The 144,179-nt window shown below is 37.5% G+C and overlaps 7 protein-coding genes and 1 pseudogene across 8 annotated transcripts; 1 reads left to right on the top strand and 7 right to left on the bottom strand.

Annotated features, from left to right (window-relative positions):
* Nucleotides 1–14,773: 14,773 nt before the first annotated feature.
* On the bottom strand, nucleotides 14,774–15,778 carry LOC311589540 (olfactory receptor 4K15-like; the record flags this gene model as incomplete). Its single annotated transcript, XM_084768072.1, has 1 exon — nucleotides 14,774–15,778. Exon 1 carries the CDS (start codon nucleotides 15,746–15,748, stop codon nucleotides 14,774–14,776), a length of 975 nt encoding a protein of 324 aa, XP_084624198.1. The 5' UTR covers nucleotides 15,749–15,778.
* Nucleotides 15,779–33,698: 17,920 nt separating this feature from the next.
* On the top strand, nucleotides 33,699–34,703 carry LOC311589541 (olfactory receptor 4K15; the record flags this gene model as incomplete). Its single annotated transcript, XM_084768073.1, has 1 exon — nucleotides 33,699–34,703. The coding sequence occupies exon 1, from the start codon at nucleotides 33,729–33,731 to the stop codon at nucleotides 34,701–34,703; it is 975 nt and encodes a 324-aa protein (XP_084624199.1). The 5' UTR covers nucleotides 33,699–33,728.
* A 12,343-nt stretch (nucleotides 34,704–47,046) lies between these two features.
* OR4K1 (olfactory receptor family 4 subfamily K member 1) lies at nucleotides 47,047–47,982 on the bottom strand (the record flags this gene model as incomplete). The annotated part of the gene is made up of 1 exon (XM_084768058.1): nucleotides 47,047–47,982. One exon carries the CDS (start codon nucleotides 47,980–47,982, stop codon nucleotides 47,047–47,049), a length of 936 nt encoding a protein of 311 aa, XP_084624184.1.
* An 11,562-nt stretch (nucleotides 47,983–59,544) lies between these two features.
* Nucleotides 59,545–60,516, bottom strand: LOC311589522 (olfactory receptor 4K5-like; the record flags this gene model as incomplete). The annotated part of the gene is made up of 1 exon (XM_084768043.1): nucleotides 59,545–60,516. One exon carries the CDS (start codon nucleotides 60,514–60,516, stop codon nucleotides 59,545–59,547), a length of 972 nt encoding a protein of 323 aa, XP_084624169.1.
* A 27,469-nt stretch (nucleotides 60,517–87,985) lies between these two features.
* Nucleotides 87,986–88,485, bottom strand: LOC311589539 (E3 ubiquitin-protein ligase RNF4-like; annotated as a pseudogene). The gene has a single exon. The product of its transcript is annotated as an E3 ubiquitin-protein ligase RNF4-like (transcript).
* Nucleotides 88,486–89,989: 1,504 nt separating this feature from the next.
* Nucleotides 89,990–90,946, bottom strand: LOC311589524 (olfactory receptor 4K2-like; the record flags this gene model as incomplete). Its single annotated transcript, XM_084768045.1, has 1 exon — nucleotides 89,990–90,946. The coding sequence occupies one exon, from the start codon at nucleotides 90,944–90,946 to the stop codon at nucleotides 89,990–89,992; it is 957 nt and encodes a 318-aa protein (XP_084624171.1).
* A 30,062-nt stretch (nucleotides 90,947–121,008) lies between these two features.
* On the bottom strand, nucleotides 121,009–121,977 carry LOC311589571 (olfactory receptor 4K2-like; the record flags this gene model as incomplete). The annotated part of the gene is made up of 1 exon (XM_084768085.1): nucleotides 121,009–121,977. The coding sequence occupies one exon, from the start codon at nucleotides 121,975–121,977 to the stop codon at nucleotides 121,009–121,011; it is 969 nt and encodes a 322-aa protein (XP_084624211.1).
* A 17,867-nt stretch (nucleotides 121,978–139,844) lies between these two features.
* Nucleotides 139,845–140,862, bottom strand: LOC311589533 (olfactory receptor 4N2-like; the record flags this gene model as incomplete). The annotated part of the gene is made up of 1 exon (XM_084768062.1): nucleotides 139,845–140,862. Exon 1 carries the CDS (start codon nucleotides 140,769–140,771, stop codon nucleotides 139,845–139,847), a length of 927 nt encoding a protein of 308 aa, XP_084624188.1. The 5' UTR covers nucleotides 140,772–140,862.
* Nucleotides 140,863–144,179: the final 3,317 nt, after the last annotated feature.

Raw genomic sequence — 144,179 nt, 5'->3', positions numbered from 1 at the left:
AAGATTCACTAACAGTGAGATGGGTTGACTCCTGGTGACACACGGTGTAGCTCAAGAGGGATGAATAGCACCAAAGAGCCTGCTTATGTAGATGGCTTCAAATGTGGCAAACAAGCCACTAAGCAAAGTACCCTCATTTCTACCACAGACAGAATTATGCCTAGAGAAGGGGCAAGTTTGGATGCAGGCAGAGTCTGCAAAATGGCCAAACTCTTCATAGACAGGGTAAGCAGGTCCTCAATAGCTCCTACCTCACAGGTATATCTGTTGGATGTGTTGGGCCAGGGGGCTGAAGAAGATGCTCCAGCATTATAGAGAGTTTTGGGTGACTTTTCAGGTAGCAAACTGTCTCTGTCATCATCTTTTCATTTGGAAAGCCACTTACGTGCACTCCTGGCATATTCAACTAGTCAAATTTCATTTATATAATTCCTGATTGTGTCATAATTCTTCTTGGTATAAGTAGTCGATTGTATATATGTGTAATAATATAAATGTGTATATAAAAATAAAAAAATTACCAAAACAAAAAAACAACAAATAACCCAGAAAACAAAACAACATAAAAAAGAATGAGTTCTACTGGTTGAGAAACAATGTTCAGGAGTCTGGAATAAACATAATAATCCTGGGGATTTAGGTAAATGTCGGGATCTACAGATAAGAAAAGATTTCCAAGTTATTAACTATATCCAATCCCAGCTTTCTAGATAGAAATGAGCTATAAATTCCTGACTTGAAGAGAAAAGCTTTCGAATTTAACCTTTCATGTTTTTCTAGTCTATCTCTGAGCATAAGGACATTATGACCTCTACATAGAGGTAAGGAAGATGATGTCCAGAGCATAGGAAATTACTTAAGGAGTCACTTGTGTTTTCCTGTCTAATGAATAAAGTCAATGGGAAAACATAGTAGCCCAATTCAAGTAGAATGAGAAAGAGGTAGAATCTTCAGTATCAAATGCCAGAAAATAATCAAAGCCTTTGCTGGTGCTGTTTATGGTAGGGGTAATACATAATGGATACTAGAGGAAGGTAGTTATAAATACCAGCTAAGGCCAATAGGTCAGTTGGGTTAATTTGACAAGAGTATTTATTTCATATTTTGATAATAAGCTTGTATGTATATTAGATAGATATTTGTACTTTTTCAGTTTCTTTATCATATAATATCAATTAAGATAGCATCAGTGGTTATTGTATTTAAGTTTTGAGACACTAAATAATGCCCCTAAAATACATTGTTACCAATTGTAATAAGTATACTATATTTAAGGTTGTATGTGACATAGTTTTGTCATGTTAGGCATAGTTATGATCTCGATACTATTTTCATTTGTAAATTAAGCAGGATATAAGGGGGTATGATAGCATACCAAGTTTATGAGGTAGACTTGTGATGGATAATGTTGGTAGTCAACTTGACCACATCTGGAATCAACTAAAATGAAATATCTGGGGACACCATTTCTTCATTGGATTATTTGAGGTGAGAAGATGCAGGCTAAAACTGGATCATCTGAGGTTAGATAATGTAGAGTAAACCTAGGCCACAGTTTCTGATGTCAGACCACATGAAAAGGCATTGAAGAAAAAAGTATTTGTTCTTTGGATGCTTGCCCTCACTATAACTCGCTATTTTATCTGTTATGTGGCTAAAGCATTCCCTTTTTGATGTGAGAAGATTCTAAAAAACACTCTCTCTCTCTCTCTCTCTCTCTCTCTCTCTCTCTCTCTCTCTCATACACACACACATACATACATACAAACACACACACATACACATACACACACATACACACACACAAATACGTACACAGAACAAAGAAAAAGAGATCTAAATTTGATAAGAAAGCAGATAGTGGTAAAACATAGGAGGGTTTTGGAGCAAAGAAATAGAAAGGAAGAAATGATGTAATTACATTTTTATTTAAAATAATTAAAAGACTATCTTTAAAATACTATATTTTATCTATTTTAATTTCTTAATTAAACACTTATTTTTACATACACATTTATATTATTACACATATATACAATAAACTACCTATAGCAAGGAGAACCATGACTCAATAAGGAATCATGTACTTGTACATTCTTAGTGTCTTGCCTATTTGTATTTAACAGCCTTGAAGAAAACATCTTTTCTATTTTGGTGCATCTAAAATTCTGAATGTGAATCAATATCTGTCATATCTCATCATTATCATCTTAAAACATCTATCTAGACCTAAAAACATCTTAACCCCTAAACGACTAAGCTTAATTGTAAAACCAAACTATCTGATCTTCAACCTCATCACAGACATGAGAAGGAATAGAACTTATTACCTGAGTGTACCAGGAGTATAGACTAGCAGCTTCCCAAATAAGATGACAGAGACAGTTTGCTACCTAAATGATCACACAAAACTCTGTATAACATTGGAGCATCATTTTCTGCCTTCTGAACCAATATATATGATAGGTATATTTGTGAGGTAGGAAGTATTGAGGAGTTGCTTACCCTGTCTAGGCAGAGTTTGGCCATCAACTCTGCCTGCATTCAGTCTTGCCCTCTGTCAGGCAGCATTCTGCTGGTAGTATAAATGAGGACATTTTTCCTAGTGACTTGTTTGCCACATTTGAAGCCATTTACATAAGAAGGCTCTTTGATGCTCCTCATCCGCTTTGAGGTAGGATTAGTGTTGTCAGGATTTAGCCTGTCTCATTGTCAGTGAATCTTTAAAATAATAAAAACATGTTAAATTTTTTTTGTTTGTTTGTTTTGCTATTTGTATGAGCAAAAAACAGTACATCTGTAAATCATCATTCACACCATAAGAATGGCATCTAATAATAATTCATAGGGGTTCTGTAGCCCACAAGAAGCATTACCTATGCCTAGACATTCATGTCTCAGCTAGTCTCAGAGCTATTCCTATATAGTAGGATTAGCAATACAAGTTACCTGCTTGATCTGCAGCTTAAACTCTTCATATCCCTATTGTATCCTCCTTCTTCCTTCTCTTCTGATCCCCACTTCCTCCCTCCCCCTAGTCCTCAGAAAGGGGACCCCTCCTCCCCTAATAGCTGTTTTAAAACATGTAAAAAAGAAAGGGGTCAATAAAACTATACTCTATGAATCTGAATATAGAGTCCTCAAAAGAATAAATAGACCTACCATGACCCAAAGTTCCAGTCAATACTACATTCACTCTCTCTATATATATATAAAGCCAAATATTTCATGTAAATATCTATAGAGTATAGCACAGTGAGAATCCCTGATTCTCCCCATCCATGCCTTCTCCTGAGTTCGCCATATCTAGCCTCATCTCCATCCAGTTCCCCATCCTTGTCTGATGCTATCTGTCTGATGCCCAATCATTGTTTAGGTTTCTTCCAAAATAAACAGCTCAATGAAATTAAGGAGAAAGAAAGTAAAAAAAAAAAAAAAAAAGAATAAATGCCTAAAAGATGTACAAGAAAACACAGATTAATATTGAAGAAAATAATGAAGACAATTCAGGCATAAAAATATAATTCAGTAAGGGAATAGATACACCGAAGAGAACTAAAGCTGAATAAAGATGGAATTGGAACCCAAATGTAAACCTTACAAGTAGAATGAGCAAAGACTTAAAGGTAGTCTCCCACTTTCCATCCCCTGCCTCTAACACAAACTATGATGCCTGCAATTTGATCACTGCTGATTGGCAGAGAGGCTCAGTGGGAACACAAGAGAAGAGGATGCAGGCTACCCAGATGAGATCTGATAGGCTGTGGTCAGACCATGAGGGAGGAGTACCCACATATAGGAGGTCTAGGAGAGGGGAATATGACAGAAGAGGGAGAGAGGATGGGAACAGGAACATAAGAGTGAGGGGATTAAAATCATGATGTAATGTGAATTAATCATAATAAAATAATAAAAAAGACTTAAAGGTAAAATAAATATCTATGCAAAATAGACATGATCTGGAACAAGGTTTAAAAGAGGACATTTATGACGCTATGAAAAACATCAAACCTTTGAATGATAAGCACAGATGAGAAATAGAATCATCCCAAGTCAGTGTCACAGACCAAATATGCAATGCTGTAGAAGAAAATTTCCCCCAAAGGAAAGAAATACCCATACTGATACAAGAAACAAGGTAAAGAACATCAACTAAACAAGGCCATGAACGAAAATCCCCAAGGTATAGAATACTGAAAACACTAAGTATATATAACAAAAATGCATTTAAATCTGCAAGTGAAAAAATAAAGCAAAAGTCACAAATATAGGAAAATCAATCAGAATTGCAAATAATTTCCTGGTATAAGCATTGAAATCTGGAAGAACTTGGAAAGTTCTAAGTAGTAAAGTATTACAATGGCCAGCATTAGACTAATATACCCAGCAAAACTATTCATCACCATTGAAGCAGCAAGAAAATCTTCTATAACATAAAAAACTTAAAAATTTATATCCATCAAATGAAATGAAAATATTGGATGCAATATTTTTGTCTGAACAAAAAAATAAGCATAGCATAAAGACAGTTGAAAGAAATGGGAGTCACATTTATTCAAACAGAAAGTATTACAAACACAGCCATGAAAAATTAGCAACATGATGACTGTATTTAACACACATACACATTTCAAAAACAACTTTAATTATCAATGGGCTCAATTCTGCAAAGACACAGACTGACTTAATGTATCTTGAAACACAATCCATCTATCTCTTTTATACAAGAAACACATCTTAGTCCTTAAGATAGTGTTAGAATAGAAAGACTAACAAAAGTATTCCAAGAAAATGAGACCAGTAATCAAGCTGTTGTTGTTTTAATATCTGACAAAATAGACTTCATTCTATGACTCTTCAGCAAAGATAAAGAGGAATACTTCATTGTGTTAAAGGAAGCTTTTAGCTTAGACACATTATTATCTTAAACACTGATGCACACAATTTTGTAAAAAGTATACTGCTGGATTTATTTTACATTATTTTGATTGCCTCCCCATCCCAACCTCCTTCTGTCCCCTAGTCCTCAGAAAGAGGGAGCCCTACTACCTTACCATCCGTCCTCAGCCTATAAAGTCTCATCTGGACTCCTTGTACTTTCTTCCCCTGTGGTGTGGCAAGACTGCCCTTCCAAGGGAAAGTGATCAGTGTGTAGGGACCAGATCCCATATCAGAAGTAATCACATCTCCCCATATTGGACCCACAAGGAAACTGGGCTGCCTATCTACTAAATCTGAACAGAGGGTCCAGGTCCTCCCTATGTATGGTCCTTGGATGGTACATTACACTCTGTAGCACCCCCTCCTCCACCTGGATTTTTTGATGGAGCTCCTGATCCATCTAGGTTTTTCTATTCTCCAACTGTTCCATAAGACTCCATGCAGTCCACCCCAAAATTTGACAGGGAGTCTCACCAACTGCTTAGATGCCCTGCTGGGTAGAATCTTTCAGAGGACCTCTATGGTAGGCACCTGTCCTGTTGTTACTTCTCATCAACTGCTTCTGATGTTATTCTTTTTGTCCTGCTGAATGAGAATTAAGCATTCTCCCTAAGGTCCTCCTTGTTATTTACTATCTTTAGGACTGTGGATTGTAGTGTGGGTTTCCTGTATTATGTGGCTAATATCAACTTATGAGTGAGTGTATACCATGTATGCATTTTTTCATCTGGTTTATCTCAATCACAATGACTGTTTCAGGTTCCACCCATTTGACATGAAATTTCAATCTTTTCTTGTTTTCAATAGCTGCGTGGTATTCCATTGTGAATGTACCGCAGTTACTTTAGCCATTCTTCAGTTGAGGGAGTTCTAGGTTGTTTCCAGATTCTGGCTATTATGAATAAAGCTGCTATGAATAGTTAAGCCAATGTTCTTGTTGTGTGGTGGGTCATCATTCTGTTATATGCTCTTGAGTACTATAGCTGTGTCTTGAGCTAGCATGATTCCCAGTTTACTGAGAAAGCTCCAGATTGATATCCAAAGTGGTTGTACAAGTTTGCACTTCCACAAACAATGAAAGAGTGTTCTCTATCCTTCACATGCTCATCTTTAATTTATTTTTTATTTCATCCCTGACCTAAATGCCATTGAGTAGGGAGTTGTTCAGTTTCCATGAGTTTGTAGGCTTTCTGTTGTTTCTGTTGTTGTTGAGTTCCAGCTTTAATCCATGAAGGTCTAATAAGATGCACAAGGTTATTTCCATCATCTTGTATGTGTTGAGGTTTGCTTTGTGACCAAGTATATGGTCAGTTTTGGAGAAGATCCCATGAGGTGCTGATAACAAGGTGTATTCTTTTTTTTGTTTCAGTGTAAAGTTCTGTGTGTATATGTTAGCCCCATTTGATCCATGATATCTATTAGTTTCATTGTTTCTCCATTTATTTTCTGTCTCAATGCTCTATCTATTGGGGAACATGGAGTGCTAAAGTAACCCACCTTTAATGTGTGGGTTTTAATATGTGACTTAAGCTTTAGTAATGTTTCTTTTATGAATTCGGGTGCTCCCGCATTTGGGGTATTGATTTTCATAATTGAGATGTCACCTTGATGTATTTTTCTTTTGATGAGTCTGAAGTGTCCTTCTCCATCTCTTTTAATTAGTTTTGGTTTAAAACCTATTTTATTAGTTACTAGAAAGGTTACTGCAGCTTGGTTCTTGGATCTGTTTGCTTGAAATGCTTTTTTAGACCTTTACTGAGGATATCTCTATATTTATTGGTGAGATGTGTTTCTTGTATGCAGCAGAATGATGCAACTTGTTTCACATCCATTCTGTTAGGCTGTGTCTTTTATTGGGGAGCTGAGGCCATTGATGTTGACAGATATTAATATTAATGACTACCAGTTGTTTAGCTCTTGATTTTTTTATGGTGCTGGTTGAAGTGTGTGTGTGTGTGTGTGTGTGTGTGTGTGTGTGTGTGTGTGTGTGTGTTTATTTTTATTTTGTGGGTTGGGGTTATTTGTTTCCTTTGTTTTGCTGGGTGTAGTTAGCCTCCTTGGGTTGGAATTTTCCTACTAGCTTCTTATGTAGGGCTGGATTTGTGGTTAGGTAGTCTTTTTAAAAAATATTTATTTATTTATTTATTATGTATACAGCACTCTGTCTGCAGGCCAGGAGAGGGCATCAGATCCCATTATGGATGCTTGTGAGCCACCGTGTAGTTCCTTGGAATTGAACTCAGGACCTTTGGACGAACAGCCAGCAGAAACTACTTTTAACCTCTGAGACATCTCTCCAGCCCCAAGTTAGGTTCTGTTTAAACTTGGTTTTGTCATTGAATATCTTGTTTTCTCCATATATGGTGATTAAATTTTTTGCTGGATATGTTGCCTGGGTTTGCATCTGTGGTCTTTTAGTGTCTGCATAGGGCCCATGCAGGCCATTCTGACTTTTATAACCTGTGATGAGAAGTCAGGTGTAATCCTGATAGGTTTGCCTCTATATGTCACTTCACATTTTTCCCTTACACAATTTAATATTCATTCTTTGTTCTGTGCTTATAGTGTTTTGATTGTTATGTGGCAGGAGGGTTTTCTTTTCTGGGACAATCTATCTGGAGTTCTGTAGGCCTCTTGTATATCTATGGGCATTTCTTTATTTACATTGAGGAAGTTTTCTACTATGATTTTATTTAAAATGTTTTCTGGGCAACGGAGCTTGGTGTCTCCTCATCCTTCTATTCATATTATTATTAGATTGGGCCTTCTTGAGGATCCAAGATGGTGGGGAGCAGTGTGGACCGTGTTTAGAAACTCCAGTAAACAATTCAGGGAATTGCACAGATTTCTGAATCAGGAACACCGAGGTCCCCACACCACTGCAAAGGAGTGCTCCATGGTTCGAAGGGACCAGGGTACAGAGGACTTGCATGCCCCTGCACACGGGAGGAGCATGGATTTTCTCGGATTGGAGCAGCAGCGGCAGCAGCAGCGGCAGCAGCAGTAGCAGCAGCGGCTGAGGTTTGCAGCTCGGAGCCCTCCAGCAGAGGCAAATGGTGTGGGGGCCGGTGGGAGTTGCTGTGGGAGAGGGGACTCTAGGCAGGATTTGGGTGCTCTGAGACCCAAACGGGACTCAGCAGACAGTTCAGCGCCTGAGTCCCAAGCTCAGCTCAGTGCGCAGTTCCTCCATAGAGACACTAGCTCAGCTCAGTGCACAGTTCTGCCCGAGGCACTAGCTCAGTTCAGCACTCAGTTCCACCTGAGACACTAGTTTAGATCAGTGCACAGTTCTGCTGCTGTGACACAGGCTCAGGTCAGCATGCAGACTCAGCCCAGAGTCCCTAGCTGGATTTGCCGGGCAGCTAGGGCCCAGAGACGCTAGCTAAGATTGGCACACAATCGCAGCTCTGAGACTCTGGCTGGAGTCTCCACGCAGTTTAGGTCCAGAGTCCTGGGCTGAATTCAGTGCACAGTGTGGGTCGAGAGTCCCTGGCTGAGCTCAGTGCGCAATTCCAGCCCTGAGACTCTGGCGGAGCTCGGCATGCTGTTTGGGGCAAGAGTCCCTAACTGTGCTTGGCGGACATGTTGGCCCCGAGAATCTAGCTGAGCTTTTGGTGCAGTCCTGGCTCTGAGACTCTGGTTGGACATGGTGCACAGTTTGAGTCCAGAATTCCTGGCTGAGCTTGGCGGACAGTTCAGGCCCTGAGACTATAACTAACCACAGCACATACTTTGGGCCCAAAGCCCCTAGCTGAGCTTGGTGCACAGTCCCAGCCCAAAAACTCTGGCTGGACTCTGTGTGCATTTTGGGGGAGCTCGGTGTGCAGATTGGGCCCAGAGTCCATTGCTGAGCTCGACAGATGGTTTGGGCTCTGAGAATCTAGCTGAGCTTGGCGTGTCTCCTAGGAGTGTCAGGATCTATACCCATGTCTCACCAACATGACTACTTTAACATGGGCTGGAGAAGGACAACAACAAAAGATATGCCAAAGTAAATGTGAGAAAGACCAAGAGGCTTCAACCCCATGCAAAGATTTTACATGACCAAGGAATGCTGAGAGAACGACAAATAGTCTCACAAAGAAGAGAACATAACTGGTTGTCCAATAATAAATGTTCATCCCTGAAAACAAAGAAAAGTTGATACTTTCAACACTAACCTGGTTATATTTATATGCATGTAAAAGAAATTAATTTATAAGGAGGCCATGGATTTGAAAGAGTACAGAGAGGGGTATATAGGAATAGTTAAAGGAAGGAAAAGGGAGTGGGAAAATGCCTTTGTATTATAATCTAAAATTTAAAACATAATTTTTAAAAAGAAAAGAAATTTGCATCACTTGAGAGGGCTGCTTGTCTCTCCTAGAACAATAGGGAAGGTTCTTTTTTAAAATAATTTTTAAAAGATTTATTTAGTTATTATATATACAGTCTTTGTCTGCAGCCAAAAATAGGGCACCAGATCACATTATAGATGGTTGTGAGCCACCACGTGGTTGCTGGGTATTGAACTCAGGACCTCTGCAAAAGGATACAGTGCTCTGAGCCATCTTTCCAGCCCAGGAAGGTTTCTTTTTTTTTTTTTTTAACTTTTCAGTTTTTCTCTTTTTTTCTTTTTTTCCCTTTTTTTTATTAATTTATTCTTGTTACATCTCAATGGTTATCTCATCCCTTGTATCCTCCCATTCTTCCCTCCCTCCCATTTTCCCCTATTCCCCTCCCCTATGACTGTTCCTGAGGGGGATTACCTCCCCTTGTATATGTTCATAGGGTATCAAGTCTCTTCTTGGTAACCTGCTGTCCTTCCTCTGAGTGCCACCAGATCTCCCCCTCCAGGGGACATGGTCAAAGATGAGGCACCAGAGTATGTGAGAAAGTCATATCCCACTCTCCACTCTACTGTGGAGAGTGTTCTGACCATTGGCTAGATCTGGGTAGGGGTTTAAAGTTTTACGGCCTGTATTGTCCTTGGCTGGTGCCTTAGTTTGAGCGGGACCCCTGTGCCCAAATCTGCCTATCATAATGTTTTACTTGTAGGATTCTAGGACCCTCTGGATCCTTCTACTTTGCCTTTCTCTCATGCTTCTCTCATCTAGAGTCCCACTAGATTGTCTTCCCCTCTGTCTCAGTTTCCTGGTAAGTGAAGGCTTTCGTGGGACATGCCCCTTGGGCTAGTATGCAGATATAAGTGAGTATATACCATTTGAGTCTCTCTGCTTCTGGGTTAACTCACTCATTATGATCATTTCTAGCTCAATCCATTTATCCACAAATTTCGGGAATTCCTTGTTTTTAATAGCTGAATAGTATTCCATAGTGTATATGTACCACAGTTTCTTTATCCATTCTTCTACTGATGGACACTTCGGCTGTTTCCATGTTCTGGCTATTATGAATAAGGCTGCTATGAACATGGTTGAGCAAATTTTCTTGTTGTGTGCTGGAGCATCTTCTGGGTATATTCCAAGGAGTGGAATAGCTGGGTCTTGAGGAAGCCCTATTCCCATTTTTCTGAGATAGCACCAGATAGATTTCCAAAGTGGTTGTACTAGTTTGCATTCCCACTAGCAATGAAGGAGTGTTCCTATCTCCCCACATCCTCGCCAGCATGTGGTGTCGCTTGAATTTTTGATCTTAGCCATTCTGATGGGTGTAAGATGGAGTCTCAGAGTTGTTTTGATTTGCATTTCCCTGATGATTAAGGAGGTTGAGCGTTTCTTTAAGTGTTTCTCAGCCATTTGATATTCCTGTGTTGAGAATTCTCTGTTTATTTCCAAGCCCCATTTCTCAATTGGGTTATTTGGTTTGGTGGTGTTTAATTTCTTGAGTTCTTTATATATTTTGGATATTAGACCTTTGTCAGATGTAGGGTTAGTGAAGATCTTTTCCCAGTCTGTAGGCTGTCGCTTTGTTCTCTTGACAGTGTCTCCTGCCTTACAGAAGCTTCTCAGCCTCATGAGGTCCTATTTATTAATTGTTGACATTAAGGCTTGGGCCGTTGGTGTTCTGTTCATGAAGTTGTCTCCTATGCCAATATGTTCCAGGCTCTTCCCCACTTTTTCTTCTAAGTGACTTAGTATCTCTGGCTTTATGTTGAGGTCTTTAATCCACTTGGATTTGAGTTTTGTACAAGGTGACAAATATGGGTCCAGTTGCATTTTTTTACACATAGACATCCAGTTAGACCAGCACCATTTGTTGAAGATGCTATCCCTTTTCCATCGAATGGATTTGGCTTCTTTGTCGAAAATCAAGTGACTATATGTGTGTGGATTCATATCTGGGTCTTTGATTCGATCAGGAAGGTTTCTTAAAGACAATAGGCATCTAAGTTTCCAACTTGTGGTATGGAAATGCATAGGATTCAGCTAGCCGTTGGGCTTGGTTGTATCTTCCAAACAGCACTGGCTTTGAAGCTAAGAAAGGTGCCAGAGACAGGGGGTTAGAGATCTTTTTCTCCATGGTTTCAGAACATTGCTGGAAGCTGTGATAGTGAAGCTTGGTTTGATTGGAAGATGGGAACACATTGAAGATACAAAAGCTGTGGCAAAAAAGAGGTGCATAGTGGTATGGGCTCAGACCAGGAAGCAAAAGAATGTTTCAGCAAGCAAACCTGGCATCTAAAACCACTGAAACATATTCCTCAGGCACAAGACAGAGGAATAAAGCATTTAATGTTTGCCCTAATGAGCTTTGGTATTGCTTTGGCCCAGAATTTTCTTACTATATCTGCATTCCATTGTTTTGTAAGGGGAATTTACTTTATTTCTGTGGCAGTGTATACCAGGAATATGTAGTGTGTGTTCATTTTACTTTAAGTCATATTTAAAATCTTTTCTAAGATCTGAGAAGATTTTGGACCTTGGACATTTGAATAATTTGAAACTCTTAAAGACAAAGAAATGGTTATGGTGTCAGAATTATTTGTTGCTCTTATAGATGACCTGGGTTTTGTTCCCTGGACCCGTTTAATAGCTCACAACCATCTGCAACTCCAAGTCAGGTATACATGTAAGAAAAAATCCATACACATAAAATCTAATTTTTAAAAAACTTATAAAAATTAAAACATATTATGGGGACTTTTGAAGTTGGACTGAATAGTTTTGACATTATGATATTATGGTAAGGCTATGGGGTGCTGGAAGTAAACTACAATATTTTGAAAGAGAAAAGTCCTTCACAGACTCAGAAATATGAGTAAGTTCCGGTTTAACAAGTTCTCAACTGGTGGCACTGTTACACAATATTTAGGAGTGGTGGGTGTAGTAAAAGAAGGTACATGGGATTTGAGACTTCATACCCTGATCTCACTTACAGTTTATTTTTCTTTCTGCTTCCTTCATATAGATAGAAATGTGACATTTTAGCTTCCTACTTTGGTTACCGTGACTGTTCCTTGTCACCATATTTCTCCACCATGGTGCATCCTAATCACTGTGGATCTGTCAGCTCCAACACTACATTTTCTCTGAACTGTGTAAGTTATTTGGTAAAGTTTTTTTATTGGTCTTACAAATGCTTTCTTTTGTTTCTCAGCCTTTGCCTTAAGATCAAGTATTACTAACTTATTAATTCATTTATTCACTTTCTCTTCATATCCTTTGTTCTGAATATTCAAATATTACAAGAGTAATCAACCACATCCCTAAGAACTCTAAGAATGACTATTTCATTCCCTGCCTACCTTTGAAATATTTGCATTCCTGAAAAGTCCTACTGTATTTGCTAAAGTATGTATTGTGCTTAGGGCCAATAAACAACAATCCAGAAAACCCTGGAATTATAGTGAAAGGAAAAAGAATATTTACAAGTGGAACCTAAAGAATGATGGTCAGAGAAGACAAGTTTAATTTTTCTCTCAGTTTTTGGAACTTTGTGTTTTAGTTATGAATAACATAGTGTTATATACTAAATTTTAGTTCACTGAATCTATCACATCTTGAGTTTATTATTTGTAAAAGAGCATAATTGCAATGCTAGCTTCTTCTGGGTTTTATTAAGGCATGTGGTTATTTAATAGCACTGTAAATATTATAAAAATTATCCTCACATTCTTTTTCTTGCTGTCATATTATCTTTTTAAAAGGTGTACCATGACAAAAGCAGTATGTGGAATGCCATTTCTATAAGTAAAATTCACTAATTCAAATAGTAATCCAAATAACAAATGTGTGAGCAGTATAAGAAAGTTCATGATGAGAGTTAAAAATAGACATTACCATCTGAGGAAGAATCAGTCTAATAGAAATGATTAACCACAGCAAAGTCCAATCTCATTTGACTACAGATCAAGCAAATGCTATCAAGAGTAAGAGGAGCAGATGGACTTTACTTAAAGTAAATCTAATGCACCCAAACACCGTCACATTCTGAGCCACAGCTTCTGCTATATTTCATCCATTTATTTTATGTGCAAGTGGGGGACAAAAAATTAACTGACTGTTAACAATCATGTTCCTTGTCTCCTCTGTGGAGGACATGTGTGAAAACAAAGATTCAGGGCAGTGCTGATGTCCATCTGTCCTCATTATTGGTCACACATTTTATCTGATTTCCCAAGGTTATTCTATGACTCATAATATTGTGAACTAGCCATACCATTTTCTGTAACCCATGAATTCTTAATCATTTTCACCTAATTCTAATTCCATATCCAAAGATGAATATTGAGCAAAATGTTCATAGGTACATATACTAATAAAAAGTTCCTCCAATCCTGCACTTCTGGTCTCTCTGAGAAAAGGTTCAATATAGAAACATCCCATTTGTTTTACTATGCCAAGAGCTACAGAACTTCTTTCTGATGATTAAAATTAAATTCTTTTAGTTTATCCATGATAAACCTTCTGTGAGTTCAAAAATCTAAATGAAGACAAAAGTGTTTGTGGGACAGAATTATATTATGTAGGATCAGAAGTACTTGTGCATACAACTTGATAGTACCTTACCACTATGTCAGCCAAACTAGATGTTGGATTAAACATACGATGATTTCTTGCATTTATTAATGGATATTGTGAATTTCTAAACAATGGAAGTTCTAATAACATGGTCATTAGATAACCTACAGAAAGAACTATTGGTTGTTATAAATATTCAGTAACATCTAAGACTATATTTTAAATAAAAAGAATATATTTTTGCAAGCAGTACTACGGATTTGCTTACAAGATGCAAGGATCTGCCCCATGAATTGATATATTTCATAATCTCTTTAGCTTTTCCCAAGGAATATGTTCATATTCTTTCCTATTGTTATTAACACCCACTTAATCAGATCCTTTCTATATAACACCTGAAAGTTGTAAAGCATGGTACTAAATAGAACACTGTGCAGTGATCCATTGAAGGCAAAATGCCATAAGTAAACACTAACCTGAGTCAGCACTTGGTTTTCACAAAAGAGCTTTATTGTGGCAGGAGCAACATGAACATAGATCTAGGAAAAGCAACAATCATCACTTTTGTTTTAAACTCTCACTTTATAAAATGTATTCCTTTCTTTGTAAACAATAAACTTACTTCTATAATTTGAATATAATCTTTATTTTCAAAACACACAAAGCAAAATATATTTACAATTCAACAACTGTCGTAACAGGAATGAACTTTTATTTTAAAACCATCATTTTTTTTAAACAGGAAGAAAAAACAACATAGAGCAAAATAATTGAAATTATATTAAATTCCATGAAATGTGTACTGCTTATTAATGTTATAGTAAGCCTTTAAGTATCTCCACATTTTAAATGACTACCTTTAGAATTATAATCAAGACCATGTTGTAAACATCTGGAGAGAAGACAAAAATTCTGCCAGTCCTCTAATTTTACTTAGTTTTGAGAAAAGGGACATGTCTAACCAGTTCAGAAACTTGTCCATGTTTCAGATACCGACTCCTCAGTTTTGACATGGCTGCCTTGACTTCTTTGTTTCTCAGAGTGTAGATAAGTGGGTTTAAAATGGGTGTAACAATGGTGTAGAACACAGCAAGGACTTTGTCAACTGAGTAGCCGCTAAAGGGCCACACATAGATGAAGATGCATGGTCCAAAAAATAGTGTGACTACAGTGATGTGAGCAGTTAGGGTGGAACGAGCCTTGGCCATGCTAGCAGAGGAGCGATTCCTAACTGTAATGAGAATCACAGTGTAGGAGACAACCAAGAGGAGAAATGAACTCATGGTGAGAAAGCCACTGTCTGCTACTATTAGTAAACTGACCACATAAGTATCTATGCAGGCTAATTTGGTCACCAGTGGGAGATCACAGAAAAAACTATCCACCAGGTTAGGACCACAAAATGGCAAGTTAATAGTGAACGCTAACTGGCTGGTTGTGTGGATGAAGCCAACAAACCAGGGGATGCTGACCAGAATGATACATACACGGCGACTCATGATTGTCATGTAGTGGAGAGGCTTGCATATTGCAACATAGCGATCATAGGCCATGGATACTAAAAGTACCATCTCACCACCAGCAAAGAGATGAACAAAGAAAATCTGAGCCATGCAGGCTTCAAAGGATATAGTTTTTCGTTCAACCAGAAAGTCAGCAAGCATTTTGGGGGTAGCAAAAGAGGCCACACATATATCTATAAAAGATAGGTTTGCAAGCAGGAAGTACATGGGGGTATGCAGTCTGGAGTCTGAAGTCACTGTCAGGATGATGAGGAAATTGCCCAGCAGTATTGCTAGGTAGAGCAGGGAAAATATGAGAAACAGGAATGGCTGGAGCTCCTTTGAACTAGACAGGCTGAGCAGCACAAACTCTGTCACTCGAGAGTAATTTGTCTCATTCATTGACTTTGGAAGAGATTTGTCTTCAGCTATCTGAATAAAAAAACAACAAAAATCAATCAAATAAAGTTTTTCTTGCTCTCACAATACGGGTCAGATTTTGAAGACTATACTAATTTTGTTCCATACATGCAATTTCTGAAGTGATTAAAATTACAGAACCACTATGATTGGCCTTAAATTATGTCAGTTTGAAAATCATGCTGATCTGAAGTGGGTTTTAAAAGATGTCTTTTTATTATTTCTAACCTCTGGCAACTATGACTATCAATGTCTTTTTAGGTCTTAGATGTGTAATTCCTTATATCTACTGGGGTAGTTCCTCATATGGCAATACCTGAGAAGGTATTTTAAATATCTTGCAGAAACAAATGCAGAAAATAACTTTTGTATTTCATGTCTCCTACTTGTAAGAACCCAGCATGGAATGGAACCAATTAATGTTTCTGTCACTTATACCATAAAAGCAAATTCACCAAAATATCCAGAAATGTTTAAGAAGTAGAAATTAAAAAAAAAGAAGTAGAAGTTTGAAGTAGACCCTACTACAGGAAAAAATGATAATGAGACAAGTTTGATTTTTGAGAAGGTATCACATTTTTAAGATTTTTTTTTACCTTAGTCTTATTTTTCAGAAGTCCCAACCCTTACATTCCAGTCACAGAGGTTCTTTACAGGCAGGAAAGAAAGTAATATAAGTAGAAATAATGTGCTGGGATTTTATATGTATGTATAAGGAAGAGTCAGTAGTAAGGAATCAGGAGCAGCTGGGGCAGCCTGACAGAGGCACTGTGAGCAGAGAATTTAAACTGAGTATCCATCCAACCCTGTGGTAGATCTCAGCAGGAACTGGCCTCCAGTGACACCTCAGAGTCTCCTGTAAAGTTGAGTTCTTCCACTGTCAGAGGCTGCTGGGACACTTGAAAGACAATGGAAAACTTTGTGAAAATCTAGAACCAAGTTCCCTAGTGTCTGAAATAAAAGCAGCATGTACATGAACTCAAACTGTATTTCCCATATTAGCCGTTTCTAATTTCCCAGCTTTTAATAACAAAAGTGCTGACTCTTTCAGGGCTTAGTGCTATGCACTGTTAAATAACACTTAGATTTATATCTGCTCCCATAAAGATTATAATTCCATATTATCTATCCTTTGATATTTCAGATACATTGGCAAATCAATTGTCTTCTTTGTTTTGCACTTTAAATATTAGATGGAAAGTGTTAACATTTTATCTGCAATAAATTAATAATATATTGATAAAAGGAAATAATGATATATCAGAATCATGACTGTCTTACTGTGCATCTATGGGACACTTCCTAGCTCTTTTTAACCTGTTAGAGCTCATAATTCTTACATATTAAATAGTTATCATGTTACCATAAGAAAAAACACAAAAATGCATCTCAACTAATTATTTAGTTAATAACTCTACGATTTTTAAGGAACAATTACTCTTATGCTATAGTGTTTTATCTTATCTTGATCTACTGTAATTTAATTTAATCTAATAACTATTATTTGGCAATTTCACACTGTCTGCCCTAACTCATACTAAAATGTGTTTCCAATTAGATATGCTTATGTAAAATTGATTTTCAGTTCTTACAATATTAAAAACAAACTCATGTGTGCAGACTTGGATGAGCAGAGTGATCTTCAGGTCCCCAATTTTTGAAATTTTATTGTGTAAATCTTTATCCAATACTTATTATAGGATATTAGAATGGTTAAGTGAAGTGAGGAAGAATATATATATATAGTTTATGAGAGTCATAAAACTCTGTTTCATAGATGAACCTTTTGCCAACTTTTACACTGTTCTCTCCTTTTATTTTCCAACTCATGACAGATCAGGTATAACACAATTGTTATTGGACACATATTGATAAATTGTCTTTGGATATATACAGAAACAAAAATACTTTGCTTCTGTAACATTAAATTGAATACATGAATACATAGTTATTCTATAATATACTACAGTCATTAACAGTTAGAAAGAACTTAGTTGTTATATATAACTATAGAGGTAACACAAATTTTGCTGTAAAAAAAGAATAGGTTGAAGGTAGCTACAAGTAGCTGCTTTCAAGTGATTGAGATGTAGCTGGGTGTGGGCGATCTCCTTAGAGCTTTGGGAAAGTTGGATAGTCAGGAATCTGAATTAGGGACAAAGACAATTAAAACGAAGTTTCAAAATAAATGTTTCTGTTATAGGATTTGCAAGGAATTTAGACTAACTATATTTTTGCTTCTATTCAAAACAATAAATTATGATACCACAAATTACTTTCAAATTCCTCCAGACATTTAAACATGTCACTAATAGTCATATTTCAAGGATTATTTCATGGTCTTCATTGCATCTGTAAGTGTATACATTTACTCACATGTGATAAGAATATATCTCCTGACTTTTCTCATCTTAGAGGTCCAGATGCAGTGCTCTTCTCCCCTTAGTTTTATAAGCACCAATGAAAACAGAACAATTTTGCAGGAGCCAACAAATAAGTGACAAAGGCAGGAAACCCATGACTTTCAAATTTCAATTCTCACCCTTAACACTTTGGAGTATTACTGTCATCAACACAGAGATATATATAGAAAGACATCGGAATGATTAGAAATTAATTGTGAATTGACGTCATTGGGCTGTAAGGACCAAGAGACCCAAATGAGAGTTGGGACCACAGAAATTGCCTTCATTAGTGATAATTACATGAGACAGTTTGTTTACTCACAAGAAATTCTCAAATATTCTACAAACAGAGAAAGAATCAGAACTAACAAAATGATTTACTTTATTAGAGAATGCACAACACAGTGGAAAAAAGTCAAGGAATAAATTTTTTGGTTAGTTTATTATGCTTCCAGATTGCTATATACAAGCAACAGTGAGAGTATCAACACTTCATAAGAATTCATGTGCCCTACACTACAGAACCAACAAATAGTTTGTGTTAATTCTTAGAAGCTTATATAATGTATTCTTGGTTTCTTTTTTAAATTTTTATTTATTTTTATTTTTTATTAATTTATTCTTGTTACATCTCAATGGTTATCCCATCCCTTGTATCCTCCCATTCTTCCCTCCCTCCCATTTTCCCCTTATTCCCCTCCCCTATGACTGTTCCTGAGGGGGATTGCCTCCCCCTGTATACGCTCATAGAGTATCAAGTCTCTTCTTGGTAACCTGCTGTCCTTCCTCTGAGTGCCACCAGGTCTCCCCCTCCAGGGGACATGGTCAAAGGTGAGGCACCAGGTATACTTGGTTTCTAAGACAAAGATTCTAGACTAAGGTCAGTATGAATTTGTTATGTACAAAATTGACCCTTTAGAAAAAATATTCTGTCTCATACACTCAAATATGTTTATAACATTAGATATTTATACATTCAGTTTGTAAAAAAGAAATAGGTATAAAATAAAACTTTTTCCAGAATAAAATGTAAATATAATGTTTTTAAGTATTCATTTCCACTTATATGTATACATGGCGTGTTTCCTATCAATATTCTTATATAAAATTCAAAGATAGTTGTGTATTATCACTATTATTACTATTATTATTATTATTGTTATTTATTATTATTATTTTCTCAAAATACAATTGAAACAATCTGACATAACCAGGTCTCACAACTTAAGGAATATGTGTGTATATTTAACATAAACAGTTGACATTCATGGCCTAACTTTCAAATATGGAGGCCATTAAAATCTAAGCAATGTTTACATTTCCTCCTAGCAGTGTGACGACTATTCTCAATTGTCAACTTGACTATATCTGGAATAAACTACATAAAAGAAATTTAGGGCACACATGTGATCCAGATCTTATATAAGAAGACAACATGTCTTTTAGGCTGCAAGACACAGGATCTTGATCCAAATCTTGCAATGAAGCCTTGGTTTGAACCAAGATATTCGTTTAAACAAAATGCCAAGTCACTCCTTTGGTCTTTCTGCTGTAGGGCTATATAAGGAAATTCATTCATTCTTCGCCTGTTTGCACTCTACTAGCACCTCCATTGGAGCCTACTTCTACAGGATTCCAGCTTATACAGAAGGCCAGCTGAAACACCCAGCTTTGTGGGAGTAAGCAACTACTATATTCTAGGACATTCCAATCACAGCTGGCCATTGTTGAATAAGTTGGACTGCAGCTGTAAATAAGTCATTCTGACAAATTCTTTTTACATATATATTATATATGTGTCATATACACATATATACATATATATCATCTATATATGTGATTGATAGATATAGATAGATAGATAGATAGATAGATAGATAGATAGATAGATATTTCTTCCATAAGTTCTGTGACTTGAGGGAACCTTAACTAACACAATCAGTTTCTCTGCCTCAGCTGTCACATTTGTGTTTTTGGACAATTTAGAGTTAGCTTTTGGGCAAGGTGATAAATTTGGATCCCATTTCATTTTTCTTCAAGTGGACATCCAGTTTTCAGTAGCATTTGTTAAAAATGACGCCTTTTCTCTGTCTTCACCAAATATTAGATGATTGTAAATAAACTCATGTCTGTGTCTTAAATTTTGTTTCATTAAAGTAATTTGGTTTTGTCATTGTCCAATTGTCTTTATTATTGTTTCTCTGCAATATATCTTTTTTAGTAATCAAACATTTTTATTATATGTATACACTTATATTTCTGTAATATATCTTGATGTCTAGTATGATAATCAATCCCGTATTGCTCTTGTTTTTATAATTTGTCACTTACATCCCAATTGTAGGCACTTCCCTTGATGCCTCCTGGTACCACCCTGCTACCCTCATCCCCTCTTCTCCTAGTCCTCAGAAAGGGGGAGCTCTTTTTCCCTATCACTGCTATGAACATACTTGAACAAATGTCCCTGTTGTATGTTGGAACATCTTTCAGGTATATGCCCAAGAGCAGTATAGCTGGGTCTTGAGGTATAACTATTCCCAATTTTCTAAGAAACACCAGATTGACTTCCAAAGTGGTTGTACATGTTTGTACTCCCATCATCAATGGAGGACTGTTCCCTTTTCTCCACATCCTCACCAGCATGTGCTATCACTTGACTTTTTAATCTTAGCCATTCTGATGAGCATAAGGTAGAATCTCAGATTTGTTTTGATTTGCATTTCCTTAATGACTAGGAATGTTGAGCATTTCTTTAAGTGTTTTTCAGGTACTCAATATTCTTTTGTTGAGAACTCTCTATTCAGTTCTGTACCCAATTTTTAATTGGATTATTTGGTTTGGTGGTATTTGTTTCTGAGTCTTTGTATATTTTGGAAATTAGCCCTCTTTCAGATGTGTGTAAGTGAAGAACTTTTCCCAATCTGAACTTTCATTTTGTTCTCTTGATAGTGTCCTGTGCCTTAGAGAAACCTTTCAGTTTCATGTGGTCTCATTTACTAATTGCTGATCTTAGAATATGAGCTGTTGCCATTTCCTTCAGGAAGGTGTCTTCCATGCCAATGAGCTCAAAGTTCTTCCTCAATTTTTCTTCTAACAGATTTAGTGTGTCAGATTTTATGTTGAAATCTTTAATCCATTTGTACTTTACTTTTGTGCATGGTGATGAATACAGGTCCTTTTTCATTTTTCTACATGTAGCCATCCAGTTAGACTAGCACCATTTCTTGAAGATATTATCGTTTTTCCATTGTATGGTTTTGGCTTCTTTGTCAAAATTAATGTATTCATAGGTATGTGTACATGTTTATTTCTGGATCTTTGACTTGGTTCCAGTGGTCAACTAGCCTATTTTTTTTGCCAATGCCCTGTTGTTTTTATTACTGTGGCTCTATAGTACAGCTTGAAAACAGGGGTGGAGATATCATCAAACAATATTTTACTGTATAGGATTGTCTTAGCTATTAAGGATTTTTTTGTTGTTCCATGTGAAGTTGAGAATTGTTTTTCAAGGTCTGTAAAAAATTGTGTTAATACTTTTGTGGAAATTCCATTGAGTATGTAGATTGATTTTGGTAAGATGGCCATTTATACTAATTAATGCTACCGATCCAAGATCATGGGAGATCTTTCCATCTTCTGATATCTTCTTCAATTCCTTTCTTAAAAGATTTGAAGTTTTGGGGGACCCAAGATGGTGGCACTGATTGCACACTGTGTCTGATTAGTAGGAAAACTATGACTACACTATGACTGAAAGAACAAACTTAGAGCTACAAACACCAGTGCTGCTGATTCCCAGGTGAGAGAGATCCACATTGCATTGAGCACAGGTGGGTCAGACCCTGGCCACCCAGCTAATCCACAGAAAAATCCCAGGGGACAGCTCACATTAGCCACCATCTTGGGAAGGACTGTGGGTTATCTGTGCAGCTTCGGGCTCTCGATGCCTGTCCACTGCTTGCCATATCTGGGACAGAAGAACTGTGGGCTATCTGTGCAGCTTATGTCTCTTACCACCTGGCTACTGCTTGCCATATTCAGGACAGGGAATGGCAGACAGGCAGAGCTGAATCCTAGCACCAGACACAATCCACATTAACTGCCTTCTGAGAAAGAGTTCAGGGCACCCAAACACCTTTGAACTCTGACTTCTCTCAGCCCATCAGGTGCTTGCTGGCCTAGGCTAGCTGGGTCACAGAGTAGATAAGCATAGCCCTGCCATCTCAAGAGGGCCTGTGGTGGGCAGAGCTGAATCCAGGTGCCAGTCACAATCCACATCAGTCACCATCCTACAAGAAACTTCAGGCCTTGGTCTGTCTCTGCCCATGCGCCTGAATCATTCTGCTCTGAATAGGCTAAAACACAAAGCAAACAGGCTGATCTAACACCTTCTCAGGACACAAGGCTTATTAGCTGCTATCTGGCTATCAGCTTCTGGCTCTGATCTCACACCACCCACCTATGGCCTAGTGGCTTGATCCACCTAAGTCGCAGAGCAGAGACCTTTAGCGGCCACATCCCACACTAGCTGCTGTTTCCTGAGCAGCTTTAAGCTCCAATTTCTCTCCGTTGGCCAGTAGTTTACTGATCTAGCACATCTGGAACACAGCAAGGATTGTAGGGCATCTGATCAACTTTGGCCTTAGAAATCTATCAGTCCACCCTTCTTCTCCTGCCTGACCCAACTGAGATACAGTCAGAGAACCCAGATGAGCTTATCTGGGAGCAAGCTCTAACTCCCACTGTCCAACATGCTGAGAAGGCATCTGGGGGTCCCTAGGAAAAAGCCATACAACTGAAGCTCTCTTTACTAGCTCCCAACCTGCCTGGCCAGTGTGGGAAACAGACAGCAGTCTCATTGGGGGAATCTCTAGGCCTACTAACACCAGAGACAACCAGGTCTTTAAAGACAGTGCAAGAAGACCGGCAACAAACCCCAGAGCCATATTAAAACACCAGAAAACAGTGATCCTAACACAACAAGCCCTGGAGAAATGAACACCCACAAAGCACAAGGAGAAGACTTTAAATCTGAGGTGATGAAAATGATAGAAGCTTTGAAAGATGATAGGCAGATTTGAGCCAAGGGGTCCCGCTCAAACTGTGGCACCAGCCAAGGACAATACAGGCCGTAAACTCAAAACCCCTACCCAGATCTAGCCAATGGACAGGACATTCTCCACAATTGAGTAGAGAGTGGGGTATGACTTTCACACGTACTCTGGTGCCTCATATTTGACTATGTCCCCTGGAGGGGGAAACCTGGTGGCACTCAGAGGAAGGATAGCAGGCTACCAAGAAGAGACTTGATACCCTATGAGCATATAAAGGGGGAGGAAGTCCCCCTCAGGCACAGTCATAGGGGAGGGGAGTAAGAGGAAAATGGGATGGAGGGAGGAATGGGAGGATACAAGGGATGGGATAACCATTGAGATGTAACAAGAATAAATTAATAATAAAAAATTTTAAAAAAGAATTACAGGAAAACACACCCAAACAGATGAAGGAATTGAACGAATCCTATAATGAACAACAGGAAAATTCAATCAAATGGGAGAAAGAAATGAATAAAGCTATTCAAGACCTAAAGAGGGAATTAGAAGAAACAAAAAAAAAACCACACACACAAGCTGAGGAAATCTTAGATTTGGAAAACTTAGGGAAAAGGAATGATGGACAAAAACCACACCAACTGAATACAAGAGATGGAAGAGATACTATAGAAGCTATCTATACATCAATCAAAGAAAATGTTAAAACTAAAATGTTCATGTCACAAAACCCCAAGACATCTGGGACACTATAAAAAGACCAAATCTAAGAATAATAGGAATAGAAGCAGGAAAAGATTGTAAGCTCCAAGGCCCAGAAAAAACATGTTTCACTAAATCATAGGAAAAAACTTTCCCAACCCCAAGAAAGAAATTCCCATAAACATACAAGAAGCCTATAGAACTCAAAATGGATTTGACCAGAAAAGAAAATCTTCCTGCCACATAATGGTCAAAACATTAAATGTACAAAACAAAGAAAGAATATTAAAAGGTGGAAGAGAAAAAGGTCAAGTCGTATATAGAGGGAAACCCATCAGGCATACACTTGATTTCTCAACAGAGATTATGAAAGCTAGAAGGGTCTGGACATAAGTCATGCAAATATTAAGAGACCACACATGCCAGCCCAGACTACGATACCCAACAAAAGTTTCAACAACCATAGGTGGAGAAAACAAGATATTCCATGACAAAATCAAGTTTAATCAATACCTAACCACAACTCCAGCCCTACAAAAGGTACTAGAAGGAGAACTACAACTTAAGAAGGCCAACTACACCCAGGAAAACACAGGAAATAAGTAACTCCACAACCACAAACCCAAAACCCAGAAATATACACACTCTACCACCACCGACATCAAGACAAAAGAAACTAACAACCACTTGTCATTAATATGTTTTAACATCAATGGCCTTAACTCACCAGTAAAAAGACACAGGCTGACAGAATGGATGCAAAAATGGAATTCACCATTCTGCTGCATACAAGAAACACATCTCAGCAATAAAGACAAACATTACCATGGCAAATTGTATGCCAAGCAAACAGACCCAAGAAACAAGCTGGATTAGCCAGTCTAGTATCTGATAAAATAGACTTTCTACCAAAACTAACCAAAAGAGATGGAGAAGGTCCCTACATACACATCAAAAGAAAACTACACCAACATGATGTCTCAATTCTGGACAGCAATGCCCCAAATGTGGGAGCACCCACATTACTAAAACATGTTACTAAAGCTTACATCATGTATTGAACCCTACACATTAACAGTGGGAGCCTTCAACACCCATCTCTTCCCAATAGATAAATCATCAAGACAAAAACTAAGTAGAGAAACAAGGAAACAAATAGACTTCATGAAACAAATGGCCCTAACTCATATCTACAAAACATTTCACCAAAACTTAAAAGAATACACCTCTTTTTAACACCACACAGAACCTTCTCCAAAATTGACCTCATACGTGGTCACAAGAAAACCTCAAAAGATACCAGAAAATTAAAATAATCTCTTGCGTATTATCAGACCACCATGGAACAAACTGGAATTTCTAAAAAAAAAAAAAGCCTACAAACTCATGGAAACTGAACAATTCCATACTCAGTGACATCTGGGTAAGGTACCAAATAAAAAGAGGAATTTAAAATTTCCTAGAATTCAAACCCAGAAATAAACCCACATACCTATGGACAATTTATTTGTAGCAAAGAAGCCAAATCCATACAATGGAAAAAGATAGCATCTTAAACAAATGGTGCTGGTCTAACTGGATGGCTGCATGTAGAAAAATGAAAATAGAGCCATATCTATCATCCTGCACAAAATTCAAGTCCAAATGGATTAAAGACCTCAATATAAAACCAGATACACTAAACCTGTTAGGAGAAAAAGTGGGGAAGAGCCTCATTGGCACAGGAGACAACTTCCTGAACAAAATAACAACAGATGAGGCCCTAAGATCAATCATTAATAAATGGAACATTATGAAACTGAAAACCCTCTGTAAGGTGAAGGACACTGTCAACAGAACAAAACTACAGCCTACAGACTGGAAAAAGACCTTCACCAAGCCTATATCTGACAAAGGGCTAATATCCAAAATATATAAAGAAATCAAAAAATTAAACAACAACAAACCAAATAATACAATTTAAAAACTGGGGTAGAGAACTAAACAGAGAATTCTCAACAGATGAATATTGAATAGCTGAGCAACACTTAAAGAAATGCACAACATCCCTAGTTATCAGGGAAATACTACTCAAAATGACTTTGATATTCCACCTTACACTTATCCAAATGGCTAATATCAAGAAACTCAGGTGACAGCACATGCAGGGGGCATGTGGAGAAAGGGAAACACTCCTCCATTGCTCGTGTGAGGGCAAACTTGTACAACCACTTTGGAAGTGAATCTGATACTTTCTCAGGAAATGAGAATAACTCTACCTCAGGACCCAGCCATACCAACTCCTGAAAATATATCAGAAAGATGCACCACTATATAACAAGGATATTTTCTCAACTATGTTCACAGCACTTTTACTTGTAATAGCCAGACTCTGGAAACAACCTAGATGTCCCTCAACAGAAGAGTGGATAAAGAAGTTGTGGTATATTTACCCAATGTAATACTGTTCAACTATTAAAAACAAGAAAATCCTGAAATTTGCAGGCAAGTGGATGGAACTAGAAATGGTCATGCTGAGGGAGGTAACCCATGAGAAATAACATGCAATGTGTATACTCACTTATAAGCTGATATTAGCCACATAATACAGGTAACTTATATTGCTAATCCTATTATATGAGAATAGCTCTGAAACTAGCTGAGACATGAATGTCTAGGCATTGACCATGTTTTTTGTTGGCGACGACTGTGCTGAGCAAGCGCCTAGGGTGGAACTGAGTGCTCCGCCCAGCTTGCGTCACAGCAGGAAAACTGCAGCTGCGCTGAGCTGGAGCCTAGGGTGGAAGTGAGCACTTGGCTCAGCCTGTGTCACAGCAGGGGAGCTGTGCCTCGGGCAGAATTGCTTGCTGAGCTGAGCCAGCTTCTCCATGGCACAGCTCACTGAGCAAACCCAGGACTCTGGGGCTGAACTGTCTGCTGAGTCCAGTTTGGGTCTCAAGGCACCACGCGACCCAAATCCTGTCCAGACTCCCCTCTCCCTCGGCAACTTCCACCGTCCACCACACCAATTGCCTCCACTGGAAGGCTCTGAGCTGCAAACCTCAGCCACCACCGCTGGTGCCGCTGGTGCCGCTGGTGCCGCTGGAGCCGCTGGTGCCACTGGTGACACTGCTGTCTCTGTCGCTGCTGCTCTGATCTGAGAAAGTCCTTGCTCCTCCTGTGTGCAGGGGCAAGCAGGTCCTCTGTACCCTGGTCCCTCCGAACTGTGGAGCACTTCTGCTATCGTGGTGTGGGGACCTTGGTGTTCCTGGCTCAGAAATCTGTGCAATTCCTTGAATTGTTCACTGGAGCTTTCAAACACGGTCCACACTGCTCGCCGCCATCTTGGATCTCCCCTAGACCAATTTCTCTTATGAAAATTGATGCAGAAATACTCAATAAAATGCGTGGAAACTGAATATAAAAATATCATTCACCATGACCAACTAGGCTTCATTCCAGGCACATAGGGATGATTCAATATATGGAAATCCATTGATGTAGTCCTCCATATAAACAAACTGAAGGAAAAAAAAACCAAAATGATCATCGCCTTAGATGCTGAAAAAGCATTTAACTAAATCTAACACCCATTCATGTTTAAAATTTTGGAAAGATTAGGGACACAAGGCACATACCTAAACACAATAAAGGCAATATACAGGAAGCCAATAACCAACATTAAATTAAATGGAGAGAAACTCAAGGAAATTCCTCTAAAATCAGGGACCAGATAAGGCTGCCAATTTTCTCCATATCTCTTCACTATAGTTGCAGAAGTTCTAGCCAGAGCCAAAACACAACAAAAGGAGATCAAGGGAATCCAAATGGGAAAGGAGGAAGTCAAATTATCCCTATTCACAGATGATATGATAGTGCATATAAGTGACCACCAAAATTTCACAAGAGTACTACTGCTGGTAAATACCTTCAGTAAGGTTGCTAGGTATAAAATTAAATAAAAAAAATCAGTAGTTTTCCTGTATATAAAAGACAAAAGTGATGAGAAAGAAATTAGGGAAACTACACCCTTCATGAGAGCCACAAGCAATATAAGGTATCTAGGAATAGCTCTAACCAAGCAAGTGAAAGACTTGTTTGAAAAATCTTCAAATATCTGAAGAAGGAGGTTGAAGATGACATCAGAAGATGGAAAGATCTGCCTTGTTCACGGATCAGGTAAATTAACAGTAAAAACGGCCATCTTAACAAAAGCAATTTACAGATTCAATGCAATTCCTATTTTTTAAACACATTGGAAGATCAATTCTCAATTTCATATGGAAAAACAAACAACCCAGAATAGTTAAAGCAATCCTGTACAATAAAAGATCCTCCAGAGGAATCTCCATACCTGATCTCAAGTTGTACTACAGAGCAACAGTAATTAAAACAGCATGGTACTGGCATAGCAACAGGCTGCTTGACCAATGGAATCAAATCAAAGACACAGAAATAAATTCAAATACACACATGGACACTTGATTTTTGACAAAGAAGACATATCTTTTCAATGGAACAAGGATAGTATGTTCAACAAATGGTGCTGGTTTAACTGGATGTCTACATGTAGAAAAATGCAATTAGACCCATATTTGTCACCACACACAAAATGCAAGTCCAAGTGGATTAAAGACCTCAGCATCAAACCAGAAACACTAAATCTGTTAGAAAAAAAATTGAGGAAGATCCAGGAAAATATTGGCACAGGAGACCACTTCCTGAACAGAACACCAATAGTCCAGGCTCTAAGGTCAACAATTAATAAATGGGACCTCATGAGGTTGAGAAACTTCTGTAAGGCAGAAGACACTATCAATAGAACAAAGTGACAGCCTACAGAATGGGAGAATATCTTCACTAACCCACATCTGACAAAGGACTAATATCCAAAATATATAAAGAGCTCAATAAGTTAAATACCACCAAATGAAATAACCCAACTAAGAAATGGGCTCAGAACTAAGCTGAGAATTCTCAACAGGTATTTTAAGTGGCTGAGAATGGTCATCAGAAAAATGCAAATCAAAACAATTCTGAGACTCCTTCTTATAACCATCAGATTTGCTAAGATCAAAAACACAAGTGACAGCATATGCTGGAGAGAATGCAGAGAAAGTGGAACACTCCTTCATTGCTGGTGGGAGTTTGAAAATCAATCTGGCACTTTCTCAGAAAACTGGGAATAGGGCTACTACGAGACCCAGCTATCTCGTTCCTTGGAATATATCCAAAAGATGCTTCACCACAGCAAGGACACATGCTCAACCATGTTCATAGAAGCCTTTTTGGCAATAGCCAGAACCTGGAAACAACCTAGATGTACTTCAATTGAAGAATGGATAAAGAAACTGTGTTACATTTACACTATGGAATACTACTCAGCTATTAAAGACAAGGAAATCTTGAAATTTTCAGGCAAATGGATGGAACAGGAAATGATCATACTGAGTGAGTTAACCAAGACCCAGAAAGAAGCACATGGCATATATTCACTTATAATTGGACACTAGCCCAAAAGAGATGTCCCATGAAAGTCTTCACTTAACCAGAAATTGGGATGGATACTGGGACTTTCTACTGGGACTCTAGGTGAGAGTAGTAAGCAAGAATGGGGAAATAGAAGGATCCAGAAGGTCCTAGAAACATACCAGAAGACCATTAAGGCTAGTGGATCTGGATCCAGGTGGGTGAGCTCAAACTACTGTACCAAGCAAGGACAATGCATGCAGTAAACCTAGCACCCTATCCAGATCTAGCCAATGGACTGTACATTCTCCACCTTTGTGTGGAGATCAGAGACTAACTCTGACATGTACTCTGGTGCCCCCTATTTGACCACTTCCCCTTGGTGGGGTGATCTGGTGACACTCAGAGGAAGAGTAAGCAGGCAACGAGGAAGAGAACTGATAGGCTGTGATCTTATAGTGGAGGACAAGGACCCCTTCTCTCACAGACCTAGGGGAGGAGAATAGGAGGAGAGAGGGAGGGAAGGGGAATGAGAAGATATAATTGAGGGGATAACAAATAAGATATACTCTGAATAAATTACTTAAATGTAAAAAAACTGCATTGTACTGGTATATATCCAGACTGGTGGATCACATTTTATTTTAGAAAATAGACTTTATGCATATTTATTTTTTATAACTGAATGTATGTGTCTAATATTACAAATGTATTTAAGTGTATGCAGCAGAATATTGTTCTAAATGATCAATTTTTTACATTAAAAAATCATAATAACTTTAGTCTAGAATCGTTGCTTTAGAAACCAAGCATATCATCACATAGGCTTCTAAGAATTAACACAGAAAGGTATTTTCTCTAGCTATGTAGTACAAAAAGGTGCTAGAATTCTTATCAAGTGTTTACATTCTCATTGATGCTTGTATTTAGCAGTCCAGAAGCATAACGAACTAACCAGAAGACTACTCGATTTTTTCCTACTTTGTTGTATGTCCTGTATGCTTTGGTTCTTGCTCTGTTTGTGGAAATCTCAACTTCCTGTGAGTAAACAAACTCTCTCACGTAATTATCTTTAATGGAGGCAATTTCCATGATCCCAACTCTCATTTGGGTCTCTTGGTCCTTACAGCCCAATGACGTCAATTCACAATTACTTACTAATCATTGTAATAGCTTTTTATATATCTCTGTGTTGATGACAGTGATACTCCAAAGTGTTAAGGGTGAAAATTGAAGTTTGAAAGTAATAGGTTTCCTGCCTTAGTCACCTATTTGTTGGCTCCTGCAGAATTGTGCTGCTCTTGTTTGGTGCTTATAAAACTAAAGGGAGAAGAGTGCTGAGTCTGGACCTCTAAGTGAGAGAACACAGGAGACACATTCTTATGACATGTGAGTAAATGTATACATTTACAGATGCAACGCAGACCTTGCATTATGAATCTTAGTGATATGTTATAGGTTTAATTTTCTGGAGGATTTTGAAACTAATTTGTGGTAACATAATTTATTAATTTTGGACAGAAGCAAAAAATATAATTAGTTTAAGTTCCTTGCAAATAAAATAACAAAATATTTATTTTGAAACTTTGGTGTACATGTCTTTGCCATATTTCAGATTACTGATGATCCAGGCACTCACACAGCTCTAAGGAGAGATCACACACACAGGGACATCTCACTTACTTGAAAGCAGCGGCTGTTGGCTACCATCAATCTATTCCTTTTTTTTCAAATGAACTTTGTTACCTCTGTAGTGATGTATAACTACTAAGTTCTTTGCGATTGATAATGACTGCAGTATATTATAGGATAACTACGTAATTCATTTAATGTTAGGCAAGCAAAGTATTTCTGTTTCTGTATATATCCAATGACAATGTATCAATATGTGTCTAGTAACAGCATTTGTGCTATGCCTGATCACTTATGAGTTGGAAAGTAAAATGACACAAGTGTTTAAAAGTTGGTGAGAGATGCATGAATAAAACATAAAATTAATGACTCTTGTAAACTAAATATTCTACCCCACTCCGTTTAACAGTTCTAATATTCTAGTAATAATATTGGAGAAAGAGTCTGAAAATTGGGGACCTGAGGAACCCTCTGAACATTGAAATCTGCACATGTGGGTTTTTTTAAAATATTGTAAGAACTGAAAATCAGTTTTACATAAGCATATCTAATTGGAAACACATTTTAGCATAAGTTAGGGCAGACAGTGTGAAATTGCCAAATAATAGTTATTAGATTAAACTAAATTAGAATTAATCAAAAATAAGATAGTACACTATAACATAAAAGTAATTATTTCTTTAAAATCATGGAGTTCTTACCTAAATAATTAGTTGAAAGGCATTTTTGTGTTTTTTTCTTATGCTAACTTGATAACTATTTAATATATAAGAAAGATGAACTCTGACAGGTTAAAAAGAGCCAGGAAGTGTCCTGTAGATGCCCAATAATATAGTTATGATTCTGATATATCATTATTTGCTTTCATCAATATATTATAAATTTATTGCCTATAAAATGTTAGTACTTTCCATCTAATATTTAAAGGGCAAAACAAAGAGTTGTCAATGTATCTAATTGATCAAATGATAAATAATATGGAATTATAATCTTCATGGGAGCAGATATAAATCTAAGTGTTCTTTAACAGTGCATAGGGCTAAGCCTTGAAACAGTCAGCACTTTTGTGATTAAAAGCTGGGAAATTAGAAATGGTTAATATGGGAAATACAGTTAGAGTTCATGTACCTCTGCTTTTATTTCAGACACTAGGGAACTTGGTTCTAGATTTTCACAAAGTTTTCCATTGTGCATCCCAGCAGCCTCTGACAGTGGAAGAACTCAACTTTACAGGAGACTCTGAGCGGTTACTGGAGGCCAGTTCCTGCTGGAATCTACCACAGGGTTGAATGGACACCCAGTTTAAACTCTCTGCTCACAGTGCCTCTGTCAGGCTGCTCCAGCTGCTGCTGATTCTTTCCCACTGACTCTTCCTTATGCGTACACAAAAATCTCAGCAAGTTGTTTCTACTTATATTTTTTTTCTGACTGTAAAGATCCTCTGTGATTAGAGTGTAAGAGTTGGAACTTCTGGAAAATAAGACTAAGGTAAAAAAAAAAACTTATCTCATTATCACTTTTTCCTGTAGTAGGCTCTATTTCAAACTTCTACTTCTTAAACATTCCTGAATATTTTGGTGCATTTGTTTTTATGGTATAAGTGACAGAAATAGAAATAAGTTCCATTCCATGCTGGGTTCTGACAAGTAGGAGACATGAAATACAAAAATTATTCTCTGCGTTTGTTTCTGCAAGATAGTTAAAATACCTCCTCCTGTACTGTCATATGTGGAACTCCCTCAGTGAACATAAGGAAATACACATTTGTAGTCTAAAAAGACATTGATAGTCATAGTTGCCAGAGGCTAGAAATAATAAAAAGACATCATTGAAACCTGCTTGAGACAACAAGGGCATGATTTTCAAACTGGCATAATCTAATGCGCCATTGCAGATCACTTTCTAGTTTTATTATTTCTATACGTGTCTGCAAGTCATAGATCATTTATATAAGTAAAAACACAATAATAAAGAAGTTGCAATAGATAATCACTCTATCCAAATATAACTACAGTGGAAGCTCTTCAAATTAATGTGTATGTGTCCCAAAAACCATCTGTCATTATTAGCACTAGTGGCTGTGTTTGACCAAGGACAATGTCTCCTTAATGAAATGGCAGGAACAAGTGTATCAGATTTATCATAAGGAAAATCTTCATGAGGAATTGAGTGACAGGAGGATAGATTCTATGTAGTTGTGTGTCTTCCAGTGTTCCCAGGATTCTGTATTTTACCCTACAGAATTTATAATCACAGAGGAGGAGGTAATTTATGATTACACAGGATGAAGATAGATTGCTTAATTTACATAGATCCTTAGCCACCTCTCTTTGTGGCTATAAACTTCATAAACATATATTTATACAGTGGAAAACAAGCAGTGTGCATTTCTGTACACTTCAGTACAGAGTGGACACAGTCATCAGACTCATAGAGCAGCACAGGTCACCGGACACAGGCCCTTTCCAGTAGCTACTTTTCAATGATGAATATCTGATACTTTTAAAACCATGTCTTAGCATTGTCTCATTTCAAATGTTATATAACTAAACCCATACAACATTTCTGCATTACTTATGCAATTTTTTAATAATTCAAGAAACATAAAAACTATAATATTCACAGTCTAAAGTATGACTGAGAAACCAAGCCAAACTTATTTAATTGATTGCTTGTTATTCCGTTGCTATTCAGATAACTGAAGACAAATCACTTCCAAAGTCAATGAATGAGACAAATTACTCTCGAGTGACAGAGTTTGTGCTGCTCAGCCTATCTAGTTCAAAGGAGCTCCAGCCATTCCTGTTTCTCATATTTTCCCTGCTCTACCTAGCAATACTGCTGGGCAACTTCCTCATCATCCTGACAGTGACTTCAGACTCCAGATTGCATACCCCTATGTACTTCCTGCTTGCAAACCTATCTTTTATAGATATATGTGTGGCCTCTTTTGCTACCCCCAAAATGCTTGCTGACTTCCTGGTTGAACGAAAAACTATATCTTTTGATGCCTGCATGGCTCAGATTTTCTTTGTTCACCTGTTTACTGGTGGTGAGATGGTACTTTTAGTATCCATGGCCTATGATCGCTATGTTGCAATATGCAAGCCTCTCCACTACATGACAATCATGAGTCGCCGTGTATGTATCATTCTGGTCAGCATCTCCTGGTTTGTTGGCTTCATCCATACAACCAGCCAGTTAGCATTCACTATTAACTTGCCATTTTGTGGTCCTAACCTGGTGGATAGTTTTTTCTGTGATCTCCCACTGGTGACCAAATTAGCCTGCATAGATACTTATGTTGTCAGCTTACTAATAGTAGCAGACAGTGGCTTTCTCTCCATGAGTTCATTTCTCCTCTTGGTTGTCTCCTACACTGTGATTCTCATTACAGTTAGGAATCGCTCCTCTGCTAGCATGGCCAAGGCCCGTTCCACCCTAACTGCTCACATCACTGTAGTCACACTATTTTTTGGACCATGCATCTTCATCTATGTGTGGCCCTTTAGCAGCTATTCAGTTGACAAAGTCCTTGCTGTGTTCTACACCATTTTTACACCTATTTTAAACCCAGTTATCTACACTCTGAGAAACAAAGAAGTCAAGGCAGCCATGTCAAAACTGAGGAGTCGGTATCTGAAACCTGGACAAGTTTCTGCACTAATTAGAAATGTTCTTTTTCTGGAAACAAAGTAAAATTACAGGACTTGTTGTCTTCTCTCTGGAAACTGTGAAAATAGAATTGACTATTTCTAAAAATAATCTTTTAACATGTGAAGCTATTTAAAGGCTTACTACACCATTAGTAAGCAGAATACATTTCATAAATTTTATTATTCTTTCAATTATTTTCATTGTTCGCTTTTTTTCTGTTTTTAAAAATTAAGGTATGTTTAAAATAAATGTTTGTCTTCCATGTGTCTGTAATTATGTCATTTATTGACTAGTATATATATTTTCCTTGTGTTTTTGGAAAATATTATTCAAACTATCAAGAAAATTTATTGTTTATAAAGAAAAAATTTCACTTATAAAACAAGGGTTTAAAACACAGAAGAGTGATAATTCTTACCTTTTCTAGTTCAATGTTTATTTTGCTCTCTCTATAATACAGCTTTTTGTGAATACAAAGTACTGACTCATATTTCATGTTTACTTACAATAAACATACAGTAAACATACTTCAATGGATCACTGCAGAGAGTGAACTATTCAGTATTATGCTCTACAACACCTGGGTTTTATTACAAATGAATCTATTTAAGTGGCTATTAACCAAATAGGTACAAACGTAGGCAGATTCCTTTAAAAAAAAAGCCAAAGAGATTTTGGGAAACATCAATTCCTGGAGGAGATTCTTGCATCTTGTAAGCAAAGCTCTAATACAGCTTGAAAAATAGATCCTTAAATGTTAGTGAATCTTTATAACAACCAATAGTTCTTTCTGTAGGGTATGTAACTGTCATGCTATGAGAACTTCCATTATTTAGAAAGTCACAATATCCATCCATAGATGAAAGAAATCATCATATGTTTAATCCAGCATCTAGTCTGGCTGACATAGTCCTAAGGCACCATCAAGTTGTATGTTCAAGTATTTCTGAACCCACATAATATAATTCTGTCACATAAACACCTTTGTCTCCATTAGATTGGGGATCCCATGGAAGGATTGCCATTGCCAGTTGGGAGAAAAGGAAATAATTTAATTTTGGTCCTCAGAAAGAAGTTTTCTGCACCTTTGTAATATAATAAAAAATGGGCTGTTGCTATTTTGGAGCATCACTCAGAAAAACAACAAATACATGGTTAGAAGAACTTTTTATTGATATATGTCCCCATAAAATGCATAATATTTATCTTTAGATATGGAATTAGAATTAGGCAAAATAATTAAGAATTCATGGATAACAAAAAATGGTATGGCTGATTTACAATATTGGGAGTCATGGAATGATCTTGGGAAATCTGATAAAATGAGTGACCCATAATGAGGACAGATGAACATCAGATGAATATCACCACTGTTCTGAATCATTGTTGTCACACATGTTGTCCTCCACAGAGGAGACAAGGAAAACATTATTATTAATAGTCCATTGATTTTGTTTGTCTTCATATGAACACATAAAAGACATGAATGAAATACAACAGAAACCATGCTTACACTGTGAATGTGTTGACTACACTAGGTTCACCTTAAGTAAAGTCCATCTGCTCCTGTTACTCCTGATAGCATTTACATGATCTGTGGTCAGAAGATATTGGAATCTGAAAACTGTGCCCTTTGTTGTGGTTAACCATTTCTATCAGATTGATTCTTCCACAAATGGTAATGTCTGTTCATTACTCTCATCATGAATTTTCCCATTCTGCTCACACATCTATTATTTGAATTACTATTTGACTTAGTGAATTTTACTTATAGAAATGGCATTCCACAAAGACTGCCTTTGTCATGGTACACATTACAGTGATAATACAACAACAGGAAAAGGACTATTAGTTTAATTTTTCTAGCATTGACAGTGCTATTAATTAACCATGTGCCTTAATAAAACCCAGAAGAACCTAGCATTGCAATTATGCTCTTTTAAAGATGATAAACTCAAGATGTAATGGAGTCGATAAACTAAAATTCAACATATGATACTATGTTATTCATAACTAAAACACACAGTTCCATAACTTGTGAATATTCCTTTTTCTTTCACTGTAATTCCAGGATTTACTGGGGTTTATTGGCCCTAAGCACAACACATACTTTAGCAATATAGTACAATTTTTCAGGAATGCAAATATTTCAAAAGTGGGCAGGGAATGAAATTGTCATTCTTAGAGTTCCTAGGAATGTGGTTAATTACTGCTAGGTAATATTTGAATAGTCAGGACAAAGGATATGAAGAGAAAATGAATAAATGAATTAATATCTAAGTAGTACTTGATCTAAACCCAAAAGGCTGAGAAACAAAAGAAAACATTCAAAAGACCAATATCAAACTTTACCAAATATGTTAAGTTGTTCAGAGAAAGTGTGAACATTGGGGCTGGCAGATCCAGAGCATTTAGAGTCCATCATGGTGGAGAAATATGGTGTTAAGGAACAGGTATGGTAGCCAAAGTAAGAATCCTTCAAATCCCATGCACTTTCTTCACCACACCTACTACTCCTAAAGACTATGAAAGTGTGCCACCAATTGACATTTTTTTGAAGTTGAACCAACTGGTTCATATACCCAAGTGTATACAGAACATTTCTCTTTCAAAATACCATAGTTCTCTTCAGGCATCCGATAACCTCACCTTAATATCATAATGTCAAATGCATTCAGTTCAACTTCAAAAGGCTCTGCAATTTGACTTCATTATTTTAGGTTTTTAAAATTCTACTTTATATGTATGGATGTTTTTCCTGCATGTAGACCATGTGCAGTTCTGGTTACTATGGAAGTTTTAGAGCATGCAAAATCAGATAAAATGAGTGACCCATAAGGAGGCCAGATATAAATGTCAGCACTGGTTTGAATCTATGGATTCACACATGTTGTGTCCACAAAAATGACAGGGAAAACATGATTATTATCATTCAGCTGATTTTGTTTCTTCATTAAGTGAATACATCAAATACATGGATGAAATACAGCAGAAACCATGTCTTAGACAGTGACTGTGTTTGAGTGCATTAGGCTCACTCTAAGTAAGCCATCAGCTCCTGTTACTCCTGATAGCAGATACTTGATCTGTGTTCAGATGAGTTTGGAATATGAGAACCATGCCCTTTGTTGTGGTTAGTCATTTCTATCAGAGTGATGCATCCACAGATGGTAATGTCGGTTCTTTAGTCTCATCATGAGCTTTTCTGTTCTGCTCACACATTTAATATTTGGACTACTCTTTGACATATTAAGTTTGACTTACAGTAATTGCATTCCACAAAGGCTGCCTTTGTCATGGCATGTGCTTTACACTGAAAGTATGGCAATAGAAATATGACTATGAGATTATTTTTTTTCTAGTATCAACAGTGCTATTAAATTTTGCTAAACTTTGGCAGACTCACTGAGTAATTTTTAGTGCATCTGTGCTCAATAAAATAGTAATTATAGTGCCTTATCCTGATGATGCCTCATTAAGAGATATTTCAGTTACCCAAGCATACATTCAACCTGGACCACATGAAAGAGTTGACATTATGTAGGCAACCTAGCATGGGTATTGAAAAGAGGGAGTACATTTAAATTATGGCCATAATTCTTCAAACTATTATGTAGGCTGATCACAAGACATGCCAGATTTTTAAATGTATAGGAATGCAAATGCCTGTAGTGTGCTGCGTAGCAGTATGCTAGTGACATGATTTAAGTGTAGTGGATACGTCTGTGCAACTAAACAGCACAACCATATCTCTACTTGATTATGTAAATAGAACTGTATAGATGAAGAATTCTTCTCTGATACAGCATCACCAACCAATTCAGAAAAGTGTTAATGAGAAATACTCCCAACACTTCCTTATATCTCCTCTCATATCTACTCTGTCTTTGTACCTTTAACATTCCCTCTCAACTTTGTGTCCTCTAATTTTTTTCATAATTCTCTAACTCTAACTTGTGGTCCTCATATATTGATGTCTTTGGAGCCATCTTCTGCATCATGATGAATGCACATAGGAGCAATACTTCTATGGAGAACTGAGTCTCTCTCCCATCGTAGTTCAAACTTCTCAGATACGAGATGATTTTGTGCTCTGTTCCTGCTTCCATGCTGGAATGCTGATTGGCTTGATCTCCTCTGAGTCTTGTAATGACAACCACAGCTGCTATGAGTTCACGACTCCAGCAGCACTGTCACATCTAGAACACACAGAGTTGCATTTTAAACTTTTATGTTATGTTTTTGGAATCCATATCAGTACCATATTTAAATAATTGCCTCCATCTAATTTCCCCCATGTACCTTTCATTTCTTCTCAAATTTAGTCTCTCATTCTTTAATTAAAATTGTTACATATATGTGCGTATAAGTTTAGAGATACAGCTTGTTAAGATTTGGTGTTGCTCATATGTGTTTTCAATTGACTTTTTCCAATGGTGAGTGTATCAGGAACCTCATCACTAGTGAAGACATATTCCTCTTCTTTCAGCAACCATTGGTTACCTCTAGTTCTCCTAGGGGTAAGGCCTTGTGAGAATTGTCCCATCCACGTTAGCACGTCAATTGGTGCTGCCATTTTCAGGTAATGTTTAGGCAACCATACTGGGGAGATTTTTTTGAATGTAGCTACCCTGCCCTATAAAGGAGACACATATCAGCAGACGTCCCATCCTCATCCTTTGGCCTTACAATATTTCCACTCTTCCTTCCACAGTGGTCTGAAGTTAATTTGTAGGGGTTGTGTTGTAGATGTAGCAGCAGCCACTAAGATCTACAATAAATAGGACCTTGTGAAACAGAAAGCATCTGTAACTCAAAGAACACTGTCAGTATGACAATGGGAAATTTTTCACCAAATACATATCTGACAGAGAGATAACTTCACATATATATATATATATATATATATATACATTCTAGGCATCAACAAAGTAAATAATTCAATTAAATGAGACACAGTTCTAAACAGAGAATTTTCAAGAGGAATCTCAATGGTTGAAAAACACTTGAAGAAATGTTCCACATCCTTAGCCATCATTAAAATGCAAATCAAACCCACTTGGAGATTCCATTTTACACCCCTCAGTATGACTAAAATCAAAAAGTAATAGCACATGCTGGCAAGGATGTGGTGCAAGGGAAAAACTCCTCAATTGCTTGTGGAAGTGCAAACTTGTACAGCCACATTTGAAGACAAAATAGTGGTTTCTCAGAAAATTATAAATTGTTCTATCTCAAGAACCTGCTGTACTACTCCTGGTCATATACCCAGAGGATTCTCAATCTATCACAAGGACACTTGCTCAAATGTGTTCATAGAACCTTTATTTGTAACAGCCAGAAACTGCAAACAACATGGATTTTCCTCAACTGAAGAATGGATAAAGAAGCTGTGGTACATTTACTTAATGGAGTATTACTCATCTGTTGGTGGGGAGACCTGGTGACAGTCATAGGAGTAAGCAGGCTACGAGAAAGAGGCCTGATAGGCTGTGATCTTATAGTGGGGAACAAGGTCTCCTTCTATCACAGACCTAGGGGAGGGGAATAGGATGAAAGAGGGAGAGAGGGTGAACTGGGAAAATATAAGTGAGGGGATAACAAATAAGATGTAATCTGAATAAATTACTTAAATAAAAAATAATAAATAAATAAATAATAAAAATGACATCATGAAATTTTCAGGCAAATGGAACTAGAAAAAGTTATCCTGAGTGAAGCAATCCAGACTCAAAAATATAAGCATGGTATGTACTCACTTACGAGTGGATATTAGTCATAAAATACTGAATAACCATATTACAGTCCACAGACCAAAAGAAGCCAAGCAATAAGGAGGGTCCATAGGGGCAATGCTTGAATATCACATCTGAAGTAGATAGAAGGAAGAGACCAGGTAATGGAGCATTGGGGATCAGAGAAAGAGAGATCAGGAAAATGGATAATGGAGGGAGAGAGTACTGGGAGAGACAACTGGAATAGGTGGGCACATCTGGAAACTCTTAAGAATCTATGAGGGTCTAGTTAAGACTCCTAGAACTGGGGTATATGAAGCCTGAACTGTCTATCTCCTGAAATTAGGCAGGACTTCCAATGGAGGGATTGAGACACCAACACAGCCACGAAACCTATTTTGAACTATTTTCTATGCCTTTTTCCAGAATGCATTTCTGGCCTCTTTATCAATAATCAGGTGTGCATAGGTGTGTGGGTTTATGTCAACATAAGTTCCTTTCATTGAGGAACTTTACCTTCAAGCCATAAGAGTCAGTATCTTTTTATTGGCAAAGTTGTTTTGTTCCAACATTCTTCAGAAAAAGAGAAATGTATCCCATATGCCAGTGTCCTGGTTAGGGTTTCTATTGATGAAAAACAATGGCCAAAATTAAGTTGGAGTGGAAAGGGTTTGTTTGGCTTATCTTCCATACAACCCTTCATTATGAAGGAAGTCAGGTCAGGAACTCAAATAGGCAGGAACCTGAAAGCAGGAGCTGATAGCAAAGGCCATTGAATGATGCTGCTCACTGGCTTGCTTCCTATGGCTTGCTCACCATGCTTTATCATAGAATCTGTGACTACTACTCCAGAGATAGCACCAACCAGAACCACTCAGTCCTCTGCCGTTAATCACTAAGAAAATGCCTTAAAGGCCTGCCTACAACCCAATCTTATTGAGCCACTTTCTTAATTGAGGTTTCCTCATTTGAGGTGACTTGTGTCAGGTTGACATATGACAATACAACACAACTGACCCTTTCTAGCACATTGTTGCTATGTCACAATCATTCCATCTTTGTTCATTCCCAAGATTACATATTAATAACATAATACAAGATAGTTTAGAAACCTAAACATTCCCATAGTCTTTACAAATCAAACACTTCAAAATTCAGTCTCTTTAAAAGTCCAAAGTATCTCTTAAATCCTCAATTTCTCCTGTAAAATCAATAATAAATTAAATACTTTTTTTTACTTCATCTGGGAAATACTGGGCCACAGTCACAATCAGATTAAAGTAATGTCCAATAGAAGGTGTTCACTCAAAATCTTCTGTGATCCTCCATCCAAAGGGCTTGGGTCACTTCTCCAGTTCTGCCTTCCATGGCACACAAAGCTTGCTTTCCAAGATCCTGCAGGACCACTTCAGGCAAATGCTGGGTTTCTGGTCATCCTATGGTACCGGCATCTTCAAATTTTTGGGGTCTTCTGTTGCAACTAAGCTTCTGTTTCACTAACAACTTCTCTTAGCTCTCTTCATGGTACCAAGTCTCAATTTCATTGCATGACTTTGCCGAACCTGGGCCTTCAACTCTTACTGAGCCTGCAACTTCACCAATAGCCTCACATAGTGTTAAGCCTCAGCTGCTCTCCACAACTACTTCATGCTTTTAAACCTTCAAAAGCCATCCTTGGCTGCCTATGGGACTGGCTAATGAGTCTTGTTGCTTCCAGGAATGAAATAATAAGAAGCTAATTGCATTTTTGTTTGGTCTGTGCATAAGAATAAAAATCTCCAAACAAATGAAATAAAGGGTACAGTGCAGCCTGGTAATAGAGACTCTCATTATGTGGACCAATTTTTTTACTTGAGCAAGCTTGAAAATCTTTACATGGGGCTGAAGAGATAGCACAGTGGTTAAGAGTGCCACCTGTTCTTCCAGAGGTCCTGAGTTCAATTCCTAGCAACCACATGGTGGCTCAAAACCATCTATAATGTGATCTGATTCTCCCTTCTGCACATAAAGCACTCATATACAATAAATAAATATTTTTTAAAAAGAAAATCTTTTCATGAAGTCCAGGTCCCCTTGGAAAAGAATTCACTAAACCTAAGTTTTACTATTAGTCTTTCCCCCATCTTTGTCTATAAGTATCTGCATCTTTTACAAGGGGAACAGTACACTGAGGGAAAGGAAACAACCGGACTTTCTGGGATCAATTGCATAATGGTTCAAAGTTGGCAATGATTCCAGGAGACCCAAAGAAGCACTGTGGACCTCCAGTTTAAGGAAGGGCTTATTGAAGTCAGGAGAATAATTGAGTTGTGCCTGAAATTCAACTCACAGAGGTTCCTGAACCCACTGTGTACTTATTTACTAGTTTCCAGAATGTATATTTGGGATAGATATGTGGAAAAGTAAGAATTCTCAATTTGGTTCCCTGACTTGTATAATGAGGTCTATTATAGTTACAAAAGCAAAATGGCAGACATAGGAGTAGCCTTTACCAAGGGAAATAGTGAAACAAGGAAAGTACCATAGCTGAGGAGGAATAGCAAAAATTAGTGTCACCCATCAAATAGCTGAAAGTTTCAGGAGTTGAGGTTCCAAGCACATTTCCCTTTAACTCTCCTATCTGGTAAGTACAGAAGAAAAATGTGTCATGAAGGATGACAGCTGACTGTTGAAAGCTTAGTCAAGCAGTGGCTCTGACTGCAGCCCTGTAGCAGCGTGTGTCCTTACTTGGGCAGATTAACACATATCATGGTACATAGTATGCAGATACTGATCTGGAAAATGCCTTTTTCTTGCTACCTGTCTTTAGCAACCACCAGAAAGAATTTTCTTTCAGTTGGTGAGGCCAGCAGTATACTTTTACAGTTTTACCTGAAGGATATTAAACTGTTCATTCCTGTGTCATAATTTAATTTAAAATGTTTTTTATTGTCTCTTTTATGAGATACCACTCTGACCCACTATGACCATGGCATTATGCTGATTGATCAAGTGAGCAAGAGGTAGCAATTACTTTGGACTCATTGGGGAAAAATGCATAACAGAGGATGAGAAGTAAATCTAAGCAAATTTCAAGGGCCTAATGCCTCACTGAAATTTTTAGAAGTCCAGTGGTGTGGGACATACAGAGTTATTCCTTCTAAGAAGAAGGATAAATTACTCTACCTGGCTCCTCTGAACTCCAGAAGAAAAATAAAATATTTAGTGGGGTTATATAGATTCTGGAGGAAGTACATTCCTCATTTGGGTGTTTTACACTGGCTCATATACAAAATGAATTGGAAATCTGCTACCTTTGAGTGAGGCCTAGAATAGGCAAAGGCTCATCAATAGACCCAGGTTTATGTTCAGGCTTCTCTACCACTGGAACAATATGATCAAGCTGACCCAATGGTACTTGAGGTGTCAGTGACAGATAGGAATGCTGTTGGAGCATTTGGCATGCCTGAATAGGTGAATAAGTGGGGAAATAATTGGAATTTGGGACAGAGATCTATCAACATCTGTAAACAATTCTTATTTTGAATATATGGTATGCTACATGATGTTAGTGGAAACTGATCATTTAACAATAGGACATCAAATTACTATGCAACCGAAGATGCCCATCATGAGCTGGATATGACCTGATCCAACAGGTCACAAAGTAGAACATGCCCTGCAGCAGTCTGTTATCATTATGGGTGATGATGTCAGAGAAGGTTTTGAGGGCACAAACAAGTTACAGGAGTTATCCAAGTTCCTATGGTTTCTCCTCCTTTTACAATGTCTTCTGCTCCCAGGCGTGCACCTATAGTCACATAGGGTGTGCCTAATGGTCAGCTGACTGGAGTAAAGAAGACTTGGGCCTGGTTTACAGGTGATTTTGCATCGTGTGAGGGAACTACCCAGGAGTGGACAGATGAAGAATTAAAACTCCTTTCTGTGATAACTCTGAAAGACACTGCTTGAGGGAATTTTTCATACTGGTCAGGCTGCAACTTGTACACAGTGTCATTCATTTGGAAAGAGAAATCTCGAATTGTGAAAATTGACTTATTGGTGGGCCTTATCCAGTTGGTTGTCTGGATTGTGAGAGACTTAAAAAGAGTGTGATAAATGATGTGATTGAAGTTTTTGTGAGAATGGCATCTAGGGAAGAGATGTATGGATATATTTCTCCAAATTAGTCAAGGAAATAAAGATATTTTGTCCCATGTAAATGCTCATCAAGCGTAGCTTCAGCATAGGAGGAGTTCAATAACCAAGTATATACTATGATCGGTAGTGTCAGCCTCTTTCCCCAATTAGCTCTGTCCTTGCCCAATGAGACCATTAACAAGTGGACCTTAGTGTCAGAGATGGCATTGCCTCTTCAACGTAGACTTCCTGTCATCAAGTCTGACCTGGCTATAGAGGCTACAGCTTGCCAGATCTAGCAATAGCATAGAACATTGCTTAAGATCTGATATGCCATATTTCCCCAGGGAGACAAGCCAGGGACCTGATGGTATATTGACTATATTGGACCACTTCCTTCATGAAAAGGACAACTAATGGAATAGATAGTTTTGTTATAGATTTGCTTTTCCTGCACGTAATGCTTCTACCAAAATTCCTATTGTGGACTTACAGAATGTTATATCCACCATAATGCTATTCCACACAGTATTGCTTCTTACCAAGGAACTCACTTCCTAGCCAGAGAAGTGCAATAGTTTTCTCACAATCATAGAATCCAGTGGTCTTTTTATGTTCCCCACCATCTTGAAGCAGCAGACCCAATAAAACAATGGAATGTCCTTTAGAAGAGATAAATACAGAGTCAACTAGTTGGCAGCAATTTGGAGGTCTGCTCGACAGGGTTCTTTAGAAGGCAGTATACACTTTAAATCAGCATCCAATATATGGTATGGTTTCTCCTAGAGACAGGGTCCAAGGGTCCAGGAATGAAGGGGAATAAAATGGAATGCTGCACTCACTATCACCCTTGGTAATCCCTAGGGAAAAAAATGTTTCCTATTTCCATGTATTAGGTTCTGCTGGCCTAGAAGCTTTGGTTCCAGAGAGAACACTTCATGCCAAGAGACACAACAAATATTTCATTGAACTGAAAACTGAGACTTCATTATGTCAGTTTTGGCTTCTGATGCCTTTCAGCCAACAGGCTAAGAAAGGGATAACAGTGTTAGGAGTGGCAGTTAATCCAGGTTACCAAGGAGAAATTGGTCTGCTTTCCACAATGCAGATTGGAATTGTGTCTGTAGTGCAAGACCCTTGAAGCTTCTTTTAGTGCTCTAAATGCTGTAATTTCTTTTTGTTTTAATCTTGTGATTAAAGTGAATGGAAAACTACATGAACCTACTTCAAGGAGAATAACAAAGAGCTCAGACCCTTCAGAAATAAAGGATTGGATTACCCTTCCAGGAAAAAATAAAACAAAACCTTGCCCCAAGATGCTTGCTGAGGGTAGAGAAAATACAGAATGGATACTACAGGTACATAGCTAGAAATATCAACTAAAGCTCATAACCTGTTTTAGAAATCAAGATTATAGTTTCTGTTTCTGTCATATTTTGTTAAGAATGTGGTCATACAGATATTTGTGCTTTCTTTCCTCAATTATTTTGTTATGTACTCTAACATCAGTTATGAGTATATTTATGATTATCATATTTAAATTTTAAGAAACTAAAATGTCCCTCAAGGTACATTGCCACCTATTCTAAAATTATGTAATTCATTTACAGTTATACATAGGTTAGTGTAGTTACATCATGCTTGGTGTAATTGTGAGCTAGTTAAGCATAGGTTTGTTTTTTTACATGGGATTTTTTTATATTAGACATCTGGTATGGTTTTTGTTTACATTTGGAAATTAAGCATGACACAAAATATGATTGTGTAGGAAGAGGACAAGTGGCGGAATTGTGGTGACTGTCCTTGATTGTTAACTTGAGTAAAACTGGAATGAAATAAACCCCAAATATAGAAATTATTTGGTACACCTGTGAGGTATTTTTCTTAATTGAGTTATTTGAGGTGGGAAACATGGATTTTTTAAGGTGGTATGATCCACCTTCACTCTATTCCACATCTTCTGGAGACAGCCTATAGGGGACATGGAAAGAATGAAACATTACCTTCTTCCCCTCACTCTCACTGAAATGTTCCTTCACTGTTATTAGAGCCTATTTCTTCTGGATTTGGGTGTGCTCAAAACTAGCTAAGGCATTCAACCACATGGAATAAACAGTTATTGGATTCCGGGCTTTTCTTTGGGGACACAGGCATTATTGAAATAATCATATCATAACCTGTAAACTATTCTAATAAATTTCACATATATTTTGTCACCAGTTCTGTTTCTCTAGAGAACCCATAACAATATATGGGCCTACTCTTATGGGTTTATAAATTATGCTCTTTAAATGTCACTAACAATTTTTAAGACAATTCGCACTGTAGAATGATGAACAGTGAATTTTTTCTCTGACATCATGCTTAATTTTACTCAGGAATTTATTTCATGCAATTACCTTGCACTTAGGACATAAAGTCATCATTATAATTTTACCATTTATATCACAAACAATGGTAGTTTGCATGATTCTAGAGTCTCCTGGTGGCTCTTCATTCTTAGTCACTATGAGGCTTTTTCACATAGATCCTTAATTTTTCCCAGGATTTACATAATAGTTTCTCAATTTCCTCAAGGCTGACTTAACATCTTCATTTCTCAAGGAATATATGATAGGGTTCAGTAATGGTGTACAAATGATATAGAAAACAGAGAGGAACTTATCTATAGACAGTCTGCTAAAAGGCCATATGTAGAAATAAATACATGGACCAAAGAAAAGGATCACTACTGTGATATGGGCAGTTAGTGTAGAAAGTGCTTTAGATGACCCACTAGAGGACTGATGCTGGACAGTGACTAAAATGACAATATAGGAGATAATTAAAACCAGGAAACAGCTCAGTGAGATGAGGCCACTGTTAACCAAGGTCAAAATTTCCATTCTGTATGTATCCATGCAAGCCAGCTTTATCACTAAAGGAAGATCACAAAAGAAGCTATCTACCTCATTGGGACCACAGAATGGCAGATTTACTGTAAATGCCAAGTGGCTCACAGAATGAAGAATACCTACAGCCCAGGAAATAGAAACAAAAATTATGCATACCCTCTGACTCATAATTAAATTGTAGTGTAGTGGCTTACATATTGCTACAAACCTGTCATATCCCATGGCTACGAGCAACATCATTTCACTCCCAACAAAGCTATGAAGAAGAAATATTTGGGCCATGCAACCCTCGAAAGAAATAGTTTTGTGCTCAACAAAAAAGTCCACAAGCATCTTGGGAGTGGCAAAATTAGATTGGCAGATATCAATGAACGAAAGGTTACTGAGCAAGAAGTACATAGGAGAGTTCAAATGTGAATTAGAGAAAATGATGATGATAATCATGATATTGCCCAAGACTGATGTCACATAGATGACAAAGAATATGGTAAAAAGTACAAGCTGAAGTCCCCAAGATTGAGAAAGTCCCAGTAGTACAAACTCAGATATGGTGGATTCATTACTGTGAGCCATGTATCCAATGCAAAGTCACCTAAATAAAAATCAAGAAAACATTACCATCACTTGCCTTGTAATGTACCTAATTCTGAAAGAAATTTTCAGTGAGATTTCAAGTGTATCTATTTAATTTAATTATACATATATGAAAATGTAATATAATGTGATATATAAGTAAAATAAATATAAATATATATTTATATTATATATTATAAATATAAATAAATATAAATAAAATAAGTAGGAAATGCAATTTGTTAATTTTATCTTAAGGCTTTTGCCTTGTTCTTAGCATTTTGGTTATCATATATAAAAGTGCAATGATGAATTCTTCAGAAGACTTTAAGAAGTTTGGTAAGAATAATTAAAAATAAAATAAATATTGTAGTATGTACTAGAGAATGAAGTGATTTGAAAGTAAGAAAAAAATAGTTTATTAACTTATCATCTTTCTTTTCTAAGATAAAAAAGAATGTTACCATTACAAAAATGTGAAATATTAACCTAACCACATTTCATTGTGTACAATAAAAGGCATTTATTTGGCGATGATGAAAAAGAACTGAGAGATGTCGTGGTAGGGATTGAGCAGGAAGAGCAGAAGGAAAAAGGAAAACATAATGCTACATGCTTACATGTAAATGATTTACTATTTTTTTTTTCTAGACTCAACCAGTGAAGAATGCTAAGCCTTGAAACCATACATACACAAAACAAAAATGAAGGCCAAAGGCTGCATTTATATACATTTGGGCAAATACACACATGCATCCATGTGTCCATGTCCGTGTGTGTGTGTGTGTGTGTGTGTGTGTGTGTGTGTGTGCATGCGCTCACGCACTCACACACACAGTGTTGTGTTGTGTTGTGTTGTGTTGTGTTGTGTTGTGTAACAATAATCAAATAAGAAGAAGCTGCCGAGTTAAAAGTGGTGGGGTATGTTGGATGGGTTTAACAAGGGTGTCTTTGAATAACTGGAAAGAGAAAAGGAAGGGAGAAGTGATGTAATCCTATTTATTTTAAAAGACTCATTTAAATGTTAAAAGTTTTATTTTCTTGGTATCTACTAATTGATAGTGGTTTTAGTCTTCATAGTTAAAAATATAGTAAACAATTTGAAAAACCTGTCCACAAACTCCCATAATTTTAAAATTTAATAACAATGTTTCAGATTCAATGTTATATCTCATTTTTTCTAATAACTAAGATAGAAGATTACTAAAATTTGCCATTTGCAAGCTATGTGATTGAGCAAAAAATTGAAGGCCCCTCAAATTATTTTTATTTCTAGAAATCTAAGGACAAACAAAGTTATAGTATGGCACCAGGTAAAATTTATGTCCCTATATACTCGTAAACTTTTGTTAATATTCTACTGCTGCTGTACCTCAGAAAAAAAATGTTTTCAGATTTCTAAATATCTCATAGGAGAACCATTTTTGGTGAATATCAATAGCTATATAAAAAATCTTTACTATTTAAGCATCACCTAAAATCTGTGTCAGTCACATTCTGAAACAATAGGTATGCACAAGTGGATTTTTTTCTTTATTACCTCATAATATTTGTCTCATTACTCATTATAAGCCTTGAAACAAAAGTTGTTATTACTCTGTTATTAACTCCATTCTTCATTACAGGAAAATTTTGATAGTCGATAAACATTTGTTTATTGAATGAATAAATATGCTGTAAATAGAAAGCATGAAAAAAGTTGTAGAGGAGCAGGTAATGGTTGTAACACAGTTTCCCGTGTTTAACAGATTCTTGCATAAGTGTTCTCAGGATTACCCAAAACCAGTACAATTGAAGTCATCACAGAGAAGTGAAAAAAGAGAATTCTCCTATGCTGGATGGAATTTTCCACCAGACTGAGTCAACAAGTTCTTCTTTATCATCTTTCAGTTTCTGATTTTTGCATTTAAAACACATTAATTATATTTGTAAACAATATACTCATAGTCCATGTTTAATACTTACAGTTTTAGTGATTTCCTTTACTTTTCCTTTACTTTCATCAAATTTAGTATTCTAATATTTGTATGTAATCATCTCATCTTCTTCTATGAGTCTTTATATTGAAAATATCTGTAATATAATTTTGACTTGGCTCTGCTCTTCTTGCTATCAGCCACACAACTACAACAACCTATGGCAGTGCAATACAGAGATTAGTAGGCTCATCCCAGGAAGTAGCTTTTATTGGGGAAGAGGTCTGCCTCCAGAGACATGTAGTAATCCTTAAACAAGAGTAATTGTGCTTCCTGAAATAACTTTTGTGTGAATAAAACTGATGTGACTTTATTCAGGTTATTAGAATCGGATAATAGATACACGTGAAATCTAGAGATTGTGTGATATTAACAGACTCAGTCAGACAAGTGGTTTTTCCTCAACCTCTAACTTGCTGTCACTAAATGTCCATAATTGCTTTATGGTAGTGTCTGTCAACACAAAGAAGCTCACTACTTTTTAAAAAAAATAAATGTATTGTCTGGTTCTATCATCTGTATTAGAAATCCCGAACTATCCTCCCTTTAAAAATGGCTCCTCAAGTATTTTAGACTTTTCATTTATCCTCCATGTACCAGTTTTTTTTCCAGTGAGTGTGTTTTATATGAGTTTTACAAATCTCCAAATATTATGATGTATATTTTATTTGTTTATTTTTAAGTAATAAAATTGAAAATAATATCTTCTACCGCTAGATATATTTACAATTATTTCATGAATACACACACACACATAAATGCCATTAAGAAAAATATTAAAATATCTCAGAATGAACCTACCACAAGACATGTTATATAATAAACAAACATAATCCTGGCCATTTCATGCTCCATTGTTCCTAAAGTATCAGTTAATTTTCTGAGATTTTTGTCTGAAAAAAAATTGCCAATGTGTTCAACAATAAATTATTTTGATGACAGTGTCTCCTGCCTTACAAAAGTTTATCACCCCATGAGGTCTCATTTGTTAATTGTTGACCTTAAGGCCTGGGCTGTTGGTGATCTGTTCAGGAAGTTGTCTCCTGTGCCAATATGTTCCAGGCTTTTCCCCCCTTTTTTTCTAATTGATTTACTGTCTCTGGTTTTATGTTGAGGTCTTTGATCCACTTGGACTTGAGTTTTGTACATAGTGACGAATATGGGTCCAATTGCATTTTTTTACATGTAGACATCCATTTAGACGAGCACCATTTGTTGAAGATGCTATCTTTTTTCCATTGAATAGATTTGGCTTCTTTGTCGAAACTCAAGTGACCATATGTGTGTGGATTCATATCTGAGTCTTCGATTCAATTCCACTGATCAATCAGCCTACTGTTGTGCCAGTACCATGCTGTTTTTTTATTACTGTTGCTTTATAGTACAGCTTGAGATCAGATATGGAGATTCCTCTGGAGGATCTTTTATTGTACATGATTGTTTTAGCAATAGCCTACAGACTGGCAAAAGATCTTCACCAACCCTTCATCTGACAAAGGTCTAATATCCAAAATATATAAAGAACCCAAGAAATTAAACACCACCAAACCAAATAACCCAATTGAGAAATGGGTCTCATAACTAAACAGAGAATTCTCAACAGAGGAATATCAAATGGCTGAGAAACACTTAAAGAAATGCTCAACCTTCTTAGTCATCAGGGAACAAATCAAAACAACTCTGAGATTCCATCTTACACCCATCAGAATGGTTAAGATCAAAAATTCAAGTGATACCACATACAGGCAAGGATGTGGAGAGAGAGAAACAGTCCTTTGTTGCTGGTGAGAATGCACTTTGGAAATCTATCTGGCACTATCTCAAAAACTGGGAATAAGGCTTCCTCAAGACCCAACTATTCCACTCCTTGAAATACACCCAGAAGATGCTCCAGCACACAACAAGAACATTAGTTCAATCATGTTCATAGCAGCCTTATTCATAGTAGCCAGAACATGGAAACAGCCTAAGTATCTCTCAGTAGAAGAATGGATAAAGAAACTGGTACATTTACACTATGGAATACTACTCAGCTATTAAAAACAAGGAAATACCCAAATTTGTGGACAAATGGATTGAACTAGAAATGATCATAATGAATGAGTTAACCCAGAAGCAGAAAGAGTCAAATGGTATATACTCACTTATATCTGGACACTAGCCCAAGGGACATGTCTCATGAAAGTCTTCACTTACCAGGAAACTGAGACAGAAGGGAGGACATCTTATTGGGACTTTAGGTGAGAGAAGCATAAGAATATGGGGAAATGGAAGGATCCAGAGGGTCCTAGAAACCTACAAGAAGAACATTATGATGGGCAGATCTGGACCCAGGGGTCCTGCTCAAACTAGGACAATACATGCAGTAAACTTCGAACCCCTACCCAAATCTAGCCAATGGACAAGACATTCTCTACAGTTGAGTGGAGAGTATGGTCTGACTTTCACACAAACTCTGGTCCCCCATATTTGACCATGTCCCCTGGATGAGGAGACCTGGTGGCACTCAAAGGAAGGATAGCAGGCTACCAAAGAGACTTGATACCCTATAAGCATATACAGGGAGAGGAGGTCCCCCTCAATCACAGTCATAGGGGAGGGGAGTAAAGGGAAAATGGGAGGGAGGGAGGAATGAGAGGATACAAGGTATGGGATAACAATTGAGATGTAATATGAATAAATTAATAAAATTCATAAAGTAATATGAAAAAATATAAAAAAGTGAATGTCTGAAATGATCACTGAACCAAAAACAAAACAAAAAAAACCAATAAAAAATAGAATTTGTAGTGGAAAATTATGTAATTAAATTTGAACTTTTCTAAACAAAAATAAACACACTTATGAAAAAAATTAATTTATTTACTGAATCAATGCAAATTCTAAACAGTATACAGTCTAATTCAATAATGGCAAAGAACAGTGCTAAATTCAGGATTTATCACCTTAAAATTTTATTCCTTATTTTCTTCTATCTTGAATATTTGATATTGACTATGAACTACAATAATAAAATTAATGTACTTATTAAATAAATTATCTATAAACCTCAAATAAACAAATAATGGAAACCAGATAAGATTCACAATAGACATAAATGATAAAATATAAAGTATCTCAAAAAGTCACATATACAAGACATAAAAATTGAAAAAAATTAAACTGCTATTAAAAACTAAAAGTCATCAGGAGTTATGTATTTTAAAACAATAAATAGTTCAGTTTCAGTAAATGCTTAAATATTTTAAAGATAAAGAATAGGGTTCAACCTATGACACTCCATCAATGTAATCCACTATATAAACAAACTGGAAGAAAAAAACCACATGAACATCTATTAGATGCTGAAAATATCTTGACAAAATCCATATCCCTTCATGTTAAAAGTCTTGGAGAGTTCAGGGATACAAAGCATATATTTAAATACAATAAGATGACAGCCAATGTAAAACTAAAATTGGCCCAACATGGTGGTGCACGCCTTTAATCCCAGCACTCGGTAGGCAGAAGCAGGCAGATTGCTGTGAGTTCAAAGCCAGCCTGGTCTACACAGAGAGTCCAGGACAGCCAAGGCTACACAGATAAACCCCATCTCAAAAAACCAAAAAAAAAATTTAATTAAAATAAAACTAAAATTAGAAAAATATAAAAAAATTCCACTAAAATCAGGCACAAAACAAGGCTGCCAACTATCTCTGTATCTACTTGGTATAATTCTTGAAGTCTTAGCTAGAGTAATAAGACAACTAAAAGAGATCAAGAGAACACAAATTGAAAAAGGATAAGTTAAATTACTGCTATTCATAGATAATATGATAGTATACATAAGTGACCCCATAAACTTTACCAGGAAATGCCTACAGCTGATAAACACCTTCAGCAAAGTAGCTGGATAAAAAATTAACTCAAGAAAAATAAGTAGCCCTCTGTTATATACACAATAAATAGTCTGAGAAAGAAATTAGGAAACAAGAACCTTTACAATAGCCACAAATAATATAAAATATTTTGGTGTAATTCTAATCAAGCAAGAGAAAGACTTGTATGACAGAAACTTCAAGTCTTTGTAGAAAGAAATTTAAGAAGATACCAGAAGATGGAAAGATGTCCCATGCTCATGGATCAGTAGGATTAAAATAATAAAAATGACCATTTTGCCAAAAGCTATATACAAATTTGATGCAGTTACCATGAAAATACTAACACAATTTTTGACATACCTTGAAAGATCAATCTTCAATTCCAGATGGAAAAATAAAAACTCAGGATAGCAAAAATAATTCTGTACAAAAATAGAACTTCTGGAGGTATCACCATCCCTGATTTCAAGCTGTAATACAGAGCAATAGTATTAAAAACTGCATGGTGTTGTTATAAAAGCAGACAGATTGAACAGTGATATTGAAACACAGACCAGGAAATAAACCCTTACACCTAGGGACACCTGATTTTGACAAAGAAGTTAAAACTAAACAATGGAGAAAAGAAAGCATCTTCAACAAATGGTGCTGGTCTAACTGGATGTTCACATATAGAAAAATGCAAATAGATCCATACTTTTCATCTTGAACAAAACTCAAATCCAAGTGGATCAGAGACCTCAACATAAAACCAGATACACTAAATCTGATAGAAAACAGTGGACAATAGCCTTGAACTCATTGGTACAGGAGACAACTTTCTCAACAGAACACCAACAGGTCAGGTCTAAGATCAAAATTAATAACCCAATTAAAAATGGGGTGCGTATGTTTAAATGGACTGGTGCAAGTGTCAAACCTGGCAAAGTCAGCTATTACAAGTGTGACAATTGACAAGCCGTGGAATCATTCTGTATTTCAGATTCCAAATATGTCTGTCTGATATATTGGGTCCGAATACTGAAGATAATGTTCCACCATTATAGAGAGTTTTGGGTGACTGTTCAGGCAGGAAACTGTCTCTGTTGTTTTTTTGTTTGTTTGTTTGTTTTTGTTTTTCAATTTCGATGCTACTAACGTGCACTTCCAGTTTACCCAAGTAATTAAGTTTTATTCCTTCTCAAGGCTCTGATGAGGTTGAAGAGCAGATACTTTAGTCTTTTTTAATTAAGCTTAGTTGTTTAGGGGATAAGATGTTTTTAGGTCTAGATAGATATTTTAAGTAGATAGAGATGAGATACGATAGATATTGATTTACATTCCAAATTTTAGACTCACTGAGATAGGAAATATGTTTTATGCTAGGTTCCAAATACAATTAGCCAAAGCACAGTGAATGTAACATTTATATAATTCTTCATGGTTTTGTAGGTCTTCTTGCTGTATGTAGTTAATTTTATTTAAGTGTAATAATATAAATGTATATGCCAAAAAAAGGATTGTGATGGATTCACCTTTAACATGCCTCTGAAAATTGATTGCTGCTGTTTTGTTAAATGCATGTATAATTAAACTGCTTTCAAAAACAAAAGAAAACAAAGCAGGTGTCGGCAAACATGTGGTAATAGTAGAAATGAAAACTTGTGAAATCACTATGGGAATCATTACCAAATTTTCTCAAAAATTAAAAAATAAAAGTGCATTATAACTCATGTATTAAATTTCTGGACATATACTTTTATTTTTAGAGATTTTAATTACATAAATTAACCCTTTTATCTTCTCCATCTACAAACCTCCATATATTTCTTTTTGATCTCTTTCAAATTCATGAAATTCATTTTTCCATTAATCTGTTGCTAAATGCAAATATTTTATATATACAAATATGTATGCATATTTAGGAATTTACACACATTATTGATGTATTCTTCCCTGGAAAAGACCATTTCTGCAATTCTTAGTATGCCTTAGTTACCTATAGTTTTTTGTATAAGGTAGAGGTCTCTTGGATGCTTCCCAATCTACATTACCAGGTCTCTTGATATTTATCCAGGCATGCTGGCAAGATTGTATGGATGTAGCTCTGACATGACAAAGAGGCAAAATCTATAGCAAGCTCCTTGACATTATGGCTCTTAAAAACTTTCCACTCCATCTTCAGCAATGGTCCTTGAGCATTAGACATAAGAATTATTTTGAGGATGTATCCCTTGGGATTAGGCTGCACAGTTTTGATATTTGATTGGTTGTGGTTTTCTGCAATGTTCTTTGTCCATTGCAAAGAAAAGTTTCCTTGAGGTATGGGAAATACACTTATCTGTGGGTTATGACAAATATTTAGAATATAGTTAGGGTTTGTTCTGGTATAGTAAAGTAATGGCTGTTGGTTCTTCTCCAAGTTCTGTATGACTTTACAAGTCCTGGCATGCCAAACTTCATTCCCCCTTTGTGAGTGGCATTAAGTTCAATTAGAGAGCTGTTGTTGCACCAAATTATGCACCAAAATATGCATGCTATTACTGTACCCTTACATTATTATTATGCATGAAGATCCTTGTGATTCACAGGCATAACAGCTAGTTAAAACTATTTTGGAAGTTAGTTACTTCCAAAGTTAAGGTTACTTCCTTCCTTTGGAAGCTTGTGTGGTAACTTCTAATACTGTGAAAGCTAGGCTTCAGTGAGAAGGCAAGTCAGGTCAGTTCTAGCTGGATCCTCTGGGTTTTGCACCTGAAATACATGATGTCTTCAGCAATAGAGATTTACGTTCAACTTCTGGGTGACAACCAAAGTGAACAGCAATAGTAATTTTTCCAAGTCTCTGTTACTTCATTCAATATGATCTTCTCTAGTTCCATCCATTTAACTAAAATGTTTATGATTTCCTATTTCCTTACACCCAAATAGCATTTCATAGTGTACAGCACCATATTTTTATCATCAATTTGATCATTGAATACCATTTATGTTATTTCTATTTCTTCAGTTTTGTGAATAGAACAGCAGTGAACTTTGATGCACAAATATCTATGGAATAAAATGTTGAGTCCTTTGGGCATATACCATGACACACATAGCCTGTCCCATAAACCATGGGCCCCTCTATTGCCAAATCCACCTATATTCCCAACCGTATCGACCCACACAGTCCCGGCTTACACCAGGAGGTACAACCTTTACACATGTCCGGTCCTTTCTGTCCACCTGACTTCATTCCATATAAGCAATTGTCATGTTGCCATGGGAGTATCCAACAGATTGCTGAGACAAGGTCATGGATGACCTGAATGAGCCATGGTACTGCATGAGCCTGGGCTAGAGCTACCAGATTGGGAGGATAAATAGAAGAAAGGTTCAGACAAAGTCAATGGGTAGAGTCTGAAGAAGAAAGTTTGGGAGCTGGGTAGGTGGAGATGTTGAGTGTGGCATCTCAAAGACTTTTAAAACACCTTATTTTTGTTAGTTCTTTGAAATTTTTATTCAAAACGTTTTCGGCATATCGGCCTAACCAGCTTTGTATAGATCTACTTATCCAGGTTTTTTTTTTCATTTAAAACACACGGAGAGGGAGATAAAAGGAGAGAAACCAGGTGGGAGGGTAGATGGGAAGGAACTAGGAAGAGTCAGGGGAGAGGAGACAGTCATCAGGGTACATTGTATAAGAAAAATCTATTTTAAGGAAACGGGGGAAAGTATAAAAAATTTCAATATAGTCAGAGATCATCTGTTTTAATAAAGTAGATGCTTATAGAGTCTCCTCCAAAAATGAATTAAGTGCAAGAAGAAATCAGTTTTTACTTTTACCTCTAGAAGTTTAGGTATAAAAGAAAAATTGATTTTTATAACTGTTGTTATTAAAGTGAACAAAGTACATTCTTATTAAATAGAAAATAGAGTTATTACACATATCATTCAATTTTGAGAACATTAATATTTGTGAATAAAGATTATCATATCATTTGAAAATAGAAAATACACACACAAGTACATAGTATAGTTGGTGCTACTCATATACTCTTGACTGTGTGGGTTTCCACTGAAATGTGGTCAGCCCATAAAGTGTTGCACCTTTGTAGATGACTGATTCTTCCTCTCCCAGTTACTATCAATTCTTTTCTTTTTTGAGAGGAGGGTGCATTTATAGACAGGTTCCCCCACCTCTCTGTCTCTCTGTCTGTAGCCTTGGTTGTCCTGGACTCACTTTTTAGTCCAGGCTGGCATCAAAACCACAGAGACCCACCGTGCCCAGTTTACTATCAATTTTTAATTCCTCCATATCTACAATTATTTAAAACCACATTCCAAGCCAGGCACAGTGGCCCACATTTATAATCTCAGCACTCAAGGAGAAAGAGGCAGGTGCATCTCTGTAAGTTCAAGGACAGCCTGGACTGCAGAGCAAGTCCAGGACAGCCAAGGCTACACAAAGAAACTCTGTCTCAAAAAAAAAAACACACAGAAAAAATAAAAATAAAGAAAGACATTTCAAAACTAAATTTCATACATACATACATACATACATACATACATACATGCATACATACCTACATACATTCATACAAAAGTGATTTTTGCACATAAATAAGAAACTAAAAATATAACTTGTTCGGTTGCAAGTAATATAAGAACATGTAAAAAATTATAAGGATGGAAGAAATTTAGAGCTCTCTAATCCATTTTTTTATTCTCCAAATCTAACTACAGGAGTACTAATTCCTTTAATTAGTACCTATTAGTCTTTGAAAATCCTAACTGTAGTTTCAAAGATAAAAATATTAAACAACAAAGAAAATCATTATTAGTTTTATTCTATGCACACAAGAAAGACTGATGCTCATGGTAGTCTATTTGTCATTTATGTACTAAAATATTTGGAAATTAAATATAAAAATGACTTAAACCAACATTAATAAATCCTATGATTATTTCTGAAGCCTTGGAAAGAAACTTTCTGTGTGGTCCAAACCACCAAATTGATACATGTTTAGCATTAGCGTTTTTACTAATTGTTAAATTCTCCCTAAGAAATTGTATTTGGTCCAGATGTAGAGTTGTAAAGCTATTTATTTCAAGACTTAAAAGCTGATGTACAAATTGCAATCTAGATTCTCCATGATTTCCTATCACTTATGATTTAAAATGCAAACGAATCTAACTTATTAAAGAGCACAGTACAAGAAAAACTGAAATATAAGCTTTTGATTGTATAACATCCCATATACTAAGGTGTGATTACAGGAAAATTATTTGGTTTAGGGTTAATTGACATTCTGGGAGCATTTCCCTTATCATAAACTTATGACAAACCAGTAGATTGGCTAACCACTAAATTTTAGAAAATTAAACCTTAGAGTCTTAAATATATTGTATGTTCAAAAATGTAAAAACTTCTCTAAAAAAACTAATAAGATAAAAATTTCTAAATTTATTCCCTACAAAGAAGTGGGCCTTTATTAACTTTTTGTATAATATTCACAATTACCTATTGCCAAAACAATTAGTGTATATATAACACTCTGGAAATTTCCTTATTTCTTCCATTATTAATCAAATATACATTACGATTTTCTTTGGAGAAGATACTTAACTTTTGCTTAGGTAACAACTAGGAAACTCATGCTAATAGCCATAAATCTTTTCTGTTATCTTTCTTATTTACACCACTGTTTAGGTTTGAAAATATTTAAAGGTAGACATGTGATTTGAATAATTTGAGTTTTATTTCAATAAAGGGAAATCTTTGCTACTAACTGCATTTCAGAAATTTTGGGTGGTCTGAGGTAATGGGCTGCAATTTTTCCCATGACAGCTTTCATATCTCTATTTCTTAGTGTATAAATAATGGGGTTTAGGATGGGAGTGAAAACTGTATAAAATATAGCAAGAATTTTATCCACAGGATAGGTAGTAAAAGGCCACACATAGATGAAGATGCAAGGTCCAAAGAATAATACTACTACCATGATGTGAGCAGCCAGTGTAGAAAATGCCTTGGCCATGGCAGCAGAAGACTTGAACCAAACTGTGACAAGAATTAGGACATAGGAGCTCACCAAGAGAGAGAACGTGCTTAAAGAGAGAATCCCACTGTTTACCACAATCAGTATTTCAGTAATGTAGGAGTCAATACAGGCCAATTTGACCACACGAGGAAGGTCACAAAAAAAGCTGTCTACTTCATTGGGTCCACAAAATGCAAGGTTTACAGTAAATGATAACTGGCTCAATGTATGGACCAAGCCCACAGCCCAGGAGATTACCACGAAGACAACACATGTATTTTGGTTCATGATGATCGTATAATGTAGAGGCTTACATATGGCCACGTATCTGTCATAGGCCATGGAGACCAGGATCACCATCTCCCCTCCTGTAAAGAGGTGAATGAAAAAAATTTGGGCTATGCAACCATTGAAGGATATAATCTTGTGATCACTCAGAAAGTCTGCAATCATTTTAGGTGTAGCAAAGGAAGCCTGACAAATGTCAAAAAAAGAAAGGTTGCCCAGGAGGAAATACATGGGGGAGTGTAGGCTGCTGTCAGAAGTCACCGCTATGATGATGAGAAGGTTTCCTAATATGATGACAATGTACAATGCAGAGAAGAAAACAAAGAAGAAAAACTGAAGTTCCCGAGAACTGGACAGCCCAAGCAAAACAAACTCAGACACCACTGAATAATTGGTCCTATCCATGAATTCAGGCTACAGACTTGCACCAAAACAACCTAAAAGAAGAGGAAATAAAGAGAGATTAGAACTCTAAAAACAATATTTTAATGCAAAGGACTGTGAGACCTCTAGCATAAATCATACATACTAAATACCAAATTTAAATATCAAACATTTAAAGAACCATGCCAACAAATCTAAACAGAAGGAGCTTATAAGAGTGTCTAAATAATGCTTAAAATTTTTATCAGGAAAGGAGAGATGAGCATAACATCAGACACATAATAGAGGCACTAGTGGCAATTAATAGCTATGAGGAAAGGATGAGGTCAGCTTTCCTTAACTTTGTAGCCTCCAATAAGCGCATCATGCTCCAATGGAAGGACACATATTCAGGAATATGTGAATGGTGTGAATTGGATTTGATGGGTTGAAGAGAAAAGAGCACAAAGTAGAGCTGCGTAGGGAAGGAGAGTAGATCTGGAAGGACTTGGGGGAGGAAGTGAATATGATAAAAAAAAAAGTACATTGTTCAAAAAACTTAATGAACTAATAAAAACTTTCATCAACATCAGTAGAAACTTTTATATTCTGAGCAGGCTTATCAGTTACATACAAGTAAACAGTTCATTCACATGCCGACCCATGATAACAAGACCAGAGAACTACAAGACTGAAAGACCAGAAGTTGGGAGGAATGGTTCACAACCCAAAGACATTTTCTAGAATGAGAAAAAAACATGTATCTATGGTCAGTTTCTACCACTAATTTTACTGAAGTCTTGAGTGTACCTTTGATTTAACTCTCTAAAGGGTATAGGGAACTTTATAGTAATTTCGTTATGTAAAGCAATGCTGGTTAATTTAAGCTAATACTTTTCTTTTATTAACTCTTTATATTAAAAAATGTGTACCTACTTTACAGAAAGTAGCATAGTTTAAGTACGATAATGCATGGCATTCTATTATAGGAATGATTGCATTACAATGGTCTTCTTAGTACATTAAAAATTCTATAACAGGAGATATAAGAAAAATGTCCAACTATTGTGCCAAGAGTTTTATACATTTTAGATGATTCTTAATAAGAAGACATGCTTAATAACAATTTTCTTGACCTATACCTTTAACATATTTGTCAATTACTAACTTCAAATGATTCATAAATGACATTATTACTTAGTTTATCCAAATGTGTTTTTACTCTATTATCTGTGAATACTTCCCACATTTCCATTTCATTTACCTATAAAATTTATCTTTGCTCACTAACTAGTGGTTTCTGTAAGCGTTAGTTTTGGTGTGTGCAAGCATGTGTGTGTGTGTGTGTGTGTGTGTGTGTGTGTGTGTGTGTGTGTGTGTGTGTATTTCTCACTGCCCTATAACTCACCAAGTAGGCTATAGTGGTTGACCATGAAGCCTCAGAGATCGGTCTTGTTCTGCCTCCCTATCAGCGGAATTAAAGTGTGAAACACCATACTGACTTTTTTTTCTTTTTTTCTTTTTTTAATTTTGATTCTTAAGATCGAACTAAGGACTTTGTGCTTGCTCCTCTATGAATCATTCAATCTATGTCTTTGCAAGCACCAAAAGGATAGCTAAACTATTTCAGAATTGTTTTTCATAGAGAATGTACAAACTTCCCGTATTCCTAAAAAAAAAAAAAATACCTTGACTACAATCAGAATAATCTTTCAACCCACTCAGAGTTCCCTTACTTGTCTCATAGGGTTGGCACTACAAACATTTGGGATCGAGTGATTCTCTGTTACAGACAACGATGCTGAGACAGAGCAGAATTCTGAAGCATCCTTGACATTATGCAGAAATGTCAGTCACACTTATTCTCCAGTTGTCACAACCAAAAATGTCTTCATACGTTGCAAATATCCACTTGGACAAGAAAAGGATCTAAGACAAAAATAAAAGAGTTAACCCATCTTCAGCTTATAGTTCTAGTTTTATATCTACCAGCAAACTACTCAGTCTGACTGATAAGAACTAGAAGTAAAAATTATTTAAAATTATAAAAATTTAAAGTAATTCTTCCTTAAATGTTTCAAATATGTTTCACTGAGTTTTTTTTTCGTAATACTCCCACCCCTTTTTTAAAGTAACTTACTTGGGTGCATGTATGCTTCCTATCCAATTAATTTTTAAGTTTCTTGGATTTTTGACATCCAGCTATGCCTTAGTGAGAGAAGTGACTTCATCATGTACCATCAAAGACCTAGTGATTACAACTGTGTGAGAACTGGCAGTGAAACTTTGCCTGACTTCCTTTCAGGATGTTTCCCATCAGCTTCCTGCATTCGGGGAAGCATCCTATAGTAGATGGCCACTGAGTTTCCAAGCCCCTCGGCTCTCCTCCAGGAGCTCTTCTCTGTATATTTCTTGCATTTTCATTTTTGCCCTGCTTGTGCTATTATTTTTTTCCCTTTGGTTCTTTTTCATCTCTTCTCTTACATTGGCATTTGTTTCTGTGCCATCAAATTTCATTGCATCCTCTACCTTTGCAACATATCCCAGTATTTCAAACATGGTCCTGAACATTTTGTGTATGTAAATGTTAAATAGGCACCTAAGATTTGAATTCACTACTTCTCTTGTCAATTCACCCTCTCCCAAAAAGTATTAATAATCATTTAAACTCAATAATAAACCTTCTCTTCCTAATAGTATTCCATCATGACTTAAATTGTAAAAGAAAAAGAAAAAAACCCGATTTCCTTAGAATGACAGTTATGAACATATGTATAGCTTGACCAGACTATTTATCATTAATTAAGCTTCACAAAGTTTTATTCATTTTTTTATATATCAGTTCCTCTAATATAATTTCCAGAAGCAAAGTGACAGTATCTTTTTCTTGATATGACTACAGGATATTTCTTGCCACACATTTTGTATTTACTCAAAGGTAAAAGAGTTTACTGTTCATGTAATTTTCCATAAAGTTAAGAGTTTCCTCAATTTTGTATTTGTATATGCTGCCTTCAGGACTAGATATAGAGATATACTTGATTTAAAGTTTTCATAAATTAATTTTAGTATCAAATAGAATATATTCACTTCATCTTTTCTATCTTCTAATATTCAATTTTTTATACTCTCATTTTCTATGCACAAAATATTATATAGTATATGTTCTGGAAATTCAAGCAAGCAATTCATGCTCTGCACAAGCTTTACTCTTATATGCATCAGGAGTAGTTTATTATTTGAGGATAAAAGTCACAGAGAAATGACTGACATGTGACAATAACCAACTAAAAATGGTAAGAGAATAAGATAATTACAATGAATTATAAAGTAGAGGAAACGGTTTGTTGTAACAGAAGCAAACCATATTTTGGTAACAAAGTTTTTAATGTGTGATAAAATAATTAAATACAATTTTAAAAATAAAATTCACTCCACTTCTACAGAGCAAAACATAATTTTATCTAATTAATGCACAAAGTCAAACAAATTGTTCATGCAAAACTACTATAACTACAAAAGTGCCTATTACCAAACTTGGTGTTTACCATTCCAACATTCTAATGATTCTCTCTCTCTCTCTCTCTCTCTCTCTCTCTCTCTCTCTCTCTCTCCCTCCCTCCCTCCCTCCCTTTCTCCTCTCTCCTTCTCCTTTCCCCTTTCTCTTCTCACTTTTGACTCAAATGCTTGCTTACTTTGTTTACTGAGGTGACAGAAACAGTTTCAAAAGGCACTCATAGTTTTTCCTACTTTCTCCACCAACTTTACATAAGGTCTCACAGATCATCCAAAGAATGCTGAAATGCAGACATGAACATCTTCACACTAGCTTACTCCTTTCTGATTATATTTTCCTCTTTTTAAAATCCTCTTAAGGTACATTTTAATAATACACTATGTAATTGGACACACCCTAAGCATATTTTTGTCAAGAATATCTTACCTGTTGTAACACACATCAGAGAGGCAAAGTGTATTCTTCATTTTTTTAAAATATGTGAGTTTAATTTCTTTCAATTAATGATATTTATAGGCACCCATTTCTTTTATAAAAGTGGAAAAGTGCATAAGTTTAGTTAAGTGACCACTTGAGGCTTTTGAGACTGGATAGCCAAGGCTTATCTTCCAATGGGGGTTATTACTACATTTCCACAACACATTCTCATTGCAACAAAGTAAATTACATCCTTCATTGCAGGCAATTAAATGAGCACTGGAGCATAAGACAAAAGTGGATGTTCTTTTAGCTATGGGGCAAATGTATGGAGTAAAGTGACTTTTGTGAACTCTATGCAATTGGAATTATTACTCAAGGTGAACTATGTAGAAAAATGCATTCTTTATTCTAAATGAAAATAACATTTCCTTGAAGATAGAAAAATATATTGTGTTCTTGATACTTCTTCAGCATGTGGAGACATAAAAGAAAGATTAAGTGATTAGAAAAAAGAGAACATTGTCTTTTATTTTAAATTCTAGCAGTAAGAATTGCCAATTGAGAAAATTACTTTAGCTCTCAATTTTTGTATGAGATTATTTTTCCTGTTTTAAAGTGCTGGAAATTAAAATGAATATAAAATGAAAATTTATATGCAATGTTAATTCAGTTATTTTTATTTTATTTTATTCTATTCTTATTATATAAAATGATTTAAACAAATAGATTGCATAATGTCTCCATAAAATTTTATATCCTTTTGTAATGTTAGTTTTTATTTTTAGACATTTTTTTACTTAAAATAGTCTTTTCATACAATATATTCTGATTATTGTTTTCTTTTTTTCAAATTACATGGGATATTTATTATAGAGAGCTACTCATGAGCTCCATTCAGAGAATCTAACTCAGTAAGTAATGAAGTAGGCCAGAGTAAGAGTCCATGGACAGGTTTAGGAGAGTTAGGGTGTGTGTGTGTGTGTGTGTGTGTGTGTGTGTGTGTGTGTGTGTGTGTGTGTATGTTCACATGCATATGTGCTTTGCCTTTTAAACAAATCTGTCAGTTGGCATTGTTTTGACATTTGGAAATTACTAACCTAGACAACCAAAATTGGTCCTTTTGTCTCAAGATCTATTTTTTTTAATCCATCTTCTTTCAAGTCTTCAGCATTTTACTAGAATGTCCTTAAAAGACCTGAAAGAAAAAAATAAGAAAAAAAAAGACCTGATAGATAGGTCCTAGACTCTAGGGGAAACCTTACTGTTATCTTGCTAAATGAACATGGCAATAAAACAACTGCTAATGATACATTGTTACATCCTTAGATCTGACGATCACTCCACACTTCCCAGAGAAGCTTCATCTTATATCAGATGGTAATTAGTACAGAGACAATGTACAGAGCATGGGAGGCTAACCTTGGTTGTCAACTTGACCACATTTGGAAACAACTGAAACTCAAATAGCTGTGTGCACTGAGAGACGTTTTTCTTGGTTGGACTATCCAAGGTCAAAGTCTCACCCTAATTCTGGTCTCATATAATCTGGTAGCAGCCCATATACAAGGACATGGGATAAGGAAGTGTGTGCTTTCTTCCTGCTTGCCCTCGCTCTCACTGACAATTTGATGCATCCTGACCTATTCCTTCCCTGGTGTTAGAACCTACTTGAGATTCCAACATGGGATGAAAATTGATAGCCCCCTAGGACCTCCCTGGGACTCCAGCATCAGATTGGGAATGCTGAGACATCTAGTCTTGTGAACTAAACAACTCTTAGATCATTAGCCTTCCTTTAGGAGAGGAACATAGGCCAACAGCAATTGTTGTCCTTTTCAGACCAGAGTCTGTAAACCACTCAGATAAATCCCGCATGTATGTATGTATGTATGTATGTATGTATGTATGTATGTCCCATTATATGTCATATATATATATATATATGCTGTACATAACAGTATGTAATTATATAGGATACATATAACAGTTCTCTTCCTTAGAGAACTCTAATAGAATGTGAGAGACCATGGACTCCTCATCCCTAAGTGGGATGCCTCCATCACAATCCTCCCATCAAGGCTCAGGGACCAGAGGTGGCAGCAGAAAGAGCCAGAGATGGTAAGCTGGTGGCACTCAAAGGAAGGATAGCAGGTTACCAAGAAGAGACTTGATACCCTATGAGCATATACAGGGGGAGGTAATCCCCCTCAGGAACAGTCATAGGGGAGGGGAATAAGGGGAAAATGGGAAGGAGGGAAGAATGGGAAGATACAAGGGATGGGATAACCATTGAGATGTAACAAGAATAAATTAATAAAAATAAAAATAAAAAATTAAATTAAATTAAAAAAAGAAATAAAAAAACAAATCAAACTACAATCCCTGTAGAAAACCCATAGAGTATCATTTGTGTTGGCCAACTCTTCCTGAGCAGGGGGCCTGGCCTGGAGTGTGGTTGATGTGCCCAGTGTCACTCCATTGAAAACAATTGAGTTATTTTCTCTCCCACCAGCTATCAATTTCAAATAACTTCCTGGCTAGAGATGAGGCTTTGTGCCTACTTCTGCTCTGTGCCAGGATTCTGTCTGCTCTGAACTTGTGTAGGCTACGTGCATGCTGTCATGGTTTCTGTGAGTTACTATGTGCATCAACCCCATTGTGTCTGAAAACCCTGATTATGTGAAATTGCTTACCACCTCTGATTATTGTTTTCATTCCCCCAACTCTTCCTATATCCTCTCCTTGTGCCTACCAAGTCCAAACTCTTATTTTCCTTTCTCATCAGGATATAAATGGGAATATAAATAATAATAATTAATTAATTATAAAATAAAAATTTTTAATCAAAATAGGAAAAAAATAAAATTACCCCTTAGCAACACTATATGAGTTGATGATAGATCAGTGTCTTGCTTGGCCATCATCAGAGAAGCTTCTTTCTGCAACAGACATGAACAAATACAGAGAGCTACAACTGGACAAACGTGAACAGAGTGAAAGACATTGGAATATCGTTATAAATGGGATGTCCCCATCAAGTCCCTCCCCTCGGGGCTCAGAGCACTATGGGAAAGAAAAATGATAAGATAAAAATAAGCAAGCAAAAACAAAAGCACAAGAAACACATGCAGATGTTGAGACACACACACTTGTACACACAGAAAACTCATTAAAATACAAAGTCAGAAGTCATAGATTAAAAAGCAAAAATACAGCGCCTGGAGAGATGGCTTAGAGATTAAGAGCACTGACTGCTCTTCCAAAGGTCCTGAGTTCAACATGGTGGCTCACAACCGTCTATAATGTGATCTAATGTGCACTGTATACATAATAAATAAATGTCTTTTTTAAAAAAAAAAAAAGCAAAAATACACAAAGCACTATGTAACACAAACAAAGAATCAAAAACCTTTAATACGACCATTGAGCTCATTCTGTGTTGGCCATCGACTGCTGGACAGAGGATCTGCTTTTAAGTATGGTTTGTATACCAAGTAATCCTTTGAAGAAAACTAATTTTTCCACTGAGAGTGTTTATCAGTTGAAGATAACTTCTGGGCTAGGAATGGAGGCTCTTTCCACTTTCTCTTTCAACACAGAACCCCATCTGGTTCCGATCTGTATAGGGCCCTGTGCATACTGATATCATCTCTACGAAATCGTGTGTGCATCAGTCTTCTTGTTTCAAGAAGGCCTTGTGTAATTGGTGTGGTCCATCCCCACTGGCTCTTATAATTTTATTACTTCTTCTTCCCCATAGTGCCCTGAGCCCCGAGGGAAGGGATTGGATGGAGACATCCCATTTAGAACAATATCCCAAGGTCTTTCACTCTGTTCACATTGTCCAGCTGCAGATCTCTGTATTTGTTCATGTCTATTGCAAGAAGAAACTTCTCTGATGATGGCCAAGCAATTCACTGATCTATCATCAACTCATACAGTGCTGCTAAGGGGTCATTTTATTGTTACATTTTGTTATCAGAAAAGTATTTGGTTTTCCCCTAGGTCCATGGCCTATTTAGTCTCAGGTTCTCTGCCACCTGGACAGTGTCAGGCATTGGTTACATCTCATGAAGTGGGTCTTGATTCCAGTCAGATAGAAGATAGTCACTCCCAAAAGTTTTGTGCCTCTATTTCACCACTGTATTTTTCGGGCAGGTAACCAATGTAGGTCACACGTTTTTGTAGCTTTGTTGGTGGTTACCTCTCTCTTCTGATACTGTGTACAATACCTTCTAGTGCCATGAATACCGGAGAAACCGGTACTAGGTAGGCACCAGCTCAACTTCTCTGTGTTCAGTTGAGATATGTAGGTTTTGTCTTAGCAATAGAACATTACTATCAGTTTGTGGAGGACAAGCGATAGCCTTCACAATGACCTGGATGGCATAGGGGTTTCTATGTAACCCCCTTATGTATCAACTCAAATAAATGTAATCCGTTTCTGGCACTGGAGGTTTTTCACTGAGTGCCAAGAAATCTTTTGTTGGGGCTTTGTCTTCCCCATTATTTGGTGATTCTAAATATATATATGTGTGTGTGTGTGTGTGTGTGTGTGTGTGTGTGTGTGTGTGTGTGTGTGTGCATGTATTTTAAGACACTTCTACTATATTAGGTTTCCATATCATTCTTCAAATGGCCCAGATATCCCTCCTCAGAATTCCTCCCTTAGCCTCTCTTTCTTCCTCTCTCCATTTGAGCCTCCTAATCCAGTCCAGCAACTCATCCATCCATAACTATTCTATTTCCCCTTCCTTCAGAGACCTTTCTTTCTGTTTGGTCCCTTACAGTCTAACCTGTGTAGTGATATAGACTTTAGCCTATATACCAAAGAGTTATACTTTAAAATCCATATATAAGTGAATAAATACATGACTAGTATTTTGTGGTCAGGTTTACCTTATCCAGGATGATTCTTTTTCTAGCTCTATTCTGTAACCTACAAATTTCATTACTCATTAACAAATGAGTAATATTCTTCTGTATAACTATATTACATCTGGTATTCACAAGGTTTGTACCGTGATGCACCCCAGAACTGCTTCCAGCCTCTGGCACACTATCAGGAGCCATTGATTTGAGGAAGTTCAGTAGGCATAAGAGATATCTGGAAGAAAGCCAGTATTTTGCAAGATCTGTACTGTGATGCACCCCAAAATTGCTTCCAACCTCTGACTACCCTGTCAATTGTGCACTGCTGCATCTCTCTTAAAATCTGGCATTAGATCTGGGCATGGTGGTCCATTCCTCTATTCCCAGTACCCAGGGAGTCAGAGGCAGGTGGATCACTGTGAGTTTAAGGCCAGCTTGGTCTACAAAGCAAGTCCAGGAAAGCCAAGGTTACACAGAGAAACCCTGTCTCAAAACACCAAAATGAAAAAACATCCAGCATTGGTGTGAACTGTTACTTTCTGGGTATTGACCAGCTCTAATTGAGCAAACTTCGTATAGGATTTTGCTGAAGTTGTACTTACTGTTTTTTATTCAGCTGAATTAATCCTGATTATGTAATTCCTGATTTGATTCAAATAGTTTTAAAGGTTAAATTGTTTTAGATCTTCTAAAACAATTTAGAGAGTTCATGGCTGCAAAAATACCTTTGTAGACCTCCCTATGTCTCATTATGGATAGCCTCGTGGCAAATTTGTGGCTTCAGATAAGCCCACACTCCAGATGGCACCATGAGTCCTGATATTTCACCATAAATATACTCAAGTTTGTTTAAACTTCCCATGAATCTAAGATGGAATGTGGCTACCTGGAGATGTCTGGATTTACTCTGTTTCTTAGAATGAAAGAAAGAGAAAATTATTGTCTTGAACTGATTATGAACTAAGGATAGCTGGATAATGTATAGTTAGGTCCGTCCTAATTGATAAGTCATATATTCTTGTAGATTTTAGGCCTTGTCACTCTGAACTCACTGTGAACTTATGTAATGAATAATTAGATAAGAAAGGTTTAGATTTAAAACATGTAACCTGCTGTATTTTAGAATTCATCTGTTTTCATGATTATTTGCCCTTTTTTGGCTATGAGGTAATTCCCTTTTCTCAGAAGTATAAGAATAGAGCGGTGACCAACAATAAACAGCATTGAAACTTCAGTGGAAGTTAAGATGCCTGACTTCATCCACCTTTTTCTTGAATGTATATGTGTGTGAGTGGTTTATTTTCTATCTCTCTCTTATTTCTTATTTCCTTGTAATTTTGCAAATAAGTTAGCAGACTCAGGGCTTTCCCACCAGCCTTTTAGGATTAACATGCCTAAGTTTACATTAGCTTACTGGAAATATCCACAAAGAGGTATCTACAGATCAAAGAGCCTTCTTTTATGACCTCCATGAAGTTTCTACCTAGAAGCCACATTTATAGTCTCAGCCATAAGAAAATTGTGTTCACTTTATGTTCTCCTCCTCAGCCGCAGCACACCCAGTTCCTAGAAAAGAAACCTTGGGCTCCCTTTCTTCTTCCTTCTTTTAATCCTGATCAGTTGCCTGAGCCATCAGCTCTGGTGACCCAAGAGATAAAGCAAACTGGAAGGGCATTCACATCCAATGCCAGAGACCCTACTCTAGACCTCTTCAGAGCAGCAGCCAGGCATTAACAGGGACCTCCTCCCCCACCATATAATCACAGCCTATCAGGTCACATCCAGCTAGCCTGCTTACCCTTCCTGTGAGTGACACCAGGCCTCCCCACCAAAGGGAAGCGGTCAAAAAGGGGGCACAAGAGTTTATGTAAGAGTCAGTCCCTGCTCTCCACACATCAGGATTGTTGTAACTATTCTGTTTTTTTTTTTCAGTGTTTCCAAATTCAGGTAAAAGTTTTTTTTTTCAATTTCAATTATGTTGGAATCTTGATGGGCATTGCACTGAGTCTATAGATTGTCCTTTGCCATAGGGCCATTTTCACTATATTGATAGTACAGATCCTTGAGCAGTTTCTGATAGCTGCATCAATTTCTTTAAAGTTTCATTACACTAGTCTTTCACTTGGTTGATTAGAGGTACCCTAAGATATTTTATTCTGAGGTAGCTATTATGAAAACTGTTATTTTCCTATTTCCCTCTCAGTCCATTTGTCATTTGTATATCATTGTATTCCAATTGTTACTCCATCAATTCTGTCTTCTCATTCCCACCCTCCCTCCATCTTCTGTCCTATTCCCCTTCCCTAGAACTCTGGTAGCAATGAGGAAAGGAAAGATGACTCTTCCATCATCTGACCACAGCCTATCAGGTCTCATCAAGATGCCTTCATCCGCTTCCTCTGTGTGCCCACAGGCTACCCTACCAAGGTTCAATGATACAATTGCAGGCAGCAGAGTTCATGTTTGAGGCAGTTCTCCCCCCCCCATGATCAACACACACACACACACACACACACACACACACACACACACACACACCAGCTACATCTGAACATGGGGGTCTAGGTTCTCTGAGTGCATTGTCCTTGGTTGGTGCATCACTTTGTGCAGGTCTCCCTGCGTCCAGATCTGCCAGCCTTGATAGTCTCCCTGAGGAGCTCCTGAACCCTCCAAGTCCTTTCATTCTCCCCACCCCAAACTCTTCCAAACAACGTCCAGTGCTCAGCCCAGAGTCCTTTATTTCCAATTTCTATCTCCTTTATATCTTTTTTAAAAGATTTTATTTTATTTTGTCATGTACATTTATATTATTACACATAAATTTAAAAAACTACATGCAGCAAGAAGAACCACAAAACAATCAGGAATTATACAGTTTGTTACATTTAAGTTTCTTTGGTTAATTGTATTTGGCAACTTTACAGAAAGCATCTTTTAAGCTTAGTTGTTTAGGGGTTAAGATGTTTTTAGGTTTAGATAGATGTTTTAAGTTGATAGAGCTGAAACATTGTAGATATTGATTTTCATTCAGAATTTTAGACTCATGAGAATAGGAAAGATGTTTTCTGCAAGGTTGCCCTTGATATCATTCAGTTGTGTTATTGCTCTAGCTAAGATTTCAGGTAGATATGGAAAAAGTGGGCAAGCTTGTCTTGTTCCTGATTTTAGTAGAAATGCTTTGGGTTTTTATTCATATATTGAACTAACCTTGTATCTCTTAAATGCATCTTACTTGATGTTGTGTGATGAGGTGTTCTTGAACTAGGTTTGAAAGTATTTTATCGAAAATTTTTCCATTCTATGTTTGTAAGATAAAATGGTCTATAATTTTCTTTATTGAGTCTTTATGTGCTTTAGTATCAGAGTAACTATGGTCTTGTAAAAAAAATTAGGCAAAATTTCTTCTGTTCTTAATATTAGGACACCTTGAGGAACATCAACATTACTTCATCTTTGAAAGTTTAATAGAATTTAGCCTTTGATTCCATCTGGCCCAGGATGACTGCTTATGTTTTATTGGGGTATATGTGTCTGTTTAAATTGCTTATCCAATCTTGATTTAACTTTGGTAAATAATCTATCTCAAGACATTTATCCATTTCTTTTAGGCTTTCTAATTTGGGTACAGATTTTTAAAGCATGTCTTTATGATTTTATGAATTATTTTCTATGCCTGTTGTTATTACTTCCTTTTCATCTTGAATTTTACTAATTTATAACCTTTTTCCATCTTTTAGTATACTGATTCTCCCTCTGCCCCCCTTAAAATGCAAGTCTTTGTTTCATTAATACTTTCATTGCTTTGTTTGCTTTGATTTTATTTCATTAATTTCAGCCCTGAGTTTGATTATTTCTTGTTGTGTACTCCTTTTTGGGTATGATTTCTTCTGTTTGTTGTAGACCTTTCAAGTGTGCTTTTAAGTTGCTTATATGAAATATCTTCTTCTTTTTAATGTAGGCACTTACTGGTATGAACCTACCTTTACTGTGTCCCATTCATTTGGGTATGCTGTGTTTTCATTTTCACTCAGTTCTTAAAAGGTTATAATTTCTTCCTTGATCCCTTTATTTATTCAGTAGTGAGTCATTCAAAGAAATTTGTAAATTTTGTTGTTTCTTCTGTGATCAATAGCAAACTTTAACCTGTGGTGCTCCTGAGAAACCTGACTCCATTTTGAAGGTAGGAGCAATTTTGTTGTATTGTTAAAAACAAGCTTCTGCCAGGCATGGTGGCACATGTCTTTAAGACCGAGAACTCGTGAGGGAGAGGCATGTGGACTTCTGTGAGTTTGAGATCAGCCTGATCAACAAAGTGAGTCCAAGTTAGGCAGGGCTCAGTTACACAGAAAAGCCCTGTCTCAAAATAAATAAATAAATACATAAATAATATACTTTCATTTATTCTAAGGGTTGAGTTTCTTTTCTTAAGTTTCTGTTTTATTAAACCTGGCCTACTACAGCCCATGACTTTGACTTATTTTTGAGAACACACTGATTCCCCTCCCAAATCAGTGACCACATAATGACTCTTGGTTTTGTTTTTTGTTTTGGTTTTTTTTCTCTTTTTTTTTTCTTTTTGAGATTTTTTTTGTACTTTCTAACTGCCCCATTGTCTTGTTTCTCTAAACCTGCTTTGCAACTACTCATGATTTTACTCCTTAAAAGAAGAATGAGCAAACTCTGAGAAACAGATTCTGCACAGCTCACTCTAATTCATTAGGAGGCAGGCACTGACCAGCTATCCGCTGTAGCCAAATAAAATAAAGCTTGCTTCCTAAAAAATTGTTTAGTGGTCTTATTTTCTCCCAGTAGGATTACCATTTTCTGGAGGCCCCAGTGAGATAAGATCACCTACCCAAATTCTAAAGCTGGTCCTTCACTCTGGAACTACAAGGACCGAGGGACTGCCTCAGAAGATGCACACCTTGAGATGTTCCAAGGCTTTGAAGCATGGTTTCAGTTTAATGGGCCATAACAAGAAATTGTTATGCTGAGAAAAGCAGCAAGCATATATAGAAGACTCCCCAAACAAGTTATATCTGGTTCTGCTTGGATCTAGATCAGGGATTAGAAGGAATCTGATGAGAACCAAATCTCCCCTGCCCAAGGCAAAGAGTGAGCCATTGCACATCCCACCTGAGGTTTTTGGTCCAGTTTTATTTCTTGTTTGTCTTTTCTTTGTATGTCTTGCCTCTAGTTTCATTCCTACTGTTTCCATCTCTTGTACTTTCTGTGTTCTCTGTTAATTAGTTTATCTTGGACTTGGGGAGATTGAATGGATGGACAGAAAGGGTATTAAGACAATGAAGTCTAACAGCCTTCTAGCCTGTGTTCTGAAGAATTTTGACCAACTTCACCCCAAAGATGATTATGATTATCCTTTCACCAAGAGTCACCTCCAAATGCTCCACGAAACTGAATGGCCTACATTCAGAGTCAACTGGACCCTGAGGGAACTTTTAAATTCTCATATAGCCTGGTGTGTGGTGAATATCAAGCTCTGTAATCCAGGCCACACAGATCACATTGTATCTATTGTTCCTTTGGCTACAGCGACTTCCAACCCACCTTCCTAGATGAAGGTTTGTGTGGTCCAGAATGGGCCAAGTGGCCAAGTCCTGATTGTCAGCAGATGAACTTTAAAAGGCCAGCAGCAGAGACACACAAACCCACTCTGGAAGCTGTTCTGCAAGATTCATAGGAGGAAGAATTCCTTCCTCCCTCCATTTCTTTAAACTCCTGTTATCTTCCTCAATGCAACCTTCGCCTTCTCCATCTCAGTCCGTACCATCACAGCCTCACTCTGCCCTTCTGTCTACTTCACATCTTCCCCACTCTGCCTCTACATCTGCTTCAATCCCTACCCTGTCACCCATTTCTTTCCTACCTCCCTCTGTGTTCTTGCCTCCAGCTCCTCCCTGCCTCCCTGTGTTTACTCTTATCTACACCCACAAAGGAGTCTCATATAGCCCTCCTGACTCTTTTATTGTTTTCTGACAATTTTTATCTGTATGTCTCATTCTCCATTACAGATATAGTAAGAAGTCTCTATTGCCTCCACTCCTGAGCCTGCTCTCACATTCCTTGCTTCTGCCCATCATCATCTTCCTTCCCCTTTGGACCCTGGACTCAGGATTCCTCTGTGTGGAGCTGGTGGGTTAGAGATGTTTTCTATATTGTGTTGGCGGGAGAACCAAACTCATCCTCCCTTGGATTGAGGCCCTGTTCTCTGGTACTCTGTTCCCATCCACCTTCTCACAGTGCTCCTTTGTCTTTGCTCTGCCCTCAGTCAGCTGGGTAGCCAAGTTGTGCTTAGGGAGAAAGCAGGAGTGGGAAGAAGGAGAAACCAAAAGTGTTGGATCCTCAGGAGCATCCTTCTTCTCATGTCCACTCCTCTCCCTACTGAAGCATCTCCTGGGATCTGAAAAGACTCACATCTACTGTTATGAAACTCCCTCCTCCCTGACACACAGGGATGGGTTCCAACAGAGTATCAGTAGTCAAATTGTCCATACCCTCTTCACTACTGAAGAGAAGCAATGGATTCTCAAAAAAGCAGCTGAAGCACTTCCCAGAATAGCTTCAGTGATTGATGACCAGAGAAGGCAACAGGCAATTGACCATTCTTTTCCAAAACAGTGACCCCAATGGGACTAAAACAAAAAGGAAACTAGAGCACTACAAAAAGATTCTGTTAAAAGGGATGAATAGGTAGCCTGAAGGCTCACTAACCTAAGGTAGCAAATGTGAACAGGACCCAGATAAGTCTCCTTGAGCATTCCTGGAACAACTATCAGTTACACATACCTACAGATCCAGAAGACCTGGGAAATCTCAAAATGGTTAACCTGGCCTTTGTTACTCAGTTAGGTTCTGGAACATGTAGAAAGATACAAACATTAGATGTGTTTGCAGGAAAGAACAGGCCAGAACTATTAGAAATAGACCAGAATGTGTTTGACAACAGAGATAGCAAAGAAGATTTTTTGGCAAAGAAGATAGAGCAGACCACAATGTCTGTACTACAAGCTCCATCCACTTTCAGTTCTGCCCATGTAGCCCATAATAAATAGAGGAAATCTTTACCCAGGGACCAATGCATCTTTTACAAAGAAATGGGTCACTGGAAGAATGAATGCCCACAGTAGAAACAGATAGCCCCCCAAACCCAAACTAATCCTCTAGCTATGGATGATTATCAAGATCAAGGATCCTTCAAACTAGCCTCCCAGGAGCCAATAGTAACTATCACCATTGGCAGACGAACTGTAAATTTTCTGGTGGACATGGTGGCTACTGATTTGTTATTATGGGAGCCCTAGGACACATTACTTACCAAATAGACATATAATGGGCAGCAGGGGATATTAAATAATATAAATGGACCACTAACCATACTGTTAACCTAGGACAAGGAACTGTGACTCATTCTTTTATCATTGTTTCTGAATATCTCTACCCTTTACTAGAGTGTGACATTTGAACAACAGGCAACAGTATCATTCTCGACAGACACTCCTAGGTTGCAAATAGGGGGCCCTGATAAGGCTTTATCTATAACCTGCCTAATAACTGAGCAATATAAGCAATATAGGATCCTCAAAAGTCTAACTCATTCCCCGAAGGGGAATTTTTACAAAGTGGTTGATGTAGGAAATCCCTACAGTTTAGGTAGAGTATAATCTCTCTTGCTTGGCTAAACACATGCCTCCTATCACAGTGCAGCTAATATCTGGGGCTATGTCTATTTAAGTTAAGCAATATGGTCTCAGCTCAGAAGCCAGGGAAAGGATTAAGGTTCACACCAAGTCCCTCCTTGAAGTAAGCATACTTAGTTCTTTCCAGTCTGTCTGCAATACCCCCTTTTGCTTTCCAAAAGCATGGAATTCAAGACTATAGACTAGTACAAAACTTGAGGTAAGTGAACAAACTGGTAGGAATTACTCATCAGAATATTACAAATTCCTACTATTTGCTTAGCCTATTACTACCAAATACAAAGTTTATGCTGCATTGGACTTAAAAGATGCATTCTTATTCATCCTCCTGTCAAAATTAAGTCAGCCCATCTTCGCCTTTGAATGGGCCTACCCTGAACTGAGGCTATCAGAACAACTAACCTAGACCAGACTCTCTCAAGGGTTCAAAAAATCTCCCATCATCTTTGGTGAAGCACTCAGCCAGGATATGTCTCTTCCACAGTAAGTATCATGAAATAATCTTGCTTCAATATGTAGATGAGGTTGTTAAAAATGAGGAGGACTGTGTGAAAACCAGCTGAGGCTTTTTGGAAACTCTAGTCCAGTTAGGTTATAGTTTCTGCCCTGTCCCCTCAGGCCCTCCCCACCTCTCCCAAGAGCATGGGGAGGCCATCCTGGGCTATGGAGCCTGGCTAGGCTGGGTCAGTTCTGCCCAATTGTACAGGATGTCCACTGGGGCAGGTTGCTAGGTTGTTGCCTGGTCCTTTACAGGCTTTCAACTGTGGTGGCACAGTCCCACTAGATTGGGTAGGCTGTTTAGTTTTCTTCTTCCCTATTCCCTCATGCCTTCCCAGCCTCTTCTGTGAACATGGGAGACCCTGCTGGGCTGTGGAGCCTGACTAGGCTGGGTCAGTTCTGTCCAATTGTGCAGGACCAGTCTCCTGGGGCAGATATCTAGGTTCTTATCTAAAAGAAGGACTTGGTACTGAGTTGAATGGGCATCTGACATCCATTGGTTGTTGTGTCTCTCATCAGGGTTTCCACCTATGTGGAGCTGTTACAGTTAAAGTCTGTCCCATAGTGACTAATCAGCTTCTTTTACAAGAATTTTCCTGGCTATTATGGCTCTTTAGAAAGGGGCCATCCAGGGGCTACATGATCCAATCAATCTCTTTGAAATGTAAGCTGTCAATCTTTTCCAGGAACCCAGAGTTTGTGTCACAACTCTCTTGGAATGGCCTGTATTTCAGGGAAAATTAAAGCTGGGTCTGACACAAGATCCATTTGTACATAAAGTTCTTAAAGGTCTTCTCATGTTGCTCAGTACATTCCAAAGGAGGGTGTTTCCCCTAGCCATAACAAAGTACAAGGTGTTTGCAATTTTAGTAAACCCAGATATCAAAAGATGCAATATCCATAAACTCCAGAAACTCCCTAACTTGTTTCTTGATGGTTGGAGCTGGGGTTCAGATTATGCCTGCTATGTGGGCCTGGTACAGCAGTCTTTTCTTGTCTCTCAGTTCATATCTCAAATAGGTAACCTGGAGCAAACAAATTTTGTTTGATCATTTATTGACTTCAATTCTGCTTCTAGATAAGTAACTAACACCTGATCAAGTCATGTTTTCCTCTCTGTCTCTCTTCATGCACATATTGTACCTCTTCTTCCATCGTTTGAGATTGTCATATGATTCCATAGGAGATTATGAGAGTGATAAAGACTAAAATAGATATTACTCCATCATTGGCACCCACAGTGAAGCCAATAAAGTACATATCAGTGCATGCAAGTCCTAATAATGGGTACATGTCACAGATAAAGTGACCAATGACATTTGGACCACAGAAGGGAAGGCTGTATACAAAGAGACATTGATCCATAGAATGTACAAGGCCTCCATCCCAGGACACAACCAATAGGAGGAAGCAAGCCTGCCAATTCATGACAGTCAAACAATGCAGTGGTTTACAGAAGGCCACATAATGATCATAGGCCAACACCACCAGAAGGAATACCTAACCACCACCAAGTAGGAGCCCTAAAAAGAGTGGAGTCATGCAAGCTGGGGAAGGAAACATAGCAAGTCCAGGTAAAGAGAGAAGTCAGATTAAATAAGTCAGCTGGAACAAGACTTTGAGCCAGAACAGGTGAATTGAACCAGCCAACCCAGAGCTCAGAAAGAACAAGTAAGTGTGAGCTTATTAAGCAGTCTCAAGGCTGAAAACATTCTAGGTCATACCGCACTAAATGTACCTGATCTCATCCAAAAGCAATACCATTATATTTAAAGTTATGTCAGACAGTTAAGCCTTAGAAAGTTTGATTTTTAGTGTTCCTTTTCACTTTCTATCTCTGAGGGTTGGGCTTATTTGCTGTGGGTTCCTTGGGTACCTTCTTCATATCTATGTGATAAATCCACGTGGGAATACCAGCAACCTTAGCAGCAGTAGGCTTCCAGAGAATCACACTGTTGAATCAATACAGGATCTGTGCTGAAATGGGTGGTCAGGAAGATGGCAATCAATTGATAGAAAAGCTTGGATCTGAAGAAAAAATGTATCCAAGGTTAATGGAATCCTTTGGAAGCCTCAGAGGTTGGGGTGGGGCATGTAGCCAAGGGATCATGGGGACTTGTTGCTTGTGAACTATTTCACATGGGGTAAACTTTTCTCAGTAGGGGGTACAGAGGACCCTGATAATGATGGAAGGCAAGAGGTGAACCCAGCTACCACCAGTCTCAAAAATTTGTTTAGTTAAAATCTTTTTGAATTTCTATTTATCATATCTACCTTTCCTGAGCTTCGAGGATAATAAGTACAACTTAGTTTCCAATTTATGTTAGAGAGCAATTGAAGTGACTTGGCTGTGAAGGCCAGACCATTCTCAAACCTCAGAGATAGGGAGAGGCCAAATATAAGAATAATATCCACAATTAATTTCTTTTTAAAGGATAAATAACTTATTAATTATATGAAGATATTTAAATTTAGCTTTCATAAAATTAAATGAAAGGTCTTTGAGGACTGAAAGTCCTTGAGATATGATGGTAAATATCCAGTACCACAATCTAATAGCAATGAGATGAATGCTTGTAGTAATCAAGATTATATCCATAAATGTATCCATTCCAAGGAAAGACTATATTAATAAAAAACATTGACATCCTATTCAAATTCTAGAGTGATGATTTCTCAAAAGCAACAGCTTTGTCTCTGCGTTGATAAATGATTGTCCTCAGGATGGACTTTTTATGTGAAAATAATGTCTATTCTGTTCTTCCTGCTAGATATAAGGGTTATGTGGAATGGGACATATTATACCTGTTTTACTCATCAAATCTTTACAATCAGTTAGTAGAATTACAAGAGCTCTTCCTGAAAACTGTGATAATTCCTTACACCTATTAGATCCCACTATGATTGCTGCCTCCATGATCTTTCTATTACCCTTCCCAGGGCTTATTGGACTACAAAGATTTAAATTTCTAAACTAGGCTGTCTAATTTCAAAAACTACTAATACTGATACTAATACTAATATTAGCAGAAGGTAACCAAGAAATGGGAGAAGCGAGAAGAATTCTACAAAATAGTTGTACAAAATAAAGCTACTATAGACTATCTCTTACTGAAACACAATCTTGGTTGCCAGCAATTTACCAGAATGTGGGATATTTTTAATATTTCTTATTTCCCTCACTATTGACTGATGCTCTACATAAAGAAATAGACAAAATCTTTCAAAATAATTTTGACTGGCCAACATAGCTAAGATGATTCTCTCCCTTGATTGTTCCTCTAATATTATTTCTACTACTTGTTATAATTGGGTCCTGTGCCCTCCAATGTGTTACTAACTTGATTATCTATCAGATAAACTATGCTAGAACCATTGCTATTTGATAACATTATAAAGACAGTCTCCTATCACAGATTTCACAGGAACACATAAGTCAAGCGGGTAATGAGGAACCTGACTGACTCCACTGCCCTGCACTAACCCATGACCTTGCTTGTTTTTGAGAATACCTTGACCCTTCCTAATCAATGACTACACGATGATTTTTGTTTGCTTGTTTTGAGATTTTTCTGTACTTTCTCACTGCCTCTTGATTTTACAGACACAATGTTGTCTGTAACCTGACTTAGGAGAAAGTCACTGGCCAGCTCTCTGGTGCACCCAAATGAAATAAAGTTTGCTTCAAATTTGGCTCCAAAATTGTGATTGTGGTCTGATTCTCACCTAGTGGTATTAACAGTTCAATATAATGTAAGGTGCTGTTTTAGTTTTCTTGCATGTGGTGGTTTCAATAGGAATAGCCTCATAGGATCATATATTTGAATTCTTAGTCATTAGGGAGTGGCACTGTTAGGAGGTGTGTCTTTGTTAAGGTAGCTGTGGCCTTGTTAAAGGAAATATGGTGGTCTGATCTGGGTCCGGGGGTGGGAATGAGGAATTGCTGGGAGGACAAGAAAGAAAGTGAATATTACCTACCTGATATCCTGGCTGGCATAGCCAGTGGGTTTCCAAATATAGAATGCCTCCAGATATTATAGATTGACACAAAAAATAGGGTAAGCAAAAACCACAATTTTATATCCACAACCCATAACCTGAGTTTGTATTAATGCCTATATATTTTTGGTAATATTACTACCAAACATGTCCACACTGGAATACATAGTCTTTATTTTTTATTTAACTAGACAAGCAGTTCTAGTTAACTGTGAGAGTGGCCCTGACAGTTAGGGCCAGCTGGCTTATAGTTGGGAAATTTCTAGGAACAACAAGATCATAGAGTTTCTCGTTGAATGTAAACATAGTTTATGATCAACCTGGTCTTGTACAGAGATTCTTTTACTCTATTAAAAGTAAAAGATTTTTACTTTATTAAAATAAAAACTTCTAATGACATATTGTTTTACCCATAGATCAGTGCTCTTTTTTCCCTCTCTCTATTTTTCATGCTGACATTGTAAAACGTCAGGCACATAAGAATTAAACATATCCCACCAGAGGAAAGCTTCATAAGTGTACTGGCACAGAATTTCCTTCCCTGCTGGAAGAGGTTGGGTGCAGGCCTGCAATTACGACCAGTCAATTACCCCTCACACCATGGTTCACTCCAAATGATCAGTCTGAGTCAATGGGTGGAGTTGGCTGTCAGGGGAGCTGTCTCCAGACTAAACTACTAAGGGTGCAAAATTATGAGATGGGCTAAGGAAGCAGAGTGGGAACATTGACTAGTACACCGGGAGGCTGCCAGGCTCCAGGTAGTTCCTGATAAGGGAGTCAGAGGCAGTGTGATCTCTTCAACTGAGCACATGATTATACCATTTTCAGGACCCTAGAACCTGGGAAGCTCCTGACATGGAAGACCAAAGGATGGTGTGGTCTCATAAGCTAATGAATCTCCCTTTGCTGAAGAGAAAATCTATCCCTCCTGATAAGACCACATGGATGCCCATATTTGTTACTAATTATGACTTTGAGATAGCAGGAGACCTAGGAGTACAGATCTGCTGATGGAATCTTCCACCCCAGGAACTTCTTTTGCTCATAAAACCCCAAGGCCCCAGTGCCATGCACGTGGTCCCATGGGGAAAAAAACTGTTAATTTTCACTGTGCTGATTAAAACGCAATCTGCGCCTGTTGGCAGTCCATTTGTTCTTTTATCTCTATATCCTCCAATCAATCCCAGTCTAACATAGACGATCAACCTGTAACCACATCAGTTCTGAAAGAGTAGAATTGATTGACCACATCCATTCTGAAAAACTAGAATTGGTTCAATCATGTCCCTCAGCAACCCAGTAGCAGGGCCCCACTCCCATACAAGCCACCATTAGAGAATCTTCTTGAACTAGATGAAAATTAATAAAGAAACATCTAAATGGAAAATGTGAAGAGAGTGGGAGGCTTTGGAGTGTCCAGCCCTGAGTGGCAGGTTTTTTTCACACCCATCTCATCAAGGTTCAGGGGTCTACACCGAAGAGGAGATGGAAAGACTATAAGACCCAGAGGCAGTGGGTAATTTTAAGGCTGTGTTTTGCAGACACAGCCAGGCAGAGGCACGGACAAACTCACGGAGTCTATGGGAGTATGCAGAAGACCCGCAGAACCTCAAGACAGACAAAATCCCAGCATGAAAAGGAAGTAGGCACCAAGTCCCAGCACTAGTTAAGAAGCGATTCAAAACGATTGCTGCTGGGAAAGGAAAATGCAATTCTCTTCAATAGACTGACACTGGGCATAACACCCCTGAGCAATCCCCGTGAGGCTAGGAGGGGAGAGAGTGGGTGGGATCTCAGAGGAGATGGAGGTTGGGAAAGAATAGGATAAAAACATATTGCATGAAATTCACACAGAATTACAAACTGGAGGGAAGAGAACAGGAGTAAAAGTGTGTGTGTGTGTGTGTGTGTGTGTGTGTGTGTGTGTTTCTCTGATTTAATGTTTGCTTATATCATGCCTATAGACACCTATCATCAGAGAAGGGAGATAGAATAAAAAAGGAAGATATGAACTAACATTTTGTTTAAATAAAAATAACAGCAAATTCAAATGAAAAATAAACATAAGGAGGTCTGCTTTCCCTTCCTCAGTGATGGATTCTGCACTGGGGTTAGGGTGCTCATAGCCTGTCTGCAGGACGTTGTTGTTTTCTGGGGGTTTTGTTGTTGTGTTGCTGTTGTTGTTGTTGTTGTTGTTGTTGTTGTTGTTGTTTCTTTCGCAAGCTACCCTCTTCCACTGGCAGCAAACCGTTATGGCATTTGCTTTTCTTTGTTGACCCTGTGTTCTGTCTGCTGCACAAAGAGGGTGTGGTCTGTGGATTGGGCTGTGGTCATTGTTCTGTGTGACCCCTATGTCTCTAGCCACTGGACAGCACCATCAGCAAGCTGTCTAGCAGTCTCCTTAGATACTGGCACCATTAAGCACTTACTACCATTTATATTTCTTCATGAAAGTCAGAGACTCTCACTGCAGCTGATGGCTCAGACAGTGTATCTGGTTCTTTGCCAAAGATTTTCCCTTTAGCCAGAGGAATCTTGTTGAGATTGTGGCCGGTTGCTTGTGCACCATTAGGATGTCCACACAAGACATGTCTTTTGAATATTCTCAGTTTATTCACACAGATAGTCATTATAATATCACACTAATATGAAAGAACACAGACATCTAACCAGGCATAGAATATTTGATTGGGCAGAAAATGACACTGAAAGGCTCCATTGGGGGATTTTCTCCAGTGAGGATGCTTCAGAAGTTTGCAGGCTCAACACGTCTGCCATGAAATCCTGCAGCTGTGCCCACATGGGAGTATGGCACTGATGGAGGTCCAGTGGCCCTAAAGAGCATTGTCCAGTGGCTCTCCATGACAGAAAGGCACTGTCAGAATTTCAGCACTCACTAAAGGCAGGGCTACCCACAGAGGCCAAACTCAAGTCCTCACTCTAGAGGACCAGTATCTCAGTGGCGCATAGTGCAAGCCTAGAGACTGTTTCCCCAAAGTTCAGGTTTTTGTATCATTTCATTGAGCAGTAGCTTTGAGCCATCAGGGTTCACAGGTTCGTGGTGGTTCAGTAAGAAATATCTTTTCTATCTTGGCACCCCCTTCATAGTGTTATTATGCTATTATTACCATAGTGCACATTCCTTACAATTACCCTCAGCCTGGATTCCAATGCTATCTGGATTCCATGCTTTGTAGTCTCATTTAGGCTTCAGAAACTCAGTAGTGAAGGGCACCATTCTCACTACTGCGTAGGGACTCTGAATCCACTGCTTACTTAGGAGACAATGTGATGAAGTCACCCTCTGTGGATCCTATTTAAGAGGCTTAAGTGTTTTTCTAGTGCATGGAGGCATCTTGCATGCTGACACCTCGTGCTGAGGTAACAAGGAGGGTAGCAGTCAATATTCTCTGTATTTGAAGCATTCCACAGTTTTCTGCTGTACAGCCTTTTCATTCTCAGTTACGAAGTCGAAGGTGCTCAATTTCATTATTGACTCATGCTGCAAAGCCATGTCCTGACCAATTACAGCATGGCGGACTTGAGCATATGCTTTTAAGTTTAAAAATTCTCTGCATAAGCACTGAATATTGACAATATCCCTTCCAAAAGACTCCATGTTCTTACAATTTTTTTGAAGCTATTGTATAATTACATCATTCCCTCCTCCCTTTTCTCCCTGCAAGTTCTCCCATATACCTTCCCCTCATTCTATTTCAAATTCTTGGATTTTTTTGTTTACATTTTCACTTCCTTCTCATTTACATTTAAATTTACTCTGAACACTATTTTACTATTTCTAGTTTAAAGATTCTTCTTTTTTCTCAGAGTTTCAAATAAGAGTTTACTATGTAGATATTATTTAAATATTAACATATTTAATTTATTTCCATTAATTGCATTTATATTATGGCCATTTCAATGATGTCTTAATAGATCAAAAATATTTTCCATTGTGAAAAGCAGTTATTTTACAAAATCTTCCTTAGACAAATACATATTATATGGTATAAGTTACTGGGAATGTTACTAAAACATTATCTAGAGTAGTGTTAATAAATAGATCATTGAATCTTAACCTGTAATTACAACTAAAAGAACATAAGCTTGACTTATGTACTTATAACAATTCTTCCATTGATATAAATGTGCTCCCTGCTTATGTTAAAACCATTGGTGTTGTTATTGTTAATCTCAAATTTTGTTTAAAGTATTAAACAAAATGTCTCATATTTTACATTAAATTTGTTTTCTTGTTTGTTTAGTATGCTTAATGAAGAAAAAACATGATGTTGAAGAGCAGTATGTCCCCCTTTAAATTAGGCTTAAATTGGAAATTTAGAGATGTCTTATTCTTCATTTACCTCCTCTCATATAGAATTCTTTAATTCATATGTAATTTGTGGTTCTCTTCACTTCCTTAATAATTTCAATAAATAAAAACAAATAAGTATTCATAAATATGTGTTTTCTGTACATCCTCACCTTTTTTGGTTCAAATTGTTTTCTTTCCATTTTAATACTAGCAGACTTGATATCCATGAGCATACTTTAAATGTAACAAAGAAAGAGATAAAATATATACATTAAGGAAAAAGGAAAGGGGTATTTCTTTATCAATCTTTTCCTACTGATGCAGTTTCTTATTAGTAAAACTAAATACACACTTTTCTCAATTTAATTTAGGATGAAGCAATAGAACTTTATGATCAACTTCATAAAACTGTCTTTAAGAAGAATTTTTAAGTGGTTGTCACCATATTTACCGGTGAAGTGGCTGCAGGGTCGCCTTGTCCTTGAAGTCTGGCTGTCACTAGAACTAACAAGAGCAAGTCCATGATGCCTACAGGGAACTCAGTGGCTGTGACATCCAAGAGGAGGGCACACACCGCACATCACAATGATAACAGCTAATGCTCCTTCCCTCTGAGTCCATGTTAAAAAAAAAATTATTACTCTCATTCAAACAAACTGGAAGTCAAGCACTTAAAATGACAGAATGAAGAATAAAACTATTCTCTTTACACACAGAGGAGGGACAGTCCTTTAGCTCATTTTAAAATGAATTCTGTGCTGAGTCCCTGCTCCTTCAGAACAGTAAGCTGACAGTTATTGCTAGCAAAGCTTCAGTGGGCCTTTTCCCACCTCAAAGATGTTTCATACTAAAAGATGCTATTGGTTTTGCTTGAAGCCCTCTGAGGAAGTAGTGTGGAGGTAAAGGCAGGCTGGCATTCAAGGCCTGTCCTCTATAAGCAACCCTCTGCCTTGTCCCCAGAGGCAATTTACCACTTCACTGCCTCGAGAGCACCAGAGGCCCACACACACAGAGTAGAGCAGAGATTGTTATGCGGTCCCACATGGAGGAAGAGGCACCACGCTTTGCAGATCAAAACCCACAGAACATTCAAAAGTCCAGAGCATCAAAGCTCAACTGGCCAGAAGAGCAGCTTTGGAAATATCTAACTACTCAAGAGGTGTGGGAAAGCCAGGGCAGTGGCAGGTTGAGTAGGGCAACACCTTCGAAACAAGGGGCAACAGTGACGTGGACAAAAGCATGGAGGTGAACAGTTGATAAGGCCACTGTTACTGTTACCACCTCCTGGTATCTATGACTGGGCAGACATTAGGCAGTGGGAACAAAAAATGAGGGATAGAGGGCACTGTGGACAACATAGGACAGGTCTTAGCAGAAAAGAAAGGACACAAAAATGCTTGCTTGTTCTATTGGCCTTGAATGTTCTGTGCCAGGCAAAGAACTTTGGATCATGGGTAGGGTTCCTGAGAACAGTTGGTGAGCAGAGGTGGGTAGGCTGGACGCTGCTCCCACAGGCAACACTGGGCTGAGGATACTAGCAGTGGTACATCTTCTGGATTGCTGAAGAGCAGGTGAAGGACTGGTTTTATTGCACTTTCTCCTGCTTAGGAAACAAGGTTGCCCTGCAGAGGGTCCCTTGATTTGCAGAAAACACTGCACATCAATGATAATGTGCAGGTAGAATCACGGGTCACCTCTGCTCTCAAGGAAAGGAAAAAATAAGTCCACTAGCTGGGCTTTTCAGGGCCAGCACCTGTACTGGATCCTTGGGCCAGACAGACTGTCTGGCCAGGTCACTATGTGGCAGGCAGAATCGCTAACTGGCAGATTCCTTGGGAAGGTTCTGCACCCAGAAGATGTAGGGCAAACTTTCCCAATAGGGAAATTTCTTGGCTAACACATAAACTCCATAAAGAGGCTGGAGCCATGATTCTCAACCCCAATATGCCTGACTCCTTTTCTCCTACTCTGGACTCAGACCTCCCATAATAGCAGAGATGCTGAGCTGACCTGGGAGGATCCTGGATCCTGCTCCATAGCATCAAACTGCAGATAGCAAAACAGATCTGAGGGGTTGGAAAACAAAAAGCAGTTTACCTCAGATATTGATTTTTGAAAGTCTTTTGAGCTCATTAAACCGGTGGCAGATACCACGCAGAAAAGCCTGTTCATTGGTCTATCCTGAGCAGTTCTGCACATTTCATATATAAATGTGGTGTCACCATTTATGGCTGATCTTTTTTCTACAAGTTGGGCAAGTGTTAGCATTCTTAAGGTAATCATGGAGGCAGTGGCTAGAGAAGACATACCTGAGGGCTTCCAGGAGTATGGGTAGTCACATACACATCTTTGTCCTTAGATAGTTCCTCATCATCACTGCTCACCACACAGCTGTCAGCATGGTCTTGATGCAATCTCCTGCCAATCCTCCCTGGTCTTTTCCTTTCTTCAACAATCACAACTGAGTCATTGTGAGTCAGGTCCACAACCACAAGCTCTAAAGATTCACAGGTGAGGTCCACGATTTCATCTCCAGAAGTTTCCACAAGTTCTATGGGTTCTGCTTCCAAGGAGATCTCAGGGTTTGAAGTTGTTTCCCGAGTTCACTTCTGGGTTTGTCTGGACCTTACTGTTCCACCACATATGGCGTTCTGAGGATTTCTTGTAGTCATTGTGGTCTCTGGCTTCAATCCATAGGAAATGAAGGTATGTACACCAAGCTTTATGGGGAGGTAGAATGTTCTCAGTCTCTCATGCCCACTGAATACTCATCCTGTGGTTTATAATTTGTAGCTAACTAGATGTCCAGTATTTCCAAGTTCATAGGTAGAGTTGAAAGAGGCTCCTGGAAGCCCAAGCCCCATTCAGTTCCAAGGCCCACAAGGCCCTCAACTCTTGTCCAGCTTACACAGTAAATGCTGACCTTGGTGACTACACCTGGGAAAAAATACTTGATACCATTTTTACAAACACTATTTAGAAAATTCCAAACAATAGTGAATTATACAATATTTGCTATTTTTTAAAAGATCATTTGCAAAGTACAATAAACATAATCACAATATTTTACAACTTCTAGTGTTTGTGATATAGGGTGATAGTCATTCTTAATGTACAAAAAAGGTAATGTTAAAACACTTAACAAACTTACTTGCTCATAAACATACTTATTAAATTAAAAGTGCATTGCTAAACAGAAACTTATTTTTATAGACTATTAAACAGAAATATCTATTTTATTAAAAGGCAAAGAAATATAATAATTTAGAGTTAAGCTGGGTTTGGTGAGACATGCCTTTAGTCCCCTCACTTGGGAGGCAGAAGCACGTGAACTCTGTGAATTCAAAGCCAGCCTGGTCTACAGATGGAATTCTAGGATAGCCAGAGCTACCCAGAAAAACCATATCTTGAAAAACCACAAAAAATAATAACTTAGAGTTAAACATCAATCTTCATGAGTTTGATTATTATCATGAGCTATCCTTAACTTAATTCTAATGTTAGCTTCCATGGACTGCTGAAACACAGCTTTGAAACTCAGCTAACCAGACTGTCTGATTTTCAGGATTGTTGCACTAGTCTGTAAATCCCCATTGTTAGAAGAAGGCATTGAAGCAATGCTGTGGTGGTTATTAGTGAAGTGTTTGCATGTAAGAGTGAGAACTAAGATGCTCCTTACCCAATGTGGCTGATGAAGAAATTACATTCACACAATTTACGTCCCATCTTCATTTTCATATTTACATATAATGGGATTTCTCTGATTCCAGATGTTACAAGAAGTAGAAAGGGCTCAGGGACATAAAAAATGATGGTTTGGGGGAAAGAAATTAATTTTCTGCTGCAACGCAGAATTCCTAAATATCATAGAAATCTTGCTCATTTTTCAAGCTTTAGGGGATATCTTGAGTGTGTACATAACTGCATTATTTCTTTTAACGCTTAGTTTCTTTTTAAATTGTACCTATTATTTGGTCCTCTTTTCTATTGACCTGATTAATCAGCATCCCAACTAATTTTAAACAGTAAATCCGGTTATTTTTATAGACAGTTTTTTTTCTGGAAGCAATTACCTCCATTAACTTCCTTTTAAAGTGTCAAATGTGTTTTCAACATGCATAACACTGTATTGCTGTTTCACAAAACCTGTTACACTTGATAACGAAGAATTTAAATCTAAAAAGAATGGGAAGGAGTTTCTGCATTGAAGTTTAGGAACTTGCTTCTCAGTTTCCTCATGGCGGAATTTACTTCTTGGTTTCTCAAAGTATATATTACTGGGTTCAGAATGGGAGTGAAGATGGTATAAAACACAGAAAGGACCTTTTCTATCACAAAACTGTTTTGTGGCCACATGTAGATGATGATGCATGGCCCGAAGAACATGAAGACAACAATGCAATGAGCTGTGCAAGTAGAAAGGGCCTTAGATGATCCTCTGCAAGCATGGTGCTTTATTGTAAACAGCACGATCACGTACGAGTTAAATAACAGAATAAAGCAAGACAGTGCAATAATGCCACTTGTAGAAATCATAAAGAGACCAAGAACATAAGTATCCACACAAGCCAGCTGAAACACCACAGGAAGGTCACAGAAAAAGCTATCTATCTCGTTGGGGCCACAGAATGGCAATGTGAGGGCAAATATGACCTGACTCATAGAATGCATGGTTCCCACAACCCATGAAGACACAACAAAGGCAATACACACCTGGGGACTAATGATTGAAGCATAGCGCAGAGGTTTACAAATTGCAATATACCTGTCAAAAGACATAGCCATTAGTAAAATAATCTCTGTACCAGTGAACAGATGAAGAAAGAATATCTGGGTGATGCATCCATTAAAAGAGATTGTTCTATGATCAGTTAGATAATCAATGATCATCTTGGGGGTGGCAAAGGAAGCAAGAGACATGTCAATAATAGAAAGGTTGGTGAGCAGGAAGTACATAGCAGAGTGTAGGTGAGAGTCAGATATGACGGTGATGAGTATGATACTATTACTCACCATCGTTGCCACATAAAAGAATGAAAACGCTATAAAGAAAAATATCTGTAGTTCCCAGGAATTAGAGAGTCCCAGCAAAACGAATTCAGTCACAACAGACTTATTAGCCATATTCATCATCTGGGTCCATAGGTAGAAGCCTGCACATATACAAAATACATATGTAAAAGTATATATGCTTTACTCTCACTATCCTTTTCCTTTATCCTACCAAATATATTGAGTTGAGAGAAGACTATATAACATTAGTAAGAAAAACACTCCTTAAATAAATGCACTGAAAACATCACTCTTTTCTTTAACCAAATACCAGCCAAATGCAAATAAGATGAACAGATCTACCATTTATTTGTCCATCTCTTCATCTGCATAATAATGATGATAGCTAATGTTTTGTATGAAAATCTTTCATGCTGACCATGTATTAAAATAGAGAAACATATACTTGGATACAGACATGCAGTGAGTAATGTTACATAAATAACAATAAAGATATCCTTATTTTAAAATCAAATAAACATATGTCACATGTAAGGGATCCTAAGTAGCATAACAGCACTTCATAGAACAGCTGAAGAAAAGTTAAAAATTTCCAAAGAACTGTTGACATAATTATAAATATGAGTTTCCTGGTTGATTCTCACAACACAAACTTAGAAAACTAGCTTTAGTAGTACTGATGAAAAAGGCTCTCCGATTTACAATGGTATGTATACAACCAATGGAAGGGCATTACCTTTATAATCAGTGGGAAATAATTACTTTCTTTTTCCCCATAGTTTCACTCTTACTAAGAAAACAAGTTTGTTACTCCAATAAACATATGCAAGTTTATAATTAGAAATTTACATTTTGCTCCTAAAAGTTACATCACATAAATTTCATAGGGAAGAGTTAAAAAAATAAATATATTTCTTTTGTCAAATTTAAGTCTGAATTCTCCTACGGTATATGCCAACATACATTTTATTGGTGGGATGGAAAGGGAGCAGCAATTAAGTCTGTCAAAAGAGGTCTCTTATAACAAAGCATTACTTATTGAGATTCCCTGGGAGGCAATTTTAAACACAAATGAGTGACCTTGCTGAAACATTAGTGGTTTAGGAGCTGCATATTAAACAAGTGTTGCAGGGAACTGGAAACTGACCAAGAAATCATCTTGCAGTGGGATTTATTAAAAAACAAAGAAAGACAACATTAGTAAGCTCACAAAGAGAATTCAAGAATCTTAAGGGATTTTACAAAGGCCGTTTTTACCTGGACCTAAGTGGATTGGGGGCAGAATAAAAAACTGGAAAGGTCTTCATTTCAAGAGGCCCATAGCAAGCAATGGAATCACAATCCCTGCTTATTTAATCCTGTATGGAAGACATGGAGAATACTATCTGAACATTCGTGTGTGCTTTAAGTATCCTAGGGCTCCTTGGGGATTTTGGACATCAATAGATAAAATAATTGGGAAAGTTCAATAAAAAGCATCTTGTAGGGCAACTATTTTCCAGGGATCATGAGGAAAATGGACTTTGGGGGGAAAAAGTCTTGTAGTGTGCCAACTATTAATCAAATTGTAGGAAGTTTTCAGAACATCTAAAGCATTAATTTGTATATGATTTATACAAGTAGCTCTCAGAAAGAAATTTGGGGCAGGTAATTATTAATTAAATAAGTATAATATACAGTTTTGACTAAGGCATTAATGTGAATATGATCCTTAATAAAATGAGAATTGTAAATGGCTATTGTTCTGAATTATTTCATTTATCAAGTGGAAGTCCCTGCAGTAGACTGCATTTACTAAAATTAAAAACTGACAGCCTGTATAGATGGATCAGTCAGTAAAGTATTTATTAGGCAAAACTAAAGGCAAGATATCAAGAATTCACTTAAATTTGGGCATGGTGGCACATACTTGCTTACTTGCAATCCCCCTGAAGGGAAGGCAGGGCCCTTAACACATGCTGGCCAGTCTAGCTGACACAGTGAGCTACAGGTTCAATGAGAAATCATGCCTCAAAACGTAATGCTCCAAAAACTAGTGAGGTGATCAAGGATGATATCAATTCTGATGTCTGTCTGCCTTCCATATATAGGCACACATAAATATACATGCTTACTCATACATGTATTCACACATAAATATGCCCCCACATGGAACACATAAACAAATGAATAAATATGAAAGTCAAGACAAAATTTGGCTACTGTTTTGTATGCGGCCCCTTCCACTAGGAATTCTACTGTGCCGCAAAGGAGCACAGCTCCCACATTATTTATTTACCAAATATTTAGACATATGGCTTAGTTTGTTCTACATACTTTGAACAGCAATGACTTCTGGTTTGACACTTTGTCTCTTTAAATCTAATCCCGTCTACCTCCTTGATCCAAGAGCAATTAAAATTAATACAAAGAATGAAGGAAGGTTTCTATGCTAATGAGCATAAAGATAAACCATCATTAGGATGGCTTTTCAATCCTAGTGGCTCTGTATGTTAAACACCATGCCGATCATTATGTTCAGTGGGCTTCAGGTAGAGATAAGCTCAAGGAAATTTACATGGAAGTGAAAAGAACCTAAAATTACTAAAGCAATATTTTGGAGCAAACCTCCTATACTCATTATTTCTACTTCTAATGTTTAATATAAAACAAGAAAATCACTATGCTATTTCCTAATACTATACAAGCTGGTAAGTAGAACAAAGTAGAGGGTAAGAAAAATACATATTTGAGTTTGACTATTTTTTGTTTGGTTTTTTGTGTGTGTTTTTTTGTTTTTTAAATATATTTAATTAATTCCTTCATATTACATCTCAATTGTTATCCCATCCCTTCCATCCTTCTGTTCCTCCCTCCCTCCCATTTTCCCCTTATTCCCTTCCCTTATGACTGTGACTAAGGGAGACCTCGTTCCCCTGTATATGCTCATAGGGTATCAAGTCTCTTCTTGGTAGCCTGCTATCCTTCCTCTGAGTATCACCAGGCCTCCTCATCCAAGGGACATGATCGAATATGGGGCATCAGAGTACATGTGAAAGTCAGACCTCACTCTCCACTCAACTGTGAAGAATGTCCTGTCCATTGGCTAGATCTGGGTAGGGGTTTAAAGTTTACCACCTGTATTGTCCTTGGTTGGTGCCTTAGTTTGAGCGGGACCCCTGGGGCCAGATCCACCCGTCATAATGTTCTTTTTGCAGGTTTCTAGGGCCCTCTGGATCTTTGTGTTTCCCCATTCTCCCTTGCTTCTCTCATCTAGAGTCCCAATACAATTTCCTCCTCTCTGTCCCACTTTCCTGATAAGTGAAGACATTCATGGGACATGCCCCTTGGGCTAGTGTCCAGATATAAGTGAGTATATACTATTTGACACTTTCTGCTTCTGGGTTACTTCACTCATTATGATCATTTCTAGTTCAATCCATTTGTCCACAAATTTCACGAATTTCTTATTTTTAATACATAAGTACTATTCCATAGTGTAAATGTACCACAGTCTATTCTTCTACTGAGGGACACTTAGGCTGTTTCCATGTTCTGGCTATTATGAATAAGGCTGCTTTGAATATGATTGAGCAAATCTTCTTGTTGTGTGCTGGAGCATCTTCTGGGTATATTCCAAGGAGTGGAATAGCTGGGTCTTGAGGAAGTCCTATTCCCAATTTTCTGAGATAGTGCCAGATAGATTTCCAAAGTGGCTGTACTAGTTTGCATTCCCACCAGCAATGAAGGAGTGTTCCTCTCTCTCCACATCCTCGCCAGCATGTGGTGTCACTTGAATTTTTGATCTTAGCCATTCTGATGGGTGTAAGATGGAATCTCAGAGTTGTTTTGATTTGCATTTCCCTGATGACTAAGGAGGTTGAGCATTTCTTTAAGTGTTTCTCAGCCATTTGATATTCCTCTGTTGAGAATTCTCTGTTTAGTTCCAAGCCCCATTTCTCAATTGGGTTATTTGGTTTGGTGGTGCTTAATATTTTGGGTTCTTTATATGTTTTGGATATTAGACCTTTGTCAGATGTAGGGTTGGTGAAGATCTTTTCCCAGTCTGTAGGCTATCGCTTTGTTCTCTTGACAGTTACTCCTGCCTTACAGAAGCTTCTCAGCCTCATGAGGTCCCATTTATTAACTGTTGACATTAAGGCCTGGGCTGTTGGTGTTCTGTTCAGGAAGTTGTCTCCTGTGCCAATATGTTCCAGGCTCTTCCCCACTTTTTCATCTATCTGACTTAGTGTCTCTGGTTTTATGCTGAGGTCTTTGATCCACTTGGATTTGAGTTTTGTGCATGGTGACCAATATGGGTCCAGCCACATTTTTTACACATAGAAATCCAGTTAGACCAGCACCATTTGTTAAAGATGCTATCTTTTTCCATTGAATAGATTTGGCTTCTTTGTCAAAAATCAAGTGACCATATGTGTGTGGATTCATATCTGGGTCTTCGATTCGATTCCACTGATCAACCAGCCTGTTGCTGTGCCAGTACCATGCTGTTTTAATTACTGTTGCTTTATAGTACAGTTTGAGATCAGGTATGGAGTTTCTTCTGGAGGATCTTTTATTGTACAAGATTGTTTTATCTATTCTGGGTATTTCCTTTTTCAATATGAGGTTGAGAATTGAACTTTCAATGTTTTTTTAATGTGTAGGTATTTTGATAGGGATTCCATTGAATCTGTAAATTGCTTTTTGTAACATGGCCATTTTTACTGTTATTTCTCCAGATCCATGAGCAAGGAAGATCATTCCACCTTCTCATGTCATCTTCAATCTCTTTCTTCACAGTTTTGAATTTTTTTCAAACAAGTCCTTCACTTGCTTGGTTAGAGTAACATCTAAATATTTTTTATTGCTTGTGGCTAACGTAAAGGGTGTGGTTTTCCTAATTTCTTCCTCTGCATGATTGCCATTTATATATAGGAAGGCTACGGACTTTTTTCAGGTAATTTTGTATCCAGCCAATTTGTTGAAGGTGTTTATCAGCTGTAAGAGTTCTCTGGTGGAATTTTGGGGGTCATTTATATACACTATCATATCATCTGCTAATAGGGATAATTTTACTTCCTCCTTTCCCATTTGGAACCCCCTGATCTCCTTTTGTTGCCCATTACTCTGGCTAGAAGTTTGAGGACTATATTGAAGAGATATGGAGAGAGTGGGCAGCCTTGCCTTGTTCCTGATTTTAGAAGAATTTCCTTAAGTATCTCACTGTTTAACGTGATTTTGGCTATTGGCTTGCTGTATATAGCCTTTAATACGATGAGGTATGTGCCTTGTATCCCTCATCTCTCCAAAATTTTAAACATAAATAGGTGTTAGATTTTATCAAATGCTTTCTCTGCATCTAAGGAGATGATCATGGTTTTTTTTATTTTCAGTTTGTTTATATGGTGGATTACATTGATGGATATCCATATATTAAACCATCCCTGCATGCCTGGAATTAAGCCTACCTGCTCATGGTGAATGATATCTTTGATATGTTCTTGTATTCGTTTTGCAAATATTTTACTGAGTATTTTTGCATCAATGTTCATAAGAGAAATTGGTCTGAAATTTTCTTTCTTTGTTGGGTCTTTGTGATGTTTAGGTATCAATGTGACTATGGTCTCATAGAATGAATTTGGTAATGTTGCATCCATTTCTATCTTTTGGAGTAGCTTGAAGAGTATCGGTACTAATGCCCCCTTGAAGGTCTGGTAGAATTCTGCACTGAAACAATCTGGCCCTGGGCTTTTTTGGTTGGGAGACTATAAATGATTGCTTCTAATTCTGTAGGTAAAATGGGACTATTCAGCTTGTTTATCTGTTCTTCACTCAATTTTGGCAAGTGAAATTGATCAAGAAAATCATCCATTTCCCTTAGATTTTCAAATTTTGTGGCATCTATGCCTTCAATGTAGGATCTTATGATTCTTTTTATTTCTTCAGTGTCTGTTGTTATGTCTCCCTTTTCATTTCTGATTTTGTTGATTTCAATACTGTCTCTCTGCCTTTTAGTTAGTTTGGCTAATGGTCTGTCTATATTGTTGATTTTCTCAAAGAACCAGCTCTAGGTTTTGTTGATTCTTTGGACTGTTTTCTTCGTTTCTAATTTGTTAATTTCACCCCTAAGTTTGATTATTTCAAGACATCTATTCCTCTTGGGTGTTTCTGCTTCTTTTTTTCTTGGGCTTCCAGTTGTGTCATTAAGATGCTTATGTGTGATGTTTCCAATTTCTTTTTAAAGGCACTTAGTGCTATGAATTTTCCTCTTAGCACTGCTTTCACTGTATCCCACAAATTTGAGTGTGATGTTCCTTCATTTTCATTGAATTTCAAGAAGTCCTTGATTTCTTTCTTTATTTCTTCCCTGACCCAGGTGTCATTTAGCAGAGAGTTGTTTAGTTTCCACGTACGTGTAGGCTTTTTGTTAATTCTGTTGTTGTTGAATTGCAGCCTAAGAGCATGGTCATCAGATAAGATACAAGGTATTATATCAATCTTCTTGTATCTGTTGAGGCTTGCTTTGTGACCTACTATATGACAATTTTAGAGAAGGTTCCATGGGGTACAGAGAAGAAGGTATATTCCTTTTTGTTTGAGGAAAGGTTCTGTACAAATCTGTTAGATCCATTTGATTCATGGCATTGGTTAATGATGTTATTTCTCGGCTTAGTTTCTGTTTCAGTGACCTATCCTTCAGTGACAGTGGGGTGTTGAAGGATCCCACTATTATTGTGTGGGAATTGATGTGTGGTTTAAACTTCATTAATAGACCTTTTACAAATGTGGGTGCCCTTGTATTGAGAGCATAGATATTCAGATGTCATCCTGGTTGACTTTACCTTTGATAAGTATGAGGTGTCCTTCCGCATCTCTTTGTATTAATTTTGATTGAAAGTCTATATTGTTAGATACTAAAATGGCTATGCCTGCTTGCTTCTTGTGACCATTGGCTTGGAATATTTTTCCAGCCTTTTACAGTGAGGTAATGTCTATCTTTATGGGTGAGATGTGTTTCTTGAATGCAGAAGAATGTTGGATCTTGTTTATGCATCCATTCAGTTAATCTGTGTGTTTTTATTGGAGAACTGAGACCATTGATGTTGAGAGATATTAATGATCAGTGACTGTTAAGAGTCTTAATTTTGATGCTGGTTCCAGTAGAGCATTTGAGTGGTTGTGTTTTTGCGATGGTGTCATTATCTATTTCCTATGAGTTTTGGTTGTAGCTTGTCCCTTTGGGGTGGAGTTTTCTTTCTAGTACCTTCTGTAAAGCTGGATTTGTGGATAGGCACTGTTTGAATTTGTTTTTGTCATGGAATATTTTGTTTTCTCCATCAATGGTTATTGATAGTTTTGCTGGGTAAAGTAGTCTGGCCTGACATCTGTGGTCACTTAGGGTTTGCAGGATCTCTGTCCAGGCCCCTCTGGCTTTCATGGTCTCTGCTGAGAAGTCAGGTGTAATTCTGATAGGTTTGCCATTAAATGTTATTTGGCCCTTTTCCCGTGCAGCTTTTAATATTTTTTTCTTTGTTCTGTATGTTTTGTGTTTTGATTATTATGTGACGGGCTGTTTTTCTTTCATAGTTGCTTCAATATCTATGGTTGTATCTTCTAGAACTGAGATTCATTCCTCCATCTTGGATTCTGTTAGAAAGGCTCGCCTCTGTGTTGCTCACCTTCCTCTCTGAGGTGTCACATTCTCATTTTTCTTCTGTCTGTGTGTTTATCACTGAATCCATTTTCATCTTCAGATCTTGAACTGTTTTATTGATTTCTTTCATCTGATGGTTTGCATATTTTGAGTTTCTTCCATTGCCTCTTTATGGGCTTTCAGAGCTTGAACCGTTTTATTCATTTCCTTCATCTGGTTATTTGTCTTTTTTGGATTTTTTTCCAGTGCCTCTCTATAGGCATCTTTTATGTCTTCCACCTGTTTGGCTGTGTCTTCTTGCATTTGATTATGAGTTTTACTTGTTTCTTCCATTACTATCCTCATTACTAAGGATCTGAGATCATTTTCTTGTATTTCCATTGTGTTTTAGTTCTCTGGGTTGTTTTCTTTGGGATAGCTGGAAACTGGAGACGCCATATTGTTTGTGGATTTTTTGCATATGCTTTTATGCTGTCCTTTAGACATCTTGCCATCTCTGTTTTTGTTGGGTAGCTTCCAGAATTGGGTGGAGGGATTCTGAGGCTAGATCCACCTGTTTTCTCATTATTTCACCAGGGAGGAAGCTCTGATACTTCACTGGTATGGATGGCAGGAGGCCAGGTCTGTAGTTTGGGTTTCTCACAGCCAGTGATCTCCAGGTTCCACTGTACTTGCCATGGGTCTCAGACCAGGACAAGTGTGCTGGGTCAGGCCAAAGTGTCCACAGCCTTCTGGGTCCCTTTGTAGCACTGGAGCACTCCAGGGACTGAAGTAGGTCAGGTGGAGGGGGTTTGATGGCCACTCTGCTCCCAGTCTCCCCGAGATTTCCTTAGTCCTGGAGCTCTGATGCTCCTCTAGTCTGTGGTTCTGCAGCATTTTGGGACCCAGACCATTCGCAGAGTCCAGGATAGTGTCATGGGTCCCAAATCGCACACAAACTGAGTCCAATTAGCGTCTATGGACCCTACCTGAGTGTTGAATCCTGTTCGCTTATCTAGACCCAAACGGGTCTTGGGGCCTAATCCATGCACTTAGTCCAGTTAGTGCTGAGTCTAACCAGGGTCACGGGCCCAAAACACACACTGAACTCACCGAGTCCAGCCAGTCTCAGGGCCGAAACTTTGTGCCAAGCTCAGCTAAAGTCTCTGGGCCCAAGCTGCCTGACAAGTTCAGCTAGGTTCTTTGGGCCCAAATTGTCCCCTAAGTTCAGCCAGGGACTCTAGACCCAAACCACATGCCCAATTCAGCTAGGGACTCTAGGCCAAACCACACACCCAATTCAGCTAGGACCCTGGGCCCAGACCATGCGCTCAACTCAGCTAGGGACTCTGTGCCCAAACTGCGCACCAAGTCCAGCCAGAGTCTCAGAGCCAGAACCGCACACCAAGCTCAGCTAGGGTCTCAGGGGCCCATTTTGGATCTCAGGTCTCGAGCTGTGCGCCAAGTTGAGCTTGGGTCATGGGGCCCAAACTGCACCAAGATCAGCTAGGGACTCTGGGACCAAACTGCATGCCGAGTACAGCTGGGGTCACGGGGCCCAAATCTTGTACTGAGTCCCCTCTCCCGCAGCAATTCCCACCAGTCACCATGTCAGTCACCTCTGCCAGGGGGTTCCCAGCTTCAAACCTCAGCCGCCACTGCTGCTGCTCTGGTCTGAGAACATCCGCGCTCATCTGTGTGCAGGAGTATGCAGGTTTTCTGTATTTTGGTCCTTTCGAACTGTGGAGTACTCCTGCTGTAGTGGGGTGGGCTGGTTGGTGTTCCTGGTTAAGAATTCCATGCAATTCCCTGAATCATTTACTGGAGCTTCTAAACATGGTCAACACTGCTTGCCGCCATCTTGGATCTCTAGTCAGTGATCCTAACCTCTGAGCCATCTCTCCAGGCCCTGTTGATTATTTATTTAGCTCTGCAATAAGCATTTCAATTTTATGAAGCCCCAGTTGTCCATTGGTCTTACTTATTGGGCCAATGGTGTCCTATTCAGAAAGACCTTTCATACTTATTTTTATTTCCTACTTATTATCAGGTAGAGTGTTTCCTATGTTTCCTTTGGCAATTTTAGTATTTATGAGTTAGATTTAGATCTTGACTTCTTTTGGAGTTAGTTTTTGTGCAAGGTGATAGATGCAAGCTTAATTTCATTCTTCTGTGCATGGACATCTAGTTTCCCCAGCAACATTTGTTGAAGATGCATTCTTAACAATTTTTTTAGCATCTTCTTCAAATATTACATGGCCGAGAATACATATACCCATGTTTCAGTTTTCAATTTTGTTCCCCTGGCCTATACATCTGTTTTTGTGCCAGTATCATATTGTTTATATCATTATAACTATATATTATATTTTAAGATCGATAATGGTAATTTTTTAGCATGATTCTTTTGTTTAGCATCATTTTGGCTGTCTGGGGGTCTTTCTTGTTCTCTATGAATGTTAGGATAGCTTTTTTCTTTGAATGAATAATGTAATGGGGATTTTAAATGGTATTGTATTGAATATGTAAATAATTTTTATTGAGTGCTATTTTGAAATTATTATATCTAAAACATGATATGCATGACATATCCTTCCTAGTGCTTTTCTCTCTCTCCTTTATTTTTCATATATTTACAGTTATCATTGTAAAGTTCTTAGGCTATTTCTAAATTTATTAAAGTTTAATACTATATAAATTATTCTTGTTATATTACACAATTATCATGTAAATTATATTATAATATATGATATTATATTAAGATTAAATCATATACAAATTGTTATATAATATTATATAAATTATTCCTAGATTTTTAAAATTTTTTTAAATTTTTTATTAATTTATACTTCTTACAGCTCAATGGTTATCCCATCCCTTGTATCCTCCCATTCTTCCCTCCCTCCCGTTTTCCCCTAATTCCCCTCCCCTATGACTGTTCCTGACAGGGATTTCCCCTCCCTGTATATGCTCATATAGTTTCAAGTCTCTTCTTGGTAACCTGCTATCCTTCCTCTGAGTGCCACCAGGTCTCCCGCTCCAGGGGACATGGTCAAATATGAGGCACCAGAGTACGTGAGAAAGTCATATCCCACTCTCCACTCAACTGCGGAGACTCTTCTGACCATTGGCTAGATCTGGGTAGGGGTTTAAATTTTACTGCCTGTATTGTCCTTGGCTGGTGCCTTAGTTTGAGTGGGACCCCTGAGCCCAAATCTGCCTATCATAATGTTCTACTTGTAGGTTTCTAGGACCCTCTGGATTCTTCTACTTTGCTATTCTCCCATGCTTCTCTCATCTAGAGTCCCAATAGGATGTCTTCCCCTCTGTCCCAGTTTCCTGGTAAGTGGAGGCTTTCGTGGAACATGCTCCTTGGGCTAGTATGCAGATATAAGTGAGTATATACCATTTGAAGTCTTTCTGCTTCTGGCTTAACTCACTGATTATGATCATTTCTAGCTCAATCAATTTGTCCACAAATTTTGGGAATTTCTTGTTTTTAATAGCTGAGTAGTATTCCATTGTGTATATGTACCACAGTTTCTTTATCCATTCTTCTACTGATGGACACTTAGGCTGTTTCCATGTTCTTGCTATTATGAATAAGGCTGCTTTGAATATGGTTGAGTAAATCTTCTTGTCGTGTACTGGAGCATCTTCTGGGTATATTCCAAGGAGTAGAATAGCTGGGTCTTAAGGAAGTCCTATTCCTAGTTTTCTGACAAAATGCCAGATAGATAGATTTCCAAAGTGGTTGTACAAGTTTGCATTCCCACCAGCAATGAAGGAATGTTCCGTTTTCTCCACATCCTCACCAGCATGTGGTGTCACTTGAATTTTTTATCTTAACCATTCTAATGGGTATAAGATGCAATCTCAGAGTTATTTTGATTTGCATTTATCTTGCATTTATCTTTTTTCAGGATCTTGTGAATGAGAATCTTTCCTGATAACCTTCAATACAAATTTTTGTTGTATAGCTATTAATTTGTGCAATTTGGTAGTTTCTAGCCATACTGCTGAATCTTTAGGTCCTTTCTTGATGCTTTCTGGTAGAATATTTGGGATCTGTAAATTATACTAACATGTAGACTGTTTTTTAACAGTTAATCTTTATTATACAACCCAACTAGCTTACACAAGAGGAAAAAAAGGTTAAAGGGAAAAAAGAGTGAACCTTCCGGTATCCATTCCTCAGGACGGGTCCCTAGGTGTCTCTGGCCTGTGTGCTGGTCTGGTCTGTTCGCTGATCCATGTGCACTCAAGCCAGGTCTGAACCTGCTGTTGCTCTCTCCTCTCTGCCTGTCTGTGTCATGTGCTAAGGGCAGTCTCCATTTCCACTGAGGGTCAATTAGAAAAACAATAGTCCAGGTGGAGTCCCCAAGTCTGCTTTTTTAATTTTAGGCCCAGGATGGCTTCACCCAGTCTATCTCAAGGTATCCATGGTGTGTCCAAGGGTAAAGCCCATCAAGACTGCTTCCATCTGTGACAGAGCTTACAGTCCTTCCCACACATTCCTTTAAAAAAATTAAGAACTATAAACACAAATATACATATATACAGAATCATTAGGTATCAAGTACATAACCAAGTCTTTTTATACTTGTTAACCTGAAAGTATTTTACTATCTTACCAAACAGAATCTTTTTATGAGAAATTGTAATTATTTATCTATAAATGTATTTTTAATTTTTAAACTAAAGTTTTTAGTAACACTGTGGCTATCTAGTCTTTAATCTCATCAGAGATCCAAGAAGGAAACTCTATCTAATAAAGGAAGTGCTGGCGGGCAACTTCCATATGTGGATAGGACAGAGAGAATAGACCGCTTGGACAGTCACTGGATTCCCTCTTTTATTGGGACAATCAGTTTTTAGCCTTATTGGCCCAAAATATCTAACAAATTGTTTTTTGAAGCAGGAAATCCAACGGTCTGGTCCATCTAGTCTTTTTAAAGCTGGACAGTCAACTTTCCAGCATCACTTTTGATCATTTTGGACAGTCAACCTGTCATCAACAGTAGAGATAAGAGCAGTTTCTCAGTCCAGTGACCATTCTGTCACCCTTGTCTCTTGATGTCCCCATCTTTAATGATGCATACAGAGATATGGCCAGGGGCAGATGTCTCTCTCTGTCAGGAAAGTGCTCATCATTAAATGTCATATTCTGTGGATCTCTGAAGAGTTTGAAAACCAACTATTTATTCTTACACTTATCAATCTATTTTTTTGAAGACATATACAAGAAATTAAACAAATCTGTTCTGTGACAAAGTAAGTTAGTATCTAGTAGGATTTTTAGGTAACTAAATACCAACTTTTATCCCCAATCTTTTTGAACAGATTATTAATAGTTTTTTTTATAAGACATTACCTTTTTGAATGAGTGGTACATGAATAATACATTAAATAAACATTGAACAAAATGATCTTAAGTTTCTAACATACAGTATGTAATTATTTTGTCAACATATAACATATAATACATAAGGCAAAAATCAATAGCAATATACAATTTAAGTTCTTATCAATGTGAAGCAAAAGTTGAAGTCTTAAATTTTTATCAATCAAAAGTCTTAAGTTTTTATCAATCTACAATATCAATGTAAGATTTTTGAAGCTAATAGATTCAATAATCTACCTTTTTAAAATAGGTGTAGTCTGACTTTTTCTTTCTTTCTCTATTTGTATCCATTTCATTTCCTTCTCTTGCATATTGCTACAGCTAGAGTTGAAGCACCATACTGAAAGGGAGTGAGGACAGTGAACAGCCATGTTCTTTCCTGACTAAAATGAATATTGCTTCATTTTTTTTCCTCACTTAGGATACTTATGGCTGTTGGATTCTCATATAGAGCTTTTATTATATTGAAATATTCTCCCTTGGTGTGTGTAAAATTCTGAATATAAATCAAAATCTATTATATCTCATCTCTATCAACTTAAAACTTCTATCTAGACCTAAAAACATGTTAAACCCTAAACAACTAAGCTTCATTGTAAAACTAAGCTACCTGTTCTTCAAACCCATCAGATGCTTGAGAAGGAATAAACTTGATTACCTGAGTATGCCAGAGTGCAGGTTATTAGCTTTCCAAATGAGAAGATTACAGAAACAGTTTACTTTCTGAATAGTCACCCAAAACTCTATAATGTTGGGACATCTTCTTCAGCCTTCTGGCCCAATAAATCTGACAGACATATTTGTGAAGCAGGGACTATTGAGGACTTGCTCACTCTGTCTTGACAGGGTTTGGCTGTCTACTATTCCCGCATCCAAGCTTGCCCTTTTTTAGGAAGAATTCATGTGTGGTAGAAATGAGGACATTTTGCCCAGTGACTTGTTTGCCACATTTGAAGTCATTTCCATAATGAGGTTCTTTGATGCTCACCATTTTCTTTGAAGTAGGCTGGATATTTCCAGGAGCTAGCCTCTCTCATTGTCAGTGAATCTTTAAAATAATAAAAGTATTTTAAATGCCATATTCTACATGTCTCTCAGGTTTTTGAAGACCTTATCTAACTACCCCATCTTATCTTTCTGTAGAATCATATCTATCTGCTGAACCTAAGATGTATATTCTTGTGATAAAAGTAGACTAGTAATTGAGATGAACGTAACTTGATAAACTAACAATTAACTTGTATAACTTATTTATCCTAAACAACCTGCAATAGCACCTTCACAGCATTGGACGTAAACCGTGTATTATAATTGAGTTATATGGGTAAAATTGAGTTATATGGATATATATATATATATATATATATATATATATATATATATATATAATGAAAAATAATCTTACATTAGAATTCTATACCACTGTATATTGAATTAAACTTATTTTGCATCTATATACAAAATTCTATACCAGTGAATTAAAAATAACCTTGTGAATGACAATTAAGGCATTAGGTTGAGGAGTAGATTCACTAATCTACTTCTTGTTCTATCTTCCCTATTTATTTCTGTATATTTTCCCCCTTCTTTTTTTTTCAACCTCTACCTCCAAACCTAAATGTAAGATAAAGGAAAAGAGAGACATCACTGAGTCTAACTTTGTCTTCTCTCTAAATAAGACCAATAATAACTTGTAACCAACTCCCATCAATAATAACCCTCTATAGCCCAAGAAAGCAACCAAAAACCTACCCAACCCCCCTTAAAGGAAATAGGACAGCATTCTCTTAGGGTTTCTTCTGACTGATTTGGGAAAAATAATACCTTTGTAGGGGCAAAAAATGGGGAAATGGTTAAACAAGCTAGAAATAACATTTGTGGTCCCATTTCTAAATGTTGAGATATTACAGGTTGAATTAGAGTCCTGTGTGGGACAGTCTGAAATGCTGGACAAATTGGGATTGGAAGCCTTTTTTGAAAGTGTCCAGTGAGCTGTCTTGTCTGATGAGGAACAAGAATTGAAGCATTTGGTGCTGGAACATGAAAGATACAGGATAATAGTGTTCAGCATGCTGAGAGGAGTGAATCCTGTCAGGTCTGATCAAATATCGGTCTCTGGTTCTTTTGTTCTGAAACATGTGGTTTCTCACAAACATTGTACAGTCTGCATGATGCACAAAACAGTTAAGGCTGGTTTTCTGCTCTTTGTATGAGTAGAAAAAAAAGATAACTGTAAATCTTCATTCATACCATATAAAGAATGGAGTCTAATAGTAATTTTTACAGGTTTTGTAGCCAATAAGAAGATTGTCTATACCTAGACATTCATGTCTCAGCCAGTATCAGAACTATTCCCATAAATAGGATTAATTACGTGCTCATTAGTTATGTGCTTGTTCTGCAGTTTAAATTCCTCACATCCCAATTGTATCCCCCTCCCTTGTTCTCTCCTGATTCCCCCTCTCTCCCTCATAGCCTCCCCCTCCATCTCTTAGTCCTCAGAAAGGGGAGCCTTCTTCCCATAACATTTGTCCTCAGCCTATCAAGTCTCATCTGTACTGCCTGTAACTTCTACCTCTGTAGCCTGGCATGGCCATTCTGCCAGTGGGAATTGATCTAAGTTCAGTGGCCAGAGTATATTTCCAAAGTAGTCCCTATTCCACACATTTTGGGTCCACAAGGAGGCTGTGCTGCTATATCTGAGCAGACAGCCTAGGTATATATCACACATGATCCTTGGTTGATATTTCCATCTCATGTTGTAGTGTAGTTATCCTATATTATGTGGCTAATATCCACTTATGAGAAAGTATATGTCATGCATGTTTTTCTCGGTTGGGGTTCCCTCATTCAGGATGATCTTTTCCAGATCCATCCATCTGCCTGCAAATTACAAGATTTCCTTGTTTTTAAAAGATAATAGTGAGAGATCCAAGATGGCGGTGAGCAGTGTGGACCATATTTGGAAGCTCCAGTGAACAATTCAGGGAATTGCACAGATTTCTGAGCCAGGAACACCAAGGTCCCCACACCATGGCAGCAGAAGTGCTCCATGGTTCAGAGGGATCAGGGTGCGGAGGACCTACTTGCTCCTGCACATGGGAGGAGTGTGGATTTTCTCAGATCAGAGCAGCAGCGGCAGAGACAGCAGTGTCACCAGGGGCTCCAGCAGCACCAGCGGCGGTGGCTGAGGTTTGCAGCTCAGAGCCTTCTGGTGGAGGCGATTGGTGTGGTGGACGGTGGGAGTTGCGGAGGGAGAGGGGAGTCTGGACAGGATTTGGGTCGCGTGGTGCCTTGAGACCCAAACTGGACTAGGCAGACAGTTCAGCCCCAGAGTCCTGGGTTTGCTCAGTGAGCTGTGCTGGGGAGACACTGGCTCAGCTCAGCAAGCAATTCTGCCCGAGGCACAGCTCCCTTGCTGTGACAAAGGCTGAGCCGAGTGCTCACTTCCACCCTAGGCACCAGCTCAGCGCAGCCGCAGTTTTCCTGCTGTGATGCAAGCTGGGCGGAGCGTTCAGTTCCACTCTAGGCACTTGCTCAGCGCAGCCGCAGTTCTCCTGCTGTGACACCGGCTGGGCCGAGCGCTCATTTCCACCGTAGGCACCAGGTCAGCACAGCCACGGTAGTCCTGCCGTGACACAGGCTGGGCGGAGAGCTCAATTCCACCCTAGGCACTAACACAGTGCAGTCGCAGTTCTCCTGCTGTGGCAAATGGTTCCAGCCCTGAGAATCTAGCTGAGCTCGATGCATAGTTCGGGCCCAGTATCCCTGGCTGGATTTGGCAGGGGACCCAAAAGGCTGTGGATACCTTAGCCTGATCCAACGCTCATTCAAAGACCCAGAACGATTGCAGGACCCACAGCAAAAGGGAACTGAGGATCACTGGCTGTGAGAGCCCAAAACAACAGAGCTAACCTCCTGACATCCACACCAGTGAAGTATCAGGGCTTCCAGCCTATGGAAATCATGAGAAAACAAGTGAATCTATCATCAGACTCCTTGCACCAAACTCTGGAAGTCACCCAACAAAAACAGAGACAGCAAGATGTATAAAGGACAGCATAAAAGTATACGCAAAAAACCCAAAACAACATGGCATCTACAGTTTCCAGCTATCCCAAAGAAAACAACCCAGAGAACTCAAATACAACGGAAACACAAGAAAATGACCTCAAATCCTTGGTAATGAGGATGATAATGGAGGAAACAAATAAAATTCGAAATCAGATGCAGGAGGACGCAGCAAAGCAGGTGTGAGACATAGAAAAAGCACAAAGAGTGGAACTGGAAATTTTTCAGGAAAATGTAAACAACCAGATGAAAGAAATAAATAAAACAGTTCAAGATTTGAAGACCTATAAAGCGACAAAGGAAGAAGCTCAGGAATATACAAAAAATCAGATGAAAGAAATCAACAAATCTGTTCAAGATATGAAGATGAAAATGAATTCAATGATAAACACACAGACAGAAGAAAAACGAGAACGTGAGACCTCAGAGAAGAAAGCAAATGACACAGTGCTGAGTTTTTCTAACAGAATCCAAGAGATGGAAGAACGAATCTAAGGTCTAGAAGATACAATCATAGATCTTGAAGCAACCATAAGAGAAAATGCCAAATCTGGAAAACTCCTGACACAAAACATCCAAGAAATTAAGGACACCATGAAAAGAATAAATCTGAGGATAATAGGCATTGAAGAAAGAGAAGATATCAGACTCCAAGGCCCAGAAACTCTTCTCAGCAAAATCATAGAAGAAAATTTCCCCAATCTAAAGAAAGAGATGCCTATAAACATACAAGGGGCATAGAGAACACCAAATAAAATTGACCAGAAGAGAAAAAAGGTCCGTCACATGATAATCAAAACACAAAACATACAGAACAAAAAAAAAATACTAAAAGCTGCAAGGGAAAAGGGACAAATAACATTTAATGGCAAACCTATCAGAATTACACCCGACTTCTCAGCAGAGACCATCAAAGCCAGAAGGGCCTGGACAGAGAACCTGAAAACACTAAGAGACCACAGATGCCAGGCCAAACTACTTTACCCAGCAAAATTAAAAAAAACCATTGATGGAGAAAACAAAATATTCCATGACAAAACCAAATTCAAACAGTACCTATCCACAAATCCAGCTTTACAGAAGGTACTAGAAGGAAAACTCCACCCCAAAGGGTCAAGCTACAACCAGAATTACTCAGGAAATAGATAACTATACCATGGCAAAAACACAACTACACAAATGCTCGATGGGAAACAACATCAAATTAAGACTCTTAAGAGTCACTGGTCATTAATATCTCTCAACATCAATGGTCTCAATTCTCCAATAAAAAGACACACCCTAACTGAATGTGTGCATAAACAACATCCAACATTCTTCTGCATTCAAGAAACACACCTCACCCTTAATGATAGGCATCACCTCAGGGTAAAAGGTTGGAAAAATATTCCAAGCAAACGGTCACAAGAAGCAAGGAGGCATAGCCATTTTACTATCGAACAAAATAGACTTTCAACCAAATTTAATTGAAAGGAATGCGGACAGACACTTCATACTCATCAAAGGTAAAGTCGACCGAGATGAGATCACAAGTCTGAACACCTATGATCCCAATACAAGGGCACCCACATTTGTAAAAGATCTGCTAAAAAAGCTTAAACCATACATCAATCCCCACACAATAATAGTGGGAGACTTCAACACCACACACTCACTGAAGGATAAGTCATTGAAACAGAAACTAAGCCGAGAAATAACATCATTAACCAATGCCATGGGTCAAATGGATCTAACAGATAACTATAGAACCTTTCACACAAACAAGAAAGAATATACCTTCTTCTCTGCACCCCATGGAACCTTCTCAAAAATTGATCACATCAGGGTCACAAAGGAAGCCTCAACAGATACAAGAGGATTGAAATAATACCTTGTATCCTATCAGATCATCATGGGCTTAGGCTGCAATTCAACAACAACAGAAATAACAAAAAGCCTAAGTGTATGTGGAAACTAAACAACTCTCTGCTAAATGGCACCTGGATCAGGTAAGAAATAAAGAAAGAAATCAAGAAGTTTCTGAAATTCAATGAAAATGAAGGAACAACATACCCAAATTTGTGGGATACATTGAAAGCAGTGCTAAAAGGAAAATTCATAGCACTAAGTGCCTTTAAAAAGAAATTGGAAACATCACACATAATCACCTTAATGACACAACTGGAAGCCCTAGAAAAAAAAGAAGCAGAAACACCCAAAAGGAGTAGACGTCTGGAAATAATCAAACTCAGGGGTGAAATTAAGAAATTAGAAACTAAGAAAACAGTCCAAAGAATCAACAAAACCAAGAGCTGGTTCTTTGAGAAAGTCAACAAGATAGACAGACCATTAGCCAAACTAACTAAAAGGCAGAGAGACAGTATTGAAATCAACAAAATCAGAAATGAAAAGGGAGACATAACAACAGACACTGAAGAAATACAAAGAATCATAAGATCCTACTTTGAAGGCATATATGCCACAAATATTGAAAATCTAAGGGAAATGGATGATTTTCTTGATCAATTTCACTTGCCAAAGTTGAGTGAAGAAGAGATAAACAAGCTAAATAGTCCCATTTCCCCTACAGAAATTGAAGTACTCATTGATAGTCTCCCAACCAAAAAAAGCCCAGGGCCAGATGGCTTCAGTGCAGAATTCTATCAGACCTTTAAGGGCGAGCTAATACCGATACTCTTCAAGCTACTCCAAAAGATAGAAAGGGATGGAACATTACCAAACTCATTCTATGAGGCCATAGTCTCATTGATACCTAAACCTCACAAAGACTCAACAAAGAAAGAGAATTTCAGACCAATTTCTCTGATGAACATCGATGCAAAAATACTAAATAAAATACCTACAAAACGAATACAAGAGCACATCAGAGATATCATTCATCATGACCAAGTAGGCTTCATTCCAGGCATGCAGGGATGGTTTAATATACGGAAATCCATCAATGTAATCCACCACATAAACAAACTGAAAATAAAAAACCACATGATCATCTCTTTGGATGCAGAGAAAGCATTTGATAAAATCCAACACCCATTCATGTTTAAAGTTTTAGAGAGATCGGGAATACAAGGCACTTTCCTCAACATAATAAAGGCTATATATAGGAAACCAATAGCCAAAATCAAAGTAAATGGTGAGATACTTAAGGAAATTCCTCTTAAATCAGGAACGAGGCAAGGCTGCCCACTCTCTCCATATTTCTTCAATATAGTACTCGAAGTTCTAGCCAGAGCAATAAGACAACAAAAGGAGATCAAGGGTATTCAAATGGGAAAGGAGGAAGTCAAATTATCCCTATTTGCAGATGATATGATAGTATACATAAGTGACCCCCAAAATTCCACCAGAGAACTCCTACAGCTGATAAACACCTTCAGCAAATTGGCTGGATACAAAATTAACTCAAAAAAGTCTCTGTCCTTCCTATACACAAATGATAAGCTTGCAGAGGAAGAAATTAGGAAAACTACACCCTTCACATTAGCCACAAGCAATATAAAGTACTTAGGAGTTACTCTTACTAAGCAAGTGAAGGACCTGTTTGAAAAAAATTTCAAAACCCTAAAGAAAGAGATTGAAGATGACATGAGAAGATGGAAGGATCTACCTTGTTCATGGATACGGAGAATTAACATAATAAAAATGGCCATCCTACCAAAAGCAATCTACAGATTCAATGAAATCCCTATCAAAATACCTACACAATTTTTTTAAAGACATTGAAAGTTCAATTCTGAACTTCATATGGAAAAACAAAAAACACAGAATAGCTAAAACAATCTTGTACAACAAAAGGTGCTCTGGAGGAGTCTCCATACCTGATCTCAAACTGTACTATAAAGCAATAGTAATTAAAACAGCATGGTACTGGCACAGCAACAGGCTGGTTGATCAGTGGAATCGAATCGAAGACCCAGATATGAATCCACACACATATGGTCATTTGATTTTTGACAAAGAAGCCAAATCCATTCGATGGAAAAGGGATAGCATCTTCAACAAATGGTGCTGGTCTAACTGGATGTCTATGTGTAAAAAAATGCAACTGGACCCATATTTGTCACCTTGCACAAAACTCAAATCCAACTGTATTAAAGACCTCAACATAAAACCAGAGACACTAAAACACTTAGAAGAAAAAATGGGAAAGAGCCTGGAACATATTGGCACAGGAGACAACTTCCTGAACAGAACACCAACAGCCCAGGCATTAATGTCAACAATTAATAAATGGGACCTCATGAGGCTGAGAAGCTTCTGTAAGGCAGGTGACACGGTAAAGAGAACAAAGCAACAGTCTACAGACTGGGAAAAGATCTTCACCAACCCTACATCTGGCAAAGGTCTAGTATCCAAAATATATAAAGAACTCAAGAAATTAAATACCACCAAACCAAATAACCCAATCGAGAAATGGGGCATGGAACTAAACAGAGAATTCTCAACAGAGGAATATCAAATGGCTGAGAAACACTTAAAGAAATGCTCAACCTCCTTAATCATCAGGGAAATGCAAATCAAAACAATGCTGAGATTCCATCTTACACCCATCAGGATGGCTAAGATCAAAAATTCAAGCAACACCACATGCTGGCGAGGATGTGGGGAGAGAGGAACACTCCTTCATTGCTGGTGGGAATGCAAACTAGTACAACCACTTTGGAAATCTATCTGGTTCTATCTCAGAAAACTGGGACTAGGGCTTCCTCAAGACCCAGCTATTCCACTCCTTGGAATATACCCAGAAGATGCTCCAGCACACAGCAAGAAAATTTGCTCAACCATGTTCATAGCAGCCTTATTCATAATAGCCAGAACATGGAAACAGCCTAAGTGTCCCTCAATAGAAGAATGGATAAAGAAACTGTGGTACATATACACTATGGAATACTATTCAGCTATTAAAAACAAGGAATTCCCGAAATTTGTGGATAAATGGATTGAGCTAGAAATGATCATAATGAGTGAGTTAACCCAGAAGCAGAGAGACTCAAATGGTATATACTCACTTATATCTGCATATTAGCCGAACGGGCATGTCCCACGAAAGCCTTCACTTACCAGGAAACTACGACAGAGGAGAGGACATTCTAGTGGGACTCTAGATGAGAGAATCATGGGAGAAAGGCAAAGTAGAAGGACCCAGAGAATCCTAGAAGCCTACAAGTAGAACATTATGATAGGCAGATTTGGGCCCAGGGGTCCCGCTCAAACTAAGGCACCAGCCAAGGTCAATACAGGCGGTAAACCTTAAGCCCCTACTTAGATCTAGCCAATGGACAGAACACTCTCCACAGTAGAGTGGAGAGTGGGATATTACTTTCTCACATACTCTGGTGCCTCACCTTGGACCATGTCCCTTGGACGGGGAGACCTGGTGGCACTCAGAGGAAGGACAGCAGGTTACCAAGAAGAGACTTGAAACCCTATGATCATATAGAGGGGGAGGTAATCCCCCTCAGGAACAGTCATAGGGGAGGGGAATAAGGGGAAATTGGGAGGGAGGGAAGAATGGGAGGATACAAGGAATGGGATAACCATTGAGATGTAACAAGAATAAATTAATAAAGGAGGGAAAAAAGAAAATTTGCTCAACCATGTTCATAGCAGCCTTATTCATAATAGCCAGAACATGGAAACAGCCTAAGTGTCCATCAGTAGAAGAATGGATAAAGAAACTGTGGTACATATACACGGTGGAATACTACTCAGCTATTAAAAAACAAGGAATTCCTGAAATTTGTGGGCAAAGGGATTGAGCTAGAAATAATAATAATCAGTGAGTTAAGCCAGAAGCAGAAAGACTCAAATGGTATATACTCACTTATATCTGCATACCAACACAAGGGGCTTGTTCCATGAGAGCCTTCACTTACCAGGAAACTGGGACAGAGGGGAGGACATCCTATTGGGACTCTAGATGAGGGAAGCATGGGAAAATAGCAAAGTAGAAGGATCCAGATGGTCCTAGAAACCTACAAGTAGAACACTATGATAGGCAGATTTGGGCCCAAGGTTCCCGCTCAAACTAAGGCACCAGTCAAGGACAATACAGGTGGTAAACTTTAAACCCCTACCCAGATCGAGCCAATGGTCAGAACAGTCTCCACACTGGGATATGACTTTCTCACATACTCTGGTGCCTCACATTTGACTATGTCCCCTGGAGGGGGAGACCTGGTGGCACTCAGAAGAAGTATAGCAGGTTTCCAAGAAGAGACTTGATACCCTATGGGCATATACAGGGGGAGGTAATCCCCTTAGGGAACAGTCATAGGGGAGGGGAATAGGGGGAGGATGGGAGGGAGGGAAGAATGGGAGGATGCAAGGGATGGGATAACCATTGAGATGTAACAAGGATAAATTAATAATAAAAAATTAAAAAAAGAAAGCTCAATTCTGAACTTCATATAGAAAAACAAAAAACCCAAAATAGCTAAAACGATATTTTACAATAAAAGGTGCTCCAGAGAAATCTCCATACCTGATCTCAAACTGTACTATAAAGCAATAGTAATTAAAACAGCATGGTACTGGCACAGCAACAGGCTGGTTGATCAGTGGAATCGAATCGAAGACCCAGATATGAATTCACACACATATGGTCACTTGAATTACGACAAAGAAGCCAAATCCCTTCAATGGAAAAAGGATAGCATCTTCAACAAATGATACTGGTCTAACTGGATGTCTATGTGTAAAAAAAATGCAACTGGACCCATATTTGTCACCTTGCACAAAACTCAAATCCAAGTGGATTAAAGACCTCAACATAAAACCAGAGACACTAAGTCACTTAGAAGAAAAAGTGAGGAAGAGCCTGGAACATATTGGCACAGGAGACAACTTCCTGAACAGAACACCAACAATTAATAAATGGGACCTCATGAGGCTGAGAAGCTTCTGTAAGGCAGGAGACAATGTCAAGAGAATAAAGTGACAGCCTACAGACTGGGAAAGATCTTCACCAACCCTACATCTAACAAAGGTCTAATATCCAAAATATATAAAGAACTCAAGAAATTTAACACCACCAAACCAAATAACCCAGTTGAAAAATAGGCCTCAGAACTTAACAGAGAATTCTCAACACAGGAATATCAAATGGCTGAGAAACACTTAAAGAAATGCTCAACCTCCTTAGTCATCAGGGAAATGCCAATCAAAACAACTCTGAGATTCCATCTTACACCCATCAGAATGGCTAAGAGCAAAAACTCAAGCGACATCACATGCTGGCGAGGTTGTAGAGAGAGAGGAACACTCCTTCATTGCTGGTGGGAATGCAAACTAGTACAGCCACTTTGGAAATCTATCTGGTTCTATCTCAGAAAACTGGGACTAGGGCTTCCTCAAGACCCAGCTATTCCACTCCTTGGAATATACCCAGAAGATGCTCCAGCACACCACAAGAAAATTTGCTCAACCATGTTCATAGCAGCCTTATTCATAATAGCCAGAACATGGAAACAGCCTAGGTGTCCATCAGTAGAAGAATGGATAAAGAAACTGTGGTACATATACACGGTGGAATACTACTCAGCTATTAAAAAACAAGGAATTCCTGATATTTGTGGGCAAATGGATTGAGCTAGAAATGATAATAATCAGTGAGTTAAGCCAGAAGCAGAAAGACTCAAATGGTATATACTCACTTATATCTGCATACCAACACAAGGGGCTTGTTCCATGAAAGCCTTCACTTACCAGGAAACTGGGACAGAGGGGAGTCGATTGGGACTCTAGATGAAAGAAGTATGGGAGAATAGCAAAGTAGAAGTATCCAGAGGGTCCTAGAAACCTACAAGTAGAGCATTATGATAGGCAGATTTGGGCCCAAGGTTCCCACTCAAACTAAGGCACCAGCCAAGGACAATACAGATGGTAAACTTTAAACCCCTACCCAGATCTAGACAATGGTCAGAACACTCTCTACAGTAGAGTGGAGAGTGGGATATGACTTTCTCACCTACTCTGGTGCCTCACATTTGACCATGTCCCCTGGAGCGGGAGACCTGGTGGCACTCAGAGGAAAGATAGCAGGCTACCAAGAAGAGACTTGATACCCTATGACCATATACAGGGGTAGGAAATCCCCCTCAGGAACAGTCATAGGGGAGGGGAATAAGGGGAAAATGGGAGGGAGGGAGGAATGGGAGGATACAAGGGATGGGATAACCATTGAGATGTATCAAGAATAAATTAATAAAAATGTTTTTAAAAAAGAACCAAACAATAGGAAAGAAGACCACAAATTATGAAAGTGGTAGTAGTAGGTTACCCTCTGGGGTCTATGGCCTCATCAAACACAGTATACTAGGTTTTCAGGACCAGGGATGGATTTCCCCCTACCGAGTGGCTCTTAAGACCAACAAACCAGCTGCTGGCTGCCTCTAGGATAAAAGTGCCATGACTGTACTGTTGTAGATCTCTTGGTAGTCTGGTCATTGTCCATAGACCCTGGGTAAGACCAATGGGTAAGACTATTGATTCTTTTTTCCCTTGGTAGTTTGTATAGCACTTTGGGTTCTATATGAGATAGTCATGGGGGAAGAAGCTTCTTGGCCAATTCTAGCTGGATTCCTCTAAGCCATTTGTCCAAATTATATGGTACCTTCAGCAATAGGGATTTTCAACCAAATTGTAGAGCAGCACTTATGACTTACATCTAGTTATAGCTAGACTCCATTGACCAATTTTACCTTCATCTCCCTATCATTGTATCCTTGTATAATCATGAAAGTAATGATGGGCAGGCTGTTACTGAGTCGGCATAATAGTATTGACTAAACTTTATAGTCTGTATTTTCTCTAATAATATACTCTACGGGAAAAAAGAGATAACAAAATTGTGTGCTTGCTTCAATTGCATGCCTCCCATTGAAATCTGGTTTTAGTTCAGTATTTTTGGAACCATGCCTACAAAGATGAGAGAATAAACAGTCAAGATATTTTTTCATAAGTTTTTTTTCTCATTTGTAAATTTTAGATTTTAGATATACAAGCAAGTGTATATGCATATTTGTGTATGTGTATGAAAACAGAAGGAAGGAAACATTGTAAGACTTGTCAGACACAATATACTTTTATTTTAATTTAATAATTTCACAGCCTGATACCAGTCCTCTCCCCCTCCACCCAGTCCCACCTTCATGCCTTTATTCCCATTTTCCCCTCTACTTCTTTTCAGAGAAGGGAGATTCCTAAGTGGTACCAACCCACCCTGGCTCCTTAAGTCACAGCAGGACTAATCCCATCCTCTCCCACTAAGGCTAGACAAGGCAGCCTATGGGGAAGAGATCCAAAGGCAGGGAACAGAGTCAGAGACAGGCCTTACTCCCATTATTAGGGAACCCACGTGATGACCAAGCTGTACATCTGATACATATGTGAAGGGAGTCTAGGTCTGGCCCATGAAAGCTCTTCTGTTGGTGATTCAGTCTCTGTGAGCCTCCATGGGCCCAGGCTGCTTTTCTTTGCAGGTCTCCTTGTGATGTCCTTGACCTCTCCAGCTCCCTCTATCCTTCCTCCCACTCTTCCACAAAACTCCCAAGCTCCACCTTCTGATTGGCTATGGGTCTCTCCATCTATTCCTATCAGCTGCCAATGAAGCCTCTCAGAAGGCAATTATGCTAGGCTCCTGTCTGCAAGCATAGCAGAGTATCATTAATAGTGTGAGTGATTGGCTCTCTCCCACAGGCTGGGCCTCAATTTAGGCCAGTCATTGGTGTGCCATTTCCTTAATCTCTGCTCCATCTTTATTCCTACATTTCTTGTAGGCAGGATGAATCTTGGTTTGAAGGTTTTATGGGTGGGTTGGTGCCCCCATCCCTCCACTGGAAGTCCTGCCTGGCTACAGGAGGTGCCAACTTCTGGCTCCATATGCCCCATTGCTAGGAGTCTCAGCTACGGTCAGCCCCACAAACTCCTGGGAGCCTTCCATGCTCCAGAGATGCTCCACGGCCTATTTCTGTTCTCTTCCACATTCCTCCCTCCCATCTCACTCCTGCTCTCCAATACCTGATCCTCACCCCTGTTGCCCTCACCACCTCCCCCTTTCTCACCTAGCTCTCTTCCTCCATCTACTTCAGATGCCTATTTTATTTCCTCTTTTGAGTGAGATTCTGGAATCTTCCCTTGAGCCCTCCATGGCTTCTTCAGATCTGAGAATTGTAGCATGGTTAATCTGTACATTATGGCTAATATCCACTTATAAGTGAGTATATATGCAGACACGGTACACTTATTTAACTTTTTCCACACTGTTATGCAAAGTATTTCAATTTAAGAAAAATTCACAAAATATAATACTTGTTTAGAAAAACACAGATGTACACTGGAACAATAACTGAACCATACAAATGAGCCCAGACTAAAGTTATTTGCAATATTTTGAAAATAAAACATATTATGTCATACAAGTTTGAATATCTTCATTTCTATTTCAGTTCCTGTGCTTTTGTGCTTTTTTTTAAACACAACAACAAAAATAACATATTATTACTTAGTATTTGTCACTGCTAAATACATTACACTTTTTAAATTTAATATCAGCATCAGTAGTGATTACACACAGTTACTACAAAATCATAGGTGCTGAAGCTGAGGCTAAAAACAACGCTACAGAAATTTGCTCAAAGTTTAAGAAGTTGAACAAATTTCTGGGATTCAGATTTCTAACAGACAATTATCTAAGTTATTTAAGCCTTTCTATGACAAAGAAGCAGATCTTGTACTTGAATGGTCTTTCAGCACCCAACAAGGATTTGAAATACAATAGGTGCTCAACAATGAATTACTGAACTAAACAATAGTATTTTAGAGCTAGATTTCACATTTTAAATAAAGATATTTTGGCATAAGAACAGAAATGAGACAGTATGCCAATCTTTTCTGTATGTTTTGCTTACCTGAGGCAACAAGAATGAGTTCATATTTACTTAAAAGTAAACTGGCTCTTAGCTGGGCGTGGTGGCACACGCCTTTAACCCCAGCACTCAGGAGGCAGAGGCAGGTGGATCTCTGTGAGTTCAAGGCCAGCCTGGTCTACAAAGCGAGTCTAAGACAACCAAAGCTGCAGAGAGAAACCCCGTCTAGAAAAAACAAGAACAACAAATATGTGTGTGTGTGTGTGTGTGTGTGTGTGTGTGTGTGTGTGTGTGTGTGGAGAGAGAGAGAGAGAGAGAGAGAGAGAGAGAGAGAGAGAGAGAGAGAGAGAGAGAGCTCGCAAATTAAATATTTAGTTCTTAACTACATTTCTTCAAATATTAAAAATGTCTTTGAAGTTGTTATTACAGAAGTATGTTGTGTCTTTGAGAGACAAGAGCTCAAGTTTTGTTTTGTTTTGTTTTGTTTTCATGGTTGTAATGCTCTAAGTCACTGGTGACAGCTTGCTTTCATAATTTTTTATATCCATTGATTCAGGGAATAAACAATCTCCTGGTGTGTCAAAATATTAGACATTCTAACCTAGCTTCATCACACATTCTAGATTACAAATGGAAGCCAAAATGTTTTTACTACCGTTTTAACAAACTGGATCACTTTCCCTTAGCTGGGCAGCCTTGTCTGGCCTCAGTAAAAAAAGGACACACTTAGCCCTGATGCAAGTGAAGTGGCTGGGTAGAGTGGCAGGTGGGGCGGGGGTTGGAGTGTGGGAGGGCCCTTTCTCTGAAAAAAACAAGGAGAAGGAAGCAGGGGAAGAAGTTGGAAAAGTGGGATAGGAGGAGAGGAAGGAGGAGTCTGCAATGGGTATGTAAAGTGAAGAAATAAATTAAAGGGAAAAAACAGCACAAAATTAAGTAAGACTTTGCTAGTACTTTTCCCAGCACATCAATTAAAATTAAGACATAGTTCAAGGAAAATGGAAATCACATCTCCTTTTTATAAAATATTACTATAAACAGATTAGTCTACTTTTCATAATCTCATATTAGAGATAAAAAGTGATAAAAAGGTAAAATGACTCTTCCAGGACCTGATTCGGTGATCGTTATTGGTCTTCATCAATGTTCTTTGCTTCTTACCATGAGTTAGCCTTGGATCAATAAAAAATGGTTATGCTTTTGGTTCTTCAGGAGTTTAGAAAATGGATCATCTGAAAGCCAAGATCATGTTAGAATTTTTTTAAAGTCTACTTCACATGATTTGGTAATAAGTCAAGTTAGGTAGTAATGAACCATACATTTTTTAAAATTATTTTTATCTTTTCTTCTCACTAACCAATGGTATTGAAAATTAGATGCAAACTTAATAACATTGTAATAAAATTTTTTATTTAAACTATTTTGTATAAAATTTTATTTAAAAATTTAAGTATACCATGAACTCAGCAGTTAATAGTATTCTCACACAATAAATTTTAATAGTCAGTAAGTTTATTATATCTATTATTCATAGCAAAGTTCTAAAAGCAAATTTATTTAAATAGTCTATTTCCTATTATTTAAATGCCACAGATTCTCAGTTGATTAGTTTGCTCCATCACTCATCCAATAACAGTAGTCTGCCCATTGAGAATCAATATTGTTAAAGTTTTATTCTATTGTGTTCACATTTTTCTTAGGATTCAAACAATTTGACCCACTAACTAAAATTGTTTAGTGTTATTTAAAAGATTATTTCACAATATCAATTTCCCAATGAAATTTTCTAATGTTATTGATAAAGCTTGTTATGTTCTGAAATCCTATTTAAAGTTTTAAATTAAAGTGGAGACCATAAAACATCACAAGAAGCCAAAGAAGGGTGCTCTAGATTAGAAAACATGAGGACATTTCATATAGAGATTTTTACAGAATGTCAACCCTGACATATATGTATACAGATACATGAAAATGAATCTATGTTCAAAATTTTGGCAAAGTAACTCTTCTATGAAAATACATTATAGACTTCAACACAGTGTCAAATGGATCCATGATCACAAAAAACTAGCAAACACAGCACTAATTTTAAATCAAGCTGCTGCACAGCTCTCAACCCTGACTTCTTGGTATCATAAATTTAGACCAAATGATTTGAAAGGCAGATCCTAAGCTAATTATCTGCTATTCTATTTTTAAAAAAAAAAACCTGAGCATACTCTCAGGATCACTCTGGTCCTTTCACTGTATAATGTGGATTTATTTTCCCAAAAGTGAAATATTGGTTACTTATTTTCTTCTTTACCGCTGTTCTCACTTCTTGGTTTCTCAAAGTATAGATTAGTGGATTCAGAAAAGGGGTGAAGATGGTGTAGAAGACAGAGAGTATTTTGTCCATCAGAAAATTTGTGGAAGGCCACACATAAATGAAAATGCACGGTCCAAAGAACATCAGCACAACTATGAAATGTGAAGTGCAGGTGGAAAGAGCCTTCGATGACCCAATTGAGGAGTGGTTCCTGATAGTGACAAGCACCACAACATAGGAAATGAGCAAGAGCAGAAAACTTATAAGAGCAATAACACCACTGGTTGAGACCATGAAGATACCAAGAACATATGTATCTATACAAGCCAGTTGGATTACCAAAGGAAGGTCACAGAAGAAGCTGTCTACTACATTGGGACCACAGAAGGGCAAATAGAGGATAAAAACCAGCTGACTCATGGTATGTAGGAAGCCTACCATCCAAGAAGTTACCACCAGCCCAACACACACCTTTTGGCTCATAATTGTTGAATAGTAGAGAGGTTTACATATGGCGATATACCTGTCAAAAGACATGGAAATCAGCAGTACGATTTCAGTTCCAGTGAAAAGATGCAAAAGAAAGATTTGAGAAATGCACCCGTCAAAAGAGATGGTCTTATGGTGAACAAAGAAGTCCATGATCATCTTTGGTGTTGCAAAGGAGGAGAGGCATATGTCAATCAGGGAAAGGTTGCTGAGAAGGAAGAACATGGGGGAGTGAAGATGTGAGGTGGAGAGGACAGTGAACAGAATTAGGCAGTTCCCAAACATTGTCATTAGATAAAAAATGGAAAATGCCACAAAGAAGAATATTTGAAGCTCAGGAGAATCAGTAAGTCCAAGCAACACGAATTCTGGCACTCTGGAATGGTTAATCCTCTCCATCTATCTGTAGACTCTGCTCTGTATTCATAAAAGAGACAAAATTATAGCGTTGGGAACACACAATGTTTCTATAGCTGTTCATGAAGAACTTATGACATAACTTAATAATTATCTAGCTCACTGGTTACCTAGAATCTATCTAAACGTGTTCTTAGGTGTGAAATGATTTTTCTTTTGGAGCCACTTAGATAACTGGTGCTGTGTGACATCTGAAAAGCACAGCCTCTTGGATCTGTCCAGCAGGCAAGCACAGTATGTGTCAGCCTGACCATCATAGCCCACAAAACCCCCATCTGACTACACCAGGCTTCAGGGGGCACATGTATAGAAAGATGTACTAAGCTCATGGAATGTGTTAAACAATACATATACAAGAAAATAAGAACTGAGTTCTCTAAGCTTTTCTTATGTGAAAGAAGTGGAATCATTACCAACCAGCCATTCTGAGGGTGTTTTTAATTCACAATAATTAAAAATATGGTGACTTCACACAGCTTCACTCTATGAGAATGATAAATTCCTTACCTTTACATTTTTAAGCTCGTGAAATTATTAATGACCAAAAAATATACTTGTGAACACCTGAGGGGTAACCTCAGCTTATATCAAGAACAGTGTTTTTAAAGACAATGCCCATCCTTTGCGCTCTGGATCATCAGTATGCACCACAGTGCTAGTGTGTTAAATTAAGATGAGATGCTTAGAAACATACTTTCAGGACTCAGTCCATTTTTAAGTTAATTTTTCAGTGACAGTTCTTCTATATTTTGAAAATGTTATTGTGTATGAATGGCTATCAAAATGTCAAAAGCCTGGAACAAATGAAATAAAAATGGGTCCCGACTGATGAAAGTTAATGTGAGAGACAAGTTAACTCCTCTAGCCGCCTAATGCACAGTAGATTTTGACTGAAGAAAATGTAACTAAATTCTTTGTAAAGTGCATTTTTATGAGAAAAAATGATCAATAAATCAATCAAGAGCAATCTACTGCTATTTCAGCTGTTAGTTATTTAAAAAATCTGTATAGCACCAATATAACTTCTTTCCTCATTTTTGGTTAAACCAATATTTTACAGGTGGATCCTTTTGCCATGTTAACCCATTTTAGAATTGTCACTGTATTTCATCTATAGTTTTAGTAATAACTTGTCTATTAATACATATGTTAATATCAAATCTCATATATTACCCATCTTTGAAAATGTGATTTTTACTTCCTATTTTATATACAAAATTTTCTAAGTACACTAAAAATGATTAAAGTTTAAATATGTGAATGAAACAAGGTGATTTGTGCCAAGAAATTTAAAGTGTCTTTCTATAGTAACATTTAAGTTATTCTTCATATTAATGTAAGTAGGTAGGAAAGAATGACATCTTTCTCATAAATTCAGAGTATGCTCAAAAGTAAATGAAATGAACAAACTGAATTTTTCCACTATTTATCTTTCATTAGTTTACTTTTAATGATGCTCAAAATGTGATTGAAATAGTAATGAAAATGCATATATTACAACAATCAATATATGAAAATTTGAGACTAGGATTGAAATTGCTTTTGACTGAAGATTAACACAGAGAGACTTCACCCTTCTGCCAGTGCCAATGTATCAATTCAGGGACCAGTGTTTAGTGTGCTTGCCTTCGTCCGAATTCACAGTTCAGCATGTGCCTGGACTTAGAGTGGTGTTGTGGTTTCTAGCTAAAGAATAAATCTTAGTAAAAATTAAAGCAATTCTTCCAAAATAATTTGGCTTCCTTTTTGAGCACTTAACACAAAACTTTTACTCACTGCATCTTCTTCCCTGAGAGAAGAAATCCTATGACAGTTGATCAGTTGTGGCATACCCTGTAGCTCATTCAGAACCAGGAAGATGACAAAGGGAATAAAACATCAAGCTCACTTCTTAAATGCTGTACAAAAAAAAATAGGCTCTCCAAGTTATAATCTTTGTCACTGTTTTATATTTAACTTACTGGACATTCAATGCTCAAATTTAAACCATTACCATTAATGCTATTTTTCACGTAAGTAGCTTCCCGTTTACTCACAAAGAAGAAAGTATATTTGCATACCATTTACTTGTACGTATTCAATTTGCTTTTTCATGATTAATAAACATTGTGAAATTCCTTCAGAAAACAATATTGTAGAATTCTTAAAATGGGACCATCACTCAGTAGACAAGAGCAGTAATGATGTTTTTGACCTAGAGCATATCTCAGCAGCCTTTCTACCTGAGGGCCTCTTGAATTGTGACAGTTAGAGTAGATGGTGTACATGTTGCCCCTAGCCTAGCTCCTGAGTGACAGCCAAAGACAGTTCCAGGATTGAAAACAAATGGTCCTTTGTGTAATTTTATTAGTAATAATTGATATAGCATCATGCAACAAGATATCTAAATCTTGCTTAATTTTAGGGATTCAGTAAAATACCATGAAAACAAAATAATTAAAATTTCTTGTACACAAAATTATTTACTTTATATTAAAAAGTGTGGCTAACACATTTTGTTGTTTTTTCATACTTCCCTGACAATGATTTATTTATGATGGAAACTATTTTTACAATTTCCACAAATGAAGCTTTATTCACTCTTCATCTCTAGACAGGCAACTCTAATCACTCTGCAGTAAACTATGCCTTCTTTCTTCTTCAAGTTAAGTATGCTTTTTCTTTATTATATATCCATTTACACTTTATGTAATTAGTTTTTAAAAGTGTTACCAAGACACAAGACACAATTCGCTCCCAAAATCTTTACTATTATATCCAATTTGTAACCTACTCACCAGCTATGCAGTCAGAATATGATTCACCACATCCTAAAAGCTGTGTAAGTCTTCAGAAATCACATGGGCCTTAGCAAGCAGCAGTAGCCAGGAACACGAATATATATTTTCTCTGGTCTGGATATAGAAGCCTCTAGAAGACAGTGACATTTAGGAAATCGGGGATTCCATCCTACAATCCCCTTGCAGTGGGACTTATTAAAGTTCTAAGATAGAAACCGTTTCAGAGTTGCAAAGGGAGCCGTGGGTGCGCCTCCTTTATTTAAAGTGGGAGGCACTGTCATGATGAAACTGTGTTCTTTACAAAAGACAGTACAGCTGGAGCCTGTCTAGGAGAGGGAGCCAAAAAACAAAATTACAGAGATATTTCCATTTACACTTAACTGTTCAAAATCTCAAAGCTAGAAACTATTCTTTAAGACACAGCTAATTTATCACCAAAAGATACATACTTGCCGTAAGACCAGTTAGCTGAAGTATCTGACAAGACACTAAGCACTCCGCAAAGACAAGCATAAAGTGGGCTGTTTCTGCGACTAGGTTATGTCCACATAAAAGATATCGCAATTCATTTAAATGTTTATGTGTTTCTGTGATATGGGTGTGCATATCATATATATGTATTTGACGCTTGTAAACTAGGTTTACCTGAGCCATTTAAAAGTTTTAAATATGACTTTATTCCATTTTATTTTATGCATATAGGTGTTTTACCCTGTGTGTTATCATGCCATTTGTGAACTTAGTGGCCTCAGAGACAAGAAAATCAAGTTAGATGCCCTGAAACTAGAGTTCCCAATGATTGACAGATACTGCATGGGTGCTAGACACTGAACCCAGGTCCTCTGCAAGAGCAGCAGGGGATCTTAATTGCAGAAACATCTGTCTAGCTACAATGTGGTTTTTTAAAAAAAAAACATCCTTAGTGTTAGCCTTCTCTCCCCTTCTCCCCTCAGTGACCCCCAGCTAGCTCCCTGGTATGTACATTAAACATTTGCTAAAGATTCAATGCTAGATCCAGGTATAGGAGACATGCATTTGTTTTTCTGTGTTAGCACTGTCTTATGTAATATACGTTTTCCAGTTCCCTCAATTTACCTAAAAATTGTGATGGAAATTACATTGGATCTGTAGCCTGCTTTAGGTAAAGTGGTCATTTTTCACAAGATTAATTCTACCACCCATGTACATGGGAGGTCTCTCTGTCTTCTAGTGCCTTTGCCAATGTCTTTATTCAGTGTCTAACATTTTTCATGGTAGATTATAGATGTCATTCACTTTCTTTGGAAGATTTGTTTGGAGTTTTATTTTATTTGTCTATTGTGAATAGGATTGTTTCTGTTATTTCTTTTTCAATATGTTTATCCTTAGTATATAAGGAGGTTACTGGTTTGAATATGGCAGTTTTGTAACCAATTTTGAACTATTTATCAGCTCTAGGAGTTTCCAGTTAGAGTCTTTGGGGTCTCTCAGGTAACAGAATCACACCATCTACACATAGAGATGTTTTAACCTCTTTTTCTACTTGTATCCCTTTTTAGCTCCATCTGTTATTGCTATAACTAATACTTCAAGCACTGTACTGGATAATAATGGAGCGAATGGGCACCCATTTTATGATCCTGATCTCAGTGATAATGATTTAGATTTTTCTCCATTTAATATGACGGTGGCTATAGTTTTGTCATGTATAACCTTTATTATATTGAGATACGTTTTCTCCATGCTGGTCTCTTTGGGTTTTTACCATGAAGGGATTTCAGATGTTGTTGATGGCTATTTTTTTTGCCAGTCTCAGAGCTATTACCATGTAGTGGGATTAGGAATATGTTACCTGCTTGTTTTGCAGTCTGAATTCATGTAAGTATAGACTGACTTGAGTTAGCAGTCTCTCTTTTGTCTACATCTGTTTCATTTTGACCTTTTTCTTTTTTCTTTTTAGTTTGTTCACTTTACATCCCAATTGTAAGCCCCTCCCTCATTGCCTCCTGATCCCACCTTCCCTCCCTCATCCCCTCTCCCCCCTCCCTCTGCTAGTCCTCAGAAAGGGAGCCCTCCTCCCCTGACATCTGACCTCAGCCTAACACATTTCATCTGTACTATTGTGTCTTCTTCCTCTGTGGCCTGGAGAGTCCTCCCTGCCAGGGGAAGTAATCAACGTTGGGGGACCAGAGTCCATGTCAGAAGTAGTCCCGATACCCCATATTGTAGAACCCACAAGGACATTGTGCTGCCTGTCTTCTACATTTGAGCAGAGGGTCTAGGTCAACATCATGCATACACACCATACATACATACATGCACACATTGGTTAGGGCATAAGTCTCTGAATTGTAGTGTGTTTACCCTGTATTATGTGGTTAATATCCACTTATGAGTGAGTATATACCCGCATGTGTTTCTGGGCCTGGGTTACCTCACTCAGGATATTTTTTATTCTATCCATTTGCCTGAAAATTTCATGATTTCCTTGTTTTAGTAGCTGAGTAGTATTCCATTGTATAAATGTATCACAGTTTCTTTATCCACTCTTCAGTTGAGGGACATCTAGGTTGTTTCCAGATTCTGATTATTATGAATAAGGCTGCCATAAACATAGTTGAGCAAATGTCTTTAATGTATGGTGGCTCATCTTACAGGTATATGCCCAGGAGTGGTATAGCTGGGTCTTGACGTAGAATTATTCCCAGTGTCCTGAGATAGTGTCAGATTGATTTCCAAAGTAGCTGTACAAGTTTATACTCTCATTATCAATGGAGGAGTGTTCCCCTTTCTCCACATCCTTGCCAACATGTGCTGTCACTTGAGTTTTTTATCTTAGCCATTCCTATAGGTGTAAGATGGAATCTTAGAGTCATTTTGATTTGTATTTCTCTGATAACTAGGGATGTTGAGTATTTTTTATGCGCTTATCAGCCATTTGATATTCTTCTGTTGAAAATTCTCTGTTTACCTCTATACTTCAGTTTTGTAATTGGGTTATTTGGTTTGGTGGTGTTTAATTTCTTGAGTTCCTTATATATTTTAGATATTAATCCTTTGTCTGATGTAGGGTTTGTGAAGATCCTTTCCCAATCTCTAGGCTGTAGTTTTGTTCTATTGACAGTGTCCTTTGCCATATAGAAGTTGTTCAGATTCATGAGGTCCCATTTATTAATTGCTGACTTTAGAGCCTGAATTGTTGATGTTCTGTTCAGGAAGTTGTCTCCTGTGGGAATGAGTTCAAGAGTCTTCCCCATTTTTTGTTCTAACAGATTTAGTGTGTCTGGTTTTATGTCCAAAGGTATGTGGGTTTATTTCTGAGTCTTGATTCCACTGATCAACTGGCCTGTTTCTATGCCAGTACCATGTTGTTTTTATTACTGTTGCTCTATAGTACAGCTTGAGATCCAGATGGAAATTCTGCTGGACGATATTTTATTGTACAGGATTGCTTTAGCTATTCTGGGTTTTTGTTTTGTTTTGTTTTTCCATATGAAGTTGAGACTTGATCTTTCAAGATCTGTAAAAAAATTGTGGAGCAATGTTGATAGGAATTGCGTTGAATCTGTAGATTGCTTTTGATAAGATGGCCATTTTTATTATGTTGATCTTTCTGATCCATGAGCATGGGAGATCTTTCTATCTTCTGATAACTTCTTTGATTTCATTCTTTAGAGGCTTGAATTTTTTTCATACAAGTCTTTTACTTGCTTGGTTAGAGTTATACCAAGATACTTTATATGATTTGTGACTACTGAGATGATGTAGTTTCCCTAATTTCTTTCTCAACCCATTTGTCATTTGTATACAGCAGGGGTACTTATGATTTCTTTGAGTTGATTTTTTTATCCGGCCACTTTGCTGAAGGTGTTTATCAGCAGTAGAAGTTCCCTGGTAGACTTTTTGGGGTCATTTGTGTATACTATCATACCATCTGTAAATAGTGGTAATTTCATTTCTTCCTTTCCAATTTGTTATCCCCTTAATCTCTGTTAGTTGTCTTCTTGCTGTAGCTAGGTCTTCAAGTGCTATATTGAAGAGATATGGAGAGAGAATGAACAGCCTTCTCTTGTCCCTGATTTCAGTGGCATTGGTTTGATTTTCTCTCCATTTAGTTTGATGTTGGCTAAGGTTTGCTGTATATTGCCTTTATTATGTAGAACTATGTGCCTTGTATGCCTGATTTCTCCAGGACTTTAAGCATGAATGGGTATTGGATTTTGTCAAATTCTTTTTTGACATCTCAGGAGATGTTCATGTGGGTTTTTTTTTCTTTCAGTTTGTTTACATGGTGGATTACATTGATGCTATCATCTTTCCTCATAGCACTGCTTTCACTGTGTCCCATAACTTTGAGTATCTTGTGCCTTTGGTTTCATTAAATTCTAGGAAGTTTTTAATTTCTCTTTTTATTTCATCCCTTACCCATAGGTCATTGAGTAGTGAGTTGATCAGTTTCCATGAGCTTGTAGGCTTTCTGTTCTTTCTGTTGTTGTTAAGGTCCAGCTTTAATCCATGGTAGCCTGATAAAATGAAGGGATTATTTTAGTCTTGTATCTGTTGAGGTTGGTTTTGTGACCAAGTGTATGGTCAGTTTTCGAGAAGGTTCCATGAGGTGCTGAGGTATATTCTTTTGTGTTTGAGTGGAATGTTCTGTGGACATTGGTTAGGTTCATTTGATTCATGGTGTCTATTAGTTTCATTATTTCACCATTTAGTTTCTGTTTTGATGATCTCTCTATTGGGGAGAGTGGGGTGTTAAAGTCTCCCATTAATGTGTGGGGTTCAATGTGTGATTTAAGCTTTAGTACTACTTCTTTTATAAATGTGGGTACTCTTGTATTTGGGAAATAAATATTCAAAATTGAGACATCATCTTGGTGCATTTTTCTTTGATGAGGATGAAGTGTCCTTCTCCATCTCTCTTGATTAGTTTTGGTTGAAAGTCTGTTTTATTTTATACTAGAATAGCTACTCCAGCTTGCTTCTTGAGTCCCTTTGCTTGGAATATGGTTTTTAGTCCTTTACTCTTAAGGTGATGTTTATCTTTGTTGCTAAGGTGTGTTTCTTGTATGCAGCAGAATGACAGATCCTGTTTTCATATGCATTATGTTAGCCTGTGTCTCTTTATTGGGTAGTTGAGGCCATTGATGTTGAGAGATATTGATGACCAGTGGTTGTTGGTTCCTTTTTTTTCTTTTTTTCTTTTGGTAGTAGTAGAGTATGTGTGAGCTTCCTTTCCTTTGTTTTTGCAGATGTGTGGTTATTTATTTGTTTTGTTTTCCTGGGTGAAGTTATCCTCCTTGGATTGGAGTTTCTCTTCCAGACTCTTCTGTAGGGCTGGATTTGTGGCTAGGTACTGTTTAAATTTGGTTTTGTGGTGGAATACTTTGTTTTCTCCATCTATGGTGATTGAAGGTTTTGCTCAGTATAGTAGTCTGGGTTAGCATCCATGGTCTCTTAGTGTCTGCATGACATCCATCCAGGTGCTTCTGACTTTCATAGTCTCTGTTGAGAAGTCAAGTGTAATCTTGATAGTTTTCCTTTATATGGGACTTGGCCCCTTTCTCTTCCAGGTTTTAATATTCTTTCTTTGTTCTGTATGTTCATTGTTTTGATTATTATATGGAGGGAGGCCTTTCTTTTCTGGTCCAATCTATTTGGAGTTCTACAGGCTTCTTGTATAATTATGGGAATTTCTTTCCTTAGGGGTCTTCATCAATAGGGACATATATCTTATACCTCTGAGTGTCAAAGAAGATTAGTAGCAATAGTCTATACTACTTTGCAAGTCTTTTGTACAACCTTGACTAACATACAAAGAAGTATTTCTCTTCCCTGGCACCAGAGTTGCAGTTACATAGTTTTTTAACTTTTGAAGGAAGTACTGTCAGCCCAGATAAGAAAATTTTATTTAAAATATGTATATATGTATACATAGTCTTATGTTTATTATTGGCTTTTTAGGTGTGTAGGTAACAGTTTGATTCCTTATAAATTTTTCAGACATTCTTACTCTTATTTACCTTTCTTCTTCCTTCTGTATTTAACTCATACTACATCCCCAATTGGAGCTCCCAATTTTACAGTTTTACAATCAGAGCATATGTATCATGGATTCCTATCTCTATTACTTGCCCAACCCCCAGAGTGATAATTGTCCCTTTTTAATTTCCATGTTTATGAAGTTACTCCAGAATATGTGCTCAAATCTGGGTAGTTAGCAAAGATTCTTCCCCATTCTCTGGGCTTCTGCTTCACTCAGTTGGTTGCTTCTTTACTTGTGCAGAAGCATTTTAGTTGTATATATTCTCACTTCTAAGTTTTGGCCTCAATTCTTCACATGGATTCCTATTCAGAAAGCCCTATCATATACCTATATGATAAAGGTATTACAGTTTGAATCAGTAAGCTTGGAGAGGAGTTAGAGCAAGAACAGCTGAGTTGAATCAGCCAGCCAGAGTTCAGAAAGATCTAGAAAGGGTGAGCTTATTCAGCAGTAAGACTATTGCTTCTGATGTGCAAGGGGTAGCTAACATTGTGAGAAATAGTAACTAGTGAAGGCATTTAAGAAGAAATTTGTTTGCAATGGTACAATAACTGAGCATCCAGAATATAGAGAAGTAATTCAGATACAGTGTGACCAGAGCAAGAACATATGCCAGTTCCTGATAGAGCTCGGACTGGCTAAGGACGACCAGCTGAATGTTCATGGGTTTTAAGTGTTGTGGCTCTGAACCCACAAGTGAGGATGTCCTTGCAATGAGTAGAATTTCCCTTCTGTTCCCTGTCACAAGTTTTAAAAGTTCACAGTTTGTATAATGTAACCATTTGGGATCTGCTTTTAACTTGGACTACTGTAACTTGTTCATGCAATAAACTGAAAAGAGCCATGCTGTCTAGTCTGCAAGTCCCCTATTTAAACAGGCCAGACAGAAGCCTTGGCAGTGTCCAGCCTGAAACAAAGCAATACAGTGTTTCAGCCGAGGCCAGAGCCCCAAGATTACAGGAGGCTATATCTGCCCAGAAGCTCCTCAGATGTCCCTCTGGGGAGGCCCCTGCCCTAGGGAACCAGAGGATGGGTAACACCATACCAGTTATGTCACTAGAAGGATCCTCTAGCAGTAAAAAAAAGGAAAGAACTCCTGGTGTCTGACTAGGTAGGCAGAATTCAGATAGAGTGTCCTTTCCAGAGGAGTCATGAACATTTGGCTTGCCACCAGGGTCATCTTTTTAAAGAGATAGATCCTAGCTAAAGACTGTTGAAACAGCTGAAGGATGATTCCAGCCTGGTGTCAGTTTAAATTTTGACAAGGGAACAAATATAAAACTGACTCCATTGGGTCATGTGGCTACCTGTAGAGGTTTGAAGTAAATAGCAGTAGCTTCCTAGTAACATATGAAGGAACAAACTGGTCTTTTGGTTTTCTTTTCCCTTCCCGTTTTAATGTTATGTAATGCATTTAAACTCTCATTTAAATAAAACTTCTTTCAGAAAAAAAATAGAATGGCTACACCAACTTGCTTCTTATGTCCATTTGCTTAAATCTTTTCCAGCCTTGTACTCTGAGGTAATGTCTATCTTTGATGTTGAAATGTGTTTCTTGTATACAGGAAAAAGATGGATTGTGTTTTCTCAATTCCTGTTATTTTGTTGTTGTTGTTGTTGCTGGTGTGTGTGTGTGTGTGTGTGTGTGTGTGTGTGTGCATGTGCGTGTCTTCTTTTGGTTTTGCTGTTCTGAGAGTATTTATTTCCTTTGTTTTAATGGTGTAGTTAACTTTTTTAGGTTGGAGTTTTCCTTCTAGTACCTGAGTTTGTGAATAGATAATGTTTAAATTTGATTTTATCATAGAATATTGTGTTTTCTCCTTCTATGGTAATTGAAAGTTTTGCTGGGTATAGTATTCTGGGCTGGAATCTCTCTAGTAAACTCTGATGGATTTCTAACTAGGCCCTTCTGGATTTTAGAGTTTCCATTGAGAAGTTAGGTATAGTTCTAATATGTCTGTTTTTATATGTTACTTGCATTTTTTTCTTCTGCAGCTTTTAATATTCTTTCTTTGTTCTGAATGTTTACTGGTTTAATTATTATGTGTGAGGGGACTTTATTTTCTGGTTCAATCTATTTGGTATGCTACATAATTCTTTTACCTTTATATGTATCTGTTCCTTAGTTTAAAAAAATTTCTATGCTTATGTTGAAAATACTTTCTGGGCCATTGAACTGGGAATCTTCTCCTTCTTATAATCCTATTATTCTTAGGTTTGGTCTTTTGATTCTGTCCCAGATTTCCTGGTTGTTTTGTATCAGGAGACTTGGATTTAACCTTTTCTTTAACAAGTTTATTTATTTCTTCTATTGTATCTTTAATGCCTAAAATCTTCTTTTCCATCTCTTGGATTCTGTTTGTGATTCTTGTACCTGTAGCTTATATTTACTTACCTAGTTTTTTAGATTTTTTTAAATTTTTTTTGAGACAGGGTTTCTCTGTGTATCCTTGGCTGGCCTCAAACTCACAGCAATCCACCTGCCTCTGCCTCCTGAGTGCTGGGATTAAAGGCATATGTCACCACACCCAGATCCCTGTATATTTTCTTTATTGTTTCCATTCCCTGTATGTTCTCTTTATTGTTTCTACTTCCGTTTTCCAGTTGTGACCAGTTCTTGTTTTGACTTGTGCCCTTCTTTGAGAGATTTATTCATTTCCCCCAATTGTTCATTTGTGTTTCCTGGAATTTTTAAGGTATTTATTCATTTCTTCCTTAAGGACCTCAATTGTCTTCATATAGTAGCTTTAACAGCCTGTACTTTTGCTGTGTTGGACTATTTAGGGCTTTCTGTAGAAGGGTTATGGGGTGCTGGTGGTGACATACTGCCTTGGATGTTGTTGACTCTGTTCTCATGCCGATCTCTAGGCTTCTGGGTTTTGGAGTGATTGCAGGTAGGATGCTAATTCATGAGTTTATCTTTGTTGAGTGGGTGTTTTTTCTTTATTTCTGTTTTTTCTCTGGTCATCTGGTTGGTATGGCCTGTGGTTAAGCAATGGGGTTTCTACTCAAGTTGAGGGTTAAATTCCTGGCCACCAACATGGTCTCTGGTAAAACAAGGAGTTCCTTTCCTACTTGAAGGGTAAGACACTGTGTTTAGGAGGGCAAGCATGAGACTGAGCTTCTAGGAGTTCTGTTAAAGTAGAGAGTCTACTGGCAGTTTTTTAAAATTTTGCATGCAATAACTGCTTTTTTGGCTGCATGGTTTTGCTAATGAAATGACATAAGCAGAAAGACTGTTTGAAGATAGCTTGAGACCTCAAGAAGACTTTGAAGTCATAATACTTCTTAGAGAAAATATTCTACTATTGTAGGATAAAAAACTGCCTCAAGAGCAGTAGATACCTAAATAGATATGGAGGAAGAATCCTAATCTTAGTATTTGTTGTTATTCTATTTTAATTTGCTTAATTTAAACACTAACTGAGAATATTTTTCCTTTCTCATGAGATTTGAGAGATTCATTAGGCTAGGGTCACAAGAAAGTGAATTAATATTATGTCCACTTAGCAGAATAATATTAATTGTTTTTTCCTACAGGTCTATTAACTGACTAGACACAGGTTCTTGGTGTCTGCTACGGGTATCTTCTTGTATAGAGGGAGGTAAACCCAGTCAGAAAGTGTTTGATTAATCCCATAATACTCTGCTATGATTACATCAGTGGGTATGTTTTGCCAGGCCTGTTGTCATTGTGGTCACAGAGTTTATAGATCTTTAGTTATTAAATATTTACTTGTACAATTAATGGTGAATATATTCAAGATATAAAAAACGATAATTCTTTATACAGATGCACTGCACAATCGTCACCTCATGTAGTTATCTCATGGGAATGGATATGGATAACAGGATGCTAAAACCTACTCTATTATGTTTTGAATCAACAATAGAGAATTTTGTATTAGAACTTCAGGAATTATTATGAAAATTTTCTTTTTATACCATATCATGGTCTCTGATAACTCCTATTTTCTTCAATTCCATACCCTAGTAAACACTATCGTACTATCTGATAATAGGATTTCAATTTTTCATATTATAACTACAAATAAGTGATACAGAAGATCCTCTTTGATATATTTTTATTGAATTAATAAAATCTCTTCTAAAAGTTAAAATATCTTGTCACAAATAAAAATGCCTCACTCTCTTTCATTAAATATCATTCTTGGGGGTATGTGCCTGTACATCAGATTTTAGCTATGTATCTGTCAGTTGGCAAATATGTTGTTTTCATACAATAGTTACTGTGAATAAAGCTACAGTAAATATGGTAGTTCTGATATTTGTTTAAGGTACTGATTTCAGTTACTTCAGATAAATGCCCAAGAATGGGATTGCTGAGTCATATGGATGCTCTAGTTTTTTCAGTATTAGAACAACTAACTTCTGTACCATTTTCTATAATGCCTGGATCTTACATTCCCATGAAAGTGTACTAGGACACTTTTTTATACATACAGTCACCCATTTCCTGTGGTCTTTATGGTGACTATGCCCCAAGGATTGTAGCTAATGTTTTGTAATCATAGATGTGTACTGCATAATCTTTGTTTCACATTAGCATAATAATGAAGGCAACATTTTGTTTCTGGATTTTCTCAATTAATTAACATAATACTGGCAAGTTATTTTATTTTTATAAATCCTACATAATTATATTCTTTAATATAATGCAGTATATTCAACAATTTTTCCTATTTCTTGACACCACTAACATTACTTTCATTAGTAATTATCTTTGGAGAAAGCAATATTTCTTAATAATTTAGTCAAAATATCTATAGTGTATAACTGTATGGCCAAAATTTATCCTTCTTATGAAAAATATTAATACCCTGAACAAACACAAAAGTGACTTAAGGACTAATACACATTTGTTAAAATTTATTTCTACATTGCTTCTCGGCCTTTTGCCTAAGATCAAGTGTAAAATTTATTTCTACAAGACCATTATATTAATTATCAGAGTTGTACTCATACCATATACTATATATGTGTATATGTGTTTGTGTGTTTATATATACACACATATATATGGAAAAAGTTGTGTTGTTTCTCATAAATATTTGTCCATTAAAAAACTTGTTCTATGCTGTCACAGAGAAAAATGATGATTTGTCTCCAGAGAATAAGAAAGTGATTTCCCAAGAAAAGAAGGCACTATGGGTGATAGAGGTGTCTAAACCATCTACCTGAATAGAGGAAATTAAGAAAACCATCGTAGAGGCAGGCATCATAAGACAATGTGCCTAGGTAAACAGTAAAACCAAAATGGAACGAGTAGCTGGGCAACTGTATCCATGGTGAGGGGTAAGGACTTCACTTATCTGTGGTTATAAGGACAAATGTTTACAGATCGTTGGTAGGGATCACACTGTTCCAATGGATACATCTACAAAACATTCCCACATCTAAGGTCCAGTGAACAATGAGGGAGAGGAGTCAGAAACATTTTAATAGCCATAGTATCATGGAGTTTGCAGCTCCATGCAGTATGTCTCCTTAGTAACGTCAAAAGCTACTCAGGTAAAGTCTCACCAATGTGACAGCTGAAACATGAACTGAATAACGATGACACCAACAAACAAGTCAGACTGGAAGAGGAAGAGGAAGAGTGCAAGAGGCGTCAACCCTATAGTAAGAACAAAAGACCACTATGAGCAGGAGAGGTAGCCCTCCCTTGGGGAAAAATACATTGATTGATTGTCCAGTGGCAAATGATAAGCTTTGAAGACATACATACAAGTAATATTATATAAACTCAATAGACTATATTTAAGTATGTATATACGTGTGTGTGTGTGTGTGTGTGTGTGTGTGTGTGTGTGTGTGTGTGCATAGAGGAGGGTTTAGAGGAAGGAAAACAGGAAAATTATAATTTAAATATGATCTCAAAAAATAAATAATTTAAGTAGTCTATACATTCTTATTTTTATCTTTATCAAAACTAAACATTTAAAGTGATATAATATAAAGATGATAAAACACCCAGAATTTTTGTGTACTTGTGTAATTGAAGTAAAGAGAGAGATTTATTAATTGTGAGAAAGCTGCATGAAAGCAAACTGTGAATAGTGATAAATGCTTCCTGTATAAGACACAGAAAAGGAGAGTATAAACAAGAGTGTCTTTCTTGAGTTTCCCTGTAGATGGATATTTCCACAAGGAAGCTGAACAGAGACTAAAACACATGAATTTGACATCAAAAGCTGTCTGTCTTTGTCCAGTAAGCACTTAGTAGCACCTGTTCCAAGTAAGCAGGGCCGGTACTGATATAGATGAAAAATGTTGACTAGGAGACAGAATGATATCTCGGTGGTTTAGAACATTTACTACTTTGGCAGAGGACCTGGGTTCAATCCTGAGAACCCACATGGTAGATCACAACCACCCATAACTGTGCTTCTATGTGATCCAAAACCTTCTTCCTAATTCTGTGCGCAACAGGCAAAGGTGTAGTGCACAGGCATACATGAAGGCAACACACACACACACACACACACACACACACACACACACACACTCGCAATAGTTTAAGAAATGAGTATTTGAAATGGCACTATCCTATTTAAAAACAGTGAATGCAATGGAGGTCTGATAGAAATGCCATTATACTTTGGTTGGGGAAAGTAAAAGAACTTGAGAAAGAATAATGTATATGAAGTGCTTGAATAAGAAGGCAAGGAGCAAAGAAATCCCAGGGAGCAGTTGGATTAACTAGAGAAGACACTGCATGGAGAACACTGATGATAACACTGAAGGTAAACAGCGTAGATACGCTCACATAAGTGGTACTTTTATAAAGTCTTACTCAAGTCTTACTGTTATAAAGAAGCAAGGAGAGGCATCCGTAAGTTTGACTGTGAGGGGATGAAATGTTTAAAAATTACCTCAGGGAAAACCATCATGTAAAACAATAAGATGTTGGAAATAAGATGTTTTCCCATGGTCTCCCATGATGAGAAAGGCAAAGGGTCAAAAGAAGCTGTGTCTCAACTTGAGGAACAGTCAGAAAAGAGAAAAAATGCCCCAAAACTTGCTTGTGTTTTGTCCCAGTTGATGTTGAGAATAAGTGAGGACCTCAGACATGTAGCAGAAAAAAATCCTCTGCATTCAGATGGTGGTATTTTCTAAACTATTACTCCTCAAATCACAACAAATTAATCTATTCATAGAAGCTTATGGTCCTGATTCATTACCCAGTGGATAGAACTGTGGGTTAGTTGTGCTCATGCTTAAAATACTACGTTGCTATTAGTACATTATGGGATACGGACCCTCTCTATCTCAGCCTAGAGCCTGTCCTGGTTGGAGTTACTATTGCTATCATGAAGCACCATAACCGAAGGCAAGTTAGGGAGGAAAGGGTTCTTTTCACTCACATTTACATATCTCAATCTCTCAGTTAATGAAGTCAGACTAGAATCTCAATCAGTGTAGGACCCTGAAGGCAGGAGGTGATGCAGAACAGAACCCATGGAAGGGTGCTGCCTATGGCTTCCTCAGCCTCATATTTTATAGAACTCAGAACCACCAGCCCAGGGGTGACATGATATGCAATGTCAATCACCAGTTAAAAAACTGCTCTAATATAAAGGCGGAGGAAATCCCCCTCAGTCACAATCATAGGAGAGGGGAGTAAGGGGAAAATAGGAGGGAGGGAGGAATGGGAGGATACAAGGGGTGGGATAGCCATTGAGATGTAATAAGAATAAATTAGTAACCCAGAAGATGCTCCAGCACACCACAAGAAAATTTGCTCAACCATGTTCATAGCAGCCTTATTCATAATAGCCAGAACATGGAAACAGCCTAAGTGTCCATCAGTAGAAGAATGGATAAAGAAACTGTGGTACATATACACTATGGAATACTACTCAGCTATTAAAAACAAGGAATTCCTGAAATTTGTGGATAAATGGATTGAGCTAGAAATTATCATAATGAGTGAGTTAACCCAGAAGCAGAAAGACTCAAATGGTATATACTCACTTATATCTGCATATTAGCCCAAGGGGCATGTCCCACGAAAGCCTTCACTTACCAGGAAACTGAGACAGAGGGGAGGACATTCTAGTGGGACTCTAGATGAGAGAAGCATGGGAGAATGGCAAAGTAGAAGGATCCAGAGGGTCCTAGAAGCCTACAAGTAGAACATTATGATAGGCAGATTTGGGTCCAGGGGTCCCACTCAAACTAAGGCACCAGCCAAGGACAATACAGGCGGTAAATCTTAAACCCCTACCCAGATCTAGACAATGGACAGAACACTCTCCACAGTAGAGTAGAGAATGGAATATTACTTTCTCACATACTCTGGTGCCTCAACTTTGACCATGTCCCCTGGAGGGGGAGACCTGGTGGCACTCAGAGGAAGGACAGCAGGTTACCAAGAAGAGACTTGATACCCTATGAACATATACAGGGGTAGGAAATCCCCCTCAGGAACAGTCATAGGGGAGGGGAATAAGGGGAAAATGGGAGGGAGGGAAGAATGGGAGGATACAAGGGATGGGATAACCATTGAGATGTAACAAGAATAAATTAATAAAGTAAAAAAATAAAAATAAATAAATAAATAAATAAGAATAAATTAGTAAAATAAAATTAAAAAATTATATTTCTAATGCAAATAAATAAATAAATAAATAAATAAATAAATAAATAAAACAAAATGCTCTGCATCCAGACCTTCTGGGACATTCCTCTACTGAGGTTCCCTACTTTCAGATGACTCTAGCTTGTCTCAAGTTGACTTAAAACAAGCCAACGTGAAACCCTTTAGAGTTTTTTACTCATACATCTTACTAATTTTGGTCTCTACATTTACCACACTCATCTAATATACTTCAACAACTCGGGTGGTCCTTTCTCAACCTTTAAAACATACACAGTTTATTCTCTCCCTATGTGTAACTCCACTGAATCGCTATATACTACCTGAAAAAGTAGATATACTCAGGAAAAACAGTATTTGTTTTACAACAATAAAAGCCAGATAAATTATCGCCTTGATTGCTCATTTAAAAAGCCAATTAACAAATTATATGCCGAATGATTAACTTTTTCATGGAATTTTTTACTTCCTGGTTTCGAAGGGTATAAATCACAGGGTTCATCAAGGGGAATATTACTGTGTGGAAGAAAGAAACCACTTTGTCAGCTGATAAGGCTGTGAATGGGCGTGTGTAGATAAAAATTGCAGGTCCAAACATAAGAAAGATAATTATAACATGAGTGGTACACGTGGATATGGCTTTGTTTTTTCCTTCAGAAGATGACCTGTGCACATGGCATAAGATAACGGCATAGGAAGCCAGAAGCCCAAGAAAGCACAGAAGGGTAAGCAGGCCACTATTGAAGACCATTAGGAGCTCAACCACAAAGGTGTCCGTGCAGGCTAGCTTGATGACCTGTGGGACATCACAGAAGAAGTTATCTAGATGGTTTGGGCCACAGAAGGGTAATCGGAGGATGAGGACAACTTGAATGATAGAATGAACAAAACCCCCAAACCAGAGAGCCAACAGCATCACATAGCACAGCCTGGGGTTCATCACAGTGGAATAGTATAAAGGCCTGCAGATGGCAATGTAGCGGTCAAAGGCCATCACGACCAGAAGTAGCCCTTCAGCTCCTCCAAGAAAGTGTAAGAAAAATAACTGAGTGATGCAGGCTTTGTAGGAAATTATCTTCTTCTCAGAAAAAATGTCCACCAGCATCCTGGGAGTCACAATGAAGGAGTAGGAGGCATCCAGGAAGGCCAAATTTCCCAGGAAGAAATAAAGTGGAGCAATGAGTCCAGGGTCTGACCTTATGGTGAAGATGATGAGCATATTTCCAGGCAAGATGATGATGTAGAAAATTAAGCTCAGAGCAAAGACCAAACGCTGAACGTCATGTGACTGAGTCAGTCCTATAAGAATGAATTCTGTGACAACTGTCCTGTTTTCTGTCTCCATCACAGTCCCTACACAACATTAACAGATAAAATAATTCCTTATATCTTTTCTGACTAGATCATGGCTATTCTTCTTCTAGAAGCATAGTTAGACACAAGTGCATCAACTCACCTCTCTATACACATAAGCCATTCCCAGTACTTTAGCTTTTCTGTTTCATGAATGTCAATGTCTTGTTCTTGAAGTCACACCTTCTTTCTAGCTGTAGTCTAGAATTTCAGCTTGACTCTCTCATGTGAAATTAGAGATGCCATTGCTCTGGGGTTATTTCTCATTGTCCTCAAAAAGATTATTTGTTTTCCTGATGAAAAAAACAAAACAAAACAAAAAACAGTTTTTTGAAGGTATTGAAGTCTTCATGAATACATTTCACATGGGACTGAATGAAGATTGATAGCAAATGCATATATTTATTATATAATAATTATTTCATATATATTTATTCATCAAACCTATTAAACTACATATTTGTTGATATTTTTAGAGATAAATTTTGCCTCAAGAATGCTGGAAAACAGCATTTTCCTGGGAACATTTTATTTTCCTTTACAGAAGATGTAGGCATTAGCCAGCTGTAAATACAGAACTTTTGGTTAACTGAAGAATGGCAAACTGATACTATCCTTTGTAATTATCTTGCTATAAGGCCTGCACTCTGTATCAAAATAAACATGATAAATTACTGTTAATGCTGAAGAAGATGCTCCAAAATTATAGAGAGTTTTGGGTGACTATTCAGGTAGGAAACTGTCTCTGTCACCTCATTTGGGAAGCTACTAACCTACACTCCTGGCATACTCAGATAATCAAGTTTATTCCTTCTCAAGTCTCTGAGGGAGTTAAGACCAGGTAGCTTAGTTTTACAATGAAGATTAGTTGTTTAGGGGTTAAGATGTTTTTAGGTATAAATAGATGTTTTAAGTTGATAATGACAAGATGTGATGGAGATTGACTTACATTCAGAATTTTAGCTGCACCAAGATAGGAAAGATGTTTTCTTCAAGGCTGTCAAATACAAATAGCCAAATACTAAGAATGCAACATGTATATAGTCCCTGATTGTGTCATGGCTCTTCTTGCTATAGGTAATTTATTATATACATGTATCATAATATAAACGTATATATAAAAACACGTAATTAATTTCTTGGCATGTATATTTTATCTGATCTTTTGAAATCCTCTTTTAGTTGTATAGTTTATATAGCATCAGAGTAAAATGAATATATGTACATATATATAATGTTGTTTATGTGTGCCACAAGTAGCTTATGAAAGAAATGAAATTCGAATTGAAAATAACCGAAGACTCATAAATTACTTAAGAATACTTCAATCTAATTTTAAAAATGTGTTACATAGTTGTAGTTATACAATACTTTGGCTTTTTAAATAATACCATTAAAAATTAAGTGTAGGAGGCCTGGTGGCACTCAGAGGAAGGATAGCAGGTTACGAAGAAGAGACTTGATACCCTATGAGCATATATAGGGGGAGGAGGTCCCCCTCAGACACAGTCATAGGGAAGGGGAGTAAGGGGAAAATGGGAGGGAAGGAGGAATGGAAGGATACAAGGGATGGGCTAACAATTTAGATATAATATGAATAAATTAATAAAATATATTTTTAAAAGTTAAAAAATGCATATGAAAATATATATGTTGTATTGTAAGCAAAATCAAAACTCAAAATGTGTATAGTGGATGGTCATACATCCATGTACACATGGATAGACACATACTTTCAAGAGAGACAGAAAAGGAGGCACTAAAGGCAGCCCAAGAAATATAGTGGTAGATGGCTGTGATCAAAATACTTTGTATAAATGTACAAATACACAACACACTCTAAGTTCTAAGAAGTAATATATGATACGGATGGCCTTTCCCTATTTTCAGAGTGAAATTCTTGAGTTTGATAACTACATAAATCTAAGATTCCAAAATCAGAAAAGACATAGGTTTATCTTCAGCTTGATCCCAAAGCAATAGATCAGTGTTAATTAGCATTGCTTGTGTGAAAGGAGAATTAGTATTTTACAAAACCAGGGTTCTAGGAAATATTTTCTTTTTAATTCTCAGTGTACCATTTCTGTAAATATAAAACTAAAAATAAACATTAAAATGATTTCATATTTTACTGAATGGTATCCATTCCTAATATGACAAGCCTAAATATCTGAAAGAGGAAAAAAACTATATTATTGAGAATCCACTTTAATTCAGAATCCACATACTGGTTTAATTCTGCTATATTTCTTTGAGTTCTAGACAGTAAAAGTAACACCTAAAAAATTAAGTCAGTTATATCTGTTTGCATTCCTCTTTTATTTTGTGTAAATTTGAAGAATAATAGACACATTTACCTAACAGTCCCACACAGCAAATATCTCCTTCTTGGAATGAAATAGACAATACCTGATTGTTCCGAATTTGTTAATTTCTCTTCTCACATAGAGCCCTTTTAAAATACGAAATACACAGCTAACTTGTGAGGCCATGGAGAATTGGCCCTGGGGATTTAAAGGCTAACAATGCTGTAGAGAGTTTCAGTGAGAGCTGTCAAGATGCCAACAGATTATGGATAAAGATTTAAACAAGAAATAAAATAAAACTAAGCCATAAAGCGTTATGAATGTTAATATATTAGAAATTTACATCATTTTCATTTGGAAAATCACTTTGTGTTAGAATGTGTAGAGTTTCTCCTTTCCTCAAATCCTTACTTATGTCCAAGTAGTTTTCTATTCCAAAATTTATTACATGTGGAAACTATACTTGCTTACAAAGGCGTATTCTAAATTATTGGAAATAGCCTGAGGGTAGGTTATACTATGGTAATGTGTTGTCTTATTTTCTACATATAATCTATGAGGATATATTGGTATGACATAAAGAATATTCCAATACCATAAGAGGCATAGCAAAGCTGGGGAAATTGAGATTAATAAGAACCTATGATTACTAAACAAATATGATCATCAGATACATTGTCACTATTTTGTATTGCTTTTAAAGAAACTTACCTTTTGTCTGGTTTGGATAAAAGTATTAACTGAATCTTTGAGTATCCATAGCTAGAGTAAATGGCATTACTATCACTAAGTCTATGAAACACTTAGACCTGTGATATAGCTTTTGAAAACACCTACTTTATTGTATTTTAGTATTTCTAAAAATCAATCAATTTGTTTAATTCAGCTAAAAGAATTTGTATAAAAATACAGATGTGTTCCAATTTTGGAAGACTGAAAAAACATTTTATTAATTTAAAAACTAGATTACTTTTATTCAAATTGTATACTGAAAATGACAGAAAAATTACAAAGATACTGAAAACACTTAAATTTTTTAAACATGAAAAATTTTTCAAGTAAGATAGAGCACATGAAATCATGATTAATGAAAG

The sequence above is a fragment of the Acomys minous genome (genome assembly GCF_964271855.1).
Source record: "Acomys minous genome assembly, chromosome: 18".
Classification (NCBI taxonomy): domain Eukaryota; kingdom Metazoa; phylum Chordata; class Mammalia; order Rodentia; family Muridae; genus Acomys; species Acomys minous.
Note: the sequence above shows the minus strand (reverse complement) of the source record. Positions and strands in the feature narration are given on the sequence as shown.